General features: G+C 39.0%; 1 protein-coding gene across 2 annotated transcripts; it reads right to left on the minus strand.

The window, feature by feature from the left end:
- Nucleotides 1–3,777: 3,777 nt before the first annotated feature.
- On the minus strand, nucleotides 3,778–102,795 carry SLC25A13 (solute carrier family 25 member 13). 2 transcript variants are annotated; one of them, XM_066553573.1, is made up of 19 exons: nucleotides 102,719–102,778; nucleotides 100,514–100,528; nucleotides 79,089–79,142; nucleotides 74,423–74,565; nucleotides 66,617–66,732; nucleotides 52,683–52,822; nucleotides 46,147–46,293; nucleotides 44,470–44,608; nucleotides 43,547–43,640; nucleotides 43,290–43,374; nucleotides 41,087–41,171; nucleotides 40,473–40,631; nucleotides 33,751–33,803; nucleotides 32,801–32,881; nucleotides 20,381–20,521; nucleotides 9,913–10,051; nucleotides 6,022–6,180; nucleotides 5,851–5,941; nucleotides 3,778–4,989 (listed from the first exon to the last, which is right to left on the minus strand). In XM_066553573.1, exons 1-19 carry the CDS (start codon nucleotides 102,728–102,730, stop codon nucleotides 4,800–4,802), a joined length of 2,043 nt encoding a protein of 680 aa, XP_066409670.1. In that variant the 5' UTR covers nucleotides 102,731–102,778; the 3' UTR covers nucleotides 3,778–4,799. The 2 variants fall into 2 exon arrangements, with proteins under 2 accessions (XP_066409670.1, XP_066409676.1); XM_066553579.1 differs by lacking the exon at nucleotides 100,514–100,528 and having other exon boundaries at nucleotides 102,719–102,795.
- Nucleotides 102,796–144,179: the final 41,384 nt, after the last annotated feature.

A 144,179-nucleotide genomic window follows, 5' to 3' on the forward strand; every position in this document is an offset into this window, starting at 1 on the left:
GGCCAGGGATGTTTGATTTGTTCTGAAAAAAGCTGTGAAGGCACATGGGGAGATATTACAGGTGGCACTGGGGGTGGGAGCTGGAGGCATTAGCTGAAAGGTGAAGCAGGACTCTTCACCTTTATGACATGTACTTTGGTCAAGACACCCTGTGTAACAGAGAAAGAAGGTGATAGCCAGGGTACACTGAAAGAACATGTGCACAGCACTGGCCAACCTGGAATTTGACCAGGACACACAAAACTCAGGCCTGGAATGCCAGGTCCACCGTGTAAATAACAGCACTTGGACCAAATGGATCTTTGAAAGGTGGAAGTGAAATAGGCTACCTCTGAAGTCTGGGAACACCACAAACATCTCCATGGAAAGGCTGTCAGAGCAAGTCTTTGCTGCTGAAAGTAGACTCCACAGCATTACCTGTAGCTTATTACTTCAAAGAGAAAAAGCAGGCAGGACAAATGGTGCTGGGTTACAATGATTCAAGAGCTGCAGCTTTTTCCACAGGGTACTCAGCAAATGCTCCATAAGAAATTTTTCAAGATGGAAGGTGTTTTCTCCTGAGTCTCAAAACCAATGCCCCAAACATTTGCTACTTCTGCAAACATCAGAGCCCCTACCAGGCCCTGGAATATCATAATCTCACACTACAAATGACAGTCTGCATCTCTAGGGCTATGGAAACAAGAAACAACTAGGAATAGGTTCTTTCACACAAGACAGGTGGAAAAAGCTCCAAACAGTTTTAGCAACTGTAGATAAAAACCATGCACAGCAGAAGACTGGAAACCTCTCACAGAGCAAAACAGCATCCCACATGGAGTGGGATGGTCTCCATTGGCCAGTGACAAATGACACTCTCCTAAGGAAGGACTCAGTGCCCAAGGATGCTATAGAGCAGCCTCTTGTCCATGGGAAGCTTACAGGACCAGTTCTCCTTCAAAGTCATAAGCAAAGATACTTCTGAAGTAACACCACCATGTCTGGTACACAGTGTCTGCACAGCCTGGGGTGTGAGGAAGGCCAAGCAATGTAACTACAGCAGCTGAACTGAATCTTGCAAGCAATAGTGCTGCTTCCTGGTGCAATGAGGAACAGTGCAAGGAGAAGTTAAAATTATTACTGCACTTGAAATGTCATCTCTCTGAAGGGCAACAGACACTTTGATGACATCCCCAGGTTCAGCACTAGTCGAGGCTGCCCAGTCTCACAGCCTGAGTTATCTGCTGCCCACCATGCAGAAAGCAGAATCACCACATGGCACGTGGCATTAAAGAAACCACTTCATCTCAGGCTGCTTCTGTGTTATTTGATGTATTTGAAGGTCTCTGGAGACACTTAAAATACAAACATCTTGAGATTTGTATATTCTCAACCATTAAATAATTCACAAATTATCACTATCTCTGGAAATCGCCTTCTAGCTTATGCAAAAAACAGCAAAGATTTAAACAAAACCAGCCTGAGTTTCACAGCAGTGTTTAAACAGCAAAGCTGGAGGATTCCTGATTGTCCTTGTGCCACTGGAGAGGATCTCAGCAGCAGGCAGTGTGACATGTACGTACACACAGAGGCTAAGGCAAGGTCATTCCAAGCAGGCTGTCCCCTCCTAAGATGATGCAGAGCCGCTTGTCAGGTTTTGTATTTTTAGCAGGTTTAGAAAAACCTGCCCAATTTATTTTTGAAGCCTGTGATATGTTTGCTTACAAAAGCATCCCTGCAAAGTGTCAATATTAAGTCAGCTTAAACCCAACCCATTCCCCAGGGACCAGGCAGAAAAACATCTCCTGGCTTCTGCTGGACTGAGAAACACGAACATGGGGTACCTGCTTCAGGGACACTCCTTCCCCACTGTCAATCTGACAGGTAACATCACAGTATTTCGCCGTTTCTTTTTTCTAGAAGCGCTGTCACAGGGAGTTAGCTGGAGTGCAGGAAGCAAGTGAGGTTACTTTTTATCCATTTGCATAACTCACCCAGAAACCAAGAAAGGACAAACATTGTCCTCAGGGCATTTTGTTTGTTTGCAAGGCAATCTGACAATTTCTTGGCTTGCAAGCTTTTCAGAGCAGGAATGCATCCTTTTGTGTCTGGAGGAAGCCGACTGTGGGCACAGATCTTCCCCAAGAGCTCTGGCCAGAGCTGCAGCACGATTTGGAATGTTTTGAACTCTGCTTCGTGTTAAAGCAGCCACTGGCTCTTCAACACTTCTGCCCCTACCTCGGCTGTCTACTGACCCTGAAGAGATGGGCAGAAGCAGAGAACAATCCTCCAGGAAAGTTAATGGCGAAGGGAAAGGCCACCATGGGTGGGGTGGGGAATTAGTCCAGCCCAGCTCAGAGAAGATAAAGGCTGTGGCCTTCTGAGATGGATCTGCCATATGAGAGCAGTGCCTGAGCTTCGTTCCTGGGATGGGAGCTTTGCCCTTCATCCCAGAATAAAGAACAAGTCATAAATATATTGCCAGGCCTGGCAATGAGAGGGCACCGGGAGGCAGAGAAATTGGCTTTGTGGAACCCAAGCAACTAATGGTCTTTATCACAGGAGCCAAGAAGTTGTGCAAGCCCTACAATAACCCAGCTCTAATTCCTCTTCGTGCCTGGCTGCAAAGCCCCGGCAGCGCTGGGGTTCCGTGTCAGGCAGCAGAGGAACATGCTCTGGTGGGTGCAGCCTGGGTGACCCTCTCCAGAATGAGCAAGGAGGAAGCAGCTGCCAACCAAGCCCATCCAGTGGCCAGGCATTTCCTCTCCTGGATCAGGGAGAAGGTGCAGCTCTGCACTCAGACATCTTCCCAGAGCTGCTGACTTTCCACAGAAACCCCTGATACGGTATATCAGGCAAATATAAGGGATGAAGTATAAAAGCAGCTCTTAAACAGCCTAAAATCTCATGTGTGAAGCACAGGCAGTGCCCAGTGAGAATGTTTTACTTCTGTGACATGCTTTAACCAAAAATCCTGATGTTTAATTTTGGAGAGTTATTACAAGGGAGAGCTTTTTTCCCTCAATTTTTGAAATGGAGGAGCTGTGGTCTGGGGACACTCGGATACACAAGGCTGGGAGGAAGCAGCTGCTGTCTGTCAGAGCCCAGTGGTTTAGCCAGACTCCAAGATGAAGCTGCAGGTAAATGTCATCTGCTTCCCTCACCTTCACACACAAGTGCTGCTACTCATACCCCTGAGCTCCATTTCACCAGTAACTTCAAAATACAAATTAGTCCAAGAGAATAACTTTCATGATGACCCAAATACAAAATCAGAGTGATTTCCATTTCAGTATTTCCACAAATTACAGCATAGTGTGATATTGCACAGCAAACTCATTCTTCTGCAGAGACAGCATCTGTGCATTCCCTCAGTTTACAGCCAAGGTTGAAGGCACCCACCCCTCACCCCCCCACTCCAAGGAGACAAGCAAAGCCAAATTCCTCATCTTAGAGGTTATCATAGAAGACACCCAACAGCACCTTCAAGTGACTAAGTGATCAGGCTCTTCATAACCACTAACCTTCCCCCAACAGTAAAGATCAAAATATCAAAGCTTCAATCCTCGCTTCTGACTGGGGAAAAAGTTTCTCATTTCTCTTTTTTCCTGAGTGACATCTCCACCAACAGATGTCTTTTCTGGGCAGGGAAATTGTAGTAATTTGTTCTCAAGCTGCAGGTGTTTTGATAGCCTACAAGTGCAAACATTAACTTCATCTTAGCCTGACTTTATCACTGAAGCTGAACAAGACATTCGATGTACTGCACTATTTCCATAACAGAATACCATGTGTGCATCTGTTTGAAAGGTTTATTTCTATCTTCATAAATACAGAATTTTCTAAACACTGTGCAAGGCACCAAAAATTAAGTAAAATCTTTTATTTTAGACTATTTTAATCTCTTTTGACTCAATGAAGTAAATAAGAATCTGAAACCACCTATTTGCCAATTACAAGCCAGCAGTTAAGGCAGGTACCATTGATACAGTGCATGAATTTTCTATTGCAGTTATTTAAACAAGCAGCGTTTTACTATAGAAGTGCATATACAAACTGAATTCCAAACACCAGCAACCCAGGATAGGCACCCAGTTATGAAATTTCCTTGTATGTGTAGTAGAATGCCAAAAGTTCTGCCATAAAGTGCAAAGACTATGGACAATAACACTTTCTTTTGAGCATTTTGATACCAGTAACATAATACAACGGCTAAACATTTATAAACATGGTTTCCATTACAAAAACATGTTCCACATAAAAGCTCCATAATACAATCCAGAAACAGAACTTGTGCGTGATTTCCAAAGCTGAAGCTGTACTGGCAGACTTAGGTACCGAGTATATCTTTGCTGACCTCTACAGACACGCAGCAAGTTTCAAACCAATTTACATGCACAGTTCCAAATCATTCTGCTTTGAGCACCGTGATATCCACTGAGTTTTCCATTTGAGTGACGATGTGTGACATCTGCCCTGGCAATCTGCAACTGAGCATTGCCTGTAAAATGATCTGGTTCACAGCTCTCACCCAGCCCTCCCCAATAAACAGAACCTAAAATTAGTGTCTTCCCAACACAAGCACATGTCAGATGTGGACAAATACATTCATGGTCCCAAACTTAAAACAACTGGTAAGAATTTCACAGTGATCTGGTTACGGAAGCACAAAGACAAATGATTCCATTTAAGATGAAAATTACCTTAAAACTCAAATGAAGCTAATCTTTTATATGATGAGAAGCTAAAGGAACAAAGTATTAACCAATTAGAAAAGTGGCTCTTTCCCAACTAATAACAAAAACCCTACAGCAATAAACTTAGGGTCCTACTGCTGCAGCGGCCTTTGAGGTAGGTGGCGATGGCTTAAACCGAGGTAGGTAAAGTCCAAACTTGTTTTCAATCCCTGCAAAAGTGGCAACTGCCAATTTATAACCACCAACATGATCAGGGTTAGGAGCAGGGAGCGTGATCCTAGATTTAGGAACTGTCTCTGATCCAGCTGGTTTTCTGCAAAATAATAAAAAGAATAAATTAACTTCCATAGAGTAAAATCAGTATTCATGAAAATCTCCATAAATTTAATGAGACATCTGAGTGTATTTCCCTGTAAGTAACCAAAATGCTGCAATGTAAGGAGAAATGGCCTGTTTTAGAACCTTCCAGAACAGTTAGGCGCCTTCATGTTGATTGAGTACAGTCAAATCTAGGTAAAATTTGCAGTGCATTTATCAAAACTGGTGTGAGGGAGCAGGGGTTCATAAGTCTTTGCTGCAGCACACAACCAATCCAGCAACATAGCAGAGTTTAAGTAATTTTTGTGGTGGCTTTCAAACTACTGTCCCCAAACATCCATAGAATCTGCAGCTGCTCTGGGATCAGGTTAAACATGTACATCTACCTGTATTGTCAACAAAGGCAGGAGGCACAGCTGAAATGCCAACAAATTTGTTTTGACCTTGGTGACAACTATATATTTTTTTGGATGTCAAATGCCTGTCTAATCAGGGACACAGCTCCTCCACCAAACAATGAGGACTAATGCAGAGTGTATCCTGACCTTGCAGGAATCACATTTTTCCTGCACTTACATCCCCAGCCCATTATTTAGCCTCCCACTGTCTCTGTTTACACTAACATAGGTCCCCTGCTTGAAACTGTGATATAAAATATGGTAATATCTTGCTATGAAACAGCTACTGGAATATCATCCCAACCTCCACCAGTAAAGTGTAGTTGAAATAATATTTACAAAGCCTTTACAACATGTCCTAGCAAGCTGTTGCCTCCGATGTTCTGAGGAGGACCAAGACCCAACAGAACCAAGGGTAACTTCAGGATCCCTGGTAGGTTCAGACATCACATACTTACACTCCTCCAAAGTCCACATAAAACCATCTCTGCAGGAGCTCGTAAGTCACCAGAGTTACACCAAACTGAGGAGAAGATCGAAATACACGAGCTTGAAAGAAAAGAAGAGAGTTCCTCAGTGACAAATGCCTCAATCAGAAATCACTTGAAAATCAAAGCTCTTTTACACACCTCCTGCTCCTTTCCAGAGAGCCTTTGGGCCTTCTTCCCGCAGGATCTTGGCAAAACAGTCCACAACACCACTGTAGGTGGTCTGTCCTGCTCGGGCTGCCACCTGGAGCCTTGTTTTGATCACGTCTGCAGGGGTGACCAGAGAGGCTGCAGGCATACCTGAACAACACAAAAGTCATCAGGTGAGTACCACTGCCTTGGCACATGTACTGCACACCTAGTTTATCCAGAGAGAAGCAGGTCTTTCCTCCTTACATCAGGAGAATCCAGCCACATTTGATTTAAGCAGAACCTGGGAAGGAGAAGCAACAAGAGGTTGCTGTTGTGGACTTGGCTTAACTCAAGGAGAGCTTCTCCCAGAGGAACAACCATATCACATGCTTCCTGCCAAGATGGGAGGCACAGATTGGAGTTTCCAGTGCTAATCAGAAACTTGCATAGTTAATAAGCACAAAGCTTTTGGAGGGAAGGTTGATATTTCCCTTTCCTTTTCATTCCTCTCTGTGGTTCCTGGCATCCTGGTGTACACTGTGCTAGAATAGGCTGTACACAGGCACAAACACAGACACACAAACACCCCTCACACAGCGATGTCACCGAGAAACAGATAATGCCATGCATGCATGCTCAGCATCACTTGAGAGCTAAGGCTTACAAAAAGGGTCATTCTTCTCATTAGGAATGGCAGACTGCTCAGCTGCAAAGCCACAGCTGACATCCTCAGCAGAATATGTGGAGGAAGATTTAAATTGACCCTGGCAGATAATCAACTAAAAGTAAAAAATACCAAATTACCAATGGGTGGTATTTCTAAAATCATTCCTATCCAAACTTGGGGCATGTTTAGAATTGGGGAAAAAAAAAAAAGACAAAAAAAGGCAAAGAAAAGCACCAAGACTGTACCCAGAAGACACTGTCTCTTATGGTTTTATTGCTTTTCCATTCTGCATCTCTTCCAAACCAACTTGGTTAGATGTAGATGCATAAATTTCCTTTCCTTTTTTTTCCCTAGCTCAATAATTCTGTAACAAATTTTATCCAAACCAGCATGGTCTGGCCTCAAGCTCCAGAGCACCCTTCCTGCAGACTGCTCCAAGAGATCAAATCATGTGAATATCACCAAAAGATTTCCTCCTCTCCTTGTCTCCCCAAAATAACTCATACACTGAGCACGCATTCAGTGCAAGCATGGGCTGTCTGGCAGGTAAGCATTAAAACCTAGTCAACGTTTCTGAACTCCAAAAACACTGAAATTCCTCTTTGCTTAGTTTTACCCACACCAAGGTATTGCTTGAGTCTTCAATTTAAAGCTGGACTTTTGTCCTTCAAAAGCCAACCAGTGTTTTCATGAAAACCAAAGAACTTGGAAACAATTCTGCTTACTACTTGTTGACTTCCATCTCCTTATCACTCACTCCATATTATTGAGGATATTTTGCACTTGAGATACTTAAAATCCTTTCTTTAGGAGCTATGTGTACAGGACAAAGGCATTTACAGACAAATCGAAGTTACAGATTGCTGCCAAGAGAAGCTTACAATCAGAATGTGACAAATAGCCCAGCAGGAGCTGTCAAGAATCAAAAGGAGCTAGGGCAGGAGAAGGAACTTCATGGAGGCAGTAAGCAAACAGAGCAAATTAAAGAGAGATCCTGCAGATGATATTAGAATCATCTCAGAATATGCTATGACACAACAGGTTGAGACATCTGAAAACCAGAAGCAGATCAAGCTAGATGACACGTGTTGCCTGTGACCCCAACCACAATGGAAAGGAAGATGATGTAAGCAGTACAAGCAACACCCACTGGCAAAGGAGATAGATGCACATCTGACTGTGGCTAGCTTGAATATCCCAGCAGCATGGGCTGTGTGTGGGAAGGGGGAGTTTCCCACATGCAGCCAGAGCTCAGCACACATGTGCAGTCTGATGACCAGATGAGATCCCTGTCTGGAGAAGAAACATCACTCAGAGACTGAAGCCAGCTTTTCAGAACAGGTGGGTGTTTTGTTCTGTCTTTCCCTCGAGGTTCTTTTGGCAAAACAGTGGACACATGCACCCCCATCACACTTTACATGTACACACAATAAAACAAATTTCTTGGTTTTATAAACAGTAAGATGAGCGTTGTATCTCTAACACTGTAATTTACTCATGAGAGTTAACCTAGGATGGGATTCACAGGAAGCACTGGATAAAATTCACATTATAACTAGATTGGTGAGCCATATCAGCAACAATAAAGACTGCTTCTGTGCCTGAACTTCAAAGGGACGGTTATCTCAGTCTGCAATCACCTGACAATGGCTAGAAAGAGAAAAATAGGAAAACCTAAGAAATTACTTGGCTTAAAAATGCCATCTTATGTTTCAAGTCTGTAAATATGATCTAAAGTTCAAAAATTGTTTTGTTCCATTAAAATGGGTAAGAAATAAGCTGGCTGTAAAAGCTCCTTTTGGAGGGTTTGGAGCCTGGCTTTGGAATGGGGTGGGGGAGGGGAGAGGACAAGGAGGTTTTGAGCAGTTTTGAGTCACTGGAACACAGCTGGCTTTGCTAGTGCCAGCTCAATTCCTTTGGGCTGTGAGCTACTGCATAGAGATCAATATGCTTCAACACGACAAACCAACGGGTCTTAGCTGCTCCCCAAGACCAGATACTGGCCATAAAAAGGCCTTGCTCTCAAATAGACACAGCCCTGTGTACAGTTTTGACCAAGAAATTTTTCTCAGAGAGGAGAAAGCTTAAAATTAAATGAGAAAACATTGCTAAACCACGTGTCTGTACTGGATTCATGCCATTCCATCATTTTTCTCAGCTGGCAGGTCGCAGCAGTCTGCCAGGGGCCATGCTGGAGCAGGAAGCTGCTGGACAGACCAAGCAGCCCCCAATAAGCCCCCAATAATCAGATACCAGCTGATCTGAGCCCCCCTGCTTGCTACACACTCCCCTAAAGGTCCTGCTGCACAAATCTGCAAGCCTATTTGTTTCCTAGGTGGGAAACCATGGAACTCTCGAGCTGCCCCCTCCAGCAGACAGCTACCAAGTGGTGGTCCCCTGTGGGTGTAGCAGCTGTGGAGGGACCAGCCATGCAGCAGACAAGGGCAAGCTCAGGCTTACAAGGCCTCTGGCTTCTCCCTTAGGCTCTGGCACACTCAACCTAAACTCATCTGTGAGAAGCTAAGCGTGTTTGGGCTCTTCTGTCTGCTATGCAGCACACTAAAACAACCAAGTGCTCAAGACCACACTCCACACCTCTGTCATATCTGGGTATATCACAGGAATAAGCAACCTGTGGCACTGCAGCAATGTTCTCAAGATCTTCTGCTTTGTTTAATATTTAAAAAAATTATAAAGGTAAAATCCTCAAGAAGCCAAATAACTTCAATGGGATACTGAGGGTAGCAAATACTGTCATCATTTTGTCACCTGTTATATCATTGTGTTTGGAGAGCTGTACTTCTTCCAGTGTGGCTTCTGGACTACATATACCAAAATTCAAGATTCACTCAATCATAAGGAATTTTATTAATGCCAGCGTTTTGTTTATAAATAATTACAACAAAACATTACCTGGCAGTGAGACACAGCCAAAACCAGCACAGAAACTTCACAAGGAATGATGATAAATGATAAAAAAAACAACAAAACAGCAAAAAAATTTATTATCCCTTTCTTTTGCTTTCTGAATGTTATGATTATACCAGGAACTTAACAGTATCTTCAACTCACTCTACAGCACAGTAACTTTGTTGTTTTTGTAATAAGGCTACAAAACACAGTATTGTTTGCATACAGTCCTTTTGAGCATTTTTTGTTATTGTTGTCACTGCCATAACTACTGTGCTGCCAGAGCAGTACAGAGCCATGAAAAAAGAAACCTGGGCACTTACCAGCTATTGATCCAGCCAAGAGCAGATTTCCAGGGCTAACCCTCCCATCTTCATTTGTAAATGAAGCTTTCAGATGAGCATAACAGGGGAAGTAAATGGCAGAGAAGGGGATGTCACGCAAAAAACATGCCTTAGCACCCTGTTTGGAAAAGAGAACAAGTTTTGAGAATGAGTAAATTTACCATGATGAACCATGAATATCAGAGAACAGATAGAGCAACATTGTATTTTTTCAGTTTGCTGCAAAGGGCTTACAGAAAAAGCAATTTCTCCCTCAAAACTTTGAGAGATTCATGTATTTCACCCTGCTGAGGAGTATCTATGTGTTTTTTCTTAGTTCAGTAATTTCTGTCATTGTATGTATCTTGTCTACTTCTTCTCCCTCACTCTGAGGTACTGTAAATGGAGACAATACGAAGTGTTTGAGTAAACTCTGAAAACACCTTTGGAGAGCTTTAAATAGTTGACCTTGTAGCCATGTAGTGGGAGTTTAAAACTGTTTGAAACAGAGCCCCAGGAAAGGTCTGCCACCTCTCACTCCCAATTTCGATTAATACTCCAGGGAAAACAGTGCCCAGTCCATACCTCTATATAGGCACTATAATTGATAATGCAACATATATTGAGGGTATAGGGGAATTAACAGCAAGTCTTTTTGCAGAACAGTAACTGCATTATTTACTTGTGAATTTTTAAGTACAAGTTATCTGGGATACAGTTTGTTTCAATAACTTTCATCTCTTAAATTTGCCTTGCTATCAATTTGTGGAAGTAGCACAACCAGCCAATAAAGTTACCAGCAATACAGCTGGTTTAAGATCCAAGAGGGAAGCAAACAGGAAAGGAAATTTTTGGGGTAGAAGCAAGCAATCAAATGTTTTTCAAGCAGGGGGAAAAGCAAAAAGGCCACTAGGGAAGGTCAACCAAAAATAAAATACCAAATAGTATCCATGATCCAACAGCAAAAGGGATTTGTAGTCTGCCTTTCCTCAGAATAGAGATCCAAAGGAGAGCAGAGCCTGCCAGGACTATGTCCAGGAGGAAAGCACAAACAAGAGGTGGCTTGGGAAAACGGGTAAAATCTTTCAAGCTTGAGAAAGAAATGGTTCATGGATGAGCCTAAGCCTCTTCTCTTTGAAGCAAGGGTGGAGACCTGGTGAAACTGCTTGAGGTTCATCCACAAACCCTCGGGGGGTGCCCTTGTTACTGTACTGCTCTTGTTCACAGGTCTAGGAGCACATGGCTCAGTGCCAGGCATTTCACAGGGGACATGTTAATATCCACATAATTTAATTAAATCTAATGATATGCCTGGACACATCTGTAAGCTTAGCTTGTACTATAATACCAGTTAAAAAATAGCACTTATCCAAGTTAGATGCTGGTTATCAAAGACAAAAGAGCTGCAAGGTGTCAGAAAATCCGTGAAGTTGCCTTTCCAGGAGGCAAGGCAGGGGAAGGCTGCAGGATGTGTGACAAGATAACCAGGTCCTGCAAGCTGCTTCTCAGGAGACTCTAATAAGTGCAGTTTGCAGTCAGAGACTGCCTCTGAAAAAATAAATATTTCTCTAAAAAAGCCATTAGATCTTGTAGTCAGACTTTCTGTGTGTCACAGACTCAGCTACTGAACACAGGGAGCACAACAGGTTCTGCTCCAGCCCCCAGTGCTTCCCACCACACTTTCTCAGCTTATTTCCTGATGTTTTCAGACTAAGTACTGAGCACTTCCCCTGACACTCCCTTTGGAGGTTAATGACTTCTGCAGTTCAGACCCTCTGGCTTCTCACTCAGCTGGATGTCTGATTTACGCTGCCCATCGCTGGTTCTTGTTGTGCCTTTCTGCAGACACTACTAAAATGCCACAAAGGAACTCAAAAAGCACTGGTGTTGGTCCTGCTCTGCCCCTTACGCCCTACCTTGAGGACAGAGAGAAGGTGAAGGTGATTTTTTTGTACTCAACAGAGACAAGGACTCTGGAGTCTCTTGCCCAACAGAAACCTGTTGAACAATTTACCTTTAATCTTCACATAGACAAGACTAGGGTTTTACCAACTTCTGCATGAAAAACCCCAACATTTTAAGGATCAAATGTCTGCACTGTATTTACTTCACAGAAAAATTATGAGACTCACTACTGAAACATTCACAGACTGACATGGTTTCTTCAAAGATTTCTTTTTAGAGCATGCGTTTCCTCAGAGCAAATCTCGCTGCCTTTGCCCTCAGGGCATGTTCTTTTATTTTCTTTGCAATGTCATTAAACACTGCACACATTTCTTTTCCTCTGCATTTTTTGCATACCCTGAAATATACTGATAAAGAAAGTCCAAATGCAAGCAACTCTCAGTTCAACCTGAGCTGCTAATATTCCTCCCCCTTCATTAAAAGGCTCTTTTTCACGGGACAGAAGTGGCATATTGTTAATATCACTAATAATATACATGCAGGTATGCAGAGAGGGAAGGATGTCCCTTAACTGGCTCAGTGTAAACAAAACCTGGATCAAAACTTGGATCCACTTTAATAATAACCAGGCTTGGCTCTGGTCCAGCATTGCAACAGTCTAAAGTTCCCCCCATCGTTCCGTTTAAAGTCTGGGAAAGCATGTTTAAAAGCAGGCCCCATTTAACTTCAAGTTAATCATCCGCAACCAGCCTAGGCCAATTAGGAAGGCTTAGGGAGATTGGCCACAGTATCTTGAAAAGCAAAAGAAACATTTATTTTACTTCTCGCACCTTTTTGATGTGGACAACGTGCTGAAAGCCAAAGGGAGTTCTAATCAATCCCCAGAAAGCAGCAAGGAGCATCCACCCGAGTTTATTTTGGCGGCCAAGGTGCAGACCTGCCAGGCATGAAATTGTTGGGAGATCCTACACACCAGGACATGTGCCTTCCTCGCACAACAGCCAGTTGGCTCCCATCTTCAATCTCTTTAATAACCTTAAAGCTCTTAATCTCGGATAGTATCTCACTGAATAAACCAACGGAGGAAAAAAAACCCTGATTGTCAAAGATTTGGATAAATAAACCCAAGTCAGTGCTGGGGCAGGTTCTTTAGCATGCTAATTCCTGCTTATACCAGCTCTACCTGCAAATAAGGCTCTAAACAAACTATTTCTACTACAAGGGGAGGGTAATTATACTGACAAAGGCACCTCTGTGTCGGGTTGGGCAGAAGGAGCCGGCAGGTCTGGGAGACGCAGGCTTAGCCCAGTCTCCTGCAGTGAATGCACATTGTCTAGTGCAGGGGGAAAAATGCCAGACTGGGGGAACCCAGCAGCATTCAAGACAACAGTGGTGCACCTTGTCTGCGAGAGTTATTTAATGCTTCTGGCACCTGTACTTACAGCCACCCCCTCTTTTTCTCTTTTACAGGTTTAGAATTTATTTGGCATGTATAATTGTTATTTTGATCCTATAGCTACAAACAATAGGCAGCATGTCATTTCTTGATCATTTTGCATTCTTCTTGGGTTTTACTACAGATTTAACCCTTTGGAATCGGAGCCCTAACAGCACCTAACAGGTTTTGTAACAGTCAGTCAAATATTACTGGTATTTGCTTTCAGGGGCTGCATTTTTTTCCCCACTGTAAAATGGCATTGCCTTAAAAGCTACTATAGGTTTTTATTCACATATATTTATACCAACCAAACTATGAAACTCATGTAGAACATCACATTAGAGGAATAAAATGCTGATTTCAAATGCTCTACCAGCCATTTGAATTCAGTTTGCAAGAAAAAAAATATATCAGTTTTAATTGGAAGGGCATTTTTTGGTTAATTTGAAAGGAAATTTCTGAAAAGCAGATTCTTACATATGAGAACAGTCACAAATAGGCATGGTGGATGCAAAATGTAACTCAAAACTTTTACTACAGTCATTCATATGTTTTAACATCCTGCTGTAAACTCTCAGCTTCAGAACATGAAATAGCTCAGCTGTTATCAAAGGAACCAGGTGAGAGCTTGGTACACATCCTGTCACTTGAGATTACACTTTCCAGGTCAACACACGAGAAGCTTGTTTATGAAGCATTTGGGGGGAAGGGAGAGGAGGGGAAAAAAGAGATTTTTGGATGCTTTTCTGACTAGTTTTGGAAATGAAAACTGTGTTGGCAGTATCAGCCAAAGCACAAATTTGAGCTAAATACCTTGTAGCAATTATAAAAATAAACATTACCACAACCAATGTACCCTTTCCTTGAAGACTCATTTACCATTCTATTATTTACTGTCTTCCTGGGATACAGAATAATTTTGTTCTGCAAAACTATGAAGTGGCACTGTCTATTATGCTGTTAAGCACTATTCAGAATGATTATGTATAAGAGGAGTAATATTTTATTAAACATTTTGTGGCAGATATTATATGGATATGAGTTTTTGTGATGTACAAAATAAGTAGGTATACCTACAATGTTTATTTACATGGACACTTTAAAGATGTCTTTCAAACCCAATTGAATATAAATTCAACTGACTTTAACGGGACTTTATTCATAATAAGTTGTAAGACAGGCAGAAGACAGAAAATGTATTATCCCATCTTGGATGATTACTTCAATATTCAGTTGTGACTAGGAATTAAATAAAATCTATTAAAAATATTGAAAAACAGAAAAGTATCTTCTCCCATTTCTGCCAACACAAATGACAATTTAAGCGATGGCAGGAATGGGAAAGGATACTTTTTATTAAGTGATAATTAATTTAATTTAAGTGATATTTTCCCTGACTGCAATATGTTGTCTCTATATTTTTAAGAAGAGTTGTCACCTAGAGAGTATCTTTAGCTAAAGAATTTACTAGCCACAAGCTTCAATGCCCTGGTGCTTTCACAGTAAAGATTACTGGGAGAAAGAAACACAAATAGAGGAAATAAATTCCCTCTGCAAAAGTGCTGTTATGTGCCTCCCCAAAGCAGCATCTGGATTTTGAGAAGTACAGTGTTTTAAAATACTTCTTTACACAAGTAGTTCAGAATTTTAGACAAAGACAGAAAAAAAAATATTTGCTTTCTAGCTTTAAGGAACTACAGGGGTTCAATCCAGCCATCAGCTTAACAAGCTGTATGTGTCAAATCTTTTTATTGCTGGAATTAACATGAGTTTTATTTCTAAGCTGCATATCATTACAGAATGGCTAGTATCTGACCACCCAGTGAAGGCACAGGGAGTCTGGGAGGAAGGACTGACGGTAAATTGTTGCACTTATTATGATCCCAGACCTACTGTTCTTTAGTTCTTTGGTGAGGAAGGAAGAGAAAGGGAAGCAGAGGTGGGTATGGGCTACCCAGGATATACAGAACCACTGCTTGGGTGTGCAGCAATTGAGACAGAAAAGCTAAGGATCAGCTGGAGATCGATCTAGTAAGGATGTGAAGGGGGAGTAAAAAAGGTTTCTGTAAGCACATCAGCAAAAAAAAGGCAACTAAATAAATTGTAAGGCTGTTGCACAATGGGGGCAGGAAACCTAGTGACAAAATACATGGAAAAAGCAGAGAAATTACCTTTGTCTTGCTTTTTACCAGTAAAATCTGTCCCCGGGCTCCTCAGCTCCACAAGTTTACTGGAAAAGTCTGCATTACATGCAGACAGGGCACTTGGAGCACATACACAATCCTGAGACCAGAACAGAAACCTCCAGTGGTACCAAGACAGCTGGCTGATGACCTTGTGAGGCTGTTACTACCTTCAAAAGGTCAAGTCAGACAAGGGGCTTCTGGTAACTAGAACAGACAAACATCACACCCATCTTAAAGAGTAAGAAGGAAGATCTGGGAAACTACAAGAGTCTGGGCACACCTCTGTTCCTGGGAGGTTTATGATGCAAATGTCCCTGGAAGCCATTTCCAAGCATATGAAGAACAAAGGAGATATTGGGAACAACTAATTTGGATTTACCAAATCACAGCTGACCAACCAGTTTGCCCAGACCCGTGGACAAGGGGACAGCAACGGATGTTGTACACCTTGACTAAAGCCTGGCTTTTGAAATGGTCTGTCATCATATCCTATAGCTAGAGCAGTGGAACATGAGCTGCACCCTCATCAGATGATGCTGAACTGGGGAAATAGTAAGTGTGCTGTAGTGAGAGGCTGCTGTTCAGACATAACTTCTTAGGATGGAGATACAGGCCGGAAGCATCTTTGGAGAAAACGACTGGAGGATGCTGTGCCCAAGCTGAGTGTGGGTCAGCAATGCCTCTTTGCAGTGAAGTCAGCCAGTCACACCCTGGGCTACAGTAGCAAGAGTGCAAGAGAAATGATTATTGCCCGCCATTCAGCACTGCTGAGACCACATCTGGAGCCCTGTGTCCAGTTCTGGTCTCTCCCATACAAGAAAGATGTTCTCACACTGGAGTGAGTCCAGTGTGGGGCCAGCAAGCCAGTTGTGTAGTCCGTGGCAGATAAAAGAGGAACTCAGTGTGCTCAACTCTGAGAAGAGCAGGCCAGGGAGAGCCCTTATTGCTCATTTAAAGGAGAGTGCAGGGAAAGAAAACTTCTCTTGGAGGTGCACAGTGGAAGGATCAGAAGCTTGAATATGGCCAATTCAATTAGTCATAAGAAAATAGGTGTGGGATTTTTTCTTTTCTATGTTTGCTTTTAAACTGTAAAGGTGGTCAAATACCTGGTCAGGTTGCCCAGGTGACCTCCAGGACTGGCTCTCAAAAAAAATTATTCTAACAACAAGTCTGCAAGTAGAGAAAGCACAGAGCAGGGATCTCAGCATAGTATTACTGTGAATTGTTTCTGTCGGTAGCACAGTAAAGTGGCACATTAACATGCCAATGAATGACCCCAAAGAATATTACTCTCACTTATACAGAGGGGCACCAAAACTATGCAATCCAGCTTCTTCCCAGTGATCGTCAAAGGATATGCATTTGGACTAGAATGCAGGGATAATTATGATCATAATCAATACAGGATTCACTCAGCTGGATACAAAGAGGCTTTACATTTCCTTTGTTAATTTGTTGACATGAGACATAAGATTTATCTGTCTGTGCCTTGGTTTTCTCTGTTAATGCAAGACAGGAGCACTGAAATTAACTATATCAGGGGGATGTGGGCGTTTTATTTTAAAATCCACAGGAAGTGCTGCATAGGTAGAAAATAATACAAAATCTAAGAATTCAAATAACAAGCAGTACATCTTGTTAAGACATGCAGGAATTTGCCTCATGAAGCTAAGACAAACTCTTCACATCTTCTGGCTGCACTTATAATTAATACATTCTTCCTTGCTGACTACTATATGGGACTCTTACAGATTTTCTCCTGAATTTCAGCATAAACGACTCATGGAAACTAAGGAGAACATGCCTGATGGATCTGTGGTGGTAAGAATAGCTTTCAGGGATGACTTTTCTCTGAACTAGGAAAGGAAAATTTTCACTGCAATCCTTGCCATGTGGTAAATAAAACTTAAAACCAAAAAAGACATTCATTTATTTAAAATTAAAATTTCTGAAATTAAAAGTCTAAAATTCTGCTTTCAACACTTGCAGAAGGAAGTCAATCAGTTAAAGTTTAAGTCATGGCTAAGACAAGTGTTTAAACAGCTGGAATATTACATGAAGGCTCATTGAGCCTACAAAGGAACTTCAAGATTCCCAAATAAAATTATTTTCTAGAATAATTATCTATTCTTGTTCCTCCAAGGTAGTATCTATGGAGTCATAACTAGGTCCACTAAAGTAGGTACATTAAGGGCTTGAGATACAAGCCTTGTGTCTTGAGACAGGAAAGACAAAGCTAAAGCAAAGACTTCAGATGCAAATGAAAGAGTTGTTAGAGTGAACAACATGAGAAGTACTGAGATAGTAATAAAATCCTCATTCCTATTTCATAATTTAAAACTAATTGACTTGTTAAGAGTATGAACATTCCAAACATACCAAGATATTTTGGTTCTCATTAACAGAAGATTCATTATTATTTGATGTCCACTTGGTCATTGTACTTACCAAATTAATTTAAAAGCACCACCAAAGAAGGCAGCACCTACCAAATCTAGTCTCACCTGAAATTCATCTAAAACCATTGATGTCTCTGGGTAACATTTATTGGGGTGATGACTGATGCAATGAGTTGTTAATACCTGCCTGCCCTCACAAACACTGCCAGCTCCAGCACAAGCATTCAGGAGAGGGCTGCTATTGCCTCCAACACTGCAGCTCCACAAGCACCTCAAGGCAGTTTAAAACTATTCTGAGACAGGCTGGGTCCCCAAGCCACAGCCATTCCTCCCTTGACTGGGTACAACATCCTGAGGAGCTACAGAGTGAGCTGCTCTGGGGTCAAAACAAACTAAGCCCTAAGGAGGAGGAGGCTTTAATGTCTTTCTTGTTCCAGATCATTATGTGGGTGCACAAATGCTCTGACAGGAAAGGGGGCAGATAGGATTGCCATTTTCTTTTGGCTGCAGTCCCAAATGTTTGGTAGAAAACAGCACAAAGCTGCCCAATTACAGACCTAGCTGTGACTAAGGGTGCCCTTGGACACAAGCCTTGTGACATGGTCTGTGCTCAGTGGGTGCCTGTCATTGCCAGGATAAATTCTCTAGTTTTGTCAAATCACTCAAGTTTTTGTAGGCAATGAATCCTAACAACATACAAAAGGACATGAACACCCCACAGGAAGTGGAGTGGAGGGACTGAGAGAGACAGAAACAGAGACAACAGCTGAATAAAAACAAATCCAAACTCTTCTGTGGCTTTTTTTTTTTTTTGTGGAGGTCAATTGTGAGAAATCACTACTCACTTTTCATAACATAAATGGACTCAATAAATGAAGCACTGAAACTGTGCCTTGTGATTAAACAGTTGTCTGTCTCAATGCAACATAGTGCTGTAACTAGCTCCTGTTCATGTGTAGTCCTGACTAATGTCTACCAGTATTTACTCTAGTGGATAGAAATAATTCATGATACAATCTAAGACATTAATGCCATTAAAAATGGAAAAATGTAGCAAATTCTGCTCAACCAGCAGGAGCAGGTATTCCGGGAGAAAAAATTTCAGAAATTGCTACTTTAGTAAACTATTTCATCACTGGTTTCATCTTGTGTTTTCTTTTTGCTAGCCCAAGTAAAAGTCAGTAGCTGACCTCCATTCCTGCACAGCCTCAGGGAAACAGACTCTTTACAAAATCCCTGTTTTCAGTTGTAAATGTTAATCTGATCAACACAGTAATGCCATTTACTAGGAGTTTACACAATAGCCTCAGCTTCAGTAAAACACCTAAAAAATTAGCAAGTCAATTTAAAGGGAAAAACAACTCCCCATTAAATCCTATTCAGACCTGCAACTTCTCTCCAGGCCAAAACATACAGACACGTTCTCATGGGCAGGCTCCCTCTTTGTAATGTTAACAGAACAATTTTAAAAGACTGGATCCTTAAAAAAGCAGAAGGAATTTAAATACTGGGGAGGAGGGGGATGGGGCTCATTTGGTGTCTTTTGAAGCATCTTCAATTTATGGCTGGACTGCTGTAAATAAGAATCAGAGGAATACTGCCAGCTTCACTGGAAATCCTGGGACAAATTGGAAGCATGCAAGCTTTCTCCTGAGCTGTAGGCTGCAGAGTCTGAAGCAACACCACACGGTGCTCTGCAGTATATGGTATCCATTACAAGTTCTGTTTCAATACTTGAGTATAGTGGCCATCTCAAAGTACTTCAAGACCTTTCATATTCTCCCATATCTAATCTCCTTCATCTAAAAGTAGAATACATCCTAAAAGTATGTTAATCCTTTAAATTATTTGTAGCATATATCCTATTAGATTCAATATTCAGAAGATGCTTTCATTCCTGCTGCCAACGTTAAACCTATCAACTACTAGATATTTATGTATCTATGTGAAAACAGTAATAGAGCAAGCAGAACTGTAGGGTCTGTAGCATATGCTCACAAAGGCAGCTTTTTGTGGTATTATTTGGGAAAATATTCTTCTAAAGAAGCAAGGGAAAGCTTGCTTAGGAGTTTATTTTTATGCTGGGCTCCCACTGTCTGTATTTCTTCACTATTATTATGTTGCAATTAATTCCCATCACCAAATGAACGATGACATCTGGGAAAGTTGCTGAATCAACCACAGAAGAGCAAAAGTAAGTTCCAAAACTGTAAGCTCTATACCATGTAGCAGATGAAAATAAGCTTTTTTTTTACAGTAGACAGAATATCAGGAATCACTAAGTAATATTCAATGAACCTTAAACCTGCTGAAGTGAGAAAAGAAATCTCAGTAAGATTTACAAAAACGATATGCTCAGAAAGATGAGACAGTTTCTTCCCTTAATCAAAAGTGAAAAATGAAGATATAAGATCACATAATAATTTTTCTTTTAGAAAGTAAAATTGTGTCCACCTATGAAAGTTTGTGAGAAAAATGAAATTACATGTTGATTTGAAAATTTATAATAGGCTTATTTTTAGCATTTTTAAAAAACATACCTTGTAGAGACCAAAGAAACCTAAGTCCCTTAATACACTGAGGGCACTAACTCGTGGACCAGTAGTAATTTCTCCAGCCACCTGCAATCGAATCTTGACAATTTCCAGTGGATTGGTAAAGATTACTTGAGAACCTCCAGCCTGAAATTAAAAGCAGAAATCAATATATTAACCTGCTACATTATTTGCAATGTGCATCCTTTTACATTCAAGATAGGACATTGTCAATCTCGCTGCACTCTGTTAAGCTATTAGCAGTCCAGAGTTTTAGTATTAGTGCACCTCACAAGGTAAGAAACCTACTCCCCCACGAGATGAGTCATCAGGAAAAACAGAGAGGAAGCAGGTCAGCCACTGCAGGACACTGCAGTACATCAGACAGACACTAGCTCAATTCTTTTTGCAAGAACACATTCTCCAACACCAAGTTACGCAATACTGACAAACCATGAACACTATAACACAAGTAATGAAGTAAAAGGAAAAATTAGTAACTAGTAAAGTAGCTGTGATGTGCAGTATATAGAAAGTGAAAACATACCGTTGAAGAGTAGAAATCTGGCAGAAAGGTTTTCCAATTTTGACATGAGTTCATATAACAAACACGCATGGATTCCAATGAACACAGTTGCAAGTATATTGTGCTCTTTTAAAAAATCCTCTGAACTACCAGTTTCAGTGTCATTAAATGCTGTTTGATTCAAGAATCTGAACTCTACATCATTATTTAGGTACCAGGCATTAAAGAAAAGGTCTAGAGACTGATTCTATTAATCAAGAAGGATTCTATTAATCAAGAACCACTAAATGTTTTCAATGTGTCAGTCTTCATTCGCTGGGAAGACAACACTCAATTGATTCTGAAAGTCTGCTTTAAAACACAATGGTGGCAAGCATTTTGGACTCCCTCTGGTTCTCATAAAGTTCATCTCATTCATCATATGTAACTTAGGGCATAACCTTTCAGCTACACTGACAGATCCTGAGCTAAAAATATACAACCAGAAAAAAAGGTAATGTGAAGATTACCTAAGTGTATTAAAAAAATATTCATTCAAACTCCTTCTGGCTCAAATTCAACAAAATGTCATTCTAACTTCTGTTAAGTATGTAATTCTGTGGCATGACAGCTCTGCTCTTCTTTACATTCTCAAATCACACAAATTATGCAAAGGGCAACCCTCGTCCTCCCTACAAGAAAACAACTATTTTGTTCTAGAAGGCAATGACTAAAATAAAATAACCATTTAAAAAGCATTTGCATGTAGTGATGTCTAGTATGCAAACACTATGTGCATGTATTTTTAAAATTATCCTAGTGTTAAAAGAATTAATTGTAGAGATTAACTATCATTGAAAATAAAAAATATGCACAGTAATATGGTTCAAATAATGTGCTGAAGAAATGGCAAATCACATGAACAACTATTCTTGCCTACCACTTGGAGTGAGCATATACAATGTGGCTACAAATTAAAGTCTTTACATAACCCCCAAAATATCCCAAGTGTTTCCTATTTTGACCAGGAAAAGCATACTCTTGTGTAACTCAACTGGTTTTGACTTTCAAATTGGCATAATTTAATTTAACTGCTTTTACCAAACCAGAATCCTGGTATATATAAAACTGCTATTCTTGTTGCCATCAAAAATTAGACTGATAAATTATTTAGCACATATGCTGCTTTAAGTTTCACACTTAAACTGGAACATGTTAAGCAAGTAAGCATTCAAAACAAAAAAAAAATCTTTCTTTTACTTGTCTACTCATCTTGCTAAGTCTCAAAATAAATAAAAAAGAATCCTGGAAAGGTTCTTAGACGAATTGCATATTCCTATATAATAAAAATCTTGGTGTAGATATTACAATTATTAGCATTCCCCCGTACCAACATATATATTTTCTTCTTTAAAATGATAAAATCTGAATTGCAGGTGATAATGTTCATTTGCAAGTTTCTTATACAAGAGCCATTCTCTAAAACACATTACTTAAAAACTCATATCAATTGATCTACTAGCAGAATTAAACTGCATTCCCTCAGTATGATATTCCTGCAGTTCATTGTGCCATGACTCCATGAGAAATGTTCCTTTAATTTTCACTACAGGAAAACCATATTAAATTTTAAAAGATTACAACAAAATTAAGTATAAGTACAAAATTAGTATTATTATTACTATTAGTGAACCAAAACATGGAACAATTTAAAAATCTATAAAAATGTTTATAAGTGAATGCCATTATAAAGAAAGGAAGTAGAATGATATCTCTGATTTTAAAGGAGAATAAAGGCAAATTATTTCAATACAATATAATTTCAACACAAACAGATGGGAAGTACTTCAGGTGCTAGGAAGTGCATATAAATGCCTATGTCTGCATGTCCAGCCTGGCTGTGTAGACACTTCCAGCATTAGACATTTGCTGCTCTGGCTAAATCACATAGGACTTCCTCTGCTTCAGCTTGCTATTAAAAAACACAGATACTATTATTTACCCACTTCATGCAACCAAGCTCGCTACATTCAAAGTTTTAAAACAGAGACCTGCATGCACCACACAACACTAAAAGGATTATCAATTTTGCTGCCCACACAGCAGGTTTGAAGAGAGCCACTGGTCATTTCCAGTGAAGTGTTTCCAGACTGTCCAGATACTACCCCAGAACTCCCTGAACAGCCTGTGCCATGCTCTGAATTTGATCTAAGATATACTCCAAAAATCAAACGGTGAATAACTGAAAGCCACGAGGCAGACAATACCTGACAGAGGTCTCAGTAGGAGGGTTTCTACCACCTGCCTGCCTCGTGATGCAGAGGAAGGCTGGTTTATCAGCCTGAGCAGAGGCAGTTCCAGTGGTAACAAGTACAGTTGCTCGGTGGGGAGCTTTGATCATTTTGTTATTTGAGCATCTGTGCTGGTAACTGCAGCTCCTTGCCCTCAAAATGGGGGGGAAGCAAACCGGAGATGGCTACTGTACTCTCTAATGAAATGATTTCTTGCTTATCTAGTTCTGGTAACTCCTATTGTGTTATTCATCATCACAGTAATGCAAGCATCTCATAAATATTTATTTATTTCCTCCCAGTGCTTCTGTGAGGAAAGTACAATGAATCTGGTTTTACAAGAAGGGGTTTTGAGGCAGACAGTTTAATTGTATGACCAGTGTGTGCATTTCCTCCCTGCTCAAACATTCACAACTTGTAAGAGTCTCCAGATATCCTCATCTCCAAATCAGTAGCTTGAATCACAATAGTACAGCTTCTGTCTCCCTTCTCAATTTTTGCATAGTGAATGCAATGAAAGAAATCTTATCAATCTGGTTTTTTTTTCCCAGTCTTTTCAAGGTACTGGTATGAACTGGTATTGGAAAAAAAAAAAAACAGACAAAACATCCTCAGCACATTGTATCACCCTGTTCATTCATTTTGTTTGGCCAAAAGTTGAAGAATAGTGCCTTCTGGTTTGATAGTTTTTGCAGTCAAAAATGTACTTAATTATAAGATTTTTAAATATACTCCCAAAGGGAAGAATTTGAAAAGTACTTTTTTTCTTTGTCCCGAATAAACACCATTTAAGCTTAGGTTGCTCAAGCTTAATGATTTCTCCACTGAGTGTCAGAAAAATCAAATACATCAAATGTTTAATACAGATGGTTCCCAGTAACACAATTTTTTCTGAAGTTACAAACCTGACTACCCCTCCACTCTGAACTCCTTATCACATCTTCCAATCATTTTTTAAACAAATGATCTGACTGTATAAGTAAATATATTACTTTCCAGTTATTATCATGTGATTAAAGTAAAAACTACAGTTTTGAGATATTTATAGGCATAGATAACCAGAGGTACTGCATAGATAATTATCTCAAAGGGCCCATATTATTCTGAAAGAATTTAACATTTGACCTAATCACAGGCACTTATGGTTGTTTGATTTACAGCAAGAAAATAAAAGGGAAATATCACTGTCATCCAAGAACAATTCATACATGCATAACTAGAAACGTGCATGCCTTTAAATGTGCTTTAACAAAGTCAGCTAGCTATGCACCCAAACACGTGTGCATTTTTAAAAAGAAGCTGGGTTTTTCCCCATTTTTGCGGTTCTTCAACTCTGCAATTGGTATGATATCACCCAACACCTCTCGATGGCAGTATAGTCTTGCACAGTAAGACAGTACTGTCTATCATGTCTCCTGCTACTTTCCTACTTTACTGAACAGAAGGAAGAAGTAGAAATAGTTGAGGATTGGTTGGGTTTTTTTTTGTCCATGGAGAAATAAAGCCTACTCTGTAATTAAAAAAAAATAAATTGGTTTAGTAACAAGCATTTAACAGTATTTCAGTTTAAGAAGTCAAAATGTTTTCTATTTCTTTGTGTTCAAATCGCTCAGAAATAAATTTGCTGGAAAATAAACAGTTTTTCACCCCCTCATTACACTGAGAGAAGAAATTCCTGTTCTTTTTAATACAACTGCTTTTTGTGTCCTTATGAGATTAACTAAGAAATGAGCACACCAGACACAACTCTCCTCGGGCTTTCACATCTCCATTTGAGAGCTTTGTGTATGTTCTGAAGAGAATACAGCTTGCAATTAAAGAAGGAAATTCTGTGTTTTCCATTCCAGAAGAAAGTACTAGATTCTTTTTCCTTTCAGTGCTACTGACCATCAAATGTTCTTGCTCCTCTAATTAACCTTATTATCTATTTCAAATTGTAGCTCCCCTTCCTGCTCTCAGTAACAGCTTTTAGGGTCAGCCTAGATCTTTCTTCTGCATCCCATCCAACTTATCATATATCCCCTTTTATGGTTTCATAGATGAAGAAAGGATTACTACAGCTATTACAGTGTTAATGTTTTTCAACAATATCACCCAGGGATAGCAATTATGGCAATTAATGGCAATCATAAAAATACATAAGCAATATATTATACAATTACCAAAAATCAACCTCTGCAAAAGAAATTGTCCACAATGTCTTGGTTACTTGTTTAATCTACAAAAGACAAGGAGGTGTAAATTCCAAGATTTTTAGTCAACTATTTATCATATTCAGTCCTACTGCATATCATACTCTGTCCCAAGCCCTTACTCCTTTTAAGTTTCCAGATGCAGCTTGTTTTCCTGTGCATTTCATAGCATCCATTAATCCTAATTAAAGTCAAGGTTCCTAAATTACAGACACTAAATAAAGATTGCTCATTGTCATAAAAAAATTAAATTAAAAATGTACCAATGATTTCAAGAATGGAAGAATTACCATCCTCATTGTACAATAAAGGGCAACTAAGGCACAGAACTGTTCAATGATTTACCACAAAACCACATACCAACTCTACAACAGAACAAAGCTTAGAAGCCAGATTTACTCCAGTGCTTCAAACTACCTCTAGAAGTTTTTGTGTTTGTATGGCAGTAGGTCCCCAAGAGCATTAGATGAATTATGCCAAACTGCTGTAGAGGGGATTTCCCTAGGGACTCTCCTGTTACCAGAAAAGCTGCCAAGTAAAAGACAGCAGTCCAAAATGACTGTTTTTCTTACAGATCTCAAAGGTGACCACCATAATTTTGTGGTACTGTATGTCAGGAACCAAGCACACTGGGTTCTCAAAAGCTTGGTTCTGTGCTACCTTTTCATTCCATAAAGCCAGGCCTCAAAAATCTAGACAAGCCATCTCATACTATTTTGTGTTCTCTCATTTGTGGTCCTATCTACACAGCATTCTGATAATGCTCTTTAGCAATGGGAGTTCATATAGTAAATACCTTTTCTTCAGATCACAAGATTTCCTGAGCCCTCAATCATCTGCTTTTCACTACCCTGATCAGCCTATCACAGAAACAGCTTTCATGCTGCTCAGGCAGAATTCTGTTTTTCTCTAGCTAATCTTTCTTGTCTTCTGAGGACAGCCTTCCCTTGGTCTGGCTGAGGTTTTACTTTGTGCAGCTCAAACAATGAACACTGCTAGAATCACAGTCTTGTTAATGTCCAAATGTACATAAAATGTAAAGCAAGCTCTGTCAAATCCTCACATAAAAGTGCTCATAAATAGAATTGCAATTAGTCTGAACAGAAGTACATTCCTGCTACTGCATTGGATTTCCAAGACTCAGATACACGTTGTGAGGAGTGTCCTACAATAGAATATTAATGACCTGGCTAAACAGAAACAAACAGGAGTATGGTTTGTTTATAAGCACGGACCAAGTCTGCAATGGGAAAAAAAAAATTAAAATTGTGGATATTTTCCACGTTATAGGTAATTCACTTCTCAGAAGCCTAGCCAAAAAATCAAAGTGGAGCCTACTTGATTGGCATTATAAAAGCAATTAACTTACAGACCTGTCAAATCTGTTAATGTTTGGCTCTGTCTGCTCTACTTGTCTATTTTGACTAGCTGTAGAATCATTTAATGATTTACAGACCTTTCAAGTCCTAAGGCATGGTAGCTGTATTAAAACTGTGACCCATTATTTCTTGGTCACATCATAAATTACTGTGACATCATAAATATCTTCCTTTTTCTCACAGAAAGCTAGATTTAATTCCTGATTTGAGTTTGAGCCTTTCTTTTTGGATTTGGGGTTTTTTTTGAACCTTCACTGGTAAACACTGTAATATTTTACTGCCAGTAAAAGAAGAAGTAAAAGGAGAAAGGGACATGTAATAAAATATAATTGTCAAAACAAATCCATGTGTTAAACCACAGTGTGCATTCATGTAAAACTTTGCAGTCATTATTTCTAATGTAACAGGAGAAAAAAAAATAATAAGATTCATATTGAATTAATATTAAGTAAGTTTGTTGGGAAAAAATGGACTTATTAAGCATTCAAAATTGTTTGGTTCTGGAACCAGAAAACTATCAACCTACACCTAGACATCCCTCCTTGTTTTACAGTTTGAAAAAAGTTTGAAAAATTTTCTGTCTCTCTCTTTTTCAGGCAGAAAGGAAATGAAAAGAAAGAAGAGAGGGAAAGCAAAATGGGAAAGTATCTCTTATTTGTTATGGAAAAATACTTTTTGTGAAAAAAAGTTTAAAGTAGATTAACTAATGCAAAAGGAAAATTCAAAACTAAAAGAAATCAAGTTCTGCAAAATTCATTACTGATTTAGGGAAAGACCAGTTTAAGTAGGTATGACTGGATGAAAATTTCAGCAAACTGTTGTTTTAAAAACATCCAAACCTGCAAGGAAATATGGGGTGAGGCCAAAGAGAAGCAGGAACTTTACATCAGCAACTTTCCCAGCCTTTGGTACAACTTCTTGGAAAAGGCTATCATGTTACTATGTGTTGCCTTCCCAAACCTCATCATAAGGCTTAAGTCTAAAATTAGATGAAAATTTATCAATTTTTAAAGAGTAGAGTCAATTAAAGACTCTACTCTCATTTAAAACAGAGCAGTGCTGAAAAGAGTGAGTTTGCAAATGTGAAATAAAATTTAAGTCCAGATCTAGCTGGGGTTTTTTAACCAAAAATTTATGATTAGTTTAAATGATTTTCAGCATGCTGAAAATAACCACAATTACAGTGGTTCAGAGAACACTACTACACTTTAAAAACACCTAATTAATTATAGTATATTCCGTTACATTACATTAATTATGTTAAACAGAATTTAAATCTAAATAATTTATTGAACAACATCAATTTTATGCACGAAAAACAGCTTTAAATTTAATCAAGGGAAAAAAGCATGTATTAGGAGATTCTGAAGTTTTCCTTAAAGCAGATGTGAAAGTTGGATATCCACAAGCAGGTAGAACTCTCCTTGAAAGTAATGGATGTCCAGCCACAGGGAGAACAGACCTCTGAGAAGAAATCTGCTAAGCATTCAAGAGACACAAGCCTTTTGCTGTCAAAGGTCATAAGAGCAGTCATCAAGATGACCATCTTCATTTATCTAGCTCAATAAACTAGACCAAAACTTTTCTGTGTGACAGCAATTGTTTGCTTCTTTCTTTTTTCCCAGATATACATGCAGGTATTTTTTTCCCTGGCATATATACTGTACAGTTTAACTTTACCCATAGCTCAGCTTTCCTTGCCAAATATAGTTGAATGTAAACATATTTAGGTTTCATAATAATGAAACCAAGAATGGCACCTTCAGTCTCCTTTAGTCCACAACTTCCAAATGTCTGAATTTTTCAAAGTAAGAGATCTAAATGTGGGAATTGCAGTTTATACACCCTCTGTCTCCACTGCAATGCCACAAAGAAAATGTAGCTCAGACGTGGACTTATCTTTATTACTCTCTGAAACATAAAATAAATGTTTTAAGTAGCTTAATAAAACTATTTGCACTGGATCTGTTATTTGGCACAATTCACATGGAATTTCACATCACATTCCTGTATAAAAATTAATTCTGGGCAAGATTTTGCACTCGATGTTAACCATATCTAATTTTTATGTTCCATAGCAGAGCTGAGGCTGCCCGAGCAGGTTCGATGCATTTTAACTTTATTTTGATTCTTATAAAGTCTCTCGAAATATGCCCAAAATTGCCTTGACAATTTAAACAAAATCAGATCTGTATGGGATCTGTAGTTGTACTGTGCTACATGATTTAAGCTGGCTAATAGTGAGCACATACTGAGCAGCTGGGAAGGAAAAGACTGTGCTCAGAAGGAGAGGGGAGAGCAGAAGGAAAGGTTAATAAAGCAAAATGTAGTTTTCTTTTCTTGCTGAAAATTACGCCCCTATTTACCGACATCATTGTGTTAATATATGCAGACAAGGCAACGTACATTATATAGCAATTCCTTTAGTCATGCTATAATCCTTCTTCTGTTTTTCTTTGTATTCTTTTATGCTTTATATCCCTCTTTATTTTGCATATTTGCATCTCCTTCCCAGTTACACAAACGTAAATTTTTCATTAAATGTTGAACTGCTTTATTTAAGGTACTGAGCAAAACGACTGTCTCACCTAAAAAGTTACAATTAAAGGTAATGTCTCAAAAGCCCAAATATAGTATTTATGACACCTTTACAAAGAGAGTTTTCCATGTGTTAATATAACTCAAAAAAGTAAGAATATATACTGTTATATTAAAAAAATCAGGTTACTTTCAACAGATGCTTGTAAGCGAATTAAGATTAAAAAACCAAGCAGCTAAACTTGATATGACTTAAAATTATTTTTTATTTAAAAGATAAAATTATAAAATTATTTTTTATTTGAAATATAAAATCAAGTAAAAGGCCATGAAATAAAGCTTCCAGAAATTTCAATATTATTGCCACTATAAAAAAAAAATTATAGTATAATACTTACAGGTTACACATCCTTTTATTAAGAAATTCCGAAGGTAAGTTATAGCATTAGCAGAAATCAAACCCAGCATATATGTGTCCATTTTAATTCAATAAGGTTAAGTCAGCTTTGTGGTTTAGATGCTCAGCAGATCTTAGCTCTACAGCATCATTACACCATGCCTTGAAACTGAAGATTTTCACTAGACTCATAATGATAAGGGTTATGTAGGATTTGCATGAGTGATGAGAGTCCAAAATGCACAGCAGAGATCAGAGATCATGGTGGGTGTCAGGCATTGTGCAAATCTGAAAGCTACATGCATTTTTATGGGTAACAAATACTATAGTCATTAGGAAAATTTCTTACAAACGAAGGAGATGGAAATCTTGTGTTAGTAATTTACATAACAGCCTTCCTTAAGTATAAAGGTTGTACTTTTAATTGTATTCTTGGGGGTCTCAAAAAAAAATCTCAACCAACCTATCGCTTTCATCTTCACGTAATAAAAAGCTATGAAATAGGCTGTTAACTGAATTAAGTGTCACAAGGTCATGAAATAAAAGATCTATTTTCTTCTTTTCTTCTTTCTTTTTTTTTAGGAGAGAAAACAGTTTACAAAACAGAAAAAGACTTGTTCAATGAAACAATCAGCTTTAGTTACAAGTGCAAAAGTCAGCCATGTGTACTAATTCACAGTAATTATGATGCAAAGTGAACTCCTTGGAGACTTAAAAGTCAATGCCTGGCAATGGTTGGGCAAACAGCAGAGTGGAGCTACTCAGGTGATACTGACCCCTTCAAAGCCCTTTGTGTAACTGAACAACCCAACCTATCCAAATATCTGCTTGTCCTCCCTTTCCTAGGTATTATTACTATACCATATTCACAGGGCTGCTATTTAAAACATTACAAACTAGCATGCATCCCAGCACTCAGCTCTTGCATAAGCAATGAATACACTCCAAGAAAACAGAAGCACTGAAGAAGAAAAATTTAAATCTGTGTTTGTAACACAATCCCAGCTGAGAATTAGACGTAGAACGTGGAAAGGTGATAGGGCAGAAGTCTTAGAAAATTAATCTTAGTTGTCTTCCCCTTTTTAGACTTTAACACATCATGCCCTCCTGTCTTCTTGCCTCCCACATAAGCAATTACTACATTGTGAAATGAGGTAAAAATCCAAGAGTGACAATTTTCGAGCATTCAGCACTGTCCGTGCTGCTTCCACAATGAAATCACAGGTTTCACGATGGCTTAAACGGGGACTAAAAGTTGGACCAATACAATTTTGAAAACTAGAGGAAAAAGCATGTTTTTGGCATCTCATATTTAACACATATATTTACACCATGACAGAAAAATTCACCCCAAAAACCCTAGGAACCACTGATAATGAGAGGCTCTGTTACTAGTCTGAATTGGGTTTAAAATTACAAAAGAACCCAAAGACCACCTGCAGAAGAGACAAGTTGCAACCCATCTACCTGGCACCAAACTATGCCCTTAAGGAGCACTGCAGTTAAAAGAAAACTCAGGGCATTCTGCCACTGCACGTCTACTGCTACACCTTCATGCAGCATCTCACTGTTAATAAAAATTTAGGACAAACCAACATTTACAGTACATTTAAAATACATCTCAAACCACCTATCTCTTAAAGCAGATCCTTAGTTTACAATGAACTGCTGGCAAAAAGCTTGCTGCAGCATTCTCATGAATGACAGGTCTCTGTAAAGAGTGCTTTTTGTACTGCATTAAAAAATTCACAGTAGTCTGTAAAATAAAAACTCTAGATCAAATGACATTTTAAATGAAAATTTTGCAGAATTCTCTATGGCTGCTATGTTCATGAGACTTTTTATTAGCGTAAGGGGCAAATACTTTTTACTCTGCAAGCGCTTTATTGCATTTTCCCTTCATTTACAGCATGCTTTTTATTTAGGGCTTTAGAGACCCACATTCTTCTCTCCCTCCCCTTCTTTTTTTCTTCCCTGAATGCTCCTAAAGTTACAGAACAAGGGGATCCTACCTGGCAGTCTACAACAGGTCAGTGATCAAACAGAAGGAGCAGTGAGACAGCAGCCAAATCCTGCCCCATCTCCTGAGAATTACAGAAAGCCAGGGCTTCTCAGCCTGCAATGCAAGCGAGGCACTGCACCCTGAGGCTCAGATAATCGTAGTTCACTTTCTGCAAGCACACACAGCACAAATCTCTGCACCTACTGAGGTTAAGATGCAAGCATTTTTATTTAAGTTGCTGCTCACTGTAGTTTTTGACACAGGTAGAAGCTGCTTGAAAACGTGACCTCATCTGTCTTATGACAGCAGAAACAAAGATAGATTAAAAATACACCAACATTGCTCTGCCCCAGTGATCAAAGCTGTTTTAAATAAACAGCGCTCTTTATCTGCAAAATGCACTGGTCTTTGAACAACTATTCATTTTACCTAAAGTATTTACATTTGCTTGAACAAATCAATACACCAGATACAGTAAGCTGTAATATGAACAGACAGAACTAGACCAAGTAGTGAAGTATTATCATTTACGCGGTAATGCGCCAGTTGTTCATTAAGATACTACTTTGTGCACGGAAAACACTCTTAAAATCTTAGTGGGTTTTAAATACAGCCTACATTCAGGAATGCATTATGCTCTGAGTTAACATTACACAGCCTACGTCTGCTACGAACTCAAAGAAGCATGAGCAGTCTTTGCCATTTCAAAAAGCCAGTACCACTGCAAAAAGTGAAAATTAGTGGGTGCAATAACACATCAGGAAAGAAGTGACGTGGTAGAGTGGGTGCCACAAAGTAGTAACTAATTATTAACTTCTGGAAAGGTTAGCATGAATCCTCTTTAGGCCATAAGCTACAGCCAACATGAATAAAGACACATTCTTGATTAAGGAAACAAACTCTAAGCTGTGAGAATTAGAGAGCGCAGTTAAAAGGCACGATGCACAGGAACATTTACCCTTTCATCAAGAACAGCTGGCCTATCTAGGAAAGAACTGAGATGCTCTAGCAGAGTCTGCTCTTGAACCGGATCTGTGGTTAAACAGAAGCCTTAGTCCACACAATTAATCTTATGAACTGCACTTTCATGAATGTCATATGAAGGAAATTAAAGATACTTACACAGCCACCAGCAAGAATTTCTGCAGCCAGTGGGACAGATCCATCTTTAGCCCTGAACTTATCTCTCACAAAATCATTAACCTTAAAAGACAAACATTTATGAAAGCTGATAAATTAAAAGGTCAGAGAAAACACTCATCAGCTGCAAATTCTGTGCAAATGAAAATGTAAATATATCTACTAAGCTACCAAACTACAAGATACCAAAGAAATCAAAGTCTTAGATTTTATATTAAATATTCTAAAGCTATGTTCTTCCTTCTAACAAGAATTTGCAGTATAATTCAAATACTTATTATTCAAAAGATAAAGATAATTGCTAATAATGTAATTTTTAATATCAGAAAATGATAAAATACATTAATATTTTAGAGGTGTCAAATTAATAAAAAATTAAAATTAACACAATGGCAAAAAGCATTATGTGCCTTTTTTTTAAAATGCATACTGCTCGCTTTGATGAATACTGTCTTATCAGTGAATAAACAATATATTATGATTGGATTATAATAAGAAATCCTTAAGTGCCTTACAAACACTTAAGAAATAACAAAATTACAGAAGTACACAAACAAGTTCCTGTCTTACCAACATGCTCATATTATCTATCTCCTATTGCACTGGAATCATGTATACAGTAACCACGTGGAGATACAAAAACAAAAGCCCTCCAAAAAGTAACTACTCTGATATGCTAAGAAGTGAAACCAAAGGCCTATGCTACTTGCAAACAAGCAGGTGAGCTGAACAAGTTGAATGAGCTTGTTCTATTTTGGAGTGAGTCCAAATGTAAGTTTTCAGTAAGATTCTTAAAATTTACATGTACACCTCTGGATGAGACTTGTATACCACCTGTACTGTTCACAAGTCAGATATTAACAGTTGTTAATTTTAATTTGCTGCATTTTACAATGTGGAAAAATGTGAAAAAAATCCATTTACAAACTTACAGTAAGTTTTATGGCCTTCTCTGGTGCTACTCCTAATAGCTGTGGTAACAGACCTGTAACATAGAAACAGAGAATTCAAGGCATTGAGTAACTTGGTATTAAATAAACAAATCAACAAATGTATGTAGAGACCAGCACCTAGAAACAGGAGATTTTTACAGCAATTTTGTGCTATTATATATAATGAGAGTACTTAAAACATTCAATTTTGAGAACAAACTTTGTGCTACCACTTCAAGTGCTACCACTGTCTATATGTATTTGTTTCTTTTTCTTTTTAATTCATGCTAGCTCATTTTATGTTTAAACACTACTATAGATTTGCCAAATATGTTTCAGTAATGTCCTAAGCTGACTTTTATTTTCTGCATCTTCACACAAAAATCAAGACCTTCTAATTAATTTTGTGAGATACACAATGAATCCACTTCAGAAGTCAAAACCTCAGTACCTTTTCCCAGCAAAAACAATGGCATTAGATGGCAGGACTGAAGGGGATAGGAATCAAAATAATGCAAAACATTCAAACATGTATGACTGCATTCTTGAGCTCTTTGCCCAGCTAAATCATCAGCTCTTAAAACAAAGGAAGTTATGTTGCTTTCTACCCAGGTATAGAATTTTATTTTGTTAAAAATGATGTGTTACAGAACTGGAAGTGTGAATTTCTGACTGTCAGCTTCACTTGTTTGAAGTGAATGGTCGATATTTTGTAAACATTTGAATGACACAGCCTAAAAATAGGCAAAGCTTACCAACAAAGCCTGAAGCTAGAATGATGTTGCAAGCATTCATCAGCATAATGAAATTAGGACACCATTCAAAAATGTGAGAAAATCACCCCAGCTAGAGCTCCTGGTGCAGAACTCTTTGTTTTAGCAGCTCAGGCAGCATATTTGGGTGCTTTCTACAAAGCCTGACATTTTCACCTCTCCATGGTTTTATTTTGTTGAAAAGAAACCCCAAAAACAATTAAGTTTCCACCTCTAAAAGTTAACCTGCTAAAAAGCATTTTCTTAAAGAACCAGAAGTCAGAATAACACAGAGAAAAATGCACATGATCTGATTCAGTATATTCTTCAATCCTGCTACCATCCATCAGCTTTACTAGTTCCTACTGATTCTCTTAATAAGAAATTGGCATTGAAGAAAAGCATAATTTGGTTTGTGGTAGCAGGAGACCCAACCATATTCATACACTGATGTCTTTATACTGATGTACATATACATGTAACATTTACCCAAGATAACTATGCTGCATTATGATCATGACTGAATATTCAAATTTAAAAATACAGTAGCACTAAGTTCATATACAGTTGCTCAAAACCAAAAGAGATTCTACAGAGTAAGTCAAATTTTAGAATCTGAGTTTCATAAAAAGTGTTACTTGTATAGCTGATGTGAAACCAGACCTCAATGAAAAACCATTAAGCCATTCTGAATTATGTAATTAAATATTACATTATCTGCAGCACTATGAGGGAAACACAATAATATAAAATGAACAGGATTTTTTCATTACAAAATTATCTTTGTAATTGCTATAATATTTACAACTTGCTACAGGACATGTGTGGCTTTATATAAACATTATGGCTTTTATATAAACATTGTAGCTTCAGAGATTAAAAAAATGTTCCATATACTTAAAATGCACATCTTAAGCCTAATCCAGAAAAATTAAGCAGGTCTGATATAGCAGATACAATTCCAAATACAAAGGTCATTAATTTTAAAATCACATATACATATATTATTACACCCAAGCTATATATACCATGACTTTCAAGTCATATTTTATGAAATAAATCACAGAAAAAGACATTCTAAAATATCAAGATAGGAATAGTATAAAAGTAGTCCAGTTGATGATCTGCATAAACCTCCAATCTTAGAACCAACATTAGCAGGACAGATCAAATCCATTTTCCCTGAACTGGTCTGAAGATGGCCTTTTAACCATTTTTCAGCTCCCAAAATTTTGCATTTGAAAGTCATAAGAAAAAGATGTTTATCTTGGCACCAGTTATTTTTTTTCCATCTGGTTTATTCCTTTTGTACTCAAATTTGAATGGGACTGTTACAACTCAAAGCTTTCCATAAAACTTAGAGGTAGATAAGAGAAAGATTAAACAGAATAGGCAGCAGCTTAAAAAAAACCCAACACCAGAAAAACCCAGCTGAACAACCAAAACCTAGAACATTTTTCTCTTTTCCTGCCTCTACTTCACACATGATTTTATAGTATAAAAGTGCTTTGAAAGTTTAATTACAGATAATGCTGTATATATCTACTGCACTATAGCAGACAGTGTTCTATGAAAGGTAGCATGAATTTTAAGACCAGGTTTTATAGCCATACCAGGTACAGCTAGGCCTACTGTCTCCAGCATCTTAGGAAGGCAGAGGGACCCTTCATTTGATCTCATACATATCTCAAAGTAGTACCTGTGCATTCTATATACCATGACCATTAAAATTAAATTTTCTTTTCTTTATTGTTTTGATGAGAGCCCTGAAACACTGTCGAAAAATTTCCAAACATGATAAAGATGCTAAGTTTTGAAAGAAAGAAAGCACATCAAAGGCCCCATATGAAAATGTCATATTTCTGTTGGGGTTATCTTGACATGGTGGGAATTTCTTAGTGTTACTATGCATTAGCAGATCAGCAATATGACATATACACAGATGGGGAACAGGCTTAGAAATGTCTGACAGTGCCTTAAAAATGCATGCCTTTTATAACATCAGAGCAGAATATCTTGCACATAGGCAGCTTGCTAGTACAGTACATAGTAAACACATTACTCAGGGCTTTTTTATATCCAAGGCTTTTTAGCAGCAATTACAATGTACCACTCTGTATCTGACACACTGTCTAGTGGGACTCTCAGGGAAAGGGAAGGTGTGTGCAAGACAGAGCACCAAAAGCTGCATTCGTTTTGTGACACCCTACAAGTTATTTTCTGAAAGCAGTCTAAATACATTGGGAATACACCCCCAACAGCTCGTCCAGCCCAGCTGTACTGACAGCACTGAGAAACAAAAATCTTACTGGGCCAAAGTATTTTTCTAGATGTCTAACAGGGAAGTTTCAGTTTCACACCATGTAACAGATGTGATTTTCCTTTCACATTAAGAAAAAACAGTGACTGAAGGTTTTATTGCTCAGTCTAGATAAAATATTTGAAACCATTAGGGCATCTCATAGGAAGGTAGTAATGGAATACTGCCACATTTTTCCCTTACAGGATTCACACAATAAACTAGACAATTAATCACCAGTTGCCATTCAAATATAGCTCCCTCAAACTGGAAATGGGGTATTTCCTGAAAATTTTGTACTTTGACAGAAACTGGGGTACAAGTAGGCTTGTAGTTCCCATCTATATGTATGGTATTCCATTGTATAATTTGGAAGGAAAGCTTCTGCCACAGTCTTTTTGCATCATTAGCATGGGAGTCCCTCAGTAATGATGAAGCTGGATGATGAACAAATCATTAAAATCTAAATTAGATGGCATTTGGAGTCACTGCAGGGCTAGAAGCACCATCAATAGAAATAAAACTAACAAACAAGCTCCTGAACAGCTAATGACCACAGATGACAGTGTCTTCAATAGCATTCCCTCTCTTTTCCATCCTCCAGGCAAAGTGGCATTAACAGCATGGCTACCAAACATTTACCTAAACTACATTTTATCTCTGGTACTTAAATTTCCCATGAAACTATGATCAAGTATGTGTGAAATAATCTCTATAGGATGCTCTGCTTAAGTCTGTGAAGCATTCTGTGACTCATCAGGTGGACTTCTGATTAAAATTCTATTATGACATGTAGGTGATCTCATCAGTTGGAAGAGACCTTGACAAATCACAGTTTTCAAAATTTTCTTAAATTTGCATGTATGAAAATAGCTGTGAGTTCCTAAATATGCATTTCAGGTATAAATGTAGACACAACAGTAAATTACAGGTATATGAGATGAGCATTCTTTTCAGCCATGCTGAGAGACAGATGAAAAATTTTATCTCAGATATAAAGTCTTTAAAAAATGCTAACTACACAGCATTCATATAGTGCATATTATAAAGACTCTGCAGAGGTTTATATCATGCTTGTTTTTGTTGGTTAGTTGTTTTTTTTTTTTAACCCAAGTGTCTTCTCAGTGGAAACATTGATTACACTTAGAACCAAACAGACATCAAACCAAATTTAGAGCTCTCTATATATCCACAAGATGGTGTAATTTATCCTTATCTGAGATGGTGGTTTAAAACCAAGTTTGGAAAAAAACAGTGGTACAAAAAAGAAAAATCAGTTCACTTTGTTGGATGGAAATATGAGCCTTTTATTAAGAAAATATGAAAATCTAAACTCTAAATGAGTTTAGAGTGGGGCTTATAATTTCTGCTTGCCTTCTTGAAGTGCATCATGACAAAGAAACCACTGCTCTAAATGTTTCTAGTACAATTTTTAAAAAGCTTTTGCATCTATTCAGCCAAGAAGAAGTCCCCTGTGATTACTCCCTTCTTCAGTGGCGACAAAACCACCCACATTGACTTAACCCTGAAGAAATCAGGTGAAAAAAGAACTGCAGTGATGGATGAGTGGCAAAAAGTAATGTACTCTGTAGTGTGTCCTACCTAGGGTAAAATTCAAGACTAGAATAAAATGACTCTTGCTAAATGTTTACTGGATTACATTGGGTAATTACACTCATCTATAAAATGCTCCTTTCAAATCTTCCTTCCTCTCAAGCTTAACTGGAAGCTTACTTCTGCACTCAGCTCCTTAACTTTCTTCAACATCTCCTGAGAGAGTAAGCAACAGTCTGAATTTACAGAGCTGCACAGAAGGAGATCCAGATTTTTAAGCAGTTTTTTCTATTTGCCTCTTTAAAAAGAGCTAAGTCAGGGTGCTCTTTAAGGAGAGAATTTGTAGAACAGCAGGTCTCAATTTGCCTCTAAAATGATGGTATTTGACTATATATGCCAGAAATTAGATTATTAGCCTGGACTTAGAAGTTCAGCTCCACCAAACTGAGATTTCACTATTCAGTACTCCTTGGAAAACTGGAAAGTAGGAAAGATGATGGGGAATGGATGAACAACCAATACTGATGAAGTTTCCTAAGGTTCCCTAAACCTGGCAATGAAAAAAATAATTTCAAACTCAGGACAAGCAAATGAAGTTAAGAACATGTATTTATGACATTTCTGAGTTTTTATCTATTTTTTTTTCCCGGTGAAAAAAATCACTGTCCTTAGAATTTCAATAAGACAGAAGAAGGCAATAGTAGAATTCTGCATATTTATTCTTTCAGGATGCTGGAAGAAGCAGACAAAAATTTGCAAAGAATACATGTGGTTCTTTAGGTATTAACTGTGACTTTTGAAAGATTCTGATTACTATAAATCCTTACAAAATAGAGACCATGTCAGTACTCTTTATTAAATTATTATGTCTACTCCAAAAATGGCCTCAAACTCAGTCAGTAATAAGAGAGCCTTCCCATCTCCAATTGTGCTGAAATAATTACAGAGTCTGTATTTTGCAGAGGAGCTACTTAGCCACTCAGGTCATATGTTATAGTGTGCACATCTATCACACCACCTAGTTTTAATGTTGTTTCCCATATTGTTTTATGAATTGTTACTTTTTTTTAAGGTGCACACAGCTTTCCAGTTCATAACAATATGTTACTAAAATCCTCTGTTCTTCATTCCTTACTCAGCTGCCTTTAACAAATAATTTCTTTCATTACAATATTCTTATTTCACAAGTGAAAAGAAGTTTCTAAGCAAGCTAGCTAAAAATGAAGTCAGTAATGCAAGTTTCAAATTCTCCCCTATGAATATGGCAGAGGGGCATAAAAGATTTCAATAATTGTGACATCAGAAATATAATTTACTTTAACTCTGTGACAGAGAAGAACTGGAATCTCATGCTGAGGTTCCTGATTCTTTATGACTCCTCCTGAATTACTTGAACTGATACCACTGATGCCACAAGTGGGACAAGGACAGAACAAAAAAAAAAAAAAAGCCACCATTTAATGTCAGGCACTTATCTAAGATATCCAAAGTGAGTATGATTTACATCCTGAACATGGTCAATGGATTTCGGAGCTTTCTCCACTGGCTATAAAGGCATGTTGGAATGGATAACTTTGCAACTTAAGTGTATTGGTTACATATATAAAGATTGGTGGGCTGAAACCCAATGAATCACTCTGGCTGACCCCACAGTGACAACCCAAGAAAAGGTATACATAAAACTTGATAAAGATTACTATTTCCAAACATTACTGAAGCAAATGCAACTGGTTTGCAGAGACCTTTTTGTCTCAAAAGAAACACAACAAAAAGTACTGCAAAGAAAAAAAACCCACAGATGATCTAATTTCTTACCAAACAGGACAAAACACTCTAGGCACTAAGCACTGCTAAGGAAATTAGAACTTTACTAACAATATATTTTTGCTGTAGGAAATTGCTAATGTTCCCCTATGGCAGATGAGGAGAGAAAGGACAGATAGGTCCTACAGCAACATTCTCATTACAGTGAAGTTTTAATTACCGAGAAGTTTGCAAATCCTTCCCCTGTAACACAGAAGCAAAACTGAAGTCTGAACTAGAAAGACTTAAAAATCCAGTCACATAAAACTCTTAAAACTATCTTATCATTAGTATATAACACCTTTTAAACTTACCTCGATAAAGCCCAAAGAAGCCTTCATAACGCAGCACTTTCTTGAAGCAATCAAAGCTGTTTTTATACATGAGTTCTCCCACAAAAGAGCCTGTAGAACGCTGGTTTTGCATGCGAGTTTTCACTAAATCAATTGGGTAGACTGCAGTGGCTCCAACAGCTGCAAATAAAATTCAAGATATAAGAAAACATGACTTTGCATTTGCACTGTTTGACTGCAACTGTCATCTTTCACATTTACATCTAACATATCAGGTTGTTTTTTTTCTTCATGATATATTCTAGATACATTAAACTACCTCACACAGTTTTAACCAAATACACTTTCCAGTCCTACCTCATTATTAATTTCATTTTCCTGAAATTTGTCTGGGGACAAATCAGATAGCAACACCACCTGGAAACTCCAACAGCTCATAAATTCCAAAATTCTTGTAGACATGATCCTTTCCCCTTCAATCTTAGAGTCATCCCACCCCTTAGACACAGCTCCAAGGGAAAGTCTGAGAAGCCTTTAACACTTAAATGAGAGGCAGAAGGAGAAGAAGGGCAAAAGAAAAGAAGAAAAAACCCAAACAGTGAAGATGAATATTCTTTTGCTCAGCCATGACTAACCTCCAGCAACTGAACCAAGGGCAAACCTGTACGCTGATTCTGCAATCTGGATGAGAACAGGTCGAGACACATCGCCTGAAGCTTTCTGTCAAGGCAGGATTTAAAACACAAAGAAAGACAAGAAAAATAATCAAAACATCTCATTTCCCAAGAGAACATTTCATGATCAGACAGATATAAGTATATGGATACCTGGAAAAAATTCCACAATACACTAGAGATTTTGTTCTCAATTATTATTTCTTTTCCACTGATTTCTAAGTGTCATATAAGGCAGCCTCTTCAGACTGCAATAGGAAAGAAAATAGATACTACAACAAAATTATACAACTCTAAAATAAATGGTCTAAATGTGGTCTAAATGAGGGCTTACATATTGCCTCTTCAGTCATTAATCTTCTACAGCTAAAAGCAACTCCAGCTTGGAATTTCTTTCTACTGTCGCCAAAACCAGGTACATCTATTACTTCCCACCTACCAAAACAAGTATGCAGGCATTCACACAGATTAGCTGAAGGAAAATAAGGTGCCATGAAGCATCCCCACAATTTCATTTTGCTCACAGTCTATGAGTGCTAGATTCAACTCAATGAAAAATAAATTTCAGAAGCGTTCCAGATTTAAAATCGCTATCTAATGAAAGACAATAATAAAGAAAACAAAAGTTCTGCAAGGGCATTAAATCTTTCATACTTACTAGCACTTTTTGCAATATGTTCTTTTTAGGGTACTATAAGTAAAGCAACAAAATAAAAATATGGACACATTTTCCTGTGTTTACATTTTAGTTAATTCCAATATAGGTGGAGATGACCAGAAATAAATTAAAGATATCAGTGTAGCTGAAAATCTTTTCCGTCTCAGCATCAGGCAGCTGACATTAAAAAGGAATTGGGTGGAAAAAAATGAAAAGGTGGGATGCATACACAGAAGAAATGGAAAGATTTAAGGATCATTGTTCATTGTCCTCGCCTCTTAGAACAATATAAATCATGGTACCAGAGACAGTGGCCCCAAAGGAAAAGTGAAGAAGCTGCCACTTTCATCACACATTTTTCTCTACCTTTTACTGCCACCTATTGTAACTTATGTTACTTGATATTCAGCCCAATGCAAATGCTTTTAACTCCTTTAGTAGTCTTCTAGGAATAGATGGTGAGTTTTTGGGAGCCAACTCACTTGAATTCAGCCCAGCATCATCACCATTTAGTCAGTGCTTGAATAAACAGAAAACCACCATCCCAGATACTGTCTTGGAGAGGTGGTGGGGGTGTTCACATGTAGGGGAGGCAGGAGAAGAAAAACGAGAAGAAAAAGAGACTCATGTGTACACACACACACACAGAGGCCTGGCTTATGGCCTGGTAGTCCTAAAAATGTAGCCTGGATCAACTCATTGTGGTCAAACTGGCGTCTCCGCACAGACTCAGAGCAGGAAAAAAGAAAACCAACAAAAAACCCTTAGTCTCACAAGACACAAAGTTAAGACTGCCTTAAAATAGAGACAAACAGGAGGGTTAGTTTAAAATCTATCTGTATAGAAACTTGTATCAATGAAAATACAAAATATGATAATACGAAAACTAAAAGATAAGTGGTTTGACATTTAAAAAAACTCCTATTTCCTTTTGCCTCAAAATCAAAAAAAAGTCCATTTGTGGTTATACCACTGAAAGTAAATATCCTTTAGGTTTTGGACATACTTTTACTGAAACTGTGATATTAGTCTATACATAAGCTCTCCTATTTTGATATTCAGCAGAGCATAAAGCAAAGCAGAGAACACTGAAGCCAGGAACATGCATATATGTTCAGAATAAGGGCTGCCATTTCATAGGCTAGATGCTGAATTTTAATTTTTTTCTCTTTTCCTCATTAAAAAGAACACAGAGTAACAGAATCACAAAACATAAACACCTTAATGAAGCATGCATCTAATATTTACTGACTGGCTAGATGACACTGCTATACATATTATCTTTCCAAAGTAAATTACATTTGACCGGTTAAAATGGAGCCCAAGAGGAAGGGGCACAAAGAAGAGATGGAGAGAACATAACACCAGTTAAAAAATGTCACTCCTCACAGTCATTACAGAACACAAGAGAAAAGCAACTTAGATGACAACAACAGGAAGAGGTTGGCTGTCTATTTACCTAGCACTGGAAACAAATGACAGCATCCTGCTGGCTTCTGTTCTTACCTGCCTCTGAGCCTCAGCCAGGTTGTAGGGCAACGTCCCTTCCTCCAGAGGAGCAATTCTCTCAATGTCAGCTAACGTCATGCGCCTGCGGAAATTAATTCACATTAGTGTTTATTTAGAGGTTGCTTTTCAGATCACTAAAAGTTACCGGCACGTGGGCCACTACACTACACTCTCCTGTTCCCCAACATCACCTCCCACTCCTTCCAAAAAGAAGAGAAGAGGAAAGAGAGGAGGATAGATAATTCTCCACTTACCCCCGCGGCTCATAAAGATCTGCTAACTGAAACAAGATGTCAACTTCCATGGGTGTAACCTGACCAAATTTCTGGGCTGCCAGAACAAACTCCTCTGCAAGAGAATAAAAATACAGAAAATTAAATGAAATCAAACCAGAAGAAATAGTCCAGAGCACCCCAAAGTTGCACTATATTTTAGTATAAAGTAGAAGACGCTGGTTGGGGAGGGTGAAAGGGGAGTAAGTTACCCAGTATAGAAGTGCTCCTGTCACTACATAAATGTGTGCTTCAAATGGTCTGTCCTTCATGCAAGTAAGTACAACTCTCTGGTCTTAAAGCTTAGTACTACCAGCAGGATTTAGGATATTTGACATACGGTATCAATCAGCTTCAGGTCAGAGGGAAAAATATAAAATAAAAAGCAAACAAAGAAAAACCCCCAAAACAGGAGTCAAGAGATGTGGAACTTTTCATGCATAGTCCCAGGAGGCCACATTAATGAAACTCTGGTGTTGCACAGGGAATTCTCTATAAAAGTGGTTAGATATAGCAGATAACATCTTGTTCCAAGCTTGTAGATCAGCTTACTGTGCCGCCAATACAAGTTTATGGAATTCTTCAACTACCCTTGAAGGTCACTTTAATAGGCTGCCAATTTGGCAGGAGTCCTAGGAAGTTTTTTAAACTTTTAAATATCTTTACATACTTTCCTCACCCTGCCCCCACCACCAGTTTACTAGGACCTTTTTCTGATTGAAACAAAATGAAAAAGCTGGAGGGTGCACTCTGACAGGACTGTACAAAACTGAGTGGCAAACCAAGGAATGGTAACAAGGCAGGCTTCCCCCCCTACCCCCACTGATTTAAAAGCATACAGATGAGGTCTTTCCCTCCATTCAAGTACCCAAGGAAACTTCCAGACTGCAAATATTTCTACCAACCTTTAGTGACTTCCACATCTTTTCTATTTCCAGCCAGAGTACTGTAGATCTTTCTAATGAGCTCCATGTTGTTAAGGAGAGAATTAAATCCATTAAAATAGGAAAAGCTGACCTGATGGGAAGTGGTACCTCCAGCAGCCTAGAGACAGTAAAAGAGGAAAAGAGAACAGAGAATGTTACAAGACTAAAAAAACCTTGAAATAAAAGTTTTCAAACAATGTTTTTTTACAAGAGTGACAGCAGCACAGGCTAGCTTTTTCAAAAAATCTTCAAAATAAAGAACTTTAAACGATGAAAGATTCTTATGTTACTGAAACTAATCATGACCAGAATATAAAACTCTCCCCACCCTACAAACCTAAACAAATACATATGCAGGATTATAACAACATAACCAGTAGTAATTTACAAAGTTCAAGTTTCAGTCCTGCTTCAGTTGGAAATGTTTCATAAGTTGGCTTATTTCTAGTAATGAGGAAATCTACTTCTACATGTAAAGCATATTACTATATAGAAAATTTCAACAAAACCAAAACATATTCTGAAAAAGGTCAATTGAAACCTTTAAATTCACAGGCATTTCAAGTCATGGAAAACCAGCAGTAAGCTCTCAGGCTTATATCAGGCAGTCAAACATAATGGGAACAATAAGGTTCGAACAGTTACTCATTTTCAAATGAGAACTGAGACTAAACCTTTGTCTTTAAGTGGTGATGGGTCTGCACACAGAAAAAAAATTGGATCAATTCACTATTTAAATTATAAGATCAATGATCAAGCAAATTTCTGAAAAAAATATGCATAAGCTTACCAAATTTTAACTGACCTTGAGGGATAATCAAAAATCATACCTGATGTTTTATGACAGAGCATATGACACAGGAAAGCTGGTAACAAGACTGTGAGGGAGCCATGGAAGAAAGTACCAAGTCTCACTGTCAGTTTCTATGTTTTCTGGCTATGCTTTTTGCTGCATGCATCTTCTAATATTCTGGTCAGAGTTTGCACTACTCATCACAATTGCAAGTGAAGTGATGAAATCTCTTCCTTACAAGTCAAAGCAGAACAGACCTGTAAGCAGATCTTCAAACCTGAATATGGCCAAGCTTTGGATTACTTGGAATGTGCTGCTACAAGCTCCCAAAATTATAAACTGTGGTCAAAGCCAAAAGTACCTCTTTTCTTTATGCACTCCAAACTGAGACAAAATATACCGGCAAGTGTAACAGCTATGGGTCAAGATACAGTGAATGTCCTTGGCTGATGTTCCAATTCATACATTGTCTCAGGCACTTGGAAATTACACTCAGGAGCTTAGAATTTACATTACAAAGCAAGTTCTTTGAGGATGATATCCTAAGTGGGAGGCAATGGCATTCAAAAATATTTGACGCAGTGTCCTATGATAGAATGGCTGGAAAAAGGCAAACTCCACGTTTGTAGGCCATTACTAAGGTCCATCAACATACTTTGTCTTTTGTCTCTGGAAACCAAGACCATTGAGGATATACATTCAACAATCAGGGTTAATTTTCATATGTGTAGATAATAACTGCTAGACTTCAAAACATGCATCCTCAGGCTGGATTTCGTGTTGTGTAGTAGTCAAGGTACATAAGAAAAGGAATTCTACATCTGTATCCCAGGTCTGCCAGCTGGGATACCAGAACTACTCACAGCCACTAGACATTCTTCTACAAATGGTGTCAGCATGTGTGGCCGGATGGTGACCATAATGTCCCTGAAGTCCATGGCTGTGACTCTTCCAGACTGAGCATTGTCTCTCTGTACAAAGGCTTGTTTTGCATGTTCTAATTGTATCTCCTGAAAATATATGGGGAAAAAAAAAAGCAGTTAGGCTCAAAATAATCACCTTAACAGTTACATTTAATATAAGTAATGCAAGACTCTCATACCTAACAAAACACAACTACATGTAACCGAATTTTAATTGGCTTTTATATGTATGTTTTATGTAAATTTCAGCCTTTTCTATTCAGCCTTTCCTATGGTCTCTATCACTGACCTCAGCACCTAGGACAACATCATGATTTCTTTGCTGTCTGGACATTATGTCATGCAATTCATTTAACTGAGAAATGGAGAACACATACCAGCACACCAGTGCAAGTAATCTCCCACTATGAACATTAAAGTTTTCCATGATGTGCATTACCCAGTTTATTGCATGTGTCACAGCAGATCAAAATACTTTCTGTAAAAGCACCCATTACTTCCTGAACAAGGACAATGAAATCATCAGAGATTTCCATGCAGACACCTACTAATCTGGAAAGGATTCCCTCAAAGAGCATCCTCACTTAAAGTTGTCTGCAAAAGACAACAGCAGTTTAATTTAGAACTCCTTGTCTCATGACTGATCAAAGATCAGTTCTCAGTATTTCAGTAGTAGTAACAGGCATAAATATTATCTGATACAACCACCTGATAATCTCATTTTGTGATTCAAATGTCCTTCTTAAAGAAAAGAGAAAAAACTGTATATAATCTCTCAAAGTTGTATCTTCTCCTACTGTAACCTTCACCTTTTCTTCTTAAATTACTGTTAGACTACTTTATTTTTTTTGTCACTTAAAAGGAACAATCCTGCACAGATAGTAACTGGATATTACATATGAATTTTTGTTCAGTTCTACAGGTTTGTAAAAAAAAACCCCAAAAATTCTGGTGATGTAATCAGACTTCCCAACCTCTAATTTTTAGCTGAATGGAGGAATACAAATCATTGCCATGTATTCCCTTTAAGTTTCAAGGATTATAAAAACTTCTTCACTGGAAAAAACTGATTACTCAACAATATGGAACAAGTCTTGCACTGGACCATGGTACTATCCAACTATTTCCATTATATTTGCAAATATGTGCCTTAAGATACATGTTAATACAAGACTCAAGCTAGTCAAGAATCACCATCATGCAGTATCCACAGTAAATATGATCTCCTATAAGTTGATATTTCTCTCACAGCAGCATTCAAGAAAATAAAGAGTGAAAGGTGAAAGGCAAATTCAGATGGAGCAGGATCAGACCTGCCAGAGGCCTGCAGATGCCATCTCTCCCTCCTTCTATTCACTCAGTTCACACTGCTACTCAAACCATGCTTATATTTTTATTTCAGCCTTCTGACTTTGCCAGTTTTGGTCTTAGTTACTAATTACAGCACTGTACCCTGTGTGATGAAAACCTCCTAATATATTAGGCAGAGGGAGGAAAGGGGTGGGGGGAAAAGACTGATCAATGTTTCACTTCAGAATTAACCTGAAATTTCTTATTTTGATAGGAAACACTTGTGGGGCTTATAATTTGAAGTGGTACAATTTCAGTTCAGCCACATTTTCTTTACATTACAGACCCCTACGCTGAAGTGCAACAATTCAGCAATAATACTCACTCTGGCTGGATGCAGCCACGCAAGTTCTTACTGCACTCCAATTGAGACTACAATTTCAACAGAAATTTGGAAGAAAGCAATTTTGGAAGGTTTATTGTGAGATGAGCACAAAAACACAAAAAGACTTCATCAGTTTGAGGCAGACAACTACTTGGAGGCAGAGAGTTCTGTAGAGGAGTTAAGTATAATAAAGCCTGTATCCTAAACACTCATCACCTAGCAGGTAGAAACGTATGAACAAATGAACAAAAATGTTTGTCATTAAATGGAGGCATCACCATAGAAAAAAATCAATTGATTTTAGCAGAAGGATTACATGGGAAACAGGGCATGTTGATTTCGTCTCCTTCCCTCATTCCATTTGTTTTAACCACTGAAACTGCTGGCAGAGTTTTGTTGGCAGAATCCAGCACTGGAACGCAGTAAAAAAACCTGGACATCACTTGCAGAAGTCCAATCTGTTCCTGTCCCTGCACACCCATCAGTGAGTCTGGAGGTATTGTACATTGGGGTGACCTTAGCTGACAGTGATGTCTTAGTCACAGAACAGAGCAGGGCCCATGCTCCAGAGAGGTGCATCAAGTGCATGTTTCTTGTCACCACTCAGCTGACTGCAAAAAGCCTGCTGGTGCTACAGCTGAGAACAAGCCAAAACACCCCATCCTCTCCTTGCTAATGTGAGTCTCTCCAATTTTCTTGGTAAACTGGAACCCACTGGAGAGAATTATCCCACTTGTTTAAACACATTTTCAAGGTCTTGGTGCTACCATTTACCCATCTTCTTGTCAGCCAGAAAAGAGCCATTTAGCTGTAGACAGACAGCAAGACAAAACTGTGAACAGGATGATGCCAGTCCTCTGAAACTCCTTATTCACACCTCCTCCCTAGTTCAGAAACTAAGTTCCAGTTCAATATGGTTTATGCATACTGCACATAAAGAAGACTGACCTCAGGAAGGTAGAGACTTTTTAGGCTATAGTTATTTTGAGCAGTGCTACACATTCTCCAGTTACACCAAGAAGAAAGAAGCACAGGGATCTTCAGCCACATGACATTTCCAAACCATGACCATGGATGGCAGCAGTATGGCACACAAGAACATGCAGACAATCACATGGTAACAAAAAATCCCTGCTGTCACAAACAAACCAGACACTTCTAATCACTGCACAGTGCATATCAATGCAATAAACTCCTTGAAGTGTTTACCTCAAAAGGATATCCATTCCCTCAGCCTCCATGTCTGAAAGCTGAGATAACTCACAGCATAACTATGTTTCAAAATGAGCTCACTAGCTACTGGCAATTTATCAGGAAATTCTTGATCAGATGTTTGTAACATATGTTGTGTATATGCAGCTAATATAAAAAAAATCACCTTAAAAATAAGTTGAAAAACAATAAAGCAAAGCTGTGGTCTTCAGAGATGCTATCTGACTTGCAATAATTTTATTATTTTATTTATACTTATAAATTTTATTTCTGTCCCATATTATTTTACCTAGATAGACCCAGGTTTAAAGAATTACAATCCTCATTACTTTGAAATACAAATTACACATCCTAAAGAACCTTTTCCAACTAGACTTTCTGTAAACTTAGATATACATCGAAAACAAGCATCTTCCTTGATGCTGGAAGTCCAGAATTCCCCCAGGTAGCATAAGACTTTGTGAAAAATTAATTCATACATCATGGCAGGCATGCTGGCACCAGAATTGTAATGAAATTATTTCCTACCTAGAGATTTTACCTCAGCTTTCACTTACAGCTCATTAAAAGCTTCTTCACCTTCCACTTAGATAAAATTTAATGTTTGCATTCCATCCCAATGGATCTACAAGTCATCAGATACAACACAATCTTTGCCACTGGAGTAGATCCCAAGGTTCAATTATAGAGAATACTAATTTAACTAATATTCTGGGCATAAATAAATTCCCAGACAATGCAGAAATGGTTTTACCAGGCCCACATATAAGCATATGTTAAAATTCATTGTGTGGAATAGATTTTACATGCTGAGAAAGGGGCTGATGTTGCTCTTCATAAGGCAGACTTGCCACTTAAGTGATGATGGAACATGATCATATCCAAACAGATACATATGAATGATATATCGTATAGATAGATGAGCTCATTTTAAGCTAGCAAATGAGCAGGGTAAAATAACACACCTTGAGCTCTAGGTTGATGCAAATAGATTGTTAACTGCATTAAAGCCAAGGAGTTTGGAGGCTTTATTTTCAGGCACCTCTCTTATTGCAGACAGAATAAGTGCTGGAAGAATATAAATATTCAGAATCCCATATAAACACTTCATATTTAAAGCCACAAGAGATCCATCTTGTGCATGGATAAAACATACTAATGTTATTTTCCAACTACCTTGAGCTTTGCCAGAAGTGATGATTAGTCCAAATGCTTCAACAGATAATGATCATGGAACAAGTTTATGTGACATAATAGGACCCAATGTAAAGGAATGAATCTAGCTAGATTATTCCATTAAAAGTTGCAAATTGCATTGTAGTTACAAAGCAGTACCTGAAGCGCCTTACAGAACCATCTGGTCCATGTTAAGTGCAATGTAAAGTGCATTCACACATCAGGAATGCAGAAAGGTAATTTGGTATCCACTGTGGTCTCCTGCTGTCTAAGGTCCAAGGTCTAGACATCAGACTAAAAAGACTGACTCATGCACAGGCAGAATGTCAGAAGGAAAAGCTGAGTACCAAAGGTTACAAAGCTTAAAGGAAGATCTCCACGCCTGTGAACAGTGACTCTCCACTTTGTGCCGAGAGCTATTTCTGTGCCCAAACTTCAGCGTCTGTAATCCAACGCTGCAAGGCAAGAATCAGCAGGGAAACTTATGTGATTCAAGGATTTACAGTTATAGAAAGTGGGTAAACAGATGTGCCCAATTACTGTGACTGACTGAGCATCCTAATAGATCGTACTGGTAATAGGCAGCTTCAGCAATTAATTTATTTGAAAATCCTTGCTGCCTGCACCAATGCTGAGAGCATCTTTATTAGCAGCATTAGAACTTTTCCTGAGTGCATCTCACCTCTCTGGAGACACCCAGAATTGTATCCTTATTCTCCTGGTTTATGCTCTGACCTACATGGATCATCACCAAAAGGGCTGGTTGGTTCATTAGGACCTCTGATACCTTCCATCACAACCAATTATCCTCACAGTATCATCCCATCTAAGTAAAGTCCTTTCAAGTAAGAGAACCATCCCTCCACAAGATGAGAAGAAAGCCTAATAGTTGGGACTAATCTCCAAAGTTAGAAAACTCCTCCCTCAGTGCTTGCTTTTCCTAATTAAAGTTAAAAACATAAAAGAACCCAAAGAAAGAACCTAAATATTGCAAATACCTAGTCTTATCATTACAAGCTCTTTTAGATCTGTGACTCTAAACTCTCTTAACCTCTCTCAACAACCCTTGCACACACATATTTTTGGGGTTTTTTTTTTTTAATAGTTAGAAAGTTTTGCATTTTTATTCTGAGTTTTTCTACAGGTTTTCCTCATATCTCTAAGCAAATAGATGAAGCAAACAGGACTGGTACTTTTTTAAAACTGTGACTTCAAATCACCAAAATCAAGATACATTTTTGAGGCTTAATCTGTAGTTGGAAGGAGATACCAGAACACATTGCCGGAGGCATTTTTTCCTAATCAAGTAGCACATTTGCTTTCTCATTCCAAAGAGGTTCTGATTCCTATTTCTGTCACAAAACTGGTTTATGTCTTAGCTACTTAGGAGTTACAATAGTCAATACAAAGCCTAAGGGAATATGATTTAATCATGTGATACCTGACGTCCTCTTCATACAAAGTTAATTAGGCTCTGTTCTACAAAGTCAATTTGAAACATTTGTCTCAATAGCATTATCTTAATTATTCCTCATCAAAATGATACCACCTCCTACTGTGAACTAACATACTTGTGTAAACAAGAAAAAAAGAAACCTGGCAGTCTTGAAGCAGGTTCCCATTTTAAAATTCTCTAGTGTAAATACTAATACAGGCATTAAGTATTCAGGAGGAATACAAATAAGAAACTCACGTGTTTCACCTCTTTTCCTACTGAAGACTATTTTTAACAGTACTACTGAAATACAGATAATCGGGGGTTTTTATATTAGCATATTTTACTTCCTGTGACAAAGTATCCAAAAGTACAAATAGCCAAGAATTCCTTGCAAAAAGTAGTATTTTATTCTTTATATGCTACAAGCAAATTTTCCCTCTCTAAGATAAGCTTAATTCAAAAAAGATCAAAAGCAAAGTGTATGGAAATGGCTTTTAACAAATACTACTGGATATCAGCTCTGAACTAAATATACGCTTGGCAAACATGCTGTTCACAGACAGAAGTACTTCTTAATACAAGTCTGGCAAGCTGAGTCCAAAATGTTCAATACTGTTATTTAACATTCTTTGACTTGTAGATTTAAAAATACAGGAGATTTTCAGACATCGAAGTCTATGTTTTTAATTTCATGTCTGTGTCTACACAACAGTGTAGAAAAAAATCACCTTCTGCATACAGGTGCAAAAACAAAGAAAAAGGAAAAGAAAAACCAGTTAGCCTGAATCAGAAGTTTTACCGATAGTATATCCTATTTATCAACATACTATACAAGTCCAGTGCTCTGATTGTAAGAGCCTGCACTTGGTACGTACTTCAACTTTGCTACCAGCATGGTATTTGGCAAGTTTGCAAATACTTTGATTCTTGCTTCCTTCTCATTACTCTTGACAAACCATACTGTATTAGACCCACCAGTAAAAACTGAGTGAACTCAGCGTAGGTTAGGTGTCTTTTTCTATCCTTTCCAAAATGCAGCTGTACGAACTCTGAATTCCAGTTAAAAGGAATGTGCTGATGAATCGTGGTCTGGCCAAAAACTTGTTTAGCATCCTCTGGGAAGAAAAGAAAAGTCCTCATTTAGTAATAAAATAAAATAACAAGAGACAAACATATAAACAAATACGATGTTTTATAACAGGAAAGCAATACTGTTCATATAAATTAGTAACACATTGTAAAGCAAACCTAATGGTTTTTGTTTACCCAAATCACCACCCTCACAAATAGTTCCTGAATAATACTTTTATTTGTGAAGTTTTATATGCACAGCATTTATTTAAAAGGAACTCAGATATTTCAAGTTTCAAATTCAAGCAAGGGAAGATTAAAATTAAAAGACAATTTATAAAAAGATTATTAAAGCTAACTGATTTTCAGCATAACGTTTTCAAATTGCTAACAATGAAAGTTTTCTATCACTATAATTCATGCTTTTGAATTTTTCCCAGAGCTCTCCACATTCAAACAAATCAACTACAAAAATACCATTATTCCAAGATCCACTTTTCTGGAGTTACTTATGGAACACTGACAAGCAGGACAGGGGATGGGGGGGAGACATGGCAAGCAGGAATAAAAACTTATCACCAGCACTATCCAGATTTTAAACCTAAATCTCTTCTACAAGGAGGGGGGCATCGTGTCAAGTATGATCACACCTAAATACAAGCTTCATATTTAGTAGTCACAACTGGGCAACAGTTTACTACACCCTTGGCAGACTGGTAACACACAGCAGTTTCTGTGAAAAAGCAACTATTTGATACACGATCAATAGTAAGGACCGTATGTTTCTGCAACTAGACAGCGTATACTGTAAGTAATGAAAACAGCAGTGAGATCTGAGCAAGTATTTGTCTCAAAGGACAGAGCCCACTTCAATGTGATAGTTTTGTCTCAGCCAGAAAATAGGGCGAAGAAATCCTCTGAAGACAAGCTCAAGGCCAGAGGTTCCCAGCTGCTCTGTGCTCTCCTAATTGCTGTATGACTCTTCCAGCAATGCAAGCCAAGAGCCAGTTCTTGTCTCCTGTGAGTTCCTTTGAGCTGGAGAGATGGTTCCCAGGAGTCACTCCCTACCCACAGGCTGGGCCAGGAGCTGGTCTGCTCCCTTCACGCTTTGTGGAAGAAAGACCAGGAGTCCAAACCACGAGCTCCTGTCTGTCTCTGCAAGCAGCAGAGCTGTAAGCCAGTTCCCAAGCACGGCTGGTGCCTGGGGTTGAGGAAATCAGCACAGCTTAGTGCTTGCCTGTGTTCAGAACAAGCTGGGAATCACCCCACTGGAGCCAGCCTCTGCCTGCCAGGCAGGACTGGGAGCCACCTTCCACTTCATTCCAGTGCCACAAGCAAAGGTGGGAGCTGACTCTTGGGGCAATGAGGTTGTGTCTCCTGTACATGCTGAGTTCTGGCTTCTGGTTCAGTCCATGCCAGGCAGGCACAGCAGCTCTGTTGACTTGGGAAAATACAGCCAGGGTGGAATCCCCTCTTTTAGGCAAGGAAGTAGGAAAAAGTGAGAGTGAAGTGGCACAGCTGAGAGCCAGGAAGATGTCAGGAAGAGCCCAAGTAAAAGAAGAATAAAGATACAGAAAAAAACCCAGTCACAAAGAGATGAAAGGGGCATGTGTCCTGCTGCACTGACCCAAAAGCCCTGCACATGGTATTACCCACAAGAACAGCTTGTTCTAAAGCAAGAAGGCTTCACAGAGAGAGCAGAATTGAAACTGCAGACCTCTTCCCATCTCACAGACTAGTCTGTAGTTTCAGCTTTAAAAACACAACACTCACTGATCCCAGGAAATCAGTGATGAAAGAGCAAGTTGGATTTAACCTACAAATAGAAAGACTAACCCCAGTTAACCTCAAATTCATGAAATTCATAACTCCAAGTCCTAATGTCCTATGAGAATTTTCTCCAAGCAAAGTCAATGCCCCTAGGACAGCCCCATTGTTCATTCATGTCTTAAGCTCCATCACAGCCAGCTTGGATCTTGTCTGCCAGCATTGTCCCAGAGCAAAATTCTGCTCACAAGGCAGTGGGATAGAAAGTCTATTGGTTCAGGGTGATGTTCTATCCCTCTACTTGAAGTCTTTCATTTAGGGTGCTTCCTACCGACACAGCTCAAGGCACCTTGCCACATATCACTGGAGATCACATTTATAAAGTTCCTGCTTTCTGCCAGACTTTCTTCAAAGAAGGCAACTGGCATGAAAAAGACAGCTTGTCTTGCCTGCATACAAGAGGAAATAAAGGTTGCCTCTTTCTGGCAGTGACCACTGCTTTTCCAGAGAAATAAATACATTCACAGAGAAATCAGATGTTCATCCACTTCCTCTTTCCCTCTCATCCCATCTCCAGAATTTCCCCAGAGCAAGCCACTGATACTGTGTGGATGAGATTAGGAACAAATCATCATTTACCAAAAGCTGTGGCAGGACTCCAGACTTGCCTTTGTCAGAGAAAAAAGGCGCATTCTTACCTGATGCAAGGTAAGAGATAGCAGAAACTTAGCTAGTATAAAATGAGTCTCAAATTTGTTTTGATGGGGCAATGCTCCATGCAATTCTTACTTCTAATTTTTAACATAAGAAAGTTGCACAGTCTCCTTTGAATATGCCCCTGTACTTTTATTTTAATTTATTATCATGCATAAGCCACCTTGAAGGAACAATTTGTCCTGCTCCCCCAGCTCTGTGTCCTGTAAACCCTCCTTGACTGGAGCCCAAAATTAAAATTCCATCTCAAGAAAATTAAACATAGAATCATAGAATGGTTTGGGGTGAAAGAGACCTTAAAGATTATCTAGCTTCAATTGCCCTGCCATGGGCAGGGACATCCTTCACTAGACCATGTTTCTCAAAGCCTCATTCAATCTGGCCTTGAACAATTCCAAGGATGGGGCATCCACAGCTTCTCTGGGCAACCTGTTACAGTGTCTCACCACCCCCACAGTAAAGAATTTCTTCCATATAACTAGCCTAAACCTACTCTCTTTCAGTTTAAAACCATTCTCCCTTTTCCTATCTCATAGGCTCCCTTTGGGTACTGGAAGGCTGCCATTAGGTCACCCCAAAGCCTTCTCTTCTTCAGGCTGAACAACCCCAATTCTCTCCACTTTCCATCAGAGGAGACGCGCTCCATCCCTTTAATCATACATTTCCTCCTCTGGACTTGCTCCAACAGGTCCATGTCCTTCCTGTGCTGGGAACCCCAGAGCTGGATGCAGAGTTCCAGGTGGGGTCTCACCAGAGCACAGTAGAGGGGCAGAACCTCCTCCCTCACCCAGTGGACATGCTGCCTTTGATGCAGCCCAGGACACCTTTATGTCTGGGCTGCAAGGGCATATGACCAAGACATGCCCAAACGTCAGGAAGTGAAAAGAATGGTAACTTCAGACTAAATACAATGTTTAATTATTGGCATTGCAAAAGGTAAAGGAATGCACAGCAATGAAAGTGAAAACCTCATCAAGCCAATTTGGAATATAATAAGGTCTTTATCCAGACCATTTGCATTCCCTTGGCTGTTTTAGAGATTAAAGGCCACAAGGATGTCTCAGAAGTTCATGTAAGTACAAGTATCACTCTAAACATTCCAAGTTAAAGATGTGCACTTAATTTTTCCTATGACCTGGAAAACACAGACTACCACATCAGTGAAGATACAGTAAGAGAATCCACACAACTTGATCTTTTCACAATCATACTGTATATTGATCTCAATATGACTTGGCAACTACTACCAGATGCTTTTCTGACAGAATGCATGTTGGATTATACAGTGCAGGCAGCTGACTGGAAAATTGCCTACTGTGCTTCTACTGATTCTTTGATGGCATGAGACGTGGTATTCTCTTTGCCACTGCTTTTTTACTCATACCCCATACTTCCTTTTTGCAACCATTTGTGGTGCACAAACTCCTATGCCCAGTGAACAGTCTTCTTCCTCTTCCCTCGTTAGGTCTCATTACCCACTCATCTACCACATCACTGACTCAAGTCTCATCTGTAGGCAGATTGCCCAATTCAGACATTAAAAACTATTCATACTACACAAAAAATTTGAAGTGTTTTAGCTTCTGATTTAACCATCAGAAGGTATCTAATTATGTACCAGAGTTCACTCCAAGTTACTGTTCAGTTCTAACAGTGTCATCTCCAAATCATCCAAGTCCAGTATTAAAATAAAAAATGCAGAATGAAAAAAATGTAGTTTTGCATTAAATCTGCAATTGGAAGTTCCACAACTATCCACAAGTCACTTAACTAAACACAGGGAAACACAAAGAAGCTGAGGTGTGCTTCAGTAGCCAGGAGTTATGATGTCTGTTTAGATTTTTTTTTTTTAAAGAACCTGTTTCAGAGCTAGACAATAATTTGTAATGGAAAGGACATCTGGATTTCATGGAGTCCAGTCAAAGAAAGTCCAACCAGAAGAGGTTGCCCAGGGCCATGGCCAGATGAGGTTTGAACAGCCCCTCATGAATTTCTGACTAAGGATAAGGGAACATTGAAATCCCAGAGGGTCATATTCAGTGGCACAGGGTCTAGTTGGAGGCCTGTCACCAGTGGTGTTCCCCAAGGTACAACACCGGTCCCAGTACTGCTTAATCAGCAAGTTCCACATGAACACAAGGAAGAACTTTTTTACTGTGTGGGTGTCTGAGCACTGAAGCAGATTGCCCAGAGAGGCTGTGGAGTCTCCCTCATAGGAATTACTCAAAAATCATCTGGACACAATCCTGTGCTATGTGCTCTGGGATGACCCTGCTTGAGCAGGAAGGTTGGATGACCCACTGTGGTGCCTTCCAACCTGACCCACTCTGTCACTCTGTGAATAACTCCAACAACAGAAATTCCACAACTTCTCTGGGCAACTGTGCTTTGATCCTTAACAAGTATTTAACCAAAATATCTGATAAATGGAAGCTTTAAAATCCAGTTCAGAACACTGTTTAATTGCTTTAGTTCTAAAAAAAGCGAAATGTTAATGCTTCAATGTCAAGAGCCGTAACAGCACAAAATCAATCTAGAGCTAGCAAAAGATATAACCATTTGTGTGTTTGCATTGTTTGAACCAGAGCTGTAAGAAAGCAAAACAAGCAACAGGTTGAAGATTTTAAACACTCATTTTCAGAAATCCATGCTGTCACTTCTATCAATCTTTTAAAAAATTCAACTTTGACACTCAATTTTAAAATAAATTGCAAGGTTCTAAAACAAATAATTGTTTGTCCCTCCACAGTCTCTAAGTAAAAAATAGCAGCCTTGCCATTTATTTCTGATCACTGCATGAAAGAGTTGGTTTATTTTCCCTCCAGGTGATCTGCCTGTTGACTTACAGTGGGGGTTTTTGGTCCCTTAAGTCCTGGGGACCTTCTTCTCTGCAGTGTACTGATGTGTATGTTTAAAAATTTATTGCACAAACAAGCATGCTGCATTCACATTTCCATTCCTGTGATTCTGTTCCATTTTCATTCCTATGACATTCCATTTCCTGTGATTAAGAAGTAAAATAGAAATAAAGCATGCTTTGGAATAACTACAGATGCACTTGACACAGCAAGGACCACCAATATTCTCCAAATGAAATTTGGACTTACAAATTTTAGGTTTTAAAAGGAAAACTCTGAAATTCTGCTGTATTTTGTGTCTAAGGAAAGTCATTTAACAGAACAAGCTACTAAAATCTTTACTGGGTATAGTCCATAAGTATCTGAATATCTGACATATTAAATCTGAAATTCTTTCAAACTATTTATTTTGCAAGTATATTTTTCATATGTAGACAGAATCAACACCTCTTTATTTTTACACCAGCAGGGACCAATTGCACTGTAGCTGTCCAGCAATAAAAAATTTACTTCAGAATTCATATCTTTGTTTCCTACAGCAATTTAATATATGAACCAAAGTGATAAAAGCAAACTCCGGGCTCAAGAAATAACCATGAACTTTACACTTTACTTTCCAGCATAGACCTGAAAGCTTTATATCTTTAACAGCTATTTTACTTAGATAGATGATATAAAAAAATCACTTTCTTGCAAAGCATTAACACACATTTTCCCTCACTTAAATACTTCAATTTCAAACACACCACAAAATGTACTCCCACAACAGTACTGTATTAGTATAAAACTATTTTAGTTCGATTAAAATGTCTAACTATCTACCCTCAAACCTATTTAAACTGTAATTTTCACTTTGAGCACTTCCAGCATATTCTCAGTTTTGTTTTCTTTTATCAGCTTCTTAAATCAGGTCCTGAATTCCAAATGTTAGGAAAAAATAGTCATTAACTGCTAGGTAACAGCAGTTTTTCCAATTTAGAAAACTGAACTACACACACCACAAAAATATGTGTATTTTGCTATCTGAAATTTCATATTAAAATCTGTAATAACAAAACACTTTTCTGGCTCCTAGAACTTGCTGAAGTTGCTACTTTCTAATCTGCAATTCCAGGCCAGTTTGAAAATGGGATGGGAAAAAATCTCAATTAAAAAAAAGCTTGAAGTGATATACAGCTCCTGACATGGTTTAAAATATGTTCTGGTGTAGAAGGTTTTGGTGCCTCCCCAAGTGCTACCTAGTAATCATGTTGGGCTTTTTTTTCCAACAGCATATAGAGATGGCTGACCCTCAGCTTACCAAAGAGTTACTCTGTTAACTAAAGAGTGACCTCATACAGTTGAAACTGACTCTCAAATTGGCGTGTTCCCACCTTTCCCACGCCAATTTTTTTTCTTTTTAAGTAGCATGAAGTAGCAGCAGAAAGCACAATATTTTAGCCATCTGAGCATGTAGTATTCTTGAACTATCCCACCATTTGGAAGTGCTCTCTGTTACCTCTATCTTTTAAAATTGGAGCCATTATAGTCAATTGTGCAAATCTACGGTTGGTCTTCCATAAAAAGAGGATTTTTAACCCACTGAACTGGAACATCTTCCAAGCAGTTCTTCAGATCTCTGACAAGATACCATACAACACACACATGCCAATCTGATATTCCCATATATCTACATTCAGTTGTTCACAAAACATTCATATATCACTTGAAAAGTTTCAAAAATCAGGGTAGTTCTTTTTGTAATAAAACATTGAAGAGGTGCAATAAAGGTCCACATATATGGAAAAAAATGCATGTTTTTTCACCTCCAGATGACATCTGGAGCCCATCAATGAGAAGCAAAAAGCTTATGATGCTTGTTGAGCTGCTCTTAGAAAATGCATTGGTTAATTTGGCACACCCTCAGGCATTAAAAAAGACTGTACTGTGACAGCCCCACTGGAGTGCCAGCATCCTCAGAGGCAGCCACAGCAGGGTGGAGAAGCAGGAGCCTGGAGTCTCCCACTGAAACTGGTAACTTCTGTTCCGAGGGGAACCACAACCATTTTGTGGCTGGAAGAAGCAACAAAGGCTGTACAGCACCTGTTGTACACAGGGGTGAGATGAAGACCAGTATTGGTAAATAAATGTCTATCAAATGTTGCAAATAGAGTTTAAAGAATATAACTACCAAACAGATCCCTCAAAATGCCTGCAGCAAACCATGAAATCCAATACCAATCCTAAAAAATGTTCAGCATGCATTCTTTCAGGACAGAGACACTAGCTACTGAACATAATTCATTGCCCTAGACAAACTTTTCAACAAGGACAGAGCAGTCTTGCAGACTAATTTCACATTAATGAAAACACTATCACACAGAACATGCTTGTGCTATCATGATTTTTCCCAATCAAAAAAATCCATGATAAGCTTCAAGTTCACAAATCTGCTGAAATTGTTGTCTTTTTTATCTTCTTATCTTCCCCCTCCTCTGGTTGCTTGTGCCCTTGTCACGTCTGAAAACTACTAATTCACTTTCTCATGGCATATTCATACAGCATCCTGTTCAATTTGGCCCTAATTTTTGACTGAGATACTTGTGCACTTCTGTTACCTGTGTTAAATATTGAAAATACTACCAAAAAAAAAAAAAAAAAGGAAGCAAAGAGCAAAAAAGCAGGCTCTTTCCAAAAGTACCATCACCCTTAGCAAGTAAAAATCTGGATTCAAGCTTGTCTGTTTCTTCTATCTCCACTGTATGTAAGGGGGAATAATATGAATTTACACATGGAATATCACATAATTTGCTTACTTAAAATGTCTTCAGAAATTTTCCAGAATTCCTTAAAAATATTTCTACTTGAACTGTGGCTACCCATAATTTCAGTTCACTAGCAACAGCCTTACATTTTTTTATCACCTTCCCTAGCCTCATTAGAAGTTAGCAACAAACTGCCAGCACCCTAAGATCTCAAGTTTGAAAAGCACTAGGCCCCCTGTGGGCATAAAAAATAAATATAGTCCTCTTGTCCTGAGTAATAATAACAATAAAAAACAAAAACAAAAAAAACCAACCAACCAACCAACCAAAAAAACGAAAAAAAACCAAAAACCAAAAAACCCAACCAGACCACTCTCACCAAGGTAAACAGCACAACCTGCTAAAAAACAGAACATCCCTACATCACTTCTATTTTCTCCATACAAGGCAGCTGGGAGATGATGCATGTGACATACATAGAGAGGCTGATGGAATGGGGTTTGCTTAGCCTGGAGATGGGAGCTGCAAAGGAGGAGCTCATTGCTGTCTATAGATACCAGCTGATGAAGGCAAGACAAAGATGCACAGTGAAAGGACAAGAGGCAATGGATGCAAGCTGGAACACTGGCAATCCCAAGCAGGCATCAGGAATTCAGTTTTCCACTACAATAGTGATCAGACTCTGGGAAATGCTTGCTCATAGAGGCTGCAGAGTCTCTAGCCTCAGAGATTATTTAAAACATTGATTAGGTATTTCCTCTTGAGCAGCTGGTCTTGATGGTGGTGCTGCAAGGGTTTGAACCACATGGCTGCCACAGTCACTTCCAATCTGAATTATTTGATGGTTCTCTTACCATCCCCAACAAAACAACAGAACAAAACCAGCAACAAAGAACAAACTGAAACACTGAATTTCAGTTCTGGATGATGTAGAAAACTCAATTGCATTTTCTAGACCTAATGAAACCCAGCAGTGTAATAGGACAAAGCTTTTCCTAATATTTAGAATGACAGATTCACTTTGTATCCAAACAGGCTCTCTTTTACTTAAGATGCTTGCATCCAAGTCTGTCTAGTTATATAACATTTTAGTTAAAAGAGAAAAACAAAACAAAAACTTGCCAAATTGACATATGTCTAGAAATGAAAGTCTCAAAGAATAGTCTGAGAAGATTTCAAAAATTGTTCTGAAGAAAATAAATATACTAACAAGTCTAATTCATATCCTTTTGTAATTAAAACTGGCAATTATTTGTGCAAAATCCAACACTGTACAAACAACAAAAAACATCAGAGACTGAACAGATTTCACATCTGCAATGTTGCCACTGGATCCATCGTATCTAGGCAGCTGTCATTTAAACATCAGCAAATGTTCACTGCATAGGTGAAGCTGTGATGTGTAAGCTAACAAATCACAAGCTACAACTGGTTTCAAGGCAATTTGAACCAGCAATGGAAGTATCACTGATAAATACTAAATACTGCAGTTTGCCAAGAGATCAAAGCTCACAGCTACAGCAATTTATTTTGTTGGTTCAGATTTAGCTTTTCATTGCTTTACATGGTGTTCAGTGTACCAGGCTGGGCATCACTACGCTAGGTGTTGTGCAAGAGATAAAAAGAATTCATAAAAAGATTCCATAAAAACAACCAAGTCATACCAGCAATTGCAGTGCAAAGCATAAAACAAGTAATCCTCTGTAATGAAAGCAAGACCTACGTCCCACAATCAGAAGTTAAATCTTTGGTCCTGAAAGCAATTATGAAACTCTGGTAATCATTTTTTTTATATTAAAAAAATAACAGAACGTTATCATAGAGGAAAAAACTCTGAAGCTCATCACAATAGCTGTGGAACTATTTAAACTTCTCTTAAGAGCTATGTCCTTTTAGAAAGTTTACAAACAAGTGTTCAGGTAATTCAAGTATCAGGTATCAGCTAACAGGAGCACTTAGTAAGATGTATCCTTAATTAATGTGTTCATCATAACAAATGTACTGATATAATTAATAACAGAAGCAGAGACCCACAACAGCTGCCAATAAAATTTTGTTTAAAGAAAAAAGCAAAGTCCAGTGCTCGAATCCGCAGCTCCAGCACTTAACCAACAAAAATTTGGGGATTGGGTTCCAAATTTCCTTAATGTTTTTGCTGGCTTTGGGGGAGGTTGTTGTTTTGTTGTTTCGTTGTTTTTTTTTTAATAAAGGACTGACATTTTACAGCATACTCATAATTCTCAAAGCAGCACAACACAGCATCCATTTTGAAATAGCTTCAGATTGAACTAGAGGACATCTAGAAAAGAAAACCAAAACCATAAAACCACACACTATACCACAGCTCTATTTCTTTAAGTACAAGAGCAAGATTTCTGTCTGGTGAGTAATTCTACTTTAATACAAATCAGAATTAAAATCTTTAAAGCAGGTTCAATAACGGTTGGCAGCACAGACTCAGGCAACCACACCTCTTATTGTGCCTTTCCTTACTCTCTTAGCAAAATCAACATGGACAACACTTATTTTACCCTACACTAGGGTTTGTGAGAACTGGTATCAGAAAATGTAAGTTCCAGTTCCTGGGTATCATTGCTGTGTTATTCACAGCTCAGAACTGTTAGGTACCATCATTTATTTTACCCATCCAAAATTAAAGTTACAATGACTTTGTTTTTAAACACTTTTTTATGCAACCATCTCACCTTTTTTTAAATGCCATCTAGTAAAGAATTTCAAAGGGCTCTGCTTCTTTAATGAGGCATTAAAATACAGTCACACGACAAAAAAGCAACTCTACTAAGTCTCTTAAACCCCTGGACTTACATTATCAGCTTTTATGTGCCTGTCAACACTCAACAGTAAGAAGCAATGGTTTGCTCTTTGCCTCGAATTTAAACTTTCCTGCTGAGAGCTTTAACTCCTTACAAACTGTCAAAGCTTTGACACTTCAGCAGAAAGTAAATCTACAACATGATGCAATGGCCAGGTGTAGTCTCAACCAGCCACTAGCCACTAATTTACTAGTGGCCATTTAATTCACCTCAAAAAGCAATAAACTAGAAATACTTCCCACCCCGCCATGTACTCACACTGCTTGCACATCAGCTCTTTTAAATAGGTAAGAGTTCTGTCAAAGAACCAGGTACAGTTAACTTGCCACTTTAAAGAAATGAAACATTTAAAATTGTAGAGATGTCAACATACAGCTAAAATGCAAATCCATTTCCAACCCAGAAGCTAAAGTAAGAGTGCAGCATTTTTCAAGAAACTAAGTGCCAAGTGATAAATTGGAACTTCTTTACCAAGAACATTTCTCTGAGTATCTACAGCCTGGATCTCACATTCAGTGTGGATGTTCATTGGCATAAAGCTCATTATTAATTCCTTTAACAAAGATGCCAAACCAAGTGCACCTGTGAAAGAGTAAGAGTTGGACGGATTTGCATAGTAGAAAATGTGAAATTCACTGCTGGGAACTATTCTGCTTGGTATAAGCTAAAATATTTATATCACTATTTTAGTGTACAGAAAAAAAAAATGACTGCAAAGATAAGCCATACTGTTTCTTTATAACAATGAAATGAGACAGAGACTTAAAATGAGAGCCTTGAGATACTACACCTAACAGCAGTATACTGAAAAATTATCCTTTCCCTATTCTTCTGTTCCTTTTACACTGTAATTCCACAGTATACAAAACCCCTATTTAAGTCTCCTAACCCTGATAAGGACTTGATACTACTCTCATTCAGGTGAATGGAAAAAGATCTCATAATTGGCCTCAAAGACGCATGACTGAGGAACTGAGTGGCAAAGTTACAGGATAGTATTTTAATAATGTATTTATGAAAATATTAGGGGTTTTTTTCATAATAGCAGGAAAATGGCTTCCTTTTCTCTCCTCGTGATATAAAATAAGGAACTAGCCTTGCATAAAGGTCAACCATTTCTGCTGAGAATGCACAACACTGAGACAGCTCTTCCATCCTCCCCAGTCCAGGCATTTACTGGGGTGGTAGCCACAAGGTACTACACAGAAGTTACAAATACATCTACGGTTTCAAAAGGGGAGATGAAGGAACTAAACAAAAGCTATCTGAGGTTCTGCCAATGTTGGCATGTCTGCTCTTTCAAATACCTTAAATACAGTCTGGCATGGGATTTTCTTTCATCACTAGAAGGACTTCAATGGACTTCAAATGCCAAACAAATCCTTTGACTCACTGTGTCAAACCCCAAGGGAAACATCTGACAGCAGGAAAAGTAGGAACAAGAATGCCAAGAGTTAAAAAGTCGGACTGATTCAGCATTCAGATCAAACAAATACAGTTCTTCCTAGATTATTAATGAGTGCTCCAAGCAACCAGGGGCTCTGATGCAGACAAGAAACTGCACATCACAGGCATTCCAGAGCTCTGGTCTGCCTTCACTGGAACAAAACCCTAGTAAAATATGCATTCCCTCCTGTTTTAAAAGCATGGCACCTCTCACTGCTTCTCTGTCCATATACATACACAAAAATGTTAGTAACAAAATACTTCCTTCATCAAGGTTATGATCTGCAGATTTTTTTTCTGAAAATCCTTTAGCATCTGTAGTAACTTCTGAAATAGTGCAAACAAAAAGCATTTCTTTCACACCCTCAACACACTACCAAAATAATAAAAAACAAAAGGGACACAAGAAGAGACAGCAAGTTTTCTCACCAGCCACAACTTCAAATACAGATTTTTTGAGATGGTAGAATGAATACAATGATGTTTCAAGCAATGGTTACAGAATCTTGTTAGTTCAAATGGAAAGAGAAAGGCTTTTTTAACTGAGCATAAGACATGTGTGAAAAGTACTAGTAAAATGCAATGGATGCGTAAACCATATATTTCGGAAAGACAAGAAAGTCAATAGCATCAAAATTTCCCATTTACTTAGAACTGTTTAACAACCAAACAATAAAACTTGATATATAGGAATGACCATGTCCAAATGTAGCAGATTAGAAACAGCAATTTTAGACAGTGTAGGTACTCAGAAAAAAAATTCCCCATACTTTTTCAAGTGCAAGCTCAATATCAGAAATTAGTCCAAACTACTAAATTCCGAATCCTTCTTTCAGACTGAATGGCCCTTATCATTAGGTAGGTGGGAGATAGTCCTGCAGATATCAAAAGCTATCTCTGGGATATCTAGAAAGAAACAGTCCTCTTAATCAAGTTTTAAACTGGCCTGAGTGTATCTCATTATCAGTGCAAACATCACACTTCCAATGCACAGCTGAATTTTACAGGGGGAGGGAATGGCAGAGGGCATATAATAATGAATTAATTACAATAAAATCTCACAGAAAACAGTTTTAATCCTTAGAAGTCAGCTAGCTTGAAACATAGCCAATTTAAACAAAAAATATTTCAGGGTAATGATTTCAAACCCAATATTCATTCAGGTCTTCTGGCAACTTCCTTGCAGTTTTACAATCATTTCCTATGGTTACCTATCACTGCTGGTCTGGACCTGCACAAGCATGTTGGGAAAGAGAAAAAGAGAAGTGACCAGTCCTCCAGAGAAAACACTGATGATGACCTTGGCTTCATACTGTGCACACAAAAATTATTTAAAAAGTGCAGGCATGAAGTTGCTTGGCATTAGTGTAGTTCCACTACCAATCACTGTCTTCTACAGTAACAGGAGGTGAAACACTTTGGCATAGGTACAGATTTTTACATCAAGAATGCACATTTAAGAATGAATGTCTTACCAAAAGTAACTTCTCCTTTGCCAGTCTTGTCAAACAGCTGAAAGGCTACTATGAACAATGCATCTGGAGCACACAGGACTGATTCAAATGCCACAAACTCTTGAAAGGATATCAACCTAAGGGATGAAGGAAAAAACAATAGCTATGAAACCAACTTGCTTGCAAAAAACTGAAATACAATATAATATTGATTATACAAAAGAAATAAGACTGTAACCAAAATATGTTCAAAATGTGTTCAACAGGGATTAAAATTTATCCTAAAATGCCCTCTCCCCAATGCTGTCAGGAAGCCTTTATATCACTAAACGGAAATGTCTGTTGAACAAGGCATTATTCCTCTCAGCAAGTCACAACAGAACATAAAATAAGCAAAACACTCAGCATGGCTACTCACGTCAGCTTTAATGTCTAACTGAACTGCCCTCTGGGGGAGCCTACCTCCCTCCACTGGCAAAACAAGAGCCAATAAAGACATGAGTAACCTCCCTCAAGACTCAGTACTTAGCACTTTTGGAAAGCAAATCCATTCAAGACCTACATGCTGCCACTCACTTCAGAAGGAACCGATCAGAATGTGTTATCTGTTTGCTAGCAACTTATTAGTCATCCATCACAGCCCTCCAGTCCTGCATGTTGAGTCACAAATTTCAATCGGTAGTCTTCATGTTCTTCCTCAGCCCAAGAGCAGTTTATTCAAATTCATCATTACAGCCTGGTTCCTAATGTGCTAGCACAGTAGTAGGGCATAGATAAAAGCAGGGTTGTCCTTCCAGAAGTTAGTTCATAAGCAGAAATACATAATTAGACAACATGGTATTGTTTCCAGCAGTAGGTCTGATAACAGCAAAGACCTTGAACATTCTAATTTCTCTGCATCACACCCAAGAGTTCAAATGGAGATCAAACTGCTGTTCTTAAAGAGGCAAAGGCCAACTATTCTTCTTTTTCTTGAGTCTTTAATGTCTAGGCTGTAGAGTTTAAAATCATCTTCAAATATTTGGTGGCAGGGCCTGCTAGCAGTCTGGGATAGTTAAGATTGCTGTCTCTAAGGCTGCTTTATGTCAGTGTAGCAGGCACATAGCTTTAATGGGTTCATGTGGCAGCAGCTGGGGAACAAGGATTATTTCTGAAAAGCACAAAATTCAGTGTATCCAATGTCAAGAAACATACACAAACGCAGGGGATTTTTAATGGAAACTAACTATATTCTTAGGACTTTGGTCCAAAGTGACACTGCAGTCAGTTCAATGAAAACTTCTACTCAGTATGCAATAATAGTGAAGAATTAACAGTTTGAGTAAATTGGAAAAGATGTTTTTTCCATCAAGTTACGATGACCCATGACTATACAGCAATTTCCAGTCACCTGTTTCATGGGAATTCAGAGAATATGCTGAGTTGGAAGGGGCCCATCAGGATCATGGAGTCCAACTCCTGGCCCTGCACAGGACCATCTCCAAAAGCCACATCATGTATCTGAGAGGATTGTCCTTCCTGAACTCTGACAGGCTTGGTGTTGTGACCACTTCTCTGGGAAGCCTGTTCCAGTACCCAACTACACTCTGAGTGAAAAATCTTTTCTTAATATCTAACCTAAACCTCCCTGAACTCAGCCTCATCCTGTTTGCTTGAATTCTGACACTGATCACAAGAGTGAAGGGTTCAGTACTTGCCCCTCCTCTTCCCTTGTGAGGAAGTTGAAACCACAATGAGGTCTCCTTTCAGTCTCCTCCAGACTGAACAGACCAAGTGACCTCAGCCACTCCTGATATGGCTTCCTCACAAGGCCCTTCACCATCTTTGCTGCCCTCCTTTGGGCACTCTCTATCAGCTTAATGTCTTTTTTATATTGTGGCACCCAAAGCTGCACACATTATTCAAGGTGAGGCTGCCCCAGCTCAGAGCAGAGCAGGACAATCGCCTCCCTTGCCTGGCTGGTGATGCTGGGCCTGATGTCCCCAGGACAAGGGTGGCCCTCCTGGCTGCCAGGGCACTGCTGACTCATATTTAACCTTCTGTCAACCAGGACTCCCAGGTCACTTTCCACAGTGCTGCTCTCCAGCCTCTCATTCCCCAGTCTGTCTGTATATCCAGGGTTGCCCCATCCCAGGTGCAGAATCTGGCACTTCCCCTTGTTACACTTCATTCAGTTGGTGATTGCCCATCTCCCTAGTTTGTTGAGGCGTCTGCAGGGCCTCTGCCCTTGAGGATGTCAGCAGTTGGCAAACTTACTTAGTATCCTTATGAGTCCTGCACCAAGGTGACTTATGAAGATGTTGAAGAGCACAGGGCCAAGGATGGAGCCTGCAGAACCCCCTTAGTGACAGGTTGCCAGCCTGATGTCACCCCATTCACTGTAACCCTTTGTGCCTGACCTGCAAGCCAGTCACTCGCCCATCAGGGAACTGAGCAATTCAGCTGTGTGCTGGACATTTTGTCCAGAAGGACACTATGAGAGACAGTATCATAAGCTTTGCTGAAGTCTTAAAAGATTACATCCACTGGCTTTCCTAGATCAACACTTGAAGTGTGCTTGCTGCACATCAGCAGCCAAACATTCACAGGGTAACAAGCCAACTTCCATGAGGAACATAAAAACATGAGAAGATTAATAAAAGAGGACAATTTTTTTAAAAAAGCACAGCACAGAGAAGGCCTAAAAGCTGTTCTACACTACCTCCCTCAATATACCTGCAATAAATAAAAGAAATGCAGAGTATGAAATGGTCTAACAAATAATTAACTCTGGGAGCTTGCCACCATAAATTATAACATAGTGCAAGAAGTAAATAAAAAGAAAACTCCTCAGGTATTTTTAAGATTAAACTCAAAATTAATGATGCCAGCAAACATATAGGAATGCCTTAAGCTCTACTGGCAAAGAAGTCTGTGCCTTGTTACATATGCACACGTTAGCACACGAGCAATCCATCAGGCCTTTAAATGCCTTGGAGCTCTCAGTACTCCCCACCATTAGACACAGACTACAAAGATATTCAGTCTTGCAAAGGCAGAAAACTTCCATCCCTTCTGAGCCAAAATAAATTTTTTCAGAAGTAATATTACCTTCAATTTTGAATCAATCTACCACAACCTACTCAGTTTTGTATTTATGCATATTTACTGTTACAATGTGACTTACTGGCTATAAAAAGCTATTATTATTTATTATTATTGGCTACATACCTGACAGAACAGTAAACAGATCCAAAGCACTGAGTTCTGTTCCAAAGATTATAATACATGCACACAGGAAAAACAAAAAGGACAGCAGGTGACAAGACTCTAGAATAGGATTGTTTGGAATTATAAATGTAAAATCTCTGCCAACATCATCTTGGTAAAGCTGTTTTTTGTGTGGAACAACCTGCACGTGTCCTTACCAACAGTTCACAATACAGTGATTACAGCCCAGAAAAGAAATACAGCACCTATCCCAGCAGAATTCCAGCACCATGTTAAGAACATATGCTATGTGACTAGGCCTGGGTTTGATTAAAACTCCATGTATTAACACTATTACAAGATTTTATACTAGTAGAAGTATTTTTTTTTCAGCACTTGGAAGCAATAACCCCCCTAATAAATCACAGATAAATGCTTAAAATAACCTTATATCCATTTTTAAAACAATTACTCATAGAACTAGGAAGATTAAAAAATGTACGAATTGTGTAGTTCTAGCCAGACTGTTAAAGAAGAGACATTAATATCTGCTGTGCCAGCTGAATTCAAATTAACCCAATTTTTACATGTTAATTAAACCAGCTATTTTCTTCTTATTGTATTTTTGCTCCCTAAGTAGACTAGCCTGCTAGTGATTCCCAACAGATCTATTCTAAGGACGACGTATTCATTTACTTCTATTATGACCATACAATACAGTAACTGAGCAGTAATTTTTCAGTCAATTACACGTGTGATTCTTAATGCTTAAAGAAGCTGAAAAAATGTGTACTACATAGCCATATGCTCACTTCTCTATACTGCACAAGGGTAGTTGCCTGGGTAACATGTTTTCTCTCTGGTTTAGCATCACCTTTTTGGGTTTAGCACAACCCTTAAGTGAATATCATTAGGTGTCATTAAACAGCACATGTTAACGTGGACTTCAATATACTACTTAGGAGTTATTTCATATACCTAAACAAGTAGTCATTGATGTTACAAAAGCAGAGAAAAACCAAGTGATTTTTACAGCACAACGAGAGGAGGCTGAAATGTTTACGAAATTTTATTTCAGTTTTGAAGATATTCCACACAAGTAAGTCAAAGTCTTCCTTCACCTTCACATCCTCATTACCAGTGCCAATACCACAGTTTATTCAGGAAGGTTCAAACCTTGATATTTTAAAAGCACCCACATACAAGAACACCAGTCTAAACATAACAGAGTATGGTGCAGCAAAACCACTATTTACTACCCTCTCCTGTCTTCCACGTTCACACCCATGGCATCTGGACACCCCATAGGCACAATACATTCCCACCAGAGAAAGTCTGCAAGTAGCCAAAGAAAAAAACCCACCTGCTTTTTTATTACCTGCTGTAACAATACATACAAATGCAATGATGAAGAGGTTTTCTTCAGAAATCAATGCAGATGTTTTTACTGTATCAGCAATTTAAACATGGTAACATAATGGGACACAAATTGAAGCTACATCTATTATTTTACACTGCAAGCTAGGTAAACTAAGTATAGTGTAAATTGGTGCATTAGAGGATAAATTTATAACCAATAATAATGGAAAATGCTGGTATTTCCAAGTGTTATTTTGGAATACTTTGTCGTTTCTAAAAATAAAGCATATGGTATTTCAAGTGTTAGTTACTACTACAGTCCAAACAGAGACGTGCAGTAAATACTTATTTTGTTAGGCAAATGTTTAAAAGTACCAACAAAAATCTGAAAAATTATATTACAGTAGGCAGGATGGAAAATGCCTGGCCTATTGCTGATAGGCCTTTAGAAAGCTACTGTATTTTGGGGAAATTTCTGTCTGATCCAACTGAGGCCAAATTTTTTTTTTTTTTTTTTTTTTTTTTAATTTTTAAACTAAGGTTAGGAGTGAGAGGCTTAAGGCCAGGAACAGAGCTCCTCAATCTGTTTCATACAAACAACAACCATGCAATACAACACTTATTAAAATCTATTTTATTACCAGTCAACTACTTTGAAAGGTTTGTCTGGCAAGGAGTGTATTTCCTTTTCTTAGAGGAAGCCTTAAAAACATGCCTCCATAAGAGAGCAGCAGAAAAGCCCAGCATCAAATAAACCTCTGCCCTAGCTTAAGATGGAGGCAAAACTTGCTCCCATGGCAACGGATATTCACTGAACAACAGAGTATGCCTTAAGAGGTCTCGTACCTTTGTCACAACAACAGCAGCTCGTGCAGACCCTCAAATCCTCAATCTCTGGCCATGCAGGAACTGGGCTAGACTTACATGAGATTTTGTCTACAGTAACCACTGTGAGATTGTATGCAAGAGCTACAGTTCGTTTCATTTCACACTCAGAACTTCTTCAGCTCTTGGGTAAGAAACTCTTTGCCCATCTATACGCCCTGCTCATGAGTCTGAAGTCCTTGTGCTGTCTGCCTTTCACCTGTGTACTTACCCAGTTAAGTATTTCACACTGATTACACTTGGTATGTATACCTAAGTTGTCACCAAAATCAGAAGGAATTAAAAAGCATTCTAAAGAGTGCTAGGAACAGCCCTGGTGGAGGCTCAGACCCTTTTAGTGACAAGTGGTGATGCTCAACAGTCATGAACAACAGCTGCTTCTTCAGAGCAAAAGAGGGATCCAAGACAGTGGATAAATGCTTCTGGAAATAGCCTAGCAGTATTTTCAGAACTGCACTACTTTAAGTCACTAACACTGTAACAATATTAACTTGTCATTGCTCTTGCAAGATACCTTCTATTTTATAATAGAAATAATGCTAAATTACTGAACAGACTCTCATGACCTTAACCATGTGTAAGTCCCTAAACACTGACAAGCCTATTAAAAATGAACACCAACAAAAGCTGGCTTGTGCTTCACTGTAGAACTGGGAGCTCTGGACTGCTAAGTTGGCAACGTTCAATAGGAGAAGACCAATAGTCCTGTTGGTGTCTTGAGGAGATTTCATGATAGGAACCAAAAAGCAGCTGACCCCTGCCTCAGATGATTACTCTGCAAATTACTTTAAACACCAGGAGAACCAGGTACAAAAACTGAGCAACATGGCAAAAAATGCTGCAATGCCACATTAGGGAGATGGATGCTAATCACTTCCCAAACTTTCTCCATTCTTTCACATATTAACTAAACAGGAAGACACCCTGAATACCAGAAGAGACTCTCCAAAGAGACGTTAGGAACTGTCGCTGCACAGTGTGGATTACAGAAACAATCCTTACCCACGGCAGAAAGCAGCAATTAGAAGCCTCAATACTACACCACAAAACTCTTACAAGATCATGCCAAGTTACGAAATCCCAACTTGTCAACAAGTTCACATAGGCTACAGTTTTACATTTTGTTCTTCCTGACACCAGCTTCTGTGAGGGAGATCCAAATCACAAGGTATGGATTATGTTCTCAATCTTCTTATTACAAAACGGATTTGAAGCCATGTAATTTGGAAAATGCTGTTTTTGCAGGCATCAAACCAAGGGAAGAAATCTGAGAAATGTTTAATGTTTTCAGTCAAACACTGTCTGAAGACATGGCTTTCTTGATGCCATCAATGTTACCAACACAACCTTTTACAGAATTCTTTTCCTGGGGCAGCAATCATCACATTAACTCATCTGCAAGGCTTAAGGTGCTCAGCTGCCAAATACATGAGAGTGGCTAAGCCAAAAAGAAAGCACAGAAAGGACTGCAAAATTTCTCAGTTATGCCTGCATCTTTTCCTAGGAAGACTGCATTCTCTAGTCATGCTTTGTTTATCTCACATTTTACTCTCTGCAACCACTGATATGAGTCACGCCTGAAGTTTTCTGGTTTCTAAAAATGCCACAACTGCACACTTTAAATCCATAGCTAATTATTCTCAAATTTCTCTAAAGATACTTTAAAAGGGAGAGTTCAACAACTCATATGGGTGAAGAGACAGCTTGCCTGGGCATGTACCAAAAGCAAATGCTAGGATTTCATTAAAGTAGGGGGAAGGAAGATGGAAGGGTAGCTAATCTTGCCTATTGGCAAAGTCAGCCTTTCAAATGCAAACCATGTGCAACCAACTTCACTGCTGTCTTCCCAAGATTGCAGAGTAGCTCCCTAAATACCTTAGGTGCTCCTCCTCCCTCTTGAAGCAAAAACACAGCGGCAAAAACCTTTAACAGTGCCAGGGCAAAACAAAGCAGGGGCACTTTTTTCTAGGATCTCTTCCTACACCATCTAAACTTACTTTGGATTTCTATTTGAATGTGTTTGTGAGAGATACATAAAGTAAACAGAGACAGAAAGACTCAGGGAAGGAAAGAAAAGCAGGAGCTAGGGGAGCCAGCCAACAAACATGAAAGGTTCCATGAATTAAAAATATGTAGTAGACAGAAAATTGTTTGCACCACTAAATGGTAAGTGCAGTTGAAAACAATGTTTCTACTCTCTTCACTTAAAATATTCTGTATTTCTTTATGGATCTGCAGGGGAAAACAAAACAACCTCCCCTTCAAGGATCACACTGTTTGAAAAAATGATTTTGTATTTTTTAAATGAACAACAGAAAAAGAAAAAAATAAACCAATCAACTACAAATTCCCACCACCCCCAAACCAAAATCAAAACCACAAAAAAACACTTACCCATCTTTTGTCTGATCCACCACACCTGCAAGGAGTTGTACAGTGCTTGCATTAGGCAAACCATCTCCAATTATCTTCAAGTACCGTGTGACAAAGTCATTAGGAGACATGAAGAATTCTCCATTCTTCTCCACACTTGCATACTGTTAAGTGAATACAATATTTAGTGCCACACGTCCTTCTCCAGGCATTTATTACCACCACCCATAGTCCCCAATCCCAAGGAGGCCTCTGTTACAGCAGATGACAGTTCTGCTCCAGTGAACCTACAGCCTAGACCCAAATAGGAAAGAGTAAGAGGAGAGTACTGAAGCAGCTGAAGGCTCAGCTTCCCAGACAATGAATGGCAGACATAGGATTTTTGGATTATCATGTCAACAATTTGTTCACAGTAATCTAGAAATGTTCCATAGCACCGAATATGTTTCTGAAGTAGAAGCACAAGCACATTTGCAACCAGGTATGTGGCATCTCAGGCCCACTGAAACTCTGACAGCATATCTTATTTATGTGAAATGACTCCTTCTTTAGCCATTCTACTTCAGGATGAGAAGGCAGGGCTGGTGACACCCGGAAATGCCAGGGCAGCAAATGATCCCCCAGGAATGTCCACCTGGGGGTGCTGTATTGGAGAACTCTACTGCATCACCTCCAGCCATGGAGCTTTCTCCTTTAGGAAAGGAGAACCTACAGATACTTCTCCTTGGCTGAAGTGCTGAAAGGAGGCCAAAGAATAGCATTTGCAGAAAAATATAACAGCAAAACACGAACTTTGACAGTTCAGCACACTGCAGAAATAAGAAAAGAATTCTGACACCTGCCATACAGTATCCCTGCTTTACACACAGACTAGCATACTACTCCAGAAAACAGCTATTGACAGACCCAAGCAGATTTGCTTCCAGGGGAAGCCTCCAGTAATACGTTACAAATAAAAGTAATATTAACATTTTTGAAGATAATATCTAAATAAATAAATAAAATTCCCTTTGTTACCACCTCTACCCTCAATTTTTTAACTCCTCATTTTCTGAAGAAGGTCAAATTTGAAATCAACCCTAAAGAATGTATTTTAAGAAAAGAAAAAGGATAATGACAATCATTAAGAGGAACAGAAATCCCAGGCAAGATTTGTAGAACCATGTGCTAGCTTTAAGGGAAACAGATCTATCTTGGGATAACAAATACGCACTGAGAACAGGAAAGAAACTGCTAATTTCTGTTTTTAAATTTTTTTAGGCAGTGTAGGATGATAAACTATCATAGCATCTCCCCACAGAGTATTATCCACACGAAAGTAATAAATAAATTAGATGTCTATTGCTGTTTAGTAGTGTACTTCAAGCACATGTTTTATTTCACATTACTGTGGCTCTGCTAAGGGACAAAAACTGCCAGTTTTCATTTCATACTGGAGCCTGCAGCGTACTGTTATACCTGCTGTAGGCATATAACTCTCAGAGGGATGCCAAAGTGTTACAGTAAGTAGATTATTTTCTTCTAGTGCTATAGAAATACCATTTTCAGGTACAGCAATATCTTCAAGAAACAAGGCTTCAGAGGAGCAAGCCTAACAAAACATAACTCGCTTTGGCATCTATATATTGGATAGTGCTAAAGGATTCCTGTTTCAATAACACATGCTTGCTAGCTGCTACACTGCAAGGAATTTTGAATTGTATACTTTTATAAGAACTAACAGATCAATTGATTTCAATGTAATCATTTGCAGAAAGACAGAATCCTTCAAAATCCCAGCCTCAGAAACTTTTAACACAGCTGCTATTGAGAAACAAATCAAATAAGTCAGACAGTCTATGCTTCTACATTTCTTTTTTCATCCAGTCTAACCCCCTGCTAGGGCACTCAATAACAGAAAACAGCACAAGGTTTCAGTGTCCCCCTGTTTCTTGTCATTGTGATTTACTCAAGTGTATTTGAAATCCAATCACGTACTCTATACTACATATAGAAAATGACCTTGAAAAATGTCAGCTTGATCACTTTGACTAAAATCTAATCTCTTAGGGGTTATGTTAGAAGACTTAGAAGAAGTACTCTTGGAAATTATCATAACAAAAATAAAGAAAACATCAATTCTATTTGTTTTGGAGGAGCAGCATTTAAAAATTGGTTCTTTACAATTTTATTTTCCCCCACTTTGACAATTATACCCACAGAGAATTTGATATTATACATAGTACTTAATGGCTTTTTGGCAACTTATTTACACACTTTTTATATAGTCAAGTAATAACAAGTTTAACCACATTTAAAGTAAGATTTGCAAACATATTGGGGATTTGACATACTAAATATGCTAAAAGTTGACTGCAATGCACTGCATTTAAACTGATAATTTCACATTTATTTCTACACTGTGGGTACCATCCCTAAACAGCAATCACATTTTTAAATTCTTAATTGAAGTAGGAAAGAATAGTTGTCAAATTATTTTGTAAGTGAACATTCCACAATCTGCACAAGCAACTGTATTGGCTTCACCACTTAAAATAGCCTGGAGAAGCTTAATTAACACTCTGGGCATCACTCATCTCTAGACCATGAACAACATAACACATTTACTCATCATTTTTGCCTTCTTGGGAGTAAGCAGCATGACAATGCTACATTACACTGAACAAAACATTTAGCTCATATTTCATTACTTCTTTACTGGGATATCTTCTTTTTAGTGGAAGGGAAAGCAAAAGGAAGAAAAAGAAGTCAGAGGTGGCATTTCGTGTGCTAAACTACAACGCATTCAATCCACCAAATCAGGTGATTGAGGGAGCTACAATCTTCAGAAATTTGAGAGATTAATATCCACTATTCTCAGCAAACCAACCAACCAACTTCCCCACTCTCCAACTCAGGATCACCTCATAGCTCAGAAGGGACTGGGTTTCTCTCTAGTGTGTTTGTTTCCTTCCTCAATGCTACTGTTTTCTCAGGTCAGTGGTCTACTCCCTATCTGCTTTTTCTGCTGCTATGCTCCTTCCTGCTCTTCAAGTATTCCTCTGTAAACCACATAACCCCTTCTTTTGCAAGGGTCTGTTTGCTCTCCTGACAGATACAAGTTCCAGGACTTAAGAAGTTAAATCCTGACTTCCTCAACTGAAAATCTCATTTTAGAGCTATAAATACTGACAGTATATAATAAAACTATAAATACAGGCAATATACATTGTGACACCTACACATATGGTTAATAATAGCTCACAAGGGACAATGGAAAAAAATACCAAGAACTACACTGAGAGTGGGGCATGGGCTGGAGAGCAAAGATGGAGGGAAGAAACTGGAAAGGTATGAGCTGTCTCAAGCCCTCAACACCTCCACAGAAATAATCTAGATACAACAGCTCCCTAATAGCACTGTGCCATCTACCTCATACTTATTCTTCAGAACCACAAATTTTTCTACTCTTTTTTTTTATACCAGAATACCAAACTTACCCAGATAGTGGACTAATGAATCTTAGGAAGGCTACACATAGTTATTTAAATTTAGGAAATGGGTCAAAGAAAGCCAGTTTCACAAAATCACTGAATAGTTTGGGTTGGAAAAGACTTTAAAGATCACCTAGTTCCAACCTCCCTGCCATAGGCACATACATGTCCCATTAGACCAGGTTACTCAAAGCCCCGTCCAAAGCCCCAGCCTTGAACACTTCCAGGGATGGGGCATTCACAACTCCTCTGGATAAGCTATTCTGGGGACTTACCAACCTCACAGTAAGAGTTTCTTCCTTACTTCCTTAACCTAAACCTACTCTTTTTCAGTTTAAAGTCATTCCCCCTTGTCCTACCACTACATGTTCTTGTAAGATGTCCCTATACTTGTGAAATGTCCCTCTCCAGATTATTTGTAGGCTCCCTTGAGGTACTGAAAGGCTGCAGTAAAATCTCCCTGGAGTCATCTCTTCTCCAGGCTGAACAATCTCAATTCTCAGTCTGTCTTCATAGCAAAGGTGCTCCAGCACTCTGATCATCTTTTTTTGTGACCCTCCTCTGGACTAGCTCCAACAGGTTCACATCCTTCTTGTCTTGAGAGTCCCAAAGCTGGATGCAGCAATGCAGGTGGGGTCTCACAAGAACAGAGCAGCGTTGGAGAATCGGCTCCCACTCTTCAGCAAAACACTAAAGCACATTTCTCTCAAGTATATAAGCAAGTACGTGAGTCTTTCCACAGCAGGCCAACAAAGAAAGAATTTCAGCTAAATAATAAATATGGCCAGCACTTCACATGGTGATCTTCCCAACAGTTCTACAAATAACAGAAGCAGAGATAATCCTAAGGAAGAAAGGATGGGAAGGATGGAAGAAGAAAGTTTACCAAGTCATTTAACAGTAAGGTATCTACATGAACATTTTACCACATGTAAGAACAATAGTGAAACTCCTACCACATTCTCTGAACAATATGGGTTTTTTCTAAGATAGCAATACTTCTTCTGAGTCAATACAATAATCACTCAGGAATATATCTGACTTCTTGGTGAGCATTGTTCAATTCTGATAATGGTATTTAAGTCTAACATGGTAATAATACAGTGAATGATTAATGGTTGGAAAAAAACTATCAAGAGTTGTATGCTGCAATAAAGGAGCAAAAGATATGAAAAATTTAAGCAGAGAGAGTAAAATATTTACTTTACACATACCTTCAAAAATATTGCTTTCAACTCAGCTGGATCAGCTCTTTTGGTTAGAGCCACCTACAAGTAAATGCAATTACATTAATATGCATAGCTTACACAAAAGGTGTCAAAGTGTCATTTAAAAACAAGAACACAAACAACAGAACAAGTGATGAAAATAAATGTTCACCTTAGATAAATCAGGCACAGCTTTAGTTGGCCACACTCATTTTATCCATTTCACACTTACATAAGGTTATTCAATATTTTTGTTCTGCTTTCGTTATGCAACCCTGCAACTCTTAAACAAGCACACATTAACAAGTCATAAAGACATTCAAGAATCACATCTCTATAGCATACCTCTCTGCTGGGATTCAGCATTATACTATTTTTACCACAGATTTTTTACACTTCTAGCACCTTTCACCTAAAGATTTCAGAGTGCCATACACAGTCCGTAAGTGATAAAAGGCAAGAATGAAATACTCAGACTCACAAACTTGTTCAAGAAAGCAGCTCCATAAAAAACTGAATTTCAATGTAACTATTTGGCTTATTACACCATTATAAAGTGTAGATCTTTTTAATGAGATTAATTCAGAAAGCAGTATCTAGAGTATCTAGATTTTTCTGCAGATCAAATTAGCAAGTCCAAACTAAAATGTAAGTTGTATTTATCACCACAAGCCCAAAGTAATTTTTTTTCAAAACGCTGAATCAAAAAATATTCAACCCACTATGGAGTAAGTTCATCAGTATTATCCTGGTTGATATACCATACAATCCTTTTGCTGCTTTTGGCAGTAAGTGGATGTGTCCCCTCAGCCTGTGCCTACTAGAGTTTCCCTTTCCTTCTTCAAGCTACCTTGATAAAATCTTGCTTGCTAACATAATAACCCTCATCTGACAAGTCAATTCAGAACATCCATCTATTCCAAATTAAAAAAAAAAATTCTTTGCAAGCAAACACATATTTTCAAAAAAATTGTGTGGGATTTTCAAAAAAAATTCCAAAGGGAATAAACAGCCAAAGGACAAGACACAGATTCTTACCCTCATTTAATTAAACATCAGAAATGCTATCAATAAAACACTACTTTACTTTCCTAACTCTTTTTAGCAATGGTAGAGTGTAAAGGCAAATGTGACCCCAAGTGCATTTCTGGAACCATACTGGCCTACTGCAGAAAATAGAAGGAGTCTGTGTAAGTCTGTACAACAGCATTATATCCTCACACATACACTTAATGACAAATCTTCAGTAAGTTTGTCCTCACCCTAGATGGTGAAAAAACACAACAAAAAACCCCACAAAAACATGCAAAAAAAACCCCAAAAACCAAACCAAAACCCAGAATATTTAAAGAAAAGTGTATGATTACGGTTTCTTACAAAATTCTATAAGTTTTTTAAAAGGGAAAAACCACATCTATGCTCAACTGACAAAGTCCACAGCTGGAGTCCCAATCCTGTGTCTACACAGAAATCTGTGTGAAAGGACTGCAAAAAAATCAAAGCGTAGTTGTGAAGCTAAGAACATAAAAACGTGTGTTTTCTAAAATGCAAGCTGTCCTAAATATAATCACTGTGAGCAGAGATTTAATTTAACCTGTTTGTAAAAATCTGATAGTCTAGAGCAAATGGGAACTCTGTGGAATGAAAAAAAAAAGCAGTATTTCTATGCTGCTTCAGTCCAGAACCCTGCCACTATACAAGCAAAGGAAAGACACTTCAAACACCTTTAGCCAGTAAATATAAATCAGTATCATATTTTATCTGTCTTAAAGTTCAAATTTTATACTGTCAGAGAAAGCTAACCCTAAAGAAACTAAGGGAGGAAAAAAAGGAAAAGATACATGAACTTACACTATTTTCCTTTAATTTCACTGACATTAACAATTCTGAGAAACTTGGGAGATGTGCTCACAGTCCAGCTACCATTTTTCAGCCCCCTTTTGATTACGGGGGAATTTGAGTGGTGTTTTTTACCGTCAATACTGAAAGACAGGTTGAAGCTGGTTAGGTCAATGAATGGCACAGAAGAACTGCAGACTGGGAGCCCCAGCAGTGACTGCATACCACAGCTTTTCTCCATTTCCCACAGTCTACTTCCTCATTTTTCCATTCCGCAGCAAACAGAAGAGGAAAGGCATGGTTAACACCATGTCACATCTACCAATGTGCTTTCTGAAAGGTGTATCTGATCCCAATTGAAGAAAAGAGCCTTTACTACATTACATGAGAACTTCAGGAAGACTGATGTTAATGCAGCCATACCAGTGACTAAGAGAAGCATTTTATTCAGCGTTTCATCCATACCCAGCTATAGGCAAGGCTGAAGCTGCACACACAGCCATAAAAACCGATCCTGATGACAGGTGTTACTAGAAGATTCCCACTCTAGAAAAGGTCAAAATATTACTTTCCATACCATTCTGTAAATAGTTATGTCATCAGTTGAAAGGCAAAGTAACCTGATGCCAACAAGACTGCAAGCTGACAGGTAGCATGCTTGATGAAAAGTGACCCACAGACGAAAGCTGCTTCTCCATCAGTCAGCTCAGGTGATATGTACTGACTCTCACATAACTGGGTTCGGGTGATGCGTTTTGATACTTGAAAGACTTCTCAATTTTACTTCCATCTTTTCTCCATAAAGATAAAATCAGCTACGAGCTGGAAGGCCTAACACCTCTCTAGCGGCATGAGAAGGCATTTGACAAAGGAGATCTGAGTGAAATAATGTTGCTATTGCTCTTTAAAAAAAAATACTACATAACAGATACACCTAAAACAGCAACTTCTATTAAATAAGGTTCAGTGAAGAACGCCCTCCAACAAACAACATTTGTTATTAAAAAGCCCAGGAGACAACAGAGTACATCAAGTGAAGTGCAGGACTATAATCAAGTTAGAACACTCTACAGGGAAGATTGGGATCATGTATAGAAAATATCAGCAGGGATTTTCATTCCTAAGGAAGACACCTGAAAGTCTTTAGCAACATACTGCATGTACATGGGTGTTATAATATATATGAAGAATGAAACAGAACAGGCAGTATAAGAACTGCACTTAAAATGCTGAGTCCCTCCCATTAGCAACAACACTCAACAAAGGGTGCACAGAGAAAAGGAAAGCTCTGTGAGAGACAGTAACACAGATTGATTTGCATGCTGGAGCTCATCATATCTTCAGACTCCCTTGCACCTTGACCATAATTTCAGCCCATTTTCTCCAGCAGCCCTCTTTTCTCCTTATTGACTTATCCTCAATTTACAGAGACATGCATTTTCAGTCTCACTTCCATACTCAAAATTAAATGCAGAGTCTTTCCATAAAAATATAACTGTAAGACACAAGAAAACAGAATCCACTGGGAGTCAAAGAAGATTATATTACATTTCCAACCAATTCTATTAATATATTTGTCATACACAAGATAGAAGAAACCGATTGTGAAAGATTACATGATATCAAAAGACACAAAAAGATTAATAACATTGTGTGTTCCATCCAGTAAAGAACAACAACATGGGTGGGCAAGAAAGAAAAAGGGCAGTAGGAAAATAATAATTAATGTCAATATAACATCAATCTAATGGCAAAAATATAATATCTGATATTCTCACCTTTACAGCAAAGATCATTTTGGTAGCCACAGTCTGAACAGAGTAGAAAGGTGATTATTATCCAGGAATACTTAGAAATCGCTACAATATTCTAGAAAGTTTATTACAACAACAGCAAGGCCTAACCCAAGACAAAGAGATAATACTCTTTCTTTCTTTTGGTTTAGTCTGAATACAATTCAGATGTGAAGGAAAAACAGAGGTAAGGTTGCTCCCCCAGACCTCAGTATCTTTAAAACCTCCTGACACCAAGCAGGTAAAATGCTGGACAGCTGTCCTTCTCCAAGCAGAGAGCCAGAGCTGTGGCAGAGCTGACAGTGGTGAGCTCGGTCTGCTCAGTTCTAGAGAACACCATCTACAGACACATATAGAGAAAAGATGTTTGATGAAAGGCTCAACAAGTGATACATGCTCCTGTAACTTGTGTTGAAATTAAGATTATTTTTCAGAAGTTCATCCATTCTTAAACACAACTGAAGAATGCAATGTATTTCATACCACTACAAGACCCCAAATTAAAATTGAAACCTTATGTCTTGTAGGGGTATTCTTTTATTTCATCACAAGTTATTGAGTCCACCTGTAAGACTCAAACACATGTGGCCCAGTTTATGTAAGAGGTCAGATTAGATCATTGTAATATTTCCTTCTGGCTAAAAGTATACATATACACTTCAAATGTGCAACTCCAAAGGAGATCAAACTGGGGTCTGACCTTACATTCTTGTTTAAATGAGTGACTGGAATATCGGAAACGAGTCAAAGCACAGTTACTGGCCAAGTCTGAATTCAGACCAGAAACCCATTAATTATTATGCTAAGACAATATTCCAGTTTTTATTTTAATACAACTAACCTGTTCATGTAGATGAGAATCATCTTTCTTCCCTATTTAGACATATATAATCATTCTCCTAACCTAGCACTTTCCTTGGTCACTTTTCCATCATCACACCCATATCCTAAGTTACAAGTGTTCTGCATCAGCCTCTGTGCAGGGCACTGCCTCTTGTTTCAGCTGCCTCAATAAGCATTTTCTGTCAGTCCAATATACATATTGTCACCTCAGCAAAAGAACTGCCAATCCTTCTACAGTAAAAGAACTTGACTGTGATCTACAGTGGAAAGTGAACTATGCAGAACATTACAAGGGAGATTTCAAGCAAGATGTGTGGACCAGCTCACCAAGCAGAGAATCAGACAACTGCAAGGAGAGCTGGCATTGAACGCAGATCAAAAACCTTCTCAACAGACCTCCTTAACAATAAACCGAGTATTTCTCCTAGGAAAATACAGTTCAGATAGCATTTGGCATATCTGCCCAAAGGCTTAGGCTAAGAAGAACTGCAAGAGACATTGGTAACTACCAAGCAGGTAGGTACATCCAGCCTGATCAGTCTGAGCACAGTCTTTCTTTTCTAAAAACAGTTCTGATCCTCTCAGTCAAACATTTCAACTACACTTCGCAAAAGCCTAACCCTACACTAAGCATTCCTTTGTCTAATAACACCTAGCAAAGCTAAGATAAATGAATGCTATTAACAATAAAGAATCTTCTGTAGGATCTTTTCATACCATATAGACTGGTCAAGAATGAAGAGATGCAGAACAAGCACTATTGAAACTAGACAGTTGTGCTGAGTCTACCCCACACACTGGTGAAGCAAAATGAATTTGTTAGCTAACAAAGACAGCATATCTCAAGCAAAGCTATTCACATCCATCTTCACTTCATCATAATTATAATCTCTGGGCAATTCCCAGTCTTCTGCACCATGGGAGGTGGAAGCCTCACTTCCCCCCGGTGAATCAAAGCTAACAAACCTACTTTATTGTGCAATTACCTTCTAGCTTTGATCCTGCTTTCAAAGTCCCAGAGCAAATGCAGGTGGCTTGTTCATAAGATGGTTCTCATACAAGAAGACTCCCAATGAACCATAGTATTTTTGCACACAAACTCATCAGGGACCAACACCAATTATATACACACAGGAATATCCTTGTCCAGTTTGTCCAATACTTCCAAGTAGGTACAGAAACCAAGGTGGGAGTAGTACATATCTTAAGAAAAACTGCTACAAGAATTTCCAAGATTAGGTAATCAATGCTATGTAAAAATGCCTTTAGAGTGTGTACTTCTACAATTTTTGTACCTAAAGACCTGGAAAACAGAAAGACAGTAAAACTATCTCAATACAAAGGTAAAAATAGCTAGTCATTGCCATTGGTTAGTGAAAGGATTTAAGTAAAGGAAAAAGCACCATACTGTAGCCAACACAAACCACACCAAACTTTAAGCACTCATCAGAAAATGGAGTTAGGAACAAACTGGACTATTTGTAGTCAGCCTCCAGACTAGGACAAGGATACAACAGCTATCATTCCTGCAACAAAAATTGATGCACTACACCACAGTAAGAAACTGAACCTGAAAACCTAAACTTTGTTAAAAACAGAAACTTTTTTCACTTTTCATGTTACTATCACAAAAATCCCAGTTCTCCAATCACTCTATCTATCCATCTGTTACCATACTGTGACTGTAACTTCTCTCTCAAAGTAATATTCCCTATTGTCTCATAGCTCTTCTGCAATACATTTTTACTCAGGACAGAGATCCAGAGATACATAAGTGAGACACATTGTGATGGCCATTATGCAACGTTAATATGTTCCTGTGTATCTCAGCAAACCAGAGCTCACCACTCACTTGAAGAATTTAATAATTCTACATAAGATATATTAGAGGTCCTTCAATTAAAAAGTTTCTTTTCAAAGGAGCTCCTGAGAATGGTCAAGTGACATTTTTTATCTAGTCATGGGTATGCTTCAAAAATACCCACTCCCCCTCATCATAGATGGATGAGGTTATAGACCTCATGAGGTTAATGCTGCTATTTACCTCCTTACACCTTTCAGAAACGGAGTCATATCTAAGAATTATGAACCTGATAAAATATATTTGGTGGCTGTCTCAGTCCAGATTAGACTTTCCTTTTTGATTCTCCCAGGGCATGTTTTGTTACAACAATAATGCTAATGTACAACTAGTGTGCTGACCATAAGCTCTAGACATCAACATGAGGCATCAACTGCCTCATGTCCATCTTTCAAAACAGTCATCCCAGTTCCAGCAATTTGTCTTCTAGAGGCTTACATCTAGCAGAAAAACATTCATCTCACCCAAAGAAGCAAAGGATAGAAAAATTCTCCAGTGTAACAACTGCAAGATTGAATGCAGTTTCTGCAGAAAGCAGACAGTGAAGATACTGAATGACACTGTTATCATTCAAAAATTCTAAGAGAGAACTGGCAGACTATCAGGGCAGCATGAATCTTGCCTGGCATTCAATGTTATTAACATAAAATATGTATTTTAACCAGGATGAAGCAATGGGTAGGTGACAAGACAAAAGGCCATTTAACACCACGGTTCTCAGAAAGTGGCACCTTCAGGAAGCATCATCTCACAGCTGTGCAGGGCAACAGTGAGCTTTGAGAGATCCATCTCTGAATGCAACATACAAGTTAGTAACAAGCCCCTCCAAGGCACCCATGCTCATGGTGCTCAAGGTTCCCAACAGCTCACAGCTTAATGGAGACAATCACTCCTGGTTTCACCTGGCTTCAAGCTTCAGACCCCAACCACCACCCAAACACTCACTTTCCCCTGCCATAGCACAAAGCAGCTATAACAACCTAAAGAGGTTCTTCCACCAAGAAAAGTCACAATCCAAAGATTCAAAACAATGGTATGATGCTGCACTCCCAGGGAACTTCTTCAGAGTCCTCAATTGCACCTGATATCAAACATACACACAGAGACCTGAAAAGAGGCATTCCATGCTTTATCTGACACCTCCATGAATTACAGAACCAACAATGGCAAGGACACCCTGAACAATGTTAAAAAAGGTTTCTGCATAATTTTCTCTCCCAGATGTCAACATGAGATCCCAGTGAGTGAGCAAGACTGTTTGCAGCAATAAACAAAAATCTGCTGCCTTTTGAAGAAAGCAGACCTGGAGCACTGCCACATAGGGCTATGATAACCAGAATTACCTGCTCTTAAATAACTATTAATTGAAAAAAAAAAGAAAAACCAACCGAAAATTAATAATAATAATAATAATAACAGTAACAAAAATTGTATCATTTAGTTATGTGCAACCAGTCTGCATAAACTTGTGGAACATTTATAGGCAGCATCCTAAGTTGTTGCTAGAGTAATCTGTAACTACATGCTTGTGAATGAGCAGGTAAAGAAATGTGCTGGAGAAAAGTTCCAATATATTAAATGTCTTGGCCAATAATTGCACAACAGGAATTATGTAGCAATAACCAACAGGTAAATGTGCTTTGTTTCAGTGTTATGTTTCCTTCTTTGAAGACAAAAGTTCCCTTTTCAAGATCCAGTTTATAATCAATTCCATATATTCAGCTCTATTCAAAATGCTACACCTCAGCAGCTCAGAGAACTGGGAAGGGTGTGGGAGTGGGCACAAATCCTTATGCATGTATGGATCCAATCTACAACCTTAGAAAGAACAAATGACACCTGCAATAAGGGAAATAACATCACACACATCAAGTAAAGTTATTAAAAGGCTATAAATGGTGAGACTCAAAGAAAAGCTAAAGTCCTGTGGTCAGGAACCCTTCCCCATAGCTAACAAAAATAACAGGAGCATTCCAGAACATATTTAGGCAAAAGGTAACATTTTCCTACTTGAAACACAAAAAGTATGTTATTTTTTTTTCTATCCCTACAGCACTCAACACAGTGGCATACTGGGTCATGGGAAGCATGGCCATGGTCTGTGAAAGTTGAGTCACAGTAACTATCCACGTTTCCCACATAAACATGTTAATAAGCCTCTGACTATGGAAAACCTGGACTTTCACATTTACAAAGTATCTCTCTCCCTTAAAGATTTTTACCTGTCATATCAAAATAATACATATGTCAAAGTATGTGTTTGCAAACATACTCTCTTTTGCCTGTAAACAAGGGTATTATTGTTTGTCCAACTAGCACCATATGGGTTTTCGTTTAAACTTATTACATAATCTCCCTGAAGACAGGGAGTACAAAGTAAAGGCAGTTTAACATTTTATTTCACAATTCTTACCTTCAATATTAACAACAAACAACTGCTTGATGTTTAAATATTAGCAGATTACACAGCTGCCACAGGACACTCTGATTGTGTGACCTTCATTCTTGCTTAAGATCTGAGCTGAAAAGTGAAGCTATCAAAGAGGGTACTTGGAAATAATTTACAGTTTCATGCAGGAATATAAAATAAACTAGTGAAGACCTATTTTTTTTATGCAATGCTGTCACTGTAATCCTAGGGGTTTATCTGCCACTGACTTGCCACACCTCAGTCAAAATTGTTAAAGAGTTCACAATAACTCTCCATAATTCACCTAAGTTGTAAGATACCTGACAACAATAATTAAAATCTTCTCATCTCCTTTAGAAACTGTGGAAACATTTTCAGCATTTTAATTACAAACTATTCTGATTTTAGCTTAAATGATTTTGGCTTCTCATCTGTGAGTCTATTTTATCATAGATATTTGCATAAAGCAATAACTGTTTCATTAAAACATTAAATTTACTTCTGCTGCATTGCCCTCCAAATGTTTTTGTGAGATCACTTGGTTGCAGTGGAAATAATGATGATGTCAAACTGAACGTTTTAATTTAAAGATGGGAATTTAAAGATAAAATCCTTAAAATTACCTCCAGGAAAGCATTTTTAGCAGAGGGGTAAACAATATTGAACCTTTATTTTCCCCAAGAAATGGACTTCCATTTACTTTGAGGGCATTGCAGTCAAACTAAACTCTAAAAATACCAGATTAACAAACACAGAGCAGTGTTTAAGACACTAGAGAAGACCTGGCACTTTTCTTTTAATGACTCAGTAACCAAGAGCTCTTCCATTTCATTCCTTGGACACTTGGGTTGATGTCAGCACCCTGACATCACCAAATGAATTCAGAACAGCATGTCTGCCATCCCATAGTACCCTACTTTTTAGCCCAAACTGTCAAAACTGTAGCAGAATTCCAAAAAAACTCCTTCTGACCAGTTGATCCAGCACTTTGAAACACAAAAAGTTAATGCTTAACCTCAAAAAAAAAAAGGCTGGGTGATCAATCAGTGATTACACCTCACAGCTTTCACAACCTGCACTACCCCAGAAAATCTGCAGTGAACAGAAAATCCAGGAGATCTCACACTAGTTGTCATTATAGACACCTTTGTTTGATCAAATTGTGGGTCATACACAAAGTCCCAGGTTTTCAAAACTACAAAATTGTAGGCACACATTCTGTATAAAACTTCCTAAAAACACTGGAGGAAAACAAGTGTATTTGGCAGACTTTCTGTGCATATTTTGCTAAGATACTTCCATAATTTTCAAGAGTTCAGTGCTCTCTTTACTTCCTTCACTCGCCACACATCCAGAGAAAAAGGGGAAAAAGCTGATTTATTATCAACTTGTCAAAGGCACACAGAATAAGGAACTATTAAGTCCTATTTCAACTATACAGGATTTGAATGCTTGCACACTTGAGAATTAAGTATTCTGGTCTGGGCTATTCTCATGCCTGAGATACTGAATCTATAGGTTACATGTAATGGAAAACCAAAAGCAAATTGCAAGAGTTTTGCAGTCATTAAGGGTTTTACACCACTATCTTCTTTATGGAGACAAAAGAGGCCCAAAACTCCTGTAGTATAATCTTCACAATGCAGAAAAGACTGAACCTGCTGCTTCACACCAGTTAGTCTTGACAGAAAAGATTCAGACCAAGTTACTGATCTAGGTCTGCGAACAGAGTAAAAGCAGTTGTATAAAGTTTGTTGTTGCCATGTTTTTCTTCCTTTTGAACAGCATCAACATGGGACTAATTCATGATCTTTAGAAAGTAGTTTCCAGTTAGACTGACACACAATGGCAAGCAGTCTTAGACAGGTGAAGTGACAGGAAGGAGGAAGGCTGACTTGATGTCAGTGACAAAAACTATTTTAATGGAAATGTGAAATTATTCAAAAATTTCTTCTCCCAAACACGTGAAGATTTCTCTAGTCAGATTCAGACTGCACAATGGGCTGAGAGAAGGAATCAGGCAGACGCAGTATTTTTACATACCGTGTTTTTCTAATGGCTTTTCATACCCAGTGCCTCACTTAAAGGTTTCTTCTGTCAAAGATCTGTTAAATCAGCGATGTTTCATCAAATAGTAGTTGTCAAACATGATAAAGAACTACAATAATAAAATACGTGACCAAGAGGTTTTAGCAGCCAAGGATTCAGGGAAGACTGGAAATAGGTTTTATTCCAAGGCAGAGAAAAATGACAACAGTAATGAAGTCTGCTGTTTGTATTCAGTAGTACTAATTTTCAGACCTCTTCTATCCTAAAATAAGACCTACACATCAGGTCATGCAATGGACAGATGTGACAGGAAAGTCACATAACAAAGGACAGATGATAACGCATGACTGCTATTGCAGGACATATCTTTCAATTAAGTCTTTTAAGAAACAAGACTCCTGCCCTGCTACTGATACAAGGCAACATCCCAGTCTGTCTCCCACACTAAGAGCCCACACCAGATCCCAGACTTGCCTAAGCAGATGTAGAGGGCACCTGATGTAAAAGAAGTGCAAAAATAAAAAAGCAAAGCCACACCATAAACACACACTACCAAGAGGCGTTAAGACAGGAGATTTTATTTCTCAATGTAGGAAACCACATGTCTACACATTTGAACACAGACCTTCAAACCAGAGTTGCACGTACAGGCATAGAATCTTTGTGTCATGATCCTGCTGATGGCCTTTCATGTTTTGGAGATGTTACCTGCATTTTGATTAACACCCATCAACCTTTGACGAAAGATGTAGTCAGATGCTGCTCAAGCTACTCCAACACTGAATAATTTGCTCTAATTTATTTTTTTAAAACGACTCTAATTTACTGCTTTACTTTGATGAAGTGGGCACTTTTGATAACTTCCCAGAATTACATATCCATTGGCTGAAGCAAAAACCCAAACCCCCCCCCAAAATGGTGATTCTACTAGCTGAGAGAGTTCAGGGAAGTTGGGATAAGAAATAGCAACTAAAATATAAAGACAATTAGAATTTCTTCCTCCTACTAGCTGGATGATTGGCATTTGGTTTAGGATCATCCTGGTGAAAGCCTCCTCCCCTGTTGACTGAGTGCATTTTTAAGTAGTTGGCAAACATCATCAGGAAAGAAAAATGTGTGCCCTTCCATATTCTGAAATCTACAGGCATTTTCCCCAGTACACAATGTCAGAATGGAAAACAAAGCACAGTGAGTGCTAGTTAATTTTTTCTCTTCATCTCCTTTCAAAGCCACCTCTAAGAAAAGACTCCAACCTGCCACAGAACCTTCTTTGAACCTTCCATTTCTTACTAAGTTTAAACTTATCTTCTCAGATAGAAATGAAGCTTGGCTCCAGGAAAAAAACATTTTTAAATCCTTGGTGAATAAAGATCAGGCAGTATTCACCTACAGAAATTGAAAAATGTGAAAAGACAAATGCAAAACAGTGTGTGGAGCTTGAAAAATCTGTGGTCAATGGCATTTTACATAACAATCTGAATTCCAGTAAATCAAATTTCAATTACAAAGGAAGTATCAACAAGATCACTGTCACAAACAGAGAAATAATAAACTCTACTGGGGAAACAAGAAGCGAAATTCAACTATATCAGATGTCTATTCTTATCCTTTTCTTAAAGTTTTCAGTTGAAGAAATTTGTTTAGCTATACAGGAAATACTCAGATTTTGATTCCCCACACTTCCCTCCCTGTGCAGTTCCACAACTGCTCAGGAATGATATACTTTAGACTTGCTCAACAGCTGTTTAGCTCAAAAGCCATGTTTTGATACTTGAGAGTACTAATTACACAAAAACATCTGAATCACAGAATATGCTGAGTTGGAAGGGACCCACAAGGATCATCAAGTCCAATACCTGTTCCTGCACAGGACCATCCCCAAGATGATTGGACAATGCCCTCCCCACCACGAGCCTGAGGGCATTGTCCAAACACTTCTTGAACTCCATCAGGCCTGGTGCTGTGACACTTCCCTCAGGAGCTGTTCCAGTGCCCAACCACCCTCTGGGTGAAAGAACCTTTCCTAATATCCAACTTAAACCTCCCCTGACACAAATGCAGGTTCTTCCCTTGGGTTCTGTCACTGGTCACCAGAGTAAGCAGATCAGTGTCTGACCCTCCTCTCCCCCTCATAAGGAATTTCTAGACTGGGATGAGGTCTCCCCTCAGTCTCCTCTCCTGTAGGAGGAGGGAAAACAAACTCTGCTTTCACGTATTTGTAAGGCTGGCTAATAACTGTGGTCATCAAGGTACACAACATCTTCTGTATTCTAGCTTTGAAATTTAGTTTACTCTTTCAATCCTTCAATTATCCTAATCATCAAGGCATAACAATCATAGTTGTAAAAAGCACATGTATTACTCTTCTGATAGGTTCCAATAATTGCAAAAATAACCTTTAAAAGCCCTGAAATTTCTAAACTGATGGATTTTTTTTAAAAAACTAGACATTAAGAGTTACAGTGTACATTATCTTCACATGGGATTGATTCACAGTGGGACCTGAAGACTGGAAAATAATTTAAAGAATGCACCCTTTACGTGTAATGCTAATACCCTTCAAGTAAAATTATTCTTTGATATTTCTGTTTTGAAAAGAAGACACAATCAAGTTTCAGCTATATTATTTGTGGCTAATCTCAATATAATCTAACAATAGTTCTACAGATAACTACAGCTCTAGGACTATTATTGCCACCTCACCAAAACTTGGACCGCAGCAATTCTGTATTCTGGCAGCTTCTATCAGCTAATATATGTTAGTCAAAAAGCATTCAAAGAGCTTTAAAATGCTCAGTTTCTAAAGGATTGTTCTTCAAATTACAACATAACATTAACTATTTGCCTCCCTGATCAGTTTGCTTTGCTGCCAGACAATCCTGCCCCAGATACCCAAAAGAGGGGCTGGAGTACATTCATTATTAGCATTCTGCAAAGCCAAAAAGGTAATCTTACCAGTCTGAATAAATATTCAACTGTGTTTCTCCCACATTAGATCCAATTTAATTAACCAGTGGTATGAGATAAGATGCGGTGTTAACATCCTTTTCTATCATGGCACCTGGTTTTCATTAAAGAGAACTACTAATAATGCAAACAGCACTAATAGGGCTGGGAAGGGCTCACCTGTCATAAGGACAGTTTGTGGAGCAAGAATTAACAGCTTCAAGAGAGGTTACCTGTTCTATTCATTGCAATCACAGTCACCTAAAATATTAACAGCATGAATGCCAAAAATGTGAAAAGACTACAGAGATGTATAGAGTAAAGAAAATTTGTCACTTAAGAATGGAAACACTAAAACAATCACCAGTTGTGGTAGTACTATTTATTACAATAAACTTAGATTGCCTCAGTTTTCCAAATATGATATCTGGTTTAAAAAAAAAAAAAACCCAAATCAAATGAAAACAAACAAAAAAACATTACAGCAAAAAACCTGCAAAAATCCCAGAAAAGGTCTCAGGTGTCTGTTCTCAGCCTGTACCCTGCCTCCAGCTCTGGTCAGAGCCTTTGAGATCAGGTCTTCTACCAAAAGGATAAACTAATATTATTGATGCTAACGTGGACTTGCTGGTAGGGAGCAAGACCAAGGGCATGTGGAGATCATAAGTCATAAAGGCAACAGTAACGTAAACCACAAATGCATGAAACCTCTCTGTAGCTTTGTTTTTCATTTTGACCTTTATACATTTTAATATGGAAAATTCATAAAATGACATAGTGCTTAACAATTCACATCTGTATCAATCATTCAAAAACTACCAATCAAAGGAAAATAAAACACAGATTATCGCACAGCTCTCCAAGTTCCTTCATCTTCAGCATCCATCATCAAAGCCATCCTCTTTTAATTTCCCAAATATCTGGAGAGTTAGGATTTCATTTCTCAGAGTTAGGATTTCACCAGCTGCCTGACTCCTACAGACTAAGGCTGCAGTCATCTTCTGTGTGTTGTGTCGAGCTAAGGCTGATCAGCACTGTTAGAAAAACATGTAGGGACCAGCTAGGCTAATCAAGGCAAAACCAACCACAAACTTGCCTAAAGCAAGTGGCAGTTACTCCTTCTACAGCAAAGTCAGGTCACTTTTGAATACATAAATAAGCCAATCAGACACATCTTTAAAAAAAGAAAAAAAGCAATAGAATAGTAGAAACCATTTGCAAGGGAAGTCTTATTCTTAACTTCTGCTTACTCAGAAAACTCCTTTTAAAAACATTCCTATCAGTCCAGGTATTAGGCTATACAGAGAAAATGGGACAAAATACTTTAAAAGAGAATAAATATTTAAAAGAAAAATGACAACAAAGCTTTCTTGGTGTTTCAGTTCCATTTTTTAGTCTCCTTCTTTCAATTTAAATTTTTGCCCACTAGCACGTAAATAACTTGTGGGGAATTAGTTGACTAATTAGTTCTATGACAATCTCACAATTTTGCCTATGCAATATTACAGTTACATCCACATGGCTACATTCTTGCACCACACTTCCCACCTTCAGGGAAAAATCCCCACAACCTCTATGGGTATCCCAGTACGAACCATGGCTGACAACAGACAAACAAACCACTTACCAAAAGTAAAAAACCCTGCCTTCTTATTTCTCTGACAAGCAGTGGAAAATATAAAAATATCTATAAATGCACAGCAGTAAATATTCCTATAGTAGTCACACTAAACAACCCTTCACAGGTTTCCAGCTTAAGGTATTTCTGTGCTCAGTGCCATCCACATAACTCTTTAAACTGCTTTGCTGTGAATTGTTCTAGGGAACTGATCTGATCTGATGCAAACAAAACCAATCTATATACACTAAAAAAAGAAAAAAAAATTGTGTCACTTTTTTCCCAGTCAGTTATCCACTTCAATTCACCCCTGCACCATTACACTACTCTAGGATTGCCACTGAATTGTCATATAGTGAAATCACAACTTCATGGCTACTGTCAGCTTTTAAAAACTGCAGTGACCTGGCAGTTCAGAAAACAAACAGGTACCTCTCCACACCACCCAACCAACAGAAGCAAGTTCAGCCCTGGCATCAGAGCAGAGAACAATCAGCCTGACATCAAGGCAAAGAACCAGTCCTAGAGACTTGGTCTAGCCTAGCCTTGGCTTTCAAAGAAGAACCAGTAAGATCCTAAAGATGTGGAGTAGTAATGATACTAAGATTTTAGAAGTATTTTTAAAAGGTCTGGCTGTGTGGGCACAAGTCTGCCCATCTCAGTGCATTCTCTACAAATAAAACTGTGTTTGTGTATTTGCAAACTCCACTCTGCTCAGCCTCTGAGTGTCTGATCCATTAGCACGCCCCACTACCTCTAGTCAGAGCATGATGCAAAAACCATTCCATTTGTACAAGCGGAAAGTCACATGCAATTTAAGGTTTTAGGATTCCAGAAGTTTCCCCAAGGTGCACATCCAGAACTGCTGCAGCCCTGATTTGAGCATGTACAGACATTTCAGACACGCTGACCAGGCACCCAGCAACCACACATGCAACACGTCTAATGCACATCGGCAGTGAGCACCCACCAGGCAGCAACCCTCCGATGCTGCAGCAGCTGGAGGCATCCTTCATGCAAAAATGCATCAACACTGCTGGCAACAAAGAATCCAAACCTTCCCCCCTCTCAGGTGGGTACCATAATGGCTAGAAACTGAATCAGGTTCTGGCAACAAGGAATCCAAATCTTCCCCCCTCTGGGCCAGGTACCATAATGGCTGGAAACTGAATGAGGTTCTGGCCCACACCTCTTGCCCCCTGTCCTTGTGTTGCATTGTAACAACCCAGGGCAATGGCCCTGCCTGAAACAGAGGTGCAAACCTTGCTCTTTAGAGATCCTCCAGGGACTTTCCTTCTCTTCATCCCTATTCTTTCATATCCCACTGGCTGCCTTAGATGCTCCCTAATGAGCACACTGGCTGTTTTGATACCGATGCATCACAGCTCTGGTAGTTTCTTAATTCCAAAGTCATGGAGATGTTAGTCTAAAGAACAGCAAAAAAATCATCTTTTTCTAAATTGGTTTTCACATGGCCAGAGTGTAAGGCAGATCTCCAAGGAGATTCGAAGAGTGACCATATTGGTCAGCACAAAAACACTTCTGGCAGGCTGCCTATGCATGCAAGATATCATAAATATATAAATCCAGCAGCTGATGTTTAGGCATCTCACATGTGTCCAACAAGAGGAATGTGATTAGTCCTGCAACAAGCTGTATTTCTTCTGTTTCTTCTCTAAATGTAGTTTGGTGTACATGCAGTCACTTTGCCACTCTCTCTCTCTCCAATGTTTATTTTTTCCCTCTTCAGAGGAAAAGAAAAATGCCAACAACCTATTCCTTGTGAGCAATTTCATCCTTTAACACACTGGATTTTGTTCAGGTCAAGTAACAATTTTGGTAAAGAATATAATTGCAATTGCCTGTTTCTAAGATCTTGTAAATAGCATGACATTATTTTAAAAACTGCATTTACAGTGTTCCTTTAAGTGTTTTAACACAGCTTCAGCTGAAATTGCTTTATTCCAAAGCAATTGAATATAGAGTATTTTTATAAGGACCTCTTTGTCTCTCTGTAAATGACAGAGATACAGATCCTTTCCAGAAAGAGAATGCATCAGAAAACATGCAACCTTACATTTCACTAGCCATAGTTATCTAGCACCATAAAACATCAGTTCCTGAAGATTATGTTGTAGCTAAAGCAAAACAGCATGATTAGCAGAGTAAAGTAGTGCCTAGAGGCCTTACGCAAGTTTAGATTTGGCACCATACAAACACACAGGCTCTATTCAGTACGGTAAAGCCATTCTACAGCCAAAGCAGAGGCAATTCCATAGATCAAAAGCAAAAATTAAGCTAAAATTCAGCAGCACATTCATTCCATCTTCCAGGAAATACAGTATAACATACCTCCTTGTCATACTCCTTGGACAACATAGACAAATAAAATAGATATTGGCCTAAACAAGCTGGTCAGAAGACACATTGTTATCATTCAGGGCTGTAAGCTTGTCTACATTACAGCTCCAGGAGTGCCTTTAACACGTGGTTTGAGGCACACTTCGAAGAGCTCCTTTAACCTCCTGCGACACAAAGCTGCATAGAAAGAGCAGATTATTTCCCAGTGTGATAAAATCCAGACAGCTTTAAATACTTTTCAGCAGGCATCACAAAAGACAAAGTATACACATAACTGCTGGATCCAGTAGCCCTCTCCTAGGCTATACATGAAGCAAAGTCACCCTGCAATTCCTCTTACAGGGGTACCATAATGGAAAGGAGCAAGCTCCAAAAACTAGCCAAAACCACTGGCAGTTGCAACATGTGATGCCATCAGTACCTAACATACTGAAGACATAAAGCAACCTCTTCCACCACCTCCCCTTGCCCCCACCTTGCTCTGATAAGGAAAGGTGGCGTCAGAGAGGAAATAGTAGCACAAAGACACAGGTAAAATCAATTGAGACAAAACCCCCACTGTAATAAAGCTTCTTTTCAGGGTAACAGTGTCCACTGTGGCAGAGAGCTCTATGGAAGTTTTCCACAGCAGAATTGCTCCATGAGTGTCTTTCCTCGGATTATTCTTGCCAGTGGGCCCTGTTGCATGCTGTGAGTCTTGTGAGACTGGGACTCAACCAGTTCTCCTGAAGGTACACATCATAAGCAAAGATCTAGGCAGTAAAAGAAACCAAATGAAACCAGACACATAAACTGTGACAGGCAGGACAGTGGAGTACATGACTTGGTTTCTCCTCTCTTTCAGCTGCAGTCATCAGTCATGCTACTTTGTACTTAGAAAAGGTCTGAAATTATCAGCACTCATACAAATTCAATGTCCCTCTATCAAGCAAATTTTGGTATCTTAAGAAATCAAGATGCAGTAATAAGTCATAAGCAGCATAAATACATGTTTTTTTTTCTGAGGGGAAAGTGGAAAGAAGAGTCTTATGATACATATAAGAATTTACATATTTCTGCACAGATCCAAAATATAACTATGCATGAGCAAGAACTGCTGGACCTGTACAGACTAGCAACAGGACTTTTCATGTGGATATTACACAGTGCTATCACATCCAAAAAACTACCATGGTACCATTAAGTGCCGTAACACTATTAAATCTATAGTACATAAACTCAGTGCTTCAGGGAAACAGATTGCTCTCTCCTTACTCACCAACCACCTTTCTCTCCACAACTGATCTCACTGAGTGGCTGGAGCCTGTCCACAATGGACTCCTCTCCTTTCAAGGACACAGGAGCCCATCATGATGCCAGAATCCCTCACCTCTTCTTTTCTGAGGGCCCAACAAATCCATGTCCAATGCAATGCAATTCTTCTCTTCCATTTTGCTGGAGGAAGGGAAGAATGGCACGATTGAGGGCAAGAAGAGTGAATTTAATCTGTTCCCAGGCACACTCCACGCTACTGCTAGCACAGGAAAACGAGCATGAAGAAGGAGCTGAACAAAGAGGCAAAATGGAGCTGAATGATGCACAAGGGGACACACTGGGTGTGCATGGCAGCAAAATAATCAAAGTGGCATGGTTGTGTCAGCATCTAATAGTTTTGGTGTTGCTTGCAATCATGTTTATTTAGAACTGCATTGCCATTGTGCCTGCATTTCAATGGCTGCTTACCCAAACCTCACTAATTCACAATATCCAGGACAGGCACTGGATCGCTTCTGCACACAAAAAGGTTTGTAGAGGCAGGGCCAGTGGTATCAATCCCTCACAGAACTCCAGTTAATACAGCTGAGGTGATGCATCCTGCAGGACTGGGGTGTTCAGTGTGAGATGTCTGACTGTAGTAACAAGACATACAAGGAGCCTGTGTCTGGGCACTAACTATTTTTGGTGTGACAAGGTTTAGGATTTTAAAGGTAGATGCGGCAGTAACCAGAAACAACATTTAACTCCACTGATACAGCTTCCATAATAAATAATTCCAGAAAAACACAAGAGAAAAGAGAATTAAAAAGAAAAGTTAAATACATGAAAATTGCATAACCAATATTCTTTACCTTGCATTAGAACTATCCCAAATATTGTCACATAAGTCAGCAACAAATCTCTTCTTGTTACATTATTGACGTGGTTCTGACAGTCTCAGAAAGATTTACACATGCACTTAAAATTAAGCATGCAAGCAAGTCCCATTGGGTACTGATGTACGGTTCATGCCTTGACTTGAACAGTCATTTTACAGCTAGCTTTTTTAGCATGCGATCTCTGTGTTCACTTTGTTCATAGGACAATAATTTTAAAGTAACTTGCACATTCTGAGTGGTACAGGCAACCAGTATGAGCCCAATGGATAAAAGCTCACACATGACACACAAAAAAACAATTACATTAGAAACAGATATTACACAGTATTTAAAAATCAACTCCTGTATCATTATTATGCAGTTCATACAGAAGTTTATTCACATGCTATCCACAACAGAGATAAAGTTTAATGGTGTTCATGTGCTTCCATGCTAAGCCACAGTTTTTACAGTTTACTAGGCTTTGATTCATCTATCAAAATTATTTGAGTTTGGAATTTTCATTAATGCAACTTTTAACTGTTTTGAATGTACCTTAGTGGTTATGAAGTATAAAGTTTAAAAATATTATATATACTAGCTCCCATTATAAATATCAATTTCTGACCTCAAGCTGAACAGACAAAGTAGCATAGTAGCAAAGGTAAAATCAAGTACAGAAAGAAGTCTCGTTGAAACATACCTTAGGACCTCCCACTGAAAATATGTTTATATTTTACCAAGCAGTAGAACTTTAAAAAGACAGCAAGTCACACTTTGCACATGCATGAGACAACAGCTATGCCCAGAACTTGTAGCAGAATAGGGATCAAGGGTAACTGACGTTCACTCAACACAAACATTTAATTTTGCTGTAAAATACACACCAGGTGAACAGCAAGGGGCACTAGCTAGACTAGGTAAATTCTCTTTAGAACCACCTGGCTAAAGGGCAGAAAAACAACATTGTGATTGCATCGTTAAACACTCAAAATGAAGAAATAAGCAGGGCACACTATGTAAAGCATTAGTGCTTTGTACCTGTATTACCATAAAGATGTTCCACATCGCCTCTTTTTTGCACAATGCAGAAAAAGAAGCCAGTACCTAGGATGGTAATTTAATTACCAATGGGGTAAAAATCTTCTGGAAAATCTCACCTCTGGTTTTCACTGGAAATTTGTGTGAATATAATTTATAGCAGAGTTTTCCCAAAACAGTTTCAGAAAATGTGTTCAAAGTTTAAGCCACTGATGTGTAACATACATTGCTTAAAATGCTGTGTAAGTTGGAAACATTGAGGCTATATACAATGAAGGAAATGAAATCAGGCTGTAGTGCCCATTTCTTGATACCTGAGTGCTTAACTATGCAGCCTTAACAGTATCCCATTTGGGTTTTCCTTTTGAGAGACTGAATTCTTAGAGTTTGCTTAATATGTCAACATTTGAAATCTTGCAAGCAAAGACCAATTACATTCAATCCCAAAGACTCATATGCCTAAAAGGGTATAATTAAAAAATCAAAGGAAACGGTCATGCAGGATACTGGCAAGGAAAAAGTACTAAAGAAATTTTAGAAAAAGCATTTAACTCACCAGTCCATTGTTTGGCTGAGGTGAAAAAGGCAAACATTACTGAGATGCATCAGTGAGGAAGTTAGAACACAAATCAAGGCACGTGCCTGCAAGCACATGTGAATAACTTCAGGCCCAGAAGCTCTTTCCATGGTGAAGTTATTCACATGTAAAATTGCAGAACCTAAGCTCTGATGTTACCCTCAAAGTACAAAATGCTACTAACATTTTGCTACTGACCTCAATATAAAAAGAAATTTACCTGTATTTAACTGTTTCAGCTGAAGAAGACAAAAATCCCCTTGAATCCCACAAGGTAATGTAATTAATCCATTCCAGCTGCTCACAGCTCTAGTTTGTTTGTTTGTTTTTAACATAAGTCTCTCAGAACTTGTTTAGGCTTATAAACCAGAAGCCTTCCTTGGAAGCTATGTGAGGACTGCATGAGACCCTGGGGTACAAAGAGCTTATCTCTGCCTTGCAATACACCAAGAATGCTTATGACATGACAATTAAGCCATTATTCTTTTTATTGGGTATCTCTCTGCCAAGCCTGATGTAACCTGACATATACAACATTCAATTAAGTGTCTCTTAAAGTGCTGAGTCTTTCCAACATATGCTTGTGTAGATTTTAGGGATCTGAACTGTGTAAGAAATCTAGCTTAAGGAAAAAGGACACCATGCAAATGTGTAGCATGGAGCGCACGTGTCTACCCTTTTAGACAAACACTAACTACACATTAAGTATTTTTAAGTATATGTGACTAGCATAGGTTAAAATGGATTGCAGATTACAAACCACTGCTTGGAGAAGAGAAAATAAGTAAAAGGTTCAAAAAGCCAGAGATTAGAAGACCTTTAAGTCTTTAAACACCAATAGTTTGGTAGGATGTAACTGACATGTGTGTATGGACCAGTGGGAAATCAAAAATTTTTTAAAAGGCTAGATAGGTCAGCTTCACAGATTCACAAATAGTGAACACAAGATTTGGGGATGACTGCTTTATATACACTAGGAATGAGGAATCAAATATTGCTCAATCCACTAAAAGAGCATGCAGTTCAGATAACCTATGTTCTTACTGAGAAAGGTGCTGACCAAAGCAGCTCTATCATATCCTAGCTAAAATAAAGGAGCACACAACTCTGGCCACACTGAGCCATGCTTTGAGTTGTTTGGGGAAGATTTGTTTCCTGATTTTTCCTCAATGTAAGTTTCATCACTGATTTCAATAAAAGGACATGGAGTAATTTCTTTTTGAAGTGTCAGTATTCAAACATGAAACTTAATGAAAGTAGTAAGTTTTGAAACACCAACACTACATCTCATTTAATCTCCCTTTAGATATGGCCTTGAGTCAGCTGATGACAATTTTTTTTCTGGGATGGGAGTACATTACTAGGTAATTAAATAACGTATTTCAATTTGTTTATCCTTCTGATCAGCAAAAAAGCCTAAATATCAGATATCTACCTGACAGGACAGCACTGAGAAGTAACAATCCTTGGAAATGATGACCAGATGTGAAAACAGAAGGCAAAAAAAGGAACATGGAGAAAATGGGAGAAAAAGCAGAAAGGGACAATCGCGCTAAGGCCTGCAAACGGGGCAGGGCCAACATCTGTGCCCACTGCGGGACCTGCCAGCCGCCGTGCCGAGATCCCGCTGCATCCTCCCGTCCGAACAGCGGTGCGTGTGTCTGTCCGCATGCACAGCACGTGTGTACGTGTGTCTTTATGCATCTGTACACTATGGAACAAGGGGCTCGGCGGGGCTCTCACTCAGCACTACCGGGCCCAAATGCGCTTGGCGGAGCCGCGGCCGGGCCAGGGCACGGTGCCCGGCGGGGCAGTGCGGGGCTTCGCCGGGGAGAGCGACCCGCCACCGTCACCGGCACCGCCACCGGCCCCGGCCCCGGACGCGGGAGGCGCCGTGCAGTGTCATTGACGCCGATGATGCACCGCAAGGGGAGCTCAGGGCCGCTGCTCCCGGCGCGGGCAGCTGCGGATGCTCGCCGCGCTGGCACACAGCCCCACCGGCCGGGGGCCGCCTGCTGCCCACCCCCCGCTCCCCGGGGCCGGCGGCGAGCGGCCGCCGAGCCGCGAGGAGGAGGAGGCGCCACCTCGGCTTTCGTCAAGGGCAGGCCCGAGGTCAAACCCGGCAAGCGCCCTGCCGCGGCCCCCTCCCCGCCGCCCGCCCGCCCGCCGGCGGCGGTGCCTTACCTTGGCAGCCATGCTGTGCCCGGCGCGGCCACCCCTTCCCGTCCCTTCCCTTCCTCCGCTCCCCTCCCTTCCGACCGCGGCACGCAGCTTCCCCGCCTGCGCACCAGCCCGCCAGCGCCGGCCGTCACCGCTCGCTCGCACAGGCAGGGATGGGGCGCCGCCCCCGCCCGGCCCCGCCGCGGCCCCGTGATCGCCCGGCACGGTCCGGACCGGCCCTGCGGGCTCCGCGCTGGGCGCCGGGCGAGACGCCGGGAGACGCGGCCTCCGGCACCGGCGGAACGCCGGCCTTGCGGGGCGAGCACCGCCTCATCCCCGTGAAGGGCCCGGTTGCCCTCCTGGTTGCTCCACGGATAGGGCTGGAGGCCCGGCGGGCGCACGGGGACGCCGAGCTCTTGGGGGCCCTGCAGCCGCTCCGCCCGCTGGAGACGGTGACCGTGTCACCAGCTGGTGACCCCGGGAAATGCCCCCGGCGAGCAGAGGAAGGATGCCAACACCTTCGCATCAAACCCTGCTGTCCTGCCCAGCGCTGTTTTCTTCCCCTCAAGGCAAGCTGCTGTTCGAGGGATGTTTCATCCAATTGCAGCATCCCCAGCCATCATTCTGGGATGTCCCAAGAACGAGCTGTGCCTTCAAACCAAATTTTGTCAATGCTGTGCTAGTTTCTAAGTCAGCGTGAAGGTGACACACAAGCAGCCCCGCCGCAGTCCAGGGCTGTACCCAGGACGCCCACGAGTGTGGCGGGCTGAGCCTCCCAGGCTGCTCGCACACTGCCCAGCACAGCCTGCCCGGGCATGTTCGGCAGCGCACCACTGCGGATGCGGGCCCGTGGCTGCCTCCGGGGCAATCGTCAGGCTGCCAGTGCCCGCTCTGGCTCGTCCGGGGCTTCTGGGGGGATTTTAGGATAGACTGGGATTGGCAGTGGAGGCAGGGAGCTTGCAACGTGCATGTAACTAAAAGGTTGCTTACAAGAACAGCTCCAGGGCAAGTTTTCGAGTTAATAATGATGTATCAAGTTAGTCATAGCTTTGAGGTAGATATTTCAGCACTTTCCCTTAAAGTGAGTTATGTAAAGATGCTAAAAAAACAAAGGATCTCGGAGACAACTACTGCATTATAAATCAAAAACAATTAACTCTTTGATTGCTGTTAGTTGTCCTAGAGAGAGACAGTAGAGGAATGATAAGGATTCCTAAATGGATATTCACCTTAGAGAAAGTGAAGGTGATTTCTCTTCGTCTTAGAGAAATTGTAAGGATTCATAAACGTATCTGTACTTGCTCACTTTAAATCTGTGAAGAATATCTCTTTTTATGTTTTCAGTCCAATGAGTTAACTACTCCAGTGTTTGAGCAAATTGTAGTTTCCCCTGTGCTCCTTGGAAGTTGCTCCCATCACCTGTGAGGCCCAGCAGCAGATATACCCCCTCCTCAGCAGTCTCCCAGTCTCAGTTTCTGGTAAAAACCTCCACTTGCTGGATTCTCTTCCTTTTCTGCTTGCTCCACATATGTGTGCCCATTGCATTTGCTCAGCTGTTCTGTCTCAGCACAACCTTTCTCTTCTTGCTGCATCTCCCTGACCTAGAAAATAGCAGTTAGATCAAAGCAGGCTTGAAGCCTTCCTCCAACCCCACTTTTTCAAACACAAAAAACAGACTATGTAGTGCTTATCTGCAAACTAGATAAGTAAATACTGTCACCTTGTCATAAAAGAATAGATAACAGCAGTCCATTTATAAACAATAGAAAACAATCTTCGATTATTTTAATGATACCACTAAGAAGAGAAAAATTATGTAGAGAAAATAGCATAACAATTGTCTTATAATACAAATACTATGTGCTGTGTATATTCATAAGTCAGGATATTTAAATGTGAGCTTGAAAGTCAGTCCTATTATGAAAACAGGCTTCAATAGCATTTTTTTTCAATTTAAGACTGCTAAGAAAATTACTAGAATTCTCATGTTATACTGACACATGGTCTTGAGCTAATTGCCAAGGAAAAACACAACTCAAAAAACTGCCTATATTTCAGGTAGACTGGTGGTGACATTCAGAGAGGTGAGTGAAGAAGGATGATCCTGGAAAGCCTTTTTCAACTGCTCCCTAAATGAAACAGCACACTTGTAATCATAGAATTTTAACACTTGTAATCATAGAATCATGGAATGATTTGCTTTGGAAGGGATCTCTGGGGGTCATCTAGTCCCAGTCCTCTGCAATGAATAGGGAAATCTTCAATCAGGCCAGTTTACTCAGTTTATTTGAGATCAGGTTGGATGGGAAACCTACCCATCTACCCATCTACTGGTCTTGATTATTTCCAGGGATGGGGCACCATCTACCACCTCTCTGGGCAACCTGTTCCAGTGTTTCAAAAAGTGTCCTTTATCTAGTCTGAATCTGCTTCATTTCCCATCCTTCAAGAGCTCCAGGCACCTCAAGATCTGAGCATGCCTTCAGCACTGCCTTGGTCCTGACAAGACTTGGAAGGTCACTGCCTCGCTTGCAGGAAAACCTGAGTTTAGCCTCACAGGTCTCTGATGATGACCAACAGGCACATACAGGCCCAAGTTCCTTTTCTTCATAGAAAAGGCAGTGAAGGCTAATAATGTTCACATTTTAGATGATAAGCAGTATGACTGTAGTGGACTACAGCACTCTCCTTGGCCACATAATTAACTTGTTTTCAAAGTCCTCTGTTGATTGAGGTTAGATTCAAGCCCATGTGTCATGCTCATTTCAGTATGTTTTAACCACAAAGCCTTAGACTGCTCTGGGGAAGAGAGGAGGAACATTTTTCATTCTTTCTAGTGAAGACATGTCATTGTGAGAGGAGAATCCAATATCAGCTGGACTGGAGAGAAGCATGACTCTTTTATACGGTAGAATGCAAAGAGATGAGGGTGAAGTGGTGAGTCAGTTTTCATTACAAAGCATACAAATATTATTTAGAGAAGGCAGGACACTGTGTGTCTGCAGCCAATGTTTGTTTGGTTTTTTTTTTCTGTATTTTACATGTAATACAAAACAGAGCACACAGTGATTTTAAGGCTTCCTTCTACAATGAGAAACAGCCTAGAGTTAGCTCCTTCTTGTGCTCTCTTCTGATAGGGCATCTTGAATTTGTACACATGGGGATGGGTTTTGCAGGAAGGGCTGCAGCTTGTTTCCAAGAGAAGTCACAACCAAGTACCTGGACACTGTCCTTGAGGTGAAAAATTAGGCTTTGATAGTTTTCATGTGGAAAACAGAATGAGAGCTGATTCACTACATGATGTTTTAACTATGAGGGCATTGTATAGGAGGGCAACTTATCTGGATAGACACATACGATTTTTGGTAAGCTTATTAATGATTATCCTGGAAAGACCAACAGCCTGGGGCTCCTGATTTTATAGACTTGCTAAATGACTGCTAAAGGACTAACATTTACCTACTGACAGTGTAAGGCAGAGCTCAGTGTGCTGGCTATTTTGGATCTTATTCATTACTCTTTCTCTTACTACTTTGCAAGTTCAGCAAACTGTTTCTATGATTTCTTTTACAATGTTCTGGATTTTGTATGAGCAGACAGATGCCTAAAATGTAGGCATTGCGGTATGTAGTTTAAAGGCAAATAAATATCTTCTTGGATCTAGAAAGGTCTGAGAGCATCTGGGAAGGTCTGGAGAGGACTGCATCTGGAAAAATCAGACTGTACATACCTGGATTACTAACTGGGTGAATAGCTGAGATAAAGCAAAGACTGACCTTCAAGGTCTGTGTTGCTATACAAATTACTGAGCTGTTTTCCTTAGTATACTTTCTCTCTGCCTCACAACATAGAAACTTCTTCCAAATGGCTCCTTCTGTGTTATATTGTATGTTCAGCAACATGGATATTTTCCTGTGTGCTAAGTTACCACAAAACTGCACCAAGTATATCTTCCTACAAGTACAGGTGATAGTCAAAAAGCCCAAGGGGCGTCAATCCTAGTGGGAAAGAGCTGGATGTTAAAAGGAAATTAACACAAGGCTCTCCTAAGCACATCTTGTTTCTTCAAACTCTTTATTGACCTCTCTCCTTCAGTGAAGTCTGAAGGGAAGGCACAAAGCTGTATTCCCTTCCTTAGGTCAACAGTTTAGTGTGGATTTTTTGTTCTTTCTTTTCTTTTATTTTGTTTTGTTCTTAATAAAGGATGTTTGGCTGATGTGAGTTAACACATCAGTTTTAGTGACTCTTAGCCAAGAATTTGTGCTTGCACAGTAGGCCTAACCCTGAGAATTTCTCTAATAAACTATGACTCACTCTGAATGAATCATTCACAATTCTTCTGTTTGAAGGATATTCACTGCAGATCATTATTTCCTCAAATGTATTTGCTGTTTTTCTGGTTATTTTATAACATTGTCTAATGATTGTCAATGTTTCTTTTTTTGCTGTTGTACTTTTAAGTCACACATATTCTTAATTTAAACTCTGTTGTTTATTTGTGATTTTTGCGAAGGTCAGTCAAACATGGTCTTGTTCCCTTTCTTAAATCAAGATTTTCAAGTACTTTTACATGCATGTCTAGGTCAGTGTTTCTGCCAATGAAAAAACAAACTGGTCATTTAAATAGTTCAAGGAAAAGTGAATATAAAAGCAGCACATTGAAGTATGAATAATTAATTTTAAAATCCATACAAATGGTACTATATTTTCACAGCTTTCCCATCTCAAAATGCAGCGCTATCTCCCAGCGTGTGTGTCACATCTACCAGGAGAGTGGCATTCACAAAGCTGGAAGGAGAAGCTATGATTCTGTCTTACAGCTGATAATGGCATTTACACAATCATTGCTGTAAAAATAAAACAGCTGAAAGCACTTTACCAAAGCTATGGTTTAGAAATACATCTGAAATAACTAAAGAAATATTTCTACTGATGATGAGTAAGGGGTTAATTCTTCTGTTGGTGTAAATCAGCATAGGTGGTAGATTTGTGCTGATTTACATAGGTAAAGCCCAAAAGATAGAGGGGATACAGGACAAACGAAAGATGCTATATTTATTTCATAAGTGAAAAATACTTCATAACTCAGGCACATCATTGGCATGAATAAGTTATGAAAAATCTTCACAGCCAAAAGAACATAATCATCCTTCATGTATAACAGATTTGTTTATTCTGTAAAGATTCATTTCAGTTGATTAATTATCAGTATCTGCTGATGGTGGAGGTAACAAGCCATCTCTGATGAGAGAATCATTTTAGGACATGCTCAGAATATTTTATCACCTAGTGCAAGTTGTGTATGCTTAGAATATTTATCATACTGTGTACTAATAGTATCACATTTTATAAGCTGAGTATTGAATGTAAATTATATTACAGATATAGGAGTTATCTATATTTTTCTTGGTTTGTTTTTTTTTTAAGTGGGATATAAAAAAAATAAAGCCCCGTAACAGTTGTGTTTGCATGTCAAGTGCTGAACTGTTCTGCTGCATTAAATCATTGTTATTCTAGACCAGTAAAAATTTGCATAAGTGCAGATGGCAGCTTCTAACAATACCATCAGAATTGTTTCACCATACACCAAATCCAACCAGTACCAGGCACATTGCACACTCACTAGCCATTATTCACAGATGGAAGCTAACAAGATGGAGGTTTATCAAGAGGTGAACTACCTTATTTTTTCCACAATTTTATTTATTACCTGAACTAAATTGCAACTCCAAGTTAAAATACCAAAAGAGGGATTAGATCATCTCAATACTGAAGCATTTATGAAGAGGGAAAAATTATAATATATCTGTCAATCACTGCAAAATAAAAAGCAAAAGTAGATCAGATTTTTAATACATTATAATAATTTGCTATTTATGAAGCTAACCTTAGTCACCAAAATACCTAAAATATAAAGCATTATCCCTTACAAGATAGACTGAAATCTGTTACTAAATACATTAAATTCTGACACACTACTTCAGTCAGACTTTACTCACAGAGTAGACTAGGAATCATTTAACAACATTTGTGGGTCTTTAAAGTGTATGTACAAATATCTGCATATGCTGAACTTGCATTGTGTGCAAGAGGTCAGCTGGATTTTGATTAGCCAAGACTTTGCAGAAAGTAATAGAACCTCTGCAGAGTTTTGTATGAAGCACTGAGTTTCTCTTAACTTCAACAAACTTACATGTTTGAAAATATAAACATTTGGTCATCTTGAAACTCAATGTTTTCTTTCATTCTCCAGCCAAACCCCATAACTTTTATTTTCCATGGAGATAAAACATTTATTAAGTATTAATGCACATTTCCAAAGGACCCACTGTGAGCCAGTCTTTTTCCTCAAACTGAAGAAAGATGGTCTGGCTCAAAGTCCTTTAAAGCCAAGTGGAGCTTTTTTCTTAGTTTCAGTGCTTTGCCTAAAGTCGAAGACTATCACCTAGCTCAGTATTTACAGCTCTCTGTTATCAGTGTATGCCAGCTTGTGGTATTTGTTTTGTTAAAAAGGATGGATTGAGGCAAAAGTTCAAAAGGTTTTTAATTACTTACAAGATTGGAACCGCTGATAGCAAGTGTGTTTACCTAGGGAAGATGGTAACTTCTAATTATTTGGAGTACTTGTTTTTAATTTCATTACCAAGAAATGCAGGTCACAGTGCTTTTGTATGCATCTGGTCAAAAGTCAGCTGGCATCCAGTTTCAACCAGGCCTAAGAAAACAGTAGCACTCTCAGAGGAGCTATATTCCTCCACAGCAGCCTGATAAAGAATAAAAGTTTCTTATTGCTTCCACTGAAGAACTGACTGCACTGTAGGTTCATCTCTTTAATTTCAAAGAATCCCTACCAAAAGAGGCACTAGGAAAGCCTAACTGCAGGGGAAGACATCAGCTCAGCTGCTCATCTCTTGAAGATTCTTCTTCCAGAAGAATCCACGGGAGATCAGACTTTCTAGGTTGCTGCGCTCACATAGCTGCTTTCTTGGTAGATTATTTCTGTCCTCTTTTCTCTTTTAATTTTGTTTGCTGTTGTTTTCAGTTTGGTTGGAGCCAGCCTTGGTGAGGTGGGAAGAAACCATCTGATCTGCGGTTTCATGAGGTAGGCAAGGTGTTTCTCAGGATGAGTTGTATGATCAGTGGTGACTCAGTAAAAATGAGTTGTGCAGCTTTTGTGGTTTTGTGTCTCAGAGCTTTTCTAGCCAGATGTCCACACTTTACATATCAGAAGGAGATTTTCAGGGCTTTCAAGTAAGTATCTAAAAGTTTAACTGAGGCAGATGTTTTAGTTGTTTAGTCCACTATTTCTGTAGTTAGCAAGATTTAAACAACAGATACAGAAAGTCACGTGATATGCTTGCTGAAATCAGTAGGAAAATTCCCATCTGGGATTAGGATTTATCCTCTGTTAGATTTTGTGGGTGGATAGAGGTGTATGAGGCAGAAAAGGATTCATCTTTTTTCTCCTTTTCCACTGCTTCTACTACAGCAACAGAGCTAATCACATGTGAGTCAGCAAAGTGTCCTTTTCCAGGGAGAGAAAGAAAAACCTGCAAAGGGGAAAAAATTGTTCATCTCTGCTGTGGTGAGGAGAAACACTTTGTCATGAGCTGCTTTCTTGTTTATATTAATATAGAGTGACTTAAAGTGTGCATCATTGAAATGTTCATCACCTGGTAAGGGAATCCATTTACCTTAGTCTACTGCTAGGAGTATCAGAGAAATAGTCATAAAATGCACTCAAGGCCTATGTATTTTCCTCTTTTTCTAGAATATTCCTGTCAGTGCAGAGCATATGCAATCACTGTGAGACTCACTACTAGATTCAGCCAGATAAGTCAAAAAAGTAAGCTGTATTTATTGAGAGAATACATGCACCTTTTACTCCCAAGCTTTGATTACCCTTCTTAAATCCTCAGCCACAAATCAGATGCTAGGGTGATAACCAGCACTGAAGATGTACAGATTGGTTGTTCTTCCATTAAGGACTAGCACTTATTTTTGTGAGAATCCACTCACTTTCCTTTTGCCTGTTTGAAAGCCTGGGCTTCATGAGATCCACACAGAAGTTCAATCTAAAAATCATTTGGAACTTGAGAAGAGTTTTGGTGACTACTTAAAATTATGGCTTACTGGGGGAATTGTGTCTTTAAGAGGTGCCTAAAGGAGCCCATTAGTATTGTCATATTGTTTGGAAATTGATAGAGAATAGCATTTTGCAGCAGCAACTCTTATAGTGGATGAGACACATCTGTCAGACTTCTTGACTCTGGGTGATTGAAAAGTGCAGTACTTACCTCTCACTCTGCCAATCTTGTATTGGTTCCCAAATATGTCCATAGGTACATAGTGGAGAGTTTGGTCTTGGTTTATTTGCTCTTCAAAGCTAAGCAAACTAACTACAGACTTCTCTGTATTTTCTTATTGTACTTGATATCAAGTAGGAGATCCATATCCTGCAAAACTTGGGAATGAGTAGAAATTACTTTCAGCTCCAGAGCATGTGTCATTTTTACTTCTGGAAGGCCTGAGTTTGCTGACCTGCAGTGCCTGTTGCAGAACCTGTTGTTAAGTGCATGTTTGGATAGGAGTTGAGGAGATGAGTTCTGATCAGTTTTTGTGGAAGTGTCTACCTAACTTTGCATTGGATCAATGCATCCTGCTCTTCATTTACATGTTGTTAGTGAAACTTGTCGAATCATACCTTTTGAGAGTCTTGTTAGTCCCAGTCAGAGATTTTTCTCTGGAGGTAAAAAAGTATTCCATGAGTGATTATGTAGAAACAAGCTCAGTCTAAGCATACAAGATACCACTTTCTGTTGCAGGGAGGAACTTTAGATGCTTAGGTCAAGTATCACTGTAGCTGAGCTTTCAGATTCCTTTCAGGCAGATCTTCTATTGCTTGCTACTAAAATCAAAGATACTCACTTTGGTGCCAGGGAGTTTGAAATGCTTTTGTAAATCATTAACATGAACCATTTATTCTGACCACAGCTACATGGTCTAAAGTTGATATATGGAATCTGTTAATCATTACTCGTCATCTACTTGCTGCATATCAGAAGGTGATTCCAAAACCTCCTGCCAACTTTTCAGAGGTCAGTACCTCGGGTTCTCTTTGCTTAACTAACCTGCATTCAGCTTTTGTAAGTGATCCTGAAATGCCTAGTCAAGGTTCTTTTATAATCTGTGACACCTGAAGAGAAATCCTAACTTCTCTCTGTCAAATACTTGAAAAATGGTGAAACAGTTGGAATGTTATTCCAAAGCTTTTTTTTTTTGTTTTTTCCCTCAATAGAGTCAGAAGGTACTACCACCCTAGAGAAGCTACCATGTGTGGTTCTGCAAGTTTCAGGGGCAGGAATTCCTTAGATGACTTGATCCAGCAGGGACTTTGAACAAATTTTCACACAGTGTGACTTGCACTTGGGTACATGACAGACAGTGAAAGCATTAGAAACATCTGCAGAAATGCTGGTGCATCTCAGTTGCTTGGTGTCTGCTGATTTTATTTATTCCCAACTCATTAGGCTGTGGTGCAGAAAATATCCTGGTCTTTCCCCAACAGCTTCTCCTCATGAACCTCCTTATCTGGCCAATTGCCTTTCTCTTTGTGGTCCCCCTTTCATTCTTTCTACCACAGAGCAGCCTTGCTCAGTCTGACTTTTTTTTCTAATGTGAGTACTTGCAACCTTATTCTTCTTCAGTTCACCAGTTTTCCTTTCCTAGCCCAGTGCTTCAAGTCCTTTGCCATTGTGTCTAAGACTTTTCAATGGCTCCTCTTGCTCTGCCTGAGTTTTCTTACCTCAAGCTCTGCTTCTGTAACCCAGCACATCATTTCTGATTTGTTTCTCTTGTGCCTTAATTGAACCATTTTATCCTCTCTTGTGCAGTGAAGCAGAAAAGAAATTCCCTAATTGTAGTTTGGATCTAAAGTGTTGCATTATCCAACAACATCAAAGAGTAGCCTTTCTATGGAAATGTGGGGAGCCAACATCCTTCACTTGCTGACTCAGTGCAAAACAAATATTTAAAGAATTTCAGTACCAGCCCTGAGCAAACCATTACTGCAAATCTGTAGATTTTTCCAAATTTTCCAAAGTTTTTATTTGTCCAAATCATTTTATTTTGTCCAGATCATTTTACTGGCATGCAGTAATAAAAAGGCACATCCCTAACACAAGTATTAGCTCTCTTTTAGTTTTCATCCATTTGTTCCAGAATAGGGTGAATGCCACAGCCAACTATCTAAAAAGAGGTTCAGCATTGAAAACACGTTCTTTGCTTCTTGTTCTTCAGAATGACTGCACCGGTTTTGCTCAGACTTTCAAAAAAAGTTACTGTGAGTCAACCAGCTCCATGGAATACTATGGTCCAGTGTGAAGGTTATCTGTAGGCAAATGAAAAATAGAAAATAAGAGAAAATGCTGAAAAAACTTTTTTTTCTAATTGTATGATGAATACATTATTTTTGCAATCTCATTTTTTTCTTTATTGAATTCTTTTCTTTTTTGAGATATAGAATGTAAGTAGGTAGAGTAAGAAATAGTAAAACAGCAGAAAAATAACTGCAATTGCTTGTTGTATTGAAGTACTAGATGAGAGATTCCACTTGCTTTGAAGAAAATGGCAGGTTATAAAAAATAGCTCAGACTAAATGCACTATTTTTTGTCAGAATTAAAATTCTTTGTATGTTCAGTCTTCTAGAAAGGTAAATGACTGTACAGAACATATATAGAAAGTCTTGACATTCCTTGAAACAATCATTGATCAGACACTGTAAAGCCTCAAACAGAGGTACATTGGTCCTTAGAGAATGACAGAAAATTACAACAGATTAAGAATATTTACTTTGGCAAGACAGAACTAAAGTTTCTGGAGGAAAATGGTTTTTGACACTGTTGTAGAAATAATTCATGTAACAGTAGAAAGCATTCCAACTAGAAATGGGATTTATACAAACCACTGATTTCTTTGTTGTCTTTTGCTTCAGCTAGTACCCAATTTTATTCCTGCAACTATTCTTTAATTTGGAACTAATTGCAGTTGTTGGGTGAAAATGGGTTACAAATTTATATTTGCAAATGCAAAAGAAATATCAATTCTACACTACTGAATAAAATAAAGACATTTCATTAAATACAACTTTTGATATTAAAGTTAGGATTCCCAGCTTTAAAAAGAAAATCTTACAAATTGCAGATATTATTTCAATACTTATGTTTTGGCAGTGTTCTGTAGTGTATTGTTTCTTAGTAAGTTTCTGATCATCATGAGGCATGAAATAAGGGATTTCATGCCTTGTGATGATCAGTAGCCTTAAACATAATGTTTTATGGAAGAGTGTGGTGCACTCCTGAATTTGGAAGTTAGTGTTAACAAAGATCACAGATCCCACTTTTAGGTTTGCACAGCTGTATTCGTTTGCTGAATAAGAAAAAAATAATAGATTGCACTGACTATATGCACCATTCATTTTTAATGGAAACTGGAGGTTTTATGTACTGCAGTGTATTCTTATAGTTCTACAGAACTGAAGTTACATACATATGATTGCTTTCATCTGATGCCTGGAAGAAATTCTGACTTCAGGCTGCAGTAGTTATGCTGGCTTAGCTGGACTCACAATTAAAATAGACTCACAATTAAAAACTGGTTAAAGGCTACTGCTGTTGAAGAACAGTTAGGCTAAGAATGTACCAAAGGCTGAACTGAAAGATTTGACTTTTTAAATTAGATTATTCATTCTAAATTCTTAATGTTCGCTACTTCTCAAGGAACAAACAATAACAACACTCTAGTTTTATTCTAAAGTTGTCACTAACTGTAAATCCTATTTCTCATTGAAGTAAAGCAAATACAAAAAATAATCTTCCATTACAGAGATGTATTGGTAGTTCTGAGAAATTCAGTTTGTCTTCAGTGTATCCCATTTCGTAAAGGACCATTTTTCAAGCTGAAGAATATTCCTGAAAACTTGTCATTTTCCTATTAATGTTTTTTGCAATCCTTTCTGCGCTGCTATGACATTTTTAAGCTTCAGTGTTGTTTTCCAAGGGAAGTTATTTCCATTGCCTGAGCAAGTGAACTGTGCAAAACAGGCCACGAAGCAGGAAAAGGAGAACGAGTGTCTGAAGGAAAACAACCACAACTATGAGCAACAATTGCAATGAATGAACCAGGGGAGCCTGAGGTTTTGCAGCTCTCCCAAACTAGCCTTTAGAAAGCAAAAGTAGATTCAGGTCACAAACATGTTTACTCATTGGGACAGCTTTGTGATGTGTATTTTCCTTAAGGCCCCAGGCAGAAAATTTCTGCCAAGGGTGTATGACAGCATAAACCATGGCTTAGAATACAGATTTCAACTGAGGAAACCCAGAACAAGACTTAGTTAAAGAAACTAATCACATTCTCCGGAGTAGATCTAATGGCCTTGAATCACATGAGTGAAAATCCTTCTGAGGTCAACAGCATTATTTGCTGGCATGGAGAAGACTCTTAAGGAAAAATGATCCATTGATCCAGACTCTGTATATAATCTAGAGCTTTAGGTAAAGCTGGTATTTGCCCACCTTGTATGTTCTGGCAGTTATACTAGTTAACTACTGTCTATGGAATGCAGTGACGGAGGTGTCCTCTTCTTCATTTACATCTTTAGTCATTCTCCAAAAGTCATAGCTGATTCAGGAAGCAATTTGCAAAAGTTGTCTCCTCAATTGAATAACCATGAACTCTAGCATCTCTCTGATTATTTGCTGTGAGCTTTGCTTAGACAAATCCACATTCATACATAAGATCATATCTGCTCGTCTAAAAACTGTCTCCTGTAAATCCTAGAATGTGAATGTAGCAAAGGGTATTTAAGCTGTTTTCAGCCAGCTCAGTTTCTCACTGTTTTCTCTAGTTCTAGCTAGAATGGATTCAGGTGATTAAAAAGTCAACATTTTGCCTTGGAAATTGATAATAATTTGTGCATACAGGGAATGGTGAGGAAATCCCTGCAGAAGTTTATGTACTTGACTCTTAGAATCTGCAGGACAAAGTAATGAGTCTAAGCAGGAGGAATGTATTTTGAAGTGTTAATACTTCCACTCTCTCCGTACAGGCTCCCACTCTGTCAGCTTAAAAGAAAAGCACAGAACTGTTGTGAAAGGGTACCTGCTCCTTTTAGCCCATACCGCTCAGGCAGTCTTTAGACTGCTTTCGGTGTCCTATGATACACATTGGTCACCAGGGAGAAAACAGAAAGCAAGAGCAAACAGCATGGCATGTTATTAAGAATAAAAGCAGCTAATAGTGCTCATTATGTAATGGAATCATAGGACTAAACGACGATGGCATTTCTGACACAGTTGCATTTAGTGGGTATCTGACAGTGGATATCATATTTGATTTCCATCAAGTTAATCTCAAAACATTGATCAAGCAAAGGCAAGCAAAAGTTAAAGGGCTGAAAGCAAAGAATCTGAGGGGACACTGAAAACAACTGAAGCTATTTGCTTCGTGAAGAAGATAGTATTTGTGTTGTAAGAAATAAATTGTGCCAGAATAAAAAATGAGCCTAGTAGTCTTGGCTCTCTCAAAAATTCAAGAGCAGACTGACTTTCAAAGAAATAGAAAGGCAATAAGTCTAAAACTACAAAAAGATATGTCCTTTTCCACTGCACACAATTACATTTTTGAAGACACCACTACAAAATGCTGCTGCATTAAGGTCCTCAAGACCAACAGATTATTATTTTTTGTTATGAATACTAAGAATCCCATTCTATTACGTTTACTAGAATAAAACTATATTGAGTCCACAAATTGTGTTTGAATTTTAGAAAATGCTGCTGGAGCCAAGAAAAGATAACTTTGCTCTTTTTTTTTTTTTTAAGTTTTGGTGTTTTTGTAACTTAGAATTGTGTTCTGTGGTAATTTTTATTATGCTTTGAAAGAATGACTACTTTTGAGTAATAAGCATGCTATATTGCCTGAGATGGAAAGACTCTATTGCTGTGCATGCATCCTGAAATAAGAAGCTCCTTTTTTATACTTCATCATTTTCCCCTTCTTTTGAATGCTTTGTTCGTCAGATACTTACCTCTTCAGTTTTGAGTTTGATTACAAACATTTGTATTACTCCAAAAGAGCTTTTAACATCTGTATTCCTTCAAAAGAGCTTTTAATTTTCTCTTCTCTTTGGTTCCACTTTTTCCTAAAGCCCATGGGTTTCTAGCATTTGGGAACTCCAGATTTTCAGTCATTCTTTGTTATTGGTGTTATCATTTATTCATTTTATGTGAGAACTAGTGACTACAGAGATTGGCTTTGTTAAATGTACTATAATCCATCAGTAGGATTTGAAACATATATTTATTTGTTTCTATAGAAGGCAAAATTATGCATTTAATTTAGAAATTAAAATTTTGACCTTGCAAAAAAATCCTAGAGATCTGCTTGTTTTTTTCTTTGTCTTTGAAAATCAGGCAAAAATAATTCCTGTGGAGTGTCTGGCCCTTTGGTCACAGTTTTTATTCAATCCATGTTGGGTTTGACCATGCTGATGAGACAGGGATGTTGTGCTGCTACAGCCTCAGCATTGAAAAATATGGTTGTATTTCTTCTGGTGTCAGAGCTGGCTTGTTTGAAACAAGCAGGGAACTCTCTGCTGTCTAAGAATAACCTTTACAGTGATATAAAAGAGGCTTAATTCCATGAAATTATAAATAGGTAGCTAATAGCTGTGCTCAGTAATGAGGAGCTGTTGTGATATGCCCTTTTCAGGGGCACTTTTGGCCCTTCTATCACCACACCAGATGATTGCCTGTAGCCATATGTCTGTGCAGCCCCAGTCTGGCTCATTGCCTCCCTGGCCTCAAGAAGCCTCTTCTGCTTTCTGCTATTTATAAGGAGCACTCAATTTTCAAAGGTGCTCAGCTCTGTGAAATGTCAGACTGATTTTACAGCCTGGTCCAGCTAGCCAGACCCAAAAAATTCTTTTCTTACAACATCAAATCTTGAAGGCAATGACAAAATGGTCTCCACTGTGGCCAGAAGAACCCATGGTATGTAGTGCACTGAGGTCACAGAGGTCATTCAGAATTGGATCTCTGTATAGAAATGACGGAGCTTTTTATAAACTTCAAAAGAAAGAATGAAGGTTTCCACAAAAGCGCAGAAGCCACTTCCACGGGAAACTTACAAAAGGTATATTATATAGCTGTCGTCTTAATGGGTTTACTATTTTGGACACGAGGATGAAAATTATGCAGTTCTTCCATTTTCCCTTTTTCTAAACTTGCATTGGTTACAATGTGGTAACCAGAGTAGACCAGAACCATTTCTGTGTAAAGTGGTGAACATTCAAAGACCTACCACATGAAGTCCCAGTCCTGCAATCAGACACAGAAGGAGCTTCCCATGCATCCAGAAGCCCACTACCAGCCAACAGAAACATCAAAGATCACTTTTGAAGGTGTAAGCACAGAAACTGAGACAGATTTACTTTGATATTTTCCTCCCATTGAAATGCAGACAAATTTTAAGTTTCTTTTTTTATTAATCTCATTAATTGCTAATATTGTTAATTATCTAAAATGTGCAAAAGCTCCTAAAGGGAAACATAAGAGAAGTGATATGAAAATTCATTTTAATTCCTAATATAGAGAATTATAATTATGTGATTCTGTGATATTTTTTTTCCTTCCCTGATGTTTTCCAGAATGTGCTATAAAAATAAAAACTTACCACTGTCTCCTGGCATGTGGTAACATGGTACTGGCTTTCTTTATTTTTCTTTTCCGGCCAATTCAAAGTCACTATTTTGAAAAATCAAAGTCTTTTTATTTATCTTCCTCTGGATCACTTTGTCCAGAGTAAGTGTCCAATATCAACAAAGAAGGAACGTGGTAACTTAGCGTGTCCCTTTGTTCCCTCTGTGGAAAACAGCAGTGCTATACATCTTTGCTCCCACTGGCTGCATGGCTGTCAGGCACCAGCATTTTGGGAGTAACTTTCTCAAACTTGGTATTTATATAGGCTAATTTATGTGTAACAGAGGATTCTTCTGGTAAAGAAAGTAGAGCTCCTGAATAAACCAGCATCTCCTTTCCCATGGAAAGCTGGAAACAGGAGCTAGTGGAGACCTTTTATATCAGTGTTAGCTTATAGAAAACAGCATAAAACTTAATCCAACTGCTTGTTTTTATTGATATCTTTCTGCTGGCAAGGTGTAGAAAATCCTCTCATTTCAGAACTAGGTCATTTCAGACAGTTAGAAAATACTCATATATTATGATAAATAACTACCAAAAATGAAAGTTATGCTCTGACAAATGAAGGAAAGATGATGTGGTATAAATGTCATATCTTGCCATATATGTTGCAGAAAGATTTTACACACCATGTGGCCCCTTATGAGACATTTTTCTTAATCTCAAGTGCTTGAGAAGTCTAATCCTGGTCCTATTGGCTGTTCACATTACTGAGATACCCCCAGACCAGAATTTTGGGAGGGCTAGTGTGATGTGGTATACATGCCCTTTCTCAGATATGCTTGCCCCAAAGAACTTCCAGTTTCAAAAGGTCTTAATTTGCTGTCATGGAGAGGACTTGAAATTCAAACACTTGATTAAGTCATTAGCAATTATACAGTAAGAGGTTTAGTAGTAATCGTAACATACAAATAAGCCTTTAGGCTTTAAGTATATGTTGTTTTTATTATACTGTAACTAGTTTACCATTATGTTTCCTTGTGACAGATTGTTTTCTTCCCTGTGGAACACAGCCATTGCTAATATTTCCATTATGCTAATATTCTGAGGGCCAATTATTGATATTTACATCACAACCTTTTTGAAAAAAGTACCATTCATGAGTCCATGCCATTCATTTTCCTAGAATGAGTTAATTTTTTTTTTACCATTAGCATGCCAATTACTTGAATCTCCATAGATTACCCAGATCCTGTGGATACTGCTGTCTGTCATTGCTGCTGAACACTGATTGCTATTCAAGAGCCTGTCATACCAGAGAATATTTTTGTAAAACCAAACTGGTTCATTGCAGACACACAAGACCTAGGAATTCAGATGGCCAACCCCAGTCTCCAAGAGCTAAACAAACCACACAGCTGAGCTCAGATATGGAAAACCCTGCAAACCAAACATCCAACTCAGTATACACAGCAAGCCAAAAAGTCTCCCAGCTACAGAGCCAGGACTGCCAGCTGAGAGTGGCTATTGCTAAACAGGAGAACATGCAGGCAGGAGTTGCTTAAGTGAGCAAAAATTAGGCAAGAATATTTAAGCTGAAGCAGGGTTTAGCACAGCAGTGATGTAATCTGAATGACTGGCTCTGAAAAAGATTGCATATTGTCAGGACAATGTTTCTTTTCCCTCAGTGATCATGGAGCAGGAGTTCTGCAGAGGGTGTGCAAAGAAGCTGGGGTGAGGGCAGCAAGAAGCCTCAGGTGGGGACATCCCCAGGGGTATGGCATCGTGCTCATAAAGAGCTTCTCTTGGCTGCAGCACTAACAGCTCACAGGGACAAATTAAGTTTACCAGTGTCCTCACCTGCCTGGCCTGAAGCTGAGCTCCAGAATCATCTCACAGTGTTTTCTGGTATTGATGGTCACCTGGGGCTGGAAATCCTCGGGAGCAAATGAAGAACGAGATGTGTGAGTGGCTGCAGAGGGAGGAGGGGAGAGAGCTGCTTTAATCTCTGCCTGTTACCTTGAAAAGCCTTTGAAGGGAATGGTTGCAAGGATTAAAAGCTGGAGTGATTATTTTAACTAATTGCATTTTTGAAAAGAATAAAATAAGTACGTTTCAAGCAGAAATATCTATGAGACTGAAACAATTTCCAAAGGAAAATGGTTCCCAAAACTTCCTTGTTAAGAGTTATTTTAAACTAAATTGGACAAGTAAATAGGGAGGAAATTATGCATAAAATAATGAAAGTAGTTTCTTACTTAGTAAAAACTACCTAGAAAACAAAACAAACCAAACTTTAAGTACATAGGAGTAGAAAGGAATATTCTAGTTTTAAGAACTTGTTTGTGTCAGAGGTCAGTGTCTCTTTACATAAGGAGTATATGTGCAACATTTAGATTCCTATTCTTCCTGCAGATTATGCAGACCATCAGTGAGATATTTCACAAAATATAGTAATTTCTTTAAAACTATATTATGCATTATTCCTTGTGACCAGCACATAACTTTGCACTAATAACTGTCACATAGCACAAAAAATGCAGTATTTTGTCAGATGTTGGAAGTCTTGAGGAGCCTTTTTTTGACATATAGCATGTTCACTGTACTTTTTTTGACAAATCTGTTTTTAATAGCTTAAGAAAAAAAGGCAATAATAATGTCCAAATTCCTTTAGAATTTCAGAGAAGGACCAGAATATTAAGGTATCTGTTTTATGGCAATTCCAGCACTTCCCATTGTGTAATTTTGATTCCTAACACATCCTAGGGCTGTTCTGCATTTAAAATTATTTCTAATATAACATAAAACTAACTGAATACAATTCAACTGAAGCTAATCTAGTATAGATTTCCATTAGGTCCTAGGAGTTATGTGTTTTTAAATACACTCACCTAGCATATCAGCTCGGTTAGCAGGGAAGCATCTCCGAGCCCCTTTCACCGATGAAAAACTGAGTTACAGAGATACCACAAATAACACCACCAAAATATGTGAGTCACATCTTCAAAAGCAGGTTATGCATCCAAAGAACAAACCTCAGAATTTTATGGGCTGTCAGCTCCTACTAAAATAATTGGAAATTTGGCCTGGGAATATGTGAATATCATAGCCTTGTTAATTGAATGTCACCAATATTATCACTTACAAACCCAGAGGGAGAGGGAAAACAGGTACACCATTCCTGTAGTCAAACCACTGGGCCTTTCTTTAGCATTTATTTTCCATATACATTGCTAAAGGACAATTGTGTGCTTTGGAATGGCTTCATGTGTTTTGCTAAAGCATTTTAACAAAAAAGAAAAATTCAGGCCCATCTGTTCCTTCAGTGCCTCTGAGGTTAAGCTGTAGTTGAGCAGGAATTGGCAGGATTTCAGTCTTGGTCACAGGTACTTAAAACCTCCCTAAGTTCCATTTTAATCACATAAGCCCTTTTCTAGATCAAGACTTAATGTACAAATCCGTCTCAGAAATTTTATCCTAAGAGAATGTCCTGGGGTCATGTAGAAAGCCTGTAATAGAAGGAATTGAAATTAGGTGAGATCCTCAAATAATGTTCTCTGAATACCCTTCCCAAAAATTTTTTATGTTGCAATAAGCTAATGGTGATTTTTGCTGCTCTGAAATATATCAGAAAATCACTAGCAAGCTACCTATTTTCAGAGCAAATGAAAGATGCCTTTCAAAAAGGGGTAGATATTTACATCCAAAGGCTTTTTTGTTTCTGTAGTTGAGGCGGGAAAATGCATTATTCCTGATCATATAGGCTGTATTTGCTTTGCATGAAAATCATGATTAGAAGGTCAGAGTGGAATTAGGGTGTCTCAGCTTGAGATACTCACAACTGTGGCAACTGTGAATGAAAGGGGAGGTGAGAGGGCTATCTGGAGCTGGCAGCAGTACTGAAATAGATGGGGGCTTCCATGGTGCACGTAGCAAAGGGAGTACAGAGCATCACTGCTCCTGACTAGGAGGCATGGCTGAGCACAGAGAATGAGCAAAGTCACTTGCCATAATTAGGAAATATATAAAATGGGGTTTGTGTCTCCTTTCAACTAAAGTAATACAGCATTCTTAATGAATATGTTATGAATACATTGATTATGCAATCCTTCTTTCACTGTGGAAAGCATAGAGATGGCACTTCATGATTTTGTGGGTAAGCAAGTTGAAAAGGAAAACCTATGACTCGGCTGATGTAAGCTGTTCTTGCCTTAGTAAGGCCAATGAAAGGTGACAGTTACAATGCTTGAAGATTTCCCTTTTCTTTCTAAATAATCTGTGTTTATGAAAATAGCCACACCATCAGTGTGGCTTGTTGTCCCATTTAACACCAGAAAATTAGAATGCATTGATTGCAATGTTCTCTGCATAAAGCTGGTTAATCTTCTAGTTAAAATTCTTTCTAAAACTTATCATATGATGCTGTATATTCACATAATACAGGATATGTTGTTACTGTATTTAGGCTTTGCCAAGTCTTTATTAGGTTCAGATAAAAGCTGATACTAAGTAATAAAATCATCTAAGTGCAAAAATAGAAGAAAAAAAGGAGGTTGCAATGGTTTGGTTTAAACAGAGAGGGAAAATAATTTCTTCTCATATACAACATTAAATAAAGCTTCTTAAAGTTACTTTTAAATGTAGCCTGTGGATTTTATACCTTTAATCTTTGGTAGTCACATCCTTTTCTTTCCAGTCCTGTGTATGGAGTCATAAACACTCTTTTATTAGAGAGGGGAAAAAAGTAAAAATTGTGCAGTTAAAGAGGTCATTGAATGCTTGTTTACTCTCAGACCTCTGGAAAGCAGCTTTTAAAATAAAGCAGAAAAGATGGCTGTCTGACATGCAAGGAAGATTTATCTTTCTTCAAATACATTTTAATGAACATGAAAGGTTTTAAACTCTCTGTCTCTGACTGTAGAGCTTGCTATTCCCTTTGAAAGCAGTTTAATTTCTGTTAGCATGCAGATACTGCTGAGACTCTGAGACTGCTAAAACAACAACAACAAAAAAGCCTAATTTTATAAGAAAATCTGTTCCAGTATCTTAATTTTGCTTTTATTAATTGCTTTTTGCTTGAGATCACAGGTCAATAGACTCAGGGACCAAAGCAAAGGCACTTTGCTCCACGCTTCGCCTGCTACACTATTTGAAACTTCAAAAAGTTGCATGCTGAACACATCAAAGATTGGTTGGGGTTTTTTTAATACAGTAAAGGTATATAATAGAGCTTTTGTGTTTTCTCCCAAAAGCTAATAAGCATCCTGAACTTTTAAAATAAAATCCTGACATTAATGCAATGGGGCAAATTGAGTAAATCCCATGTTTTGACATGAAACAGTCTCTTGTTCTCATCAGATGGAAGTGAATATCCTGCTATTTTGGGTCTAGGAGTCTGAAAATGTCAGAGCAGTTTATGCCTGTGGATAGATATCCAGTGAGGAAATATGATCAATGAAGAAAAACAGTGGATTAATTTTGTGATATACTTGTTTTATCATCCCACCTTGGTTTCAGATGTCCAGTAGTTCATGCAACGCGCATCACAAACAGCGCACATTTCTACCTGCAACATCAGGCAGGGCAGGCAGGAATGACAGAGAGTATCCTGTTGCCTCGTCTCGTGTTTGGTTGTGGCGCTTTATTATCCAGCTGACATGACATGTTGCCATGATACAGTGTGTATGTGGTGTCACTGAGCAAACGTGAAGAGTCTGTCCCCAGGAACCAAGGAAACGCCGCGTCCTCCACTCCCTCCTGGCCACTGCCGGCGTGGGTAGTTGAAAGCTTGAAAGATGGTGAAAGCTGGGGCCCATGTGGACAGGTTGCAGTGAAAAGGGGACAGAGGACATAATCAGAAGTGGCAACATAAACACTAGCAATGCAGCAGGTGTGCCTCTGCTTCAGCCTTTGCAAGCCTTTTAGTTTGAGGGGGGAAAATTAATGAATTCTTCATGCCCAAGTTCACAGATCCTGTGCGCCTGATCTTCCCATACCTCCTTGTCAGTGCAAGAGCTGCAAGAAACTCAGAATTGCTGACCCTTTATGTGCCATCTCATGAGCCATCCACAAGCCAAAATGAGAGGGAAACTATCTTAGATACCAACTATGCTGTAAAAGCTTATTGCTGTAAAAGCTTATTTGTGCATCTTAGAGCATCTGCTACTGATCACTGCTGCAGAGCAAACCAGCTGATCCCATGTGGCCATTCTGCAGTTACCAGCTGCTGTACATGTTGGGATTGCAAATGTTGTACAACATGTGCCCATGTGCTAGAAATTTTCCAAGTGTACATTCAAATATTCACAACTCCAGTACTGTCAGGATTAAGTATGTCTAAAAGCTAGGAGAAACTGAACTGCAAATTTGGCAAAAAAAGCAGCTGTCAAAAGTGAGATTGTGTCCTTTTTCTCCCTGTAAACAGAAATGTGGTCCTCCACAAATGCCTTGTCAACTCACCTCCCAGTTAGATCCCAAAAGCTCATTTGTGTTCTCACCCTCATCAGTTTTGAGCTTTAGCAGATTTCTCTTGCAGCCGGTAGAAATGTATTTTTCTGATCCCAAGAAGAACTCTGTGGGACATACACAGACATTCAGAGAGAATTTGACTGACGTTGGCAGATTTTATAGAAATTTGTGTTTCATGACACTGCACAAATATTCACAGCTTCCTTGTATCCTCCACAGGTAGATTTTCCTCTGAACTATTTCATTAAAATAATTCCCAACTATCAAAAGAGGGGGGGAAAGCAGCAAAAGTGGGGGAAAAGAAGCAAAAGTGGGGGAAAAGAAGAAAAAAAAAAATATAGTGATAAAAGACAAATGAAGCATGGACTTGGGCATGAAATGGTTAATTAGGAAACAGTTACAAAAAAAAACTCCAAGGTTATTGTGAGCTCAAGAATGACTTCTTTCTGAAGGATGAAATTAAGTTGTGTTAGACCATCACTTTGATTTTACCGATCTAACTAAGGAAGATGTATTATTATTTTCATAGTAGGGGTTGATCTACTGAATTACACATTGCTGATCTGTCACTCAAAATGACAACACAGACAAGGGATCTTCTTTGATCTTGAGACAGCTGAGGATTCAGAGAAGAGTCCATCAGGAAGATAAAGTTAATTTCTGAACCTCAGAACATCTATGACTAAGGGAGGAAGATATTAGAGTATATTTTCAAGTCATCAGTGAAGACCATTGATTTGCCTTCTAACAGCTATTACAATAAAAATCTGGTAAAGCTTAGAAGCCAATTGCCAACTGCATTATTATCATTACATCTCAGTTTAACCTAAAATTACCAATAGTTTAAAACTAAAGCAGTTAATTCTTCGTATAGGTGAGGCTGGCCAGATCTTCAGCTCATTTATACTAAGCTCTCTCCTTTAAGTTCACTACAGTTATTCTGCTGTGCAACATTTGTGACGCTGTCCTCTAAGTACACAATATTGCGGAAGATATTTGAAAATATAGGGGCTTATTCAAAATTAGAAGTAAACAATTTTTCCACAAATATTTGGAGGATAAAGAGTAAATGAGATCATCTGGAAATGAGGCAGCAGATTTACCAAAGCAGGCTATATAAAACAGTTGGCCAGTTTAGGCTTAGATCCTCATTCAAAGCATCAGGACTCTCTATGTCGTTTTCTGTTCTGGTGGCATTTGCAAGCAAATATTTATATGAGAGCCTCTTGAAGTGTGAATGTACTGCTGACAGCATGTTTAAAAAAAAAAACAACTACCTGAACTCTTGACAGTTGGGTTTTTTCAGCTAAGTTTGCAGAATATTTTTAACCTCTGGCATCTTAACTGTCAATTAGATTTTCATAATGTAAATAGCAAACAATGGAAGAAGGGTGCAGCCCCAGGTTTCCACACAGGATGTGTAAACCTGTTTGTTCCCTGACCATGGGCATCTCTGTTTACCTACTAGGACAAATTAGTAATTGCAAGTGTGTACAATCACTCACATTTTCATGTAAGCCTTTACAATTGCAATATGCAAAGAGGTTTTCCTTAGGCCAGGTTTCCTTACTCAGGGAGGCCTCCAGCTACAGTCTGACTCCCAAACCTGAGCAGCTGGGAGCTCAGTCAACAAAAAAAAAAATCAGTGTTTCTATTCACCTCATGAAAATGATAGGACATCAGTGCTTGGAGAGAAGGGACATCTCCAAAACAAAGAGGGGCATCTGTAGCTGTTGCAAAGGAGGTGTGGGAGAGGGAAGGGCAGCGGAGGTGTGTGCATTGTGCGTGGGGCTCTCACACCTGCCCGGGCTCTTAGCAGCATCCCTGACCAGTCCACCTTTTTTTACAGCACTAATGGTTGCTGTTAAGCAAAGGGGATTGTACCCAAACACCACTTTTCAGAAACAAGTACGATAGAAAATGTGTGCAGAAAATCCATGCAAGATAAACTGAATAATATTAAAATGAGATATAAAAGGACAATAGTAGAATGATGATGCATATATCTGTGCCCTTATTGTTTCCTGTCACTCTTCTACCCCAAGAATAGAAGGATATTGTATTTTGAAACAGTGTTTGAGCAAATTAATGAATATATTTTTTTTAATTCCAACATATATATTGCTAAGGCATTACTGGTGAAATTCAGTGTGAGGAAGCAAAAGCTCTGCAAGAACCCAGAAGTAGCTTTTTCATGCCAACCATGCCTTGCCTATCCCAAAGTATGGAGACCTTTCAAACAGACAAATGTTGAGTTCTTTAAGTTCACACTCATTTTCTGTTAAATTTTAATATATTTTTAGTAACTCTTGTCTTGAAATGAGCATGAGTCTGAGCCCTACACTTTGCAGTCCTGATCAACCTAAACTTTGCAGTCCTGGTCAACCTAAACTTCTCCTGCCCAGCCCCTTCGTCCCTCAATGGACATAATTCTCCTCCCTATCTTCTCTTGTCTCTTGTACTTCCAATAGCTGAACCCAAATCCTTTATCTGAATTCTCACTCATCCCATTAAAAGTGACTTAAATATAGTCCAGATGCAGAAATTTCCATTCTTGGGGGGATTACTAAACATCATTCCTATTGCTCTGAGCCAGCCAGAGGGCATGAGCACTCCACATCTGTAGGGCTATGGGCCACAGACCTTTTCCTTTTCATATTTCTGCAAAATAAAGAGCCCTTCACACACGTTGAAGAAAACTCTTAATAAATGGAGGCAAAACATGTTTTGTTTTTCTCTCAAAGGAGTTCAGTCTTGAATGTAGTAAGACAACATTCCCATTTCTTCTGAGTTTTAAGAGGGATAAAAGGCAGTATTTACAGCTTTTGCCATGGGGCCAGTACAAGCAATGAAATAAATAAAGTTTCTGGTGGGTGATGATACCTGGATGGATCTAGTCCATGGATGGGGTCAAGCAACCAAAGGGCTTATTTACGACTGCCCTGTTTGCTGGAAGCCAAAAGCCACCATCCAGGTGGGAGGTCATGTCCCACAGAGAGCAAGGGCAGACAGGCAGAGTGGGAGGACAAGGTGTAGCATCCCTGGGAAGGTGTCCTGGCTGCACGCCTCCAACAGCATCCCTGCCAGCTCACTCACAGAGCAGCCTTGGCAGCAGACTCTCAGGCGTTATTTAGGTGCATTTCTGTCTGGGGTAAAGATGCTATGGTGGCAAAATAAACAAACTTTGCTTTGGTAATGATGTAAAGAGGAAATAGGAAAAAGCAGAACAAAATAGTAAATGTTGCTTTAGCAGAGGGACAGAATAGAGCGCAAAGCATTCCACCTTGTATGGCAAATGTCCTTCATCGTCCCAAAAATTAAATAATATCCTGTTTTTAGTTTCTTGTCCCACACTTTGAGCAAAGAAAGATATTTGTGCCTAGCATATTGCATGATAGTGCACAACTCACCAATAAAATTTAGTCTAATTTGAAAATACTAATACTGGGATTTTCAAAACCACTCAGTTTTTGCCAATGGAATTCCCTTTTGATGCCAATGAGAATTGCAATTGTAATGAGAGGGACTCCCCACTACCTCTGCAGAAGAACCATTGAACCAGGAGTGAATATATCAGCAGATCCCAGCTGCTGGTGCTCCATCCCCATTAATTCTTTATTTAGCAGGGAAAACACAGAAATCCCTCTGCTGAAACTACTTAATCATTTTCCCTGGATCATTTGCATGATTTTTTTGGGAAAACTACCCGGATTTATGTTGGGGGTAAAGGGAGACTATTGTGTTCTTTGCACTCAAGCAGAGACAAGGCTTAGAGCCCATGAAATGACTCCCATTACTACATTAAAGAAGGAAAAATATTGCAATAAATGGGACCTAAAACATTACAATAAATGGGATCTGAAACATTGCAATAAGTGGGATCTAAAACTCTCTACAACTTGATTCATCTCCAGAATGAAGGATGATGTTTTACCTCTGTATCGACACCTGATGTCTTTCATAAGAAAAGCACCTGTGTGCATAGTTGGGATATCCTGTTTTAATTCACGCTGGCCAAGAAGAATTGATTGAGTTAAATCCTCAAACAACATGAGATTTTTTATTTTCTGTGCTGTTTAGCTTCATCTTAAAGTTGAATTTTTAAGAGCTATGTCATCATTAGATTTTTTTAAGTGCTTAAAATCCATGAAAATATTGCAAGAATTAGCAGCATCATTAACCCTCTTTTAGTGTGAAGACTTCTGTGCAAGCATATTGAAAATTTATGCTGCTACAAAGAATCTAAGCTTTTAGTTCTCCCACTGTCTAATTTTGCATTTCTGAACACTTTGAAGTTTGATCTTAAATTTACTACTTTTTACAATTCTTTTCCTAATAGTTTACACCAAGCTTGAGTTAAATTACTTTTGGTGTTTAGATACATTTTGGATATATGCTGGGATATATTGGTGGGATTTGAGGAAAGACATGTAACAAATGGTGTGATGCAGCAGTCCCATCTTCTTGCTTCACCTGCCATGCCTTCTCAGGACTTGTAATGAAATCTGATGAGATGCTTCCTTTGATTCAACACATCAGTGCAGTGTTGATCCTCTATTTGTTGACTGTCCTACAATATCACCTTTTCTCTAGGCACTGAGGTTCTCCTGTTGCTCTTCCATCTCCTCTGGAGTACTCCTGAACTTCAGAGCACGTTACAAGTATATGTGGTTTGTTCAACAGTTGAGTTTGTAGCTTGCTGATTAATAAAACTTTTCTATAAGTTGTAGCAGTGCAAAAAAGATCTCATACAAACAGAGAGACTAATTCCTCTTTTCCTCCTTTCCTTTTCCTAATTTCAAGTGCAGGAAGACTCAGCAGTGTAAGTCTGCTAGCACCTCAAAGGCCTGCTGACAGAACAGGAGACAGAGCAATAACACTGCAGAGGCAGAGCTGGTGGAGAGGCTGAGAGTAACAGATGGAGAAAGAGAGCAAAAGAGGTTCTGCATTGTGGTGGGCAGCACCGTTCTCCAGCAAGGACCCTGCTCAGGGTTACAGGGAGCAGTGGTCCTCCTCCAGCAAGAGGCCTCTAACACTGGCCGGGCTCCTGGAGGGAAGAGAGATGAGAACAGGGGCAGAGCTGAGAGGCCTCTGTGTGCATCAGGTCACCATGGCTGGTTCAGGGAATTGGCAGAACACGAGGAGGCTGCACTTTTCAAGGACTTCAAGGCAGGTCAGACATCATCACACTAAGTTTCTAAAACTATTCAGCTCATGGGAAGTGGTGCAATGATTGGGCACTTCCCTACAGGAATGTTCCTTCTAAATGACACTGGCATGTGGCCCCAGCTGTGACAGGGTGTGTGTTCCCAAGCCAAACACTATTTCCCCCATGCAAGTCCCCTGGTGCACAACCTCTGCAGTCACACACAGTGAGATGTCATCTTCTGAGGGCCCCTTGGGATGCTGCTTAGTGAGCCCAGAAATCTGGAGTGGGGCTTGAGCCAGTGCTATTCACTTATTCCAGGAGGAGCCTCTAGACTTTTGAATAACACATTTGTTGATTCCTACAATGGCTGGCAGTGGGGTAAAACTGAATACATGAATAGAATTGTATTTAATGAAATATGATATGACTTCTCATCTCTGAATTGATATACCGTCCTTCTGAGTGGGTCTCTGCATTTTTATATTCCCAGAACACTGATCAGATATTACATTGACACACACTTTTGAAATATGTCTTGCTAAATCACAGTTGGGAGTCATGGCACTGTGGCTCTGCTTAATGAAGTGGGTGTTTTTATTCATGAGAGCCTATTGTTGAGATTAGCAAATTTTTAAAAACTTTTCTGCCACAAGATCTACTGACAAAAAATTTTGTTCTGAAAAATCTCATGACTCTAAGGCATCACCTTAAAAGGATCCTGCTTACTCTGGAAAATCTCATATCTTCTATTTGTATGCCCACATGATGGCATAGGAAGTGGCAATAGAACTTCAAAAAGTCCTTTCTCAAAGACACCTCCCATGGTCCTACAGGGCAGTGGCATGGCCCTGCTCTGAGAGGTGGCAGTTGGACAATCAAGGCTGCTCTGGAAATTATCAGATTTGGGATGCTACAGCCAACCTTTTTATTCCAGCAGCAGGCTGAAGAAGACAACTAATACCAAGATCCCTTGGATGTCATGCCAGAAACTTGCTTGAGGAGCAATGTCTGCATCCACTTTGAAATAAAGCTTTTTGGTTGCATTTCTGGCTAATAATAACAGGAAAAAACAGCGTGTGCTTTCATCTGGAGTAATCCTGAAAAGACTTGTTCAAACATTGGTGAAATATAACCATGCATACCACTTAAATATAGCTGACAGTTTTTCACCAGCAGCACTGTATGAGACTCTGTAGGAAAGGAAAAGAGATGACTTCCCATTTTGGAAGCAAAGGGTGAATCATTTGAGGTAGGAAGGGTGTCATTAAAGAGTTTGGAAAATGTCCAGGGCTGTACTGAGCAAGTCACCACACAGAGGCAAACGGTGGCAAACTAGGAGGAGGAGGAAGAAAGAGGAAGAAAAAAGAAACTGCTGGCTGAAATATGGACTCAAATTATTGTTTTCAAAATAATAAACCAGTGATCAATTCAGTACACAGGAGATGGAAGGATTTGGCACAGAGAAGAGAGCAAATACTGACTTGTGGACATAAAGCCAACACCCAGCTTGCATTCTGAGAAAAATCTTATGTAAACTGAGCTCAGCACCTACAGGACTTCAAGCTATTCCAGGGGAAACCAATCTCTCCATGCACATACAAACCCTTTCTTTTCTCAAACACCCAAAGATGCAGTCATTGTGATCTTGTCAAGAAAATGTGGTGCTGCTACTGTGGTATCTAGTAAAACCTTCATCCCCTGTGACACATCAGCTGCATATTCACTGTCTTTATAGTCTCATACATCTGAGTCAAACTGGTTAAATCATGCAGTCATTGAGACTGTGTGTGAGCTATTCCTGTTCAACAGATCCCACAGTCAGGCAGCTGTGCGCATGGGCAAGGGCAGAATGCCACTGCATTCCCACAAAGGGAAAAGCAGCTATTTTTAAAATGTGTGAGATTAAAAACTCTGAATTGTAATTTTTGGTAGCATTCTTATTTATAAGCTTTTCAAGTACAATGAGTGCAACTGTAAAATAACAATCCATATTGAAAAAAATGCCTGATGAAATAATTTGAAATCCTTCTAAAATAATTATCTTCATGTATGTATACACAGACATGCTCACACATATATAACATAAATGTATAAATAAAAGTGTAGCTACATCTCACATTAAAGGCATCTGTGGCAAAGATTCTGGCTCCTTCTGAAGTCCTTAGTCACTTGGCAAAATATTTTTCAGGTATCTAGAGTGTAATAAAGGTGTTATCTAAACAGAAGTAATATCTTTACAAAGTCCAAAAGGGCACAGCAAATAGGCAACTCATCCAAGCATATTGAATAGCCAAAAAGTAATATCTCTGGCACTAAGAAGTTCAGTTCACAATCTGTAAATCCCCTCACTGAGTTAGAGAGGTAGAATGTTTTTTAAGGCCACCATTTCTCTTTCAGAGTCAATACAGCTGCGGTGAAGCGTGTAACTCAAATGTGTTCCTGAAATACCCCGGAATGCAAAAACAGGAGGCTGGATGAGTGGCTGCAGTGTTTACTCAGAGCCCTGCTGTACCAGCACTAGCCCAAGCCATGAGTGTACCAGTGTGTGCTGTTTGCAGCTGAGTGTACAGGCACCTTCAGCCCTGAATGGGGCAGTGTCAGGCAGTGAGGTCTCTCTGTTAATGAGAAGCTCATACAATTGTGTTCTACAGAAGATAACTAGCAAGAAATATCTTAATATGCCTTGAAAAATAGGCTCTGGCTGACTATGAGTAGAAATACTGAGCTTTTCCATTTTGGTGTGCCTACAAGCTACAGCTGGCTGTGCAATATTAATGAGCTTTCATTTTCATGTGCTCAGTTTAATACAGGCTTAGGTAATGCTGCAGGGCCATGTCCAAGGTAGGGCACCCACTGGACACGAGTGCTCTGCATCTCTTGTTGTCCTACTACTGCCATCTAGGGCAGGATTCAGGTGCCTAAACCTGGTGCCAGAGAAATGCCTTGAGGTAACCAAGAGATTTGCCTAAGACATGAAGGAAATCTGCAGCAGGTTTCTAGTAGTAATGGTTGTCCCTACTGGGCCAAGCAGCTCTTTGCAACTGAGGGAAGGGGGAACTTTGGGCAGAAGCCTAATTTTGGAGAGAGCTTGCAGCTAATTTGCTCCCATCCCTTGCAATGCCACTGTCTGACTGCTTTCTGCTCTGCAGGACTCTGCAGCCAGTACATGCTGGTGTGTCCTTTGGCAGCTCCCAGTTCAAGGCCTCAAGCACTTCCTTCTGGGGGAGCCAAGGGATCTGGCCAGAGAACATGCCATAAACTATTTGGGAAAAGAAGGGAAGTAATTTCTGGGGTTCATCAAGGGGAGGTGACCCCTTCTGAAGATGAGACACATATCATCTTGTAGCAGATGACTATTGGAGAGAGCCGAAAACAAATAGCTTTTTTCAGACATAAAAACTCTTGGTGCCCCAGGATTCCAATATGGGATTCGTGCCCTGTGGCGGCAGAATGCCCTCTTTCTTCTTGGTGGTGACAGAGGAGATGGCACATCTGTGTGGTACATCCAGCAGATGGGAGGCCTGAGTTCCCTGACCATACCACAGAAACAGAGGAAAAATGCTGTGTCTGAGAGCAAAGGCTCAGTGTGAGGGCATGGAGGTGTGTGCTGTCCCAGGAGATGTGTGCTGGTGGGTGGAGGTGGCTCTAGCAGGGAGCCTGGAGCCATAGGACCAGGGAGCTTTTGGAGGCACAGCAGACTCAGGGTGTGTGCAAGGATGCACAGCAGCATTGCTTGGTGAGGGTATCTCTGCCTCCTGTACCTCTCTCTATGTGGGGCTGCTTTTATGATCTCTGCTGTGGATATATAGCTGGGCAATATGTCCTCGACTGTGCGCTGGGGATCCAGATCAGATACAAGGCTCCTTCCCTTGTAATCAGTGCTGCAACCAGTTTTGGGTTGCATGGATGTTCAGACTAAGCTCCTGTTTAAGTTTAATCTAACAAAGTGCTGTTAGCTTACGCTAGCTGGGAAAGCCTGCAAGTTTGGATGAAGTACTGAATTCCCTGATAATCATTTTCTTTTCTAAGAAAAGAAAACCAAAGTCAAGTGCAGTGGCTGTTCCCAGAGCAATGAGAACTGAGATGATAGCAGGTATCTGCCAAGAACAAATTCAGAATAATAATTAGTGAGTAGAGAGAATGCTCATCAGAGTAGTATCTTGGAGATGCAGTTGAAATACGCTCTTCATGTAATGTTTCTGCATAAAGAAAATCTTTAGGAAAATCAAAATTTATAAGTGGGAAAATACTACAACACTCTTGCAAATTATGGGAATTAAATTATTCTCTCAGCATACTAGTGGATATATATCTTTCTATAAGGGTGCATCTTAATTTGAAATAGCACCCCCAAGTCCACTGGCTACAGCAATGCTGTGATCTATGTGTGGTGCACTTGATGACAAAAGACACTTCTTCTCTGTGTGGGAAGGACTAGTTAAAACACTGTTATACATTCCCCCAGAGCTGCGACTGAGATATCCATGTTGACATGCAGAAACTTCTTTCCCAGGCAAGTGTTCTCCCATGTGCATTCTACCAGCAGCCAAAACATGGAGCACCAAAGCAGCATCAGCTCATGAGTCTGAGGTTCAGTAAGCAATCCCAAGAGCATGGGGTGAGTCAGTATGCCTGGGAAATGGGGTTATATCTGATGCTGCCTCTACTGCCTCTACTCCACTGCCTCTGATACTGAATCTAACCCAGAAGCACCTCATTCCCAAAACTGCAACTTGGGAAGATCAGAGTTAATAGAAGGATTGCTGTGCAGTAAAAATAGAAAAGCAGGACTGATGCTCCATGCTGCCTTTCAGCTGCAGCAGGTGCTGCAGCCACTGCTGGAGGGAAGTATGGTCAGAAGTTCCTGTGATGCAGGAGAATGTGCATTTGGTAGGAAGTCCTTTTTAAAGAGGTCAGCATAAGTTAGCTTATTTGGAGATGTCTTTTTTAAAAGTTTTTTTTCTGAATGAAGCCTTTGACACCTTCCTGGCCTGGAATAATGATAAAGAAATTCCAGAAAAGATTTTTCACTAGAAGAAAAGTCTCATCTCATTCAAAGCCAGGGATCCACAAGAGGGAAGATGTGCCCCAGAAGATGGTATAAGCCATACCAGATTATAGCCTTTGTTCTGAATTATTTAACACTAAAGGGGCCACCAGGTTTAAGTCCTGTATGAAAGAGCAGTAAAGAATATAATCAATATAAATAAAATAAACATAAATTTATTTATAAATAATGTTGTTTGTGTGCCTTAACATGTGCACAGTAGTTACCAGACAAATAAAACTGGTTTGGTTTCAGCCTGGAGGAGTTGTTTCCACTAGGCAGAGCACACAGCATTAAAACATGAGTCAGTAGGGGGCTGGGAGAGACAGAGATTTCAACAGACTCAGGGAGTAGTTGTAGTATTAGTCCTTCTATCTAACACAATCAGCTGTGCCCTCCAAAATAATAATCCAGGAAATTTGTCAGGCTATAGGACCTCTAATATTGTCTGCATAACTTCCATTTCAGAGAAAATAAAATAGCCAAGTGTCCTTATGGCTGCAAAGCTGGCATGTCATACTGATGTAGTATAGCAAACAGAGGATTTTGAAATGAAGAGAAGATAACACCTTGGGGTAAAAAAATCAAAAATGTAAGCAATTTATTTTCTTCTATTCCTATTAAGCAGAATCCCATTGAAACAAAATTTTTCAATACATAAAAGTGTTTCCCTTACATTTTCCTGAAAAACACACCCCTCGATGCTTTTTATTGCTTAAAATTTCATTATGCCTTTACCAGCCTTAAGAATACATTATTGTCCAAAGGAAGGCTGAAGAAAAAAGTTATTTTATTTTAAAAGAAAAGAAAAAAATCAGAAATTGATTTAAAATTCTGGGCGTGATAGAGAATCTGAATAGATGGGGCTCTTGTCTGGGGGGAAAAATCTGCATGTAAATCCAGAAAGAAAGAGGGAGGTTTTCTAAGAAAGTGATTTGTGAAAAATATGTGTCAAATAAATACTCTAAAAAATATGCCTAGATGCTCTCTTTTGCTTCTTAGAATCTGGTTTTAGTACTGTGGTTTTTCCTGCACAGTGCTTTCACACAGAGATGTAATATGCATCCATGCATATTGCTAGCTATACCAAAATATAAATATATTGAAATGGCTGCAAGGGTAAAAATTTATACCAGGAACAAAGGGGTAAATAAAGAAATTGCAGCCATATCAACATTATCTGAAGCTCAAGTATTGTGCATACAGAAATTTGCTAAACAAAATCATGCTTAAAAAAATTTGAGCAACTCAAGGTTAAAAAAAGCAGCTCAGGTAAATGTCTGAAGAACCTAAATTGTCCTTACAGACATTCCATGCAATCAGCATACTATTAAAACATTTTAGTACCAATCACTCCTGCTTCAGTGACTTTGTTTTTTAAAGATATTGTCCTTTAATAAAATGATTCACCTTCCTGGTGCACTAACTGTGACAAAAGTGTTATTTTCCCTTCATGTTTAGCAATATAGAATTGTAAACAAGTAACAAATCCATCTTTCTTTATTTCTCAGATATAACCTGCCCAGGAATTTGGTTTACGAAGCCCTTCACAACAAACATGACAATTAAATTTTACTACAAAATAGCCTCTTTGAAATCTAATGGTATCTTAATAGTTTGGGAAGGGAAGTAACAGAAGCTCAATTGTTTTAGGAGAAAAACCCACCCACAAGGTCTTATTTTTAGTGAACCTATTTTTAGCATTCTAAAATTAGCATTAGAATAACAAAGTAGTAAACCAAGGTCCTAGACTACTTCATTATCTCAGTTATTAGCCTGACAGCCTAAGTGACTCGATTAAACATCAATGACAGAAGAGATGAAGAGTTTAAAGGTCAATAAATATGGTGATAGGAATCCTTCAAAGTAACCTTTTGCTACAGACTTCTGGGGTTTAAATGTTGACAAGCTAATTATTCCTCTTCCCTAATTTAGCAAGCTGCTCTTGATCAGCTGGTCAGTGAACAGCTGATCACAATTGTACATTTTTAACTTTGCAGAGGTCTAACCCAACCTAAATTAAACTTGTAAACACCAGAAATTAAAGTCAGATCCCAAGTAGTTGTTGTTCTAAATTGTACTGTTGTTGGAGTATTCCCAAGTTTTAAAATGATTTATGCCATTGAGCCAAATTCTTGTTCACAGTCACATGGGAATGAGCCACCTCACTCACATCCATCCAGGTGGATGAGTCTTGAGAGTACAAAGCTTTAACAGGGGAAGTGTCAAAAGAAACAGACTGTAACATTTTTGGTTGCCTTCTCAACCTCTAAATCTCTCATAACCCCTCCATTTTCCCCATCGAGTGAGAATCTCAACAATTACCCTGAAAGACATAATCTAAATCCTCTATGAATTCAGAGGACTGCGGGTAGAAGAGGGCACACAAAGGCAGCTCCACTGCCACCACGGTCAATGTATAACATATTCATGGGCCAGGTAGGAAACACTTATCCTCACGGCATCCTGCTTTGGCTGCGGTATGCCAGAGAAACGGCCAGGGTGGAAGAAATCTCCCAGTCTTCTCGTTCCTTTCCAGTCAGGGTAGGATTTGAAGAAAATCCTAAAAGCTTTCATAGGAAGCATGAAGTTCCTTCAGTTCCTCACTAGCCTGTTATTAACACTGTTTGTCTCCTATTCCTGCCATTAATGACCTTGCAACTACCGGTATCAAAATGCGGTGCATTCTCTCATATAGATGTATGTCCTGTGGTGGCTTTTCAATAGCTCTGCTGGCCATTTGTGCTAGCTGCCCCTCTTTTATATAAAGGGAATTTGAGATTATGTTTACATACAAATACAGATAAGAAGTAGAAAATGTGGCAATCATACAAAGACTATGAGCCACATGCAACAAAAAAAGCATTTTACATCAATTTCTCTAAAGCTTTAAGGCTATATGAGAGTTGGCAAGCAAAGGGGAAATAGAAAAGCAAAGAATGTACTGAGCAGAGCAGGACAGGACATTGAAGCGTTGACAGAAGTAAAGGGATCCCAGGGATGCAAGGATAAAGCAGTGCAGGGGATAACATAAAAAATAGAGCAAACAGTGGACAAAAAGGCTCCAGAAGGAAGATAGCAATATTTTCACCCCAGTTTCAGCCAGCAATATTCTTTTCCTCTTTGCAGTTTCTTTTCAAATGCTTCAGTGTTTTGTCTGATCCTGGCTTGCTTTGTGGCTCACTTCCACCATGCCTGTAGGTAGTGGCTTAGATGGAAGAGCTTCCAGCTGAGTTCTACAAGGGAGAATCAGGCTAGAAAATGGCATATGTGCATGATAAGAAGACTCCAAAGAAGAGACCAGCCCAAATAAAAGAAAAAATTGGGTGTTAGTTTCACTGAAAAGGCTGAGGGCTTCACTGGGACTGCTGAAAAATTACATCTGAGTGGAGAAAGAACTATATTAGGCTTTGATAGCTTTGTGATAAAAAAATTGTTGATAAACTGCACAGCATCATCATGAATTCTTATTTCTATTAGTTAAAACATATATCAATCAGATTTGCATGCAGTCAAATTAATATATGGCTGGAGATTAGTGAGTTTTCCACATTTTTCTACCTAGTTTGATCCTGAAACTAAAAATCTGACTCTCTGATATCACATGTTTGTTCTAAAATCTATACAGCAATAACCTAGTGCTTGGAGGTGTGTATGTGTCTAAGCATTTTCTTAGATATTATAACTCAATCTCTATCCTATGGAAGGAACACAGAGATGTCTGAGTGCTCACAGGTGGCAATATTTCTCCTCTAACAATCAGTGAGTCCCAAAGGACAGGAAAGCAAAATTTGCCTGGTATAGGGGACATCAAACACAGAAAACAAGAAATGTGGTAGTAAATTGGAGCAATACTTCTGATCTCTCCATCCTTGCCTCCTGGCTATGGACAGCTGATGATGCTTCTTCCACACAGCTGGACTGCAGCTCCTTGTCTGGACTTGGTTGTTAGTTCACATTGACTCTGTCCATACTAATAAATTAAATAGCCCTGCAGAATGTTTCCAGGCACTAGAAATCAATCATTCAGCCTTTTAAATTGTCTGGGGGGTACTGACAGTTTAATAGCACGGACACAAGCCATCCCATGCCAGTCAGCCTCAGAACCAGAAGAGCCCTGGGCACATTGACACTGCCCCTTGCCCCCCAATGTCAGTCTAAAGCCAAACGTGTCATAGTCCTGGTGTGGAGTCTGAGGACAGAGGCTGTCCCAGCCCTTCATGTTGAACTGTGCCTTTGCAGATCAGGCCTGCGCTGTCTGGAGTTATTTGAGCCATTACAGTGGTGTCTTGTTTACCCAAATTGGGACATTAAGGGTCAAAGCTGGTGCCAGGAGATCACAGAAGACCCCCAGCTTCTCAGTAACAGGTACCAGCAGCCCCATTCTCACATGTGTTTACTACCACATGAGTGTGAAGAGACTGCTCTGCACATGGAATGTCTCAGTGGGATGTTCTTGGCATTCATCTGGCCAGGAATGAGGAGCCATGGCTGGAATGGCTGCACTCCACCACATGCAGCTGCTCCCTGTGTCCTGCTTCATCTCTAAGCCTCAGACACAACTTTTTAGGAAACTGAAATGATCCTGTAGTAGAGTAAGAGAATTATAATGTCTCATGTAAAATGTAAGGAAAAGGGCATACACTGGTGGAATTACCAGTTTACAAAGGAGTATTTCATAGGGGTCCTCTTTCATTCTCATAAGAGGAAAATTCTGCTTTGATGACTGTCCTAAACCCCAGTGAAACTCTGGTCAACAAACCTACCTAAGCAGATGAAAACATATTAGTAAGAAGACCTCCCAGAACATAAAGTTCATTCTACTCATTTTTTGCAGAGTTCAGACATCCAGATGTGCAAATCTACTTTATCAGTAAGAATTTTTGCCCATATTTAGCTGCCCCGTGGAGAGGGAAGTAAGACAGTGAAGTGACCCTCCCTATCATGGCTGCCTCTTCTTTCCATGTAACCTGATGCACCTGTGCTCAGATCAGAGTCCAGCTCACTCTCACATATATCCTATATCTTGACCCCTATCTCACAGCTTCTTACAGGAAGGTAAGGATATGAAATCTGTAGCAACATCATTTTAGTGCTGTTTATTTGTTTGGCTCAAAGATCAACAGCTGTTTTATTTCTTTCTTCTCCTTGGCCATTCAACCATTGCTGTGATTCCTGTAAGTGCATTATCATAACTTCTGCAGCACAGCTGGACCAACAGCTTTACTCTAACTGGTGTCTCCGTCCACCTGGATGCATGTTAAATACACAGCCATAGGGGACTGCCCCCAGCAAAAAGATATTTCTGATCTCCATTTCTAATCTCAGATGCCTAAATCTTGTCTCCTGACACTTTATAAAGTGATTTTGGTTTAACTGAAAATTGAGATGGCAGCAGCAGCATTGGCAGATGCTTAGCTCCTGTTGATACTGTAATTACTTTTACTGATCATTTCACTCACATGTGGTCTGCCCTCAAGGACAGAAGTGCTATTTACCTGGCAAAGATGGGAAAAGTGGAGCAGATATCAGCATCACTTTCAGAAAGAAGCTGTATGAGAAAAATCCCAGCTGATTCAACTAAACTTAGTAAGCATGATAAACATAGTGAGTAAAACTACTCACTGATAGTAATTTCTGTCAGTTTTGCAAGAGAAAAGAATACTTTTTTGCTGACATAACCACTCAGCACTGTAAATCACAAGTCTTTAAGAGTTAAAAAAATAATTTAAAGGGGCCTCCCCACAGACAGATTTTTTCAGAAATAATATCATTTGTGGAATCACAGGCCAAGTTTAAAAAGAATCTGGTCCATTGTAAAAGAGTAGTGCACCATTTTTTTCTTCTACAGTGTTTTTGGAAGTTGGTATTTTGTAGGCAATGAACTCCACTACTGTTTTGACAACATATGGACATTTAAAGTGTAGGCACCTTTGCATTATTTAAAATAGTAAATTGACTTTTACTTTTTGGTTTGAAGGGTAATTGCCAGTCAAACTCTTACTGAGGTCTCACTGAGAATCAGTTAATCAGACTCTGTGTTTTGTCTGCTGGAAGGGCATGGAAACTTTCAAGCAAAATATTGCCTCATTCTCAAGCCTGGATGTAAAAAAAATATTCAATTTAGCTATCTTTAATAAAACAAAAACTCTGCCCATTTTCTTCAAGAGGAGCATATGCAGCTGTACTAAGAGTGACTAAAATTTTATTTGACAACCAATAGGGTAATTAGTAAATTAAAGCTTGTTTGTTTTGATGTCTGATTTATTTGAGTGACATCAGGATTTTCACTCTAAACTCTTTTTTTTAAATTCATCACCCAGTGGATTTTATTCTTTTAAGTTTGTTCCTCTGGAACACAGCTCTGCTTCCTCCTGCTGCAGAAGACCAGCAGATGTTAATCAGATCTCAGTGGTTTTTATAATTTCTTAAAGAAATCTTGTATTGTCAGTTTGCTTAACTTCAATGCAAACCCTGAATACAATATGTCAAGGGAAAGTCTACTTATAGAGGAAGTAAAGTTACATAATCTTATTTTCAATTACGTTTCATTTAGGGCATATTCTCATCATCACCCACTATTAAATACAAAGATTCTTGACAAGGAACTCCTTGAGGAAAACATGTCATGTTTAAGGATATATAGCACACGTGCTTTGTAAAGCACCAGAAACCTTGTTTAAAAAATCCTAACAGCTCAATGCTTCAATTATTCTGGGAGGAGCCTCTGCAAATCCAATCCATACAGCTCCCATTAGGGAAAGTCTGGGACAATCCCCTTGTCAGTGCACCATGCTGTCACATCATGTGTCAGTGGTCTTTTTAGGGTGGACATTCACAAGACAAATTTCCTGCTAAGAGATGGACATGTTATATTCAAGATTAAAGGAAGGTAAAGAACTCTTCAGAAAATCCATGTTTTTGATGTTTAAATGTTATAGGCTAATTTAGTCCCTGGTGCTGGGCAGGGAGCTGCTGCTAGGATGAACTTTATATAGTTTATTTTTGCTTTACAGAAATGCACCCTTGCACATGGGGCAATGCAAAACTGTGCTAAATGGAATTTATGTAAGAGCTGTCACCTTGTTATTAAAAAGAAATGCAGCTTCTTTGAAGGAAGTGTGATCTCAGAAAATGCCTGCCCAAAACCGGGGACACATGTGACTGCTGGATGGGTCACATTGTTGTCATAGGCAGGCTGGTGTCACACTTTCTGCAGAGCAGGAGCCTTGAGGAAGAACATCTGGGAAAGGAAACAGCTTTCAGCCATCTCCCTCTGTGCTCTGCTGAGGGAGCCAGCACAGGGGCACCTGGTCCTGGGGGAAGGTGGTGGAAACCAATGGCTTTAAAGCCACACTGAAACATGTATAAATTAAGATTTTAAAGCACTTTGGATTAAATTATTCTCTAGTAGAAATTTGTTGGTGTTTGTGGTGTTACGCCCTGGATGAATCGGGTTCTCTGGCATGAGAAATGAATACTGCCTGACTTTAAATCGAGCATGAGCTGTTTGCAGTTGAGCCAGGCTTGTTTCCTCATGGAAAAAAAATTCCTTGCAACCTTTGTACCACATGATTTTGTGTCCTTATAAATGGGCTGACTGAATAAAACAAAAAGTAGCAGGGTACCATGCTGTGTGTACATGTCAGGCAGACTTATTTAAAAGTCCTAACTTATGAGCTGGTTTTTTCCAGGGCCATAGATTTTCATTAGCTATTTGCTGTGTTAATAAGAGACAACCACAGCAACAAGTGGTACAAATGTTAGCTTTGAAACACAGAGCAGCTCTTAAACCAACAGAACTGGCAATAAATGGTGTGTGTATATTCGCTCATTTGGCAAAGGTAGAAGCTCAAATTATGTCTTACAGCCAGTTGACATATACCTGACCAAATTTATCCCTAGGGTAACTCCACCAGCTTCAGAGGGGCTACTCAGGGAATGAATTTGCAATTTTTCTTTTAACACCACTTCATTCCAAACATATTTATTTTTTCATGGGCTAGTCAATATGGTCCAGCTGATATTTCAGAGAAACAGGACTGCAAAGACCTGTGTATGGTTTCTGGTCCTTCCTTTGTACCTCTGTCACAATTATTATTTCTAATGTGTGGCTAATAGATCCACACTTTTTGTGGAGCAGGAACTGATTTTCTTATCTTTTAATTCCACAAAAAAAAAAAAATCAGGCTTTTACTTCCCTAAATACTTCTAAAAAGGTGAAATAGAAATGAAGGACATCAAGATTGAAAGAATAATAAGTTAGCCTGGGGAATGGTCAGCAGAATTAATCCAATCTGCTCTCCTGTTGGATTTTGCTCAGATTGAGGTAGCTGGCCCTTCTCCTCATACACATGGTGTCAGAGGATACAGATGAGACCAGTAGGTAATTCCCCAATGCTTTTACATTCTTGCTTCAAAAATTGGACACATTTCAGCAAGCATGGCAAAGTCCCATCTGGCTAAATCCTCCCTTATTCATTTTTTCATGTTGGCTCAGACAGAAAAGGCACACATATAAACCTGAATACACAAATATAACCTTACTGTGAAGTCCCAGGAGGACATTTAGCTATGTGATACCATTTTCCTTGACCGTATTTTGCTGGGAGTCAGTACATAATACAGCTGCTTATGAGCAATGAGCAATTTGGTGAGCTGAGGCTGTTAGGAGATGGCTACTGAGATCCTAGATAGGGGAGGAGAGGCCTCTCTGCACCTCTGCAGATGTGGGGAGGTTGGTGGATCTCGCCATCAACCAGAGTGGTAAAGGGTAGCAGGAGCTGGATGTTTTCTCTTGTTCACCTATCCTGCAGAACATGTCAAGGAGGTATGCTGGTGACCCAGTCAGTAATATAGACCTGCCTGTGAAACCATTGCCACCAGCTGCAGATCTCACCTGAAACTGGAAAATCTGGTACCTAGGGCTGTAATCAGCACAAACACAGAGACAATAAAATTTTGACCAAGAAACACCCTCTTTTTCTGGGAAGAGCTGCAGCACTGTTCTTTTTCTGTAGGTGCTTTATCTATTGGGATATTAAAAGGCTTTGTCTATTGGAATATATAAAGTTGGACTGCTCTTGTGTGGAGATAGGTCATTTCTTTGTGCCATACACTCT

The sequence above is a fragment of the Molothrus aeneus genome, chromosome 1 (genome assembly GCF_037042795.1).
Source record: "Molothrus aeneus isolate 106 chromosome 1, BPBGC_Maene_1.0, whole genome shotgun sequence".
NCBI lineage: Eukaryota > Metazoa > Chordata > Aves > Passeriformes > Icteridae > Molothrus > Molothrus aeneus.

Bases quoted from the DNA above. Each gene is read 5' to 3' on its own strand.
- SLC25A13 (XM_066553573.1), bottom strand. The intron at 52,823-66,616 runs GTAAGACATTCA...TTTTCTTCCCAG, and splicing joins CAAAGGAGAAGTTACTTTTG to AGGATGCTAAACAAGTTTTT. The intron at 46,294-52,682 runs GTGGGTCTAATA...ATATATTTTCAG, and splicing joins AGTTCACTCAGTTTTTACTG to GAGATACAATTAGAACATGC.